The following is a 144179-nucleotide window of genomic DNA, read 5'->3' as shown; positions in this document are numbered from 1 at the left end:
AGATGCTCAAGAAGTGGCAATGCACTCGATGCTGAAATCCACATTCAGCTAACCAAAAGACACCAGTACATACAGAACTCTGTGGCAAAGCTCACCCTCACCCTCCACCCTGCACTCACATTACCCCACACCTCAATTGGCTCCCATTCCACAAACGATTATTCTTCAAACTCCTCGCACACACATAAATGTAAATGTGGCGTATTTGTATAGCGCGAACAGTGACCCGGAGGCATCCCAGCGCTTGTACTCCTACCACAAGGGAACCCCTCCTGGCTTTTCCTTGTGGGGTGTCCACTCCTGGGCATCCCATGGTGAAACCAGGCATCCCTTGTGTATCAGGGGGCCTTTGTGGAGACTAAGCAAGCTATTGCCCAGAGTTGCAGCGTGGGACCCATGCTTAGAATCGGCACTGAGGCGAGAATATCCGGTCAGAGGAATTTAAGCCCGAAACCCGCCGAGGCGGGAATCGAACCCTGGTCCCTGGCCAGCGTTCTGCATCAAGGTCTGCCGCTCTAAGCATTGAGCCACACTTCTCCACATACAAAGCCAGAACCAGGTCTGGTGGACATGACTTCTCGTACCTCACTCCTAAAGCTTGGAATGACCTACTCCCTGCTCATCAGATCTTCCTCTATAGTTCTTGAACCCAAGAAACTAAAGACCGGGGGCCTTATTTATGAAGCTCTTGCGCCGCAGGTGCGTCACTTTTAAAATGAGAAAAAGTGACGTACCGGTGGCGCAAGGCCTTCATAAATAAGGCCCCTGGGGGCAGATTTATGTTAACTGGCGCAACCCCAGGAATGCGCCAGTTAACGTGCGCCACAGTGCGCCACAGCTCCGCCACCCATGGTGCTCCGCATTTATAATGCGGCGCACCATGGTGCAAAACGCATCTGTGCCGGAAATGTGGCGCATTGCGGAAGTTGCGTCGCAAGAGCGACGCAGCTCCAGCAAGGCTCGGGGGTGCCCCATCTACACAATGCTGCATCAAGACCTACGCCTGCTTCAAGCAGGCGCAGGGTTTTGACGCAGCATTGGCCAGAAAGTGACTGAGTGAAATCTCATAGATTTCACTCAGCCACTTTCAGGAGGCGTTCCTGCGCAGGAACGCCCCCCCCCTGCGCCGGAACGCCTCCTTAGGGCGCAGGGCTTTACAACGTGACGCATCTCCTAGATGCGTCACGTTGTAAATAGGGCACATTGTTTGCGCCGCAGTTGCGTCAAATAAAGTGACGTAATTGCGGCGCAAGGGAATCATAAATCTGCCCCCTGGTTCTTTATCTAGACCAGCAGCTTGCTCAGCGAACGGTGCTCCTGCTTCAGGGCCACAATATCCTCCTGGGTGAGTTGTGTGCTACACAAACATACATAACAACATAATGTAACGTAACATACCATAACATGGGCACTGTGCCATTAAATGTGGACCCTACACATCCACTGAATGAACGCATTTGTTTATGTAACATCCCGAGCAAATGCTTGACAATATGTCAAGCGAGCTCTCTTGCACTCACTTGCAAAGCAATTCCAAGTAATAATACAATCTAACAATTTATAATCATTCCCTTAAATGGTTACAGCCTGAAAGACTGTGTTGATGTAGTAGGCGAGCCAATGTACTTGAAATAATGAATGAAGGATGCAATAAAATAGATTGTAATACTTTAATGACATTTGGGTATATAGCATATTGATAAATAATCACTTAGAAATATGATCCTACACTAGTTACCTAAGTAATAATTCAAACGAAAACATAAAGGGAAATCTTATGCAGCATCCATACAAATGAAAGTCTATCGATAATAATAACACAAAATCATGATGCCGATAACGGCCGCATTAGTAATAACTCAAGCATAAGCATAAAGTGAAAATACAATACAGTGTCAATACTAATCAAGTGACAATGTGCAGGACAGCAATACAGAATGAAGTTGACTGACACAAGCACAAATGGGTATTTATTCCTTTAACTATAATTGGTTTTGCAAAATGCATTCGAGGGGAACACGTTCACGAAGCAATACGACTTAAGGCACTGCGTTTATTTTATCTTTAAAGTGGTTCGACCGTATTGATTCGACAGAAACCGCGCAGGACTCTCTGCATGAAAATGTGAGTTCGGTAAAAAGTCATAACGCACAACCTGCAGGCAGACGGCCGAGGGCAGAGAAGGCGGTGCATGCTTTTAAGCTGACTGAATTTCAGAAATGAATGCAGACATTAAAATGTATGGGATCATTATTATATTAAAACGCTTGCAAAGTACTGATTCTAGCATACTTATCTTTTGTTCATAGTATCTTGTCACTCTGAGGCCAATGTGGTGATTTGTTTGCATGGTCTTGGATTCACCAAATGCAAGGGGTTGCAGGAGCGACATTACACATCGATTGACCCCAATGACATCACAGGAAGTGGTGTTAAATAGCTTTGACCCGTTCTCACTCTCCCTTCCCCTATCTGTTTCTCAACTGCCAATCTTTTTTATCCTCTCTCCTGTCTTACTAACCTGAAACGCTCTCTTTCTCACGCCCGTCTCCTCCTCTTTCTCAACTGTGTTTCTCAATATTTCAAATAAATTCCCCTCTTCTGACTTTCTCTCCTGCTCTGCCTCTTTCTCACCTGTATGTCTATAGCCTCCTCATTAGTCCACATGTCCAACTCCCCGCATCGTTCAACTGTCTAACCGGTCTCTCACGCTTGTCTTCCTTTCACTCTGATCTCTCTTCCAACACTGTTTCTTCCAACTCCTTCAACTTTCTCCCCTACCAGCTTCCTCCCCATCGCTCTGAACAGACTCTTTCGCACTAGCCTCTCACCTCTCTCACCACTCTCTCAGCCCCTTCATTGCCACTTGTCTCTTTTCTGTCAATCTCTGAGCTAAATCTTTATAACAAGTCTCACCTACCTCCCTCTGCCTCTCAGTTGCCTATCACCAGCTGTCTCTTTATCACTTTTTTCTCACACGTATATCTCTATCTTTCTGGTTTTCTTAGCTATATTTTTTCCATCTGTCTCTATCGACACATCTCTCATACTGTTAGCCCACTGACTTTCAGCTGTCTCTATGTCACCTGTGTATGTGTCTATCACCTACTCTCTTTCACAACTATTTACATATCTCCCTCATTTCCTCTCATAGGGGCTGTTTATGGTTGTTTCGGAAATACAAGCTTTCTTTTACTTAATGTATCCAATAATTATCAGATGCCTTCAATACCTCAAGGTTCATAACATTTTGACAGATCAACCCTGTCAAAATGTAACAGGGAAAAGTACACAATATTTACCGTGCCTTGCATATGCTGGTGTGTTGAACACCAAAGTCTGCATGTTATTCCACATAAACCCATAAAAGGTGCTATTTATCGCACACTATAAATAATGCACCCTGTGATATTGTTATTTATAAGGTGCACTAAATAGCATCTAGGTCATGTGTCCCAGTTAGTCCTAGAGGGAAATACAGCCATTTTTACATGTACACAGGTTTCTTCCTAAAGTTGCCTGCACTCTCACACAAAAACCTTTGCCACACATTTGCAACAGCGACAGTGAGGATTAGTTTCCAGGAAACTATACTTGCTCGGGAACCGATTTCCAAGAACACTATCATGATACCTTAACACATCATGTACATATTGATACATAAGTTTTGCAAACATGATTATTTATTTCGAACATATGGTGAAACAGCTATCTATAACACATAAATAATGGATGCCTGACTTAGATCTCGGCTCAAACAAGGATGCCTTTTGTTATAAATAAACATCCATTTCTGGGTATTAGCAGAGGAGCACTTTGCTGTCATGTACGAAGTTTCTACATGCTGATGCTCAGGCCCAGTAGCCTGCTGATATAGCTATGAGGAGTGGCCAGCCCATGACAACGACGGGACCTATATTCTTTCCCTTCAGGTAACGAGGTTTGCATCATCCATTAAGGGGATTCTTGGCAGAGAAATCACACATGCACTAGACGCTTATGTTGGGGGACGCTTAGTAGGAGTACGCCAGACTTCTACATTGTTTTATATGCTTGCATATACATTGTTTTAGCACAATGTTGGAACTTTTCATTATGTTCCCTGTCCTAATTTTTCTAATAACTTTAATTTGCTTCTGTTTATTGATCATGGCAGCACATATATTTTATATAGTAATCACATTGGTTCAACAAATATTGAAAACAGCCACTGTTTATTCCTTGTATATTTCTCTGAGAGAAAGAGAACACTTCACTGAGCAAAAGAATTCTAGACCTGTTACCACGATACCTGGGGGATCAGGGTTGCCATGTTCTGTGGTTGCCAGAACCATTTCCCACCAACATACAGTTAGGGGGCCTTATGATGGCACTGTGAGTTTGCGGGCCTAGACGACGACATATCCTGAGAGGGTGCATGGAATCAGTCTGGCACCATCCCAACGGTTATGCCGTCCATTAATGTGCAGTTCCTACTGTATAGTAGAAGCTATTCAGCATCACTCTGCAAAGGTTGGTTTGGTTCTTCTTTTATGGATTGCCTTATTAGTTCAACCCTGCTTTCTCAGAGACTCCTACTTACCTCCTAACCAGAGACCTCTGTGCTGATAGGGAACACCCTCCTCAGCTGAGTAGATAACTCTAATGTATTGGCTGTAGGCTGTTCAAGCTTAAACTCTTGAAGGATCTAGGGCCAGATGTAGGTACCCCTTTACCGATCGGAATCGGCCGAAAATACCGATTTTCGGCCGTTTCCGATCGGTAAAGGGCTATGGAGATGTAGGGGCACATATTCGGTAATTTTACTGAATCGTTATTATTACCGAATCGGTAAATTTACCGATTCCGTAATATTTACCAATTCGGTAAAATTACCGAAAATGCAATGTGGGTAGCCAATTTTCCATTGGCACATGGCTTTCAGAATCGGTATTTTACCATGGAATACAAATCCATGGTAAAATACCGATTCCTGTGTACATGCTCATCTGTGCATGTACACATGTGCCATGTGACAGACAGACGTGCCCTTAGGGCATGTCTGTGTGCCACATTGCACACATGCCCTTTTTGGGGGTGCTAGAGGGTGTCAAAGTGACACCCCCTGCACCCTTGACAAATTCGGTATTTACTGATTCGGTAAATACCGAATCAGTATTTGACTTGAATCCTATGGGCTTCAAGGCCCATAGGATTCAATAGCAAATACCGATTCGGTATTTACCGAATCGGTAAATACCGAATTTCAAGGTATCGGTAAAAAATCCAGATGTTGGTACCTACATCCCATTTACCGATTTTGAAATACCGATTCGGTAAAATTCGGTATTTCAAATTCGGTAAATGGGATTTACCTACATCTGGCCCCTAATTCCCAATGTGTTACCCACTCTGTGATTAATTGTTAGCTATGCCTGGAGACAAGAAAGTTAGACTTTAAACATTGCAGAGAACTGAGGGTTAGTGGTTACTCTAAAACTATTACACCATGCATCCAGGGGTGTAGATGTTACCTTGGTGATTGAGGCACACAAAGCATTTGGGACAGATGTCTTCTATTCTTGGGTTGCATTCCCGGCTGCAGATATCACACAACTATTTCACACCTACACTGAGGATGAAATACCGGATACCTATACTCCATATAAAGAGATATAAATACCTCTAACCTGCCAAGAACACATAAATTGGTTTAAGGGTGCTCTCCCAACCACAACAGTAAACATGAGGCTCAGTCCTTTCAGCAATGAGGGAGCAACATGGCCAGTCTTCTCCGCCTACACACCATATGCTAATGTTGATAACTTATCAACAGTAGAGGTGTGAAAACTATACAAAGATTTAGTAACAATATATAAATGTCTTCCACAGTTTGTTACGTGAACTTTAATACTGAACACTGCGCGGACTGCTCAAGATGCACAACTACAATTGACTACTCCAGGCATCCACCCACAAACACTATATGCAGTCATGAGAAAAGTTCCTGTTAAACAGGAGGAGACTCCTTTTTGGATCGCACAAAAAACAAACCAGCTTGCTGTGTTTCCCCATAAAGACCTGCATGAAAAACACCGACTATTAACTATTTGCTTGTGGATGGGGATGGCTTCTCCTGTGGGAGACAATTATTTTCTGCAGCATATACCAGAATGCACAGTAACCTTTCCCAGGCGTTTTGCCTGACATTCTGGAACAGCTCCTGAATGATTATCTGGGGTGGCACCTGCCTTGGACTTTAGGGATGAAACTGCCATTATGTTAAGTATAGGATGCTAGCTCTCTATATAGTGTACTAAAATGAAGTACACTGTGCAGAGAGTCCATTGGATCCCTTACTGGTACACAGTTAAAGTAGGTAAGCCGAACTGCTCACCCACACTACCACAAAAAGAGCATTAGTATTATCTACTTTAAACTCTGTGTACCAGTAAGGGATCAAGTGGCCTCTCTGCACAGTGTACTTCATTTTAGTACCCTATCTAGAGAGCCAGCATCCTATATTGATGCAGCAGTGGTGGGACAGAAAACTTTGCATTTGCTGGAACCACTTTGTCAATAAGTGACACATGAGTAAATCCAAAAATTGTATTTTGTCTACTTGTGTTTTTTAATTGGTCTAATATTCTCCAAATTTAAAAAAAATAACTGCTAGGGCCTTGGCTAAGTCCCTGGAACTATGTGGTTGGAAATGTAGAGGTGTTTTGCTATAGTTAGGACAAAGTATTTCGTGTTAGATATTGTTTAGCTTCCTAAAAAGGTCCAAACCTTAGTATTACAATCCCGGATACCGATAGCCAGGCTTAACAGCTCATCCTGACCCCTTACATGGACCAATCCAATGCCAGGTTAATGACCCTCTGCAAGGGTTATGGTATCAATCCTGGCAAACATGCTAAAAAAGACAAGCTTAGAATGCTTTTAGAAGCATTTGAAAGAGATCATCCAGGACTACTGGCTCAGTCTGATGAAGATGAGACTGCTGGGGATGACTCTGATGATCAAGTTGAGTAGAGGTGGTTGAGGTAGAACAGAAAGCCCATGTAGCAATGCTGGAAATATCTGAATGTGAGTGGGTGTAGAAACCAGTGTACTGAGTAGAACTGTTAGAAATGGGATTTTTGGTCTGCTAGGGCATGTGCCAAAGTCGGGCAGAAACTACCACTCTAATCAGGATAAGGGAGTTACACTCCTAAAATAACCCCTGCTCACCCCCTTGGTAGCTTGGCACGATCAGTCAGGCTTATCACAGAGGCAGTGTGTAAAGCATTTGCACATAACCACCAGTAACACAATGTAAGCACTACAAAAGGACACCAGACCAGTTTAGAAAAATATCCAATATTTTTATATACTTATGACAAGACCAAAAACGATAAAAATCCACAATACAGTACTTAAAAATCTTCAGTTATCAAAATATGCTTAAAAAACTGTTCCTGAGGTCGATAGCCCTGTCCGGGGCTATTGCTGAGTCGTGAACAAACAAATCCAAACAGTTCTGGCTGACCTCAGTGTTACGGGCCAGCTGTGGTGTCGGGAAGACCCGCAAATAGTACCTTTTAGAAATGCAGGGCGTTGGCGACCTCACGTTGAGCTTCCGAAAGCATGGCATCTGCAGGCGTCGGTTCTGGAGGTCGGTGCAGGAGTCGTCGGGGCCCTTGTAGTAACACGCTTTGCAGATCAAACTCCTCTTTGATGAAGTCAGGAGTGCTGGCGTCGGCACATGTCGAGTGCTGTAGTGCGAAGTGCAGCGGTGGGGCGTGTGGTGCCCTCAGGTCACGATGCGTGCAGCAGCTCAGTGGCGGCGTCCGATGGTAAAGTGAATGCGGTGCTAGTCGCTGTACTGACAGGCCGCGGTGCAAGCAGCGTCGTCGTCATTCCTGAAGCGTGGTTGTCAGCTGATGAACTGGAGTTGATGGCTCAGGTGACCTTAGGCCAAGGCTACGGTTCGGGATGAGAGCGGTGTGATGTGTCATTTATGAGTGGTACCCTCAAACCACAGTGCAAGCAGTGGCGTAGCTTTCTGCGTGGAGCAGCGATGTCGGGGATACCAAGGCATCGTTGTGAAGTGAGGCATTGTGGAGTGTGGTGCCAACAGGTCACAGTGTGAGCAGCGGCTCGGTGGCGGTGGAAGCAGGCGGCGTCAGTGAGACCAGGGTTGTGGTGTCGCCTTCAGGCTTTGTGGCGGTGCCCTCTGCAGAGCCTTCAGGACACAGAATCAGCTGTGGCATCATAGACATCATCGAGTTGCTTTTCTTCTTTTGCAGCACACAACACACAGTCCCCAGTGCTGAGGGCAGAAGAGCTTGAAGTCTTTGCTGTTCCTGAGACTTCGTGGACAGGGGGTAAGCTCTACCTCAAGCACTTGGAGAAACTCAGAGTAGATTGCAGAAAGTTCAATCCAGTCCTTTAACTGCCCAAGACAGAAGCAGCCACTGTAGGCCAACACAGCAAAGCACGCAGCTAATAGGTGGGTCCTTTTCACAGCTTCTCCAGCTCTGTTCTTCTTGGCAGTCTTCTTGGTCAAAAGAGTTCTGAAGTTCAGGGGTCTGGGCCCCAATATTTATATCCCAAAATCCTTTTTATCTCTTAGGCAGAGAGTGTCTGTGCCCAGCCAGAACCATTTCTGCCTTCTCTGGTGTGACTTCCTGGTAGGAGGTGAAGAGGGCATTATCAGAGGCAGACCAGGCCCTTTGAGGTGCGAGGCAATCTCCTCCCCCTTTCCCAATTGCAGCCTAGGTCTATTCAGTCCTTCCTTGACACACCTAGACTATCTGGAGCCACTCCTGCTCCCCAGCCTTCTGTCATCCAAAACCCAGACAGGCAATCCACATTCCAAGAGAATCACACGGGATGACTGAGCAAGAAAATACCTACTTTCGAAAAGTGGTATTTTCAAATACAGAATGTAAAAATCACCTTCACTAAAAGATGCATCTTTAGATTCTTAGCTCAGGCATACTAATCTTTATTTTCCTACCTAGTTCCCAGGTTCAGTTATGTTTATAAGATGTTATAAACAAACTTCCCATTATGTCCTATGGGGAACAGATAGGCTTGCAATAGTGAAAAACGAAATTGGCAGTAATTCACTATCAGGACATGCCACACACACCAGGGCATGTCCTACCTTTCACATACACTACACCCTGCCCACAGGGGTACTTTGGGCCTACCCTAGGGGTGGCTGACATGTAAGAAAAGGGAAGGTTAGGGCCTTTTAAGTGGTTGCACTTGCCTAGTCGACATGGCAGTACCAGACTGCGCACAGTCTCTGCAATGGCAGGCAGAGTCACATTTACGGGCTGTTTGGGTGCGTGGCACAATCCAGCACTGCAGCCCACCAACAACATTTGATCTACAGGCCATGGCACATGTAGTGCACTTTTATAGGGACTGGCACATACATCAAATATCCAATCATGGAAACACCAATCCATAACACAATTTACTACACAAGAACTTGCACTTTACTACTGATCAGCAGTGCAAAAAGTGTGCCGCATCGCTACACTAGCAAAAACAGAGTCAAAATCCAGGAGGTAAGAAAGCAAAAAATCTGGGGAAACACACCAAAAGTTGCCAAGTCTTACAAGAACCCAGGGTGAAAAAGAAGTGTTGAAGCCTGAAAATATGACTCAATCTTCCAAGAGAAACAACAAGAAGTCTGGGCCCCCAGCTTTTCTATACAGACATCAGATCAAGTCCCCTCTCTTCAGGGAGAAGATGTGTCAGCCTGGGAGGGCACTGAGCCCCAGGAGCTGGGCCTTACATGGAAGAGCTCTTAGACCCAGGGAGATTCTCTAGGGAAGATCTGTGTCAGGGGCAGAGAACCTATCCCACTCTTGAAAGTCTGAGACAGCAAGCTGCTGATCAGGTAAAAAGGAAGTGTCAATGGTTCCCATAGGACCTGTTGGAAGGAGGAACTCCTATACACTGGGGACAGATACCCCAAACCTGGTGCCAGTAGGAGAGTGTTAATACTTGAGCAGTTTAGAGAGTTTCTCTTAACATTGACCCATAACATTCTCCTAGCTGGGCATCTTAGCAGAACAAAAACTCAGAGTAGGTTAGTCGACCACTTCTGCTGGCCAGGAATGTCCTAGAAGGTGAAGGAGTTTTGAAACTCCTGTGCCATCTGTCAAACGAGTGGCAAGATAAGCAGTCATATAAAGGCCCTCTTAATTCCACTTCAACTGGTCGGGATACACTTTATTGGGTTGGGATTGACATTAGTCACCCCCTTGACCCTCAAACAACATCAGAAAGCTTATTTATACTGTGGATTATGCCTCTAGGTATAATGATGTGTTTAACAAAGGGGGTTTTGGCTAAAGCACAGTAAGGCTGTGCCAGTAACAGAATGAACAAAAGAGAGTGCCAGTACTGTGCAGTGGTTTGAACGTTTGGGAAAGGTTGAACTCAATGTCGCTCAGCCCAAAGACCACTATTTCAGTCAAGGATTTTTCAAAAATAATTGATTTATTTTGTTGGATTTATTCTTTTTGCTTTTGGATTCTTTTAAGAAAAATATTTCGAAAAAACAAGAATTTTTGGGGGGAATCGTGGAATTAACTAGTCAAAAACTACAACTTGCATTTGATACAGTTATCAGAATAATCCAGGAGGATCACAAGGGCGTATTTTGACACAGAAAGGAAAAGGGGCACGAATGCCAAGGATTCAATTCAAAAGGTAGTACATATAACATTCACAGTCATGGACAACAGTTTGACAATGGACAAACAAATAAATAGGACAGGGCAAGAGGGAACCGTTCCTCTATCAAGATATAGTTACTTAGTAATGAGAGGCCCTATACAAAAATCCTCCTCTAAATACGACAGGTGGGCCTACTCCACTAGATGGAGAGAAAAACGGGTACAAATTTCATTTAGGGGAATGACCATCAAACATTATTATAATCCAAACATTTTTAGGAAAAGATTGGTCTAAAAAAACAGAATAAATCTGAAACACTGGAGGGGTTGACGCGTTTCGAATCCCTAGGATTTAGGGGATTCTCTTCAGGACCAACAAACAATATCTGGAAAACATAAAATGAACAACGTACTGTCAGATATACAAACGAACGACCTTCAACTCACATACGGCTCGGCAAGTTCTTGATTCATACCTGAGTTGTCTTGTATTATTGTCCATATCTTGGTGTCTGGAAAGATAAAGTGGACATGTCTAACGAATTGATTTGTTAAAAAGTGGGGAGGCTACGGATCGAAATTTATAAACTGAAGATGCCACTTACATGTTTGGGACGATCAACAGGTTCAAACCGGGTTGTATATTTTTCATCCGGGAGTGATGTGTTGCTTTCTGTAAGGGACGAAGCATGGCGTGATTGCTTAGTGAACCGTCGTTAAATGCATCTAATAGTCGTAAAAGTAGCAAGTCTTTTAGGCGTGGCCGGATTGTGCTAATATAACGGCAACGTTGGAAATGACAATGACTAAACAGCAAATACACGCCGTTATTCTTTGGTGCTAGTGGGGGTCGGAAAAAGGATTTCTAAAAGTGCCGCATAGCTTAATCAGTGAAAACGGGATGGTGACTGGAGTATTTTACCACGGGGCAAAGTATATCGCCGGTTTACCTCGAGTCTTCATAATTCCTCCTTAATGCGGTGTCGCCATCAGTGCAGACGCCGTCAGGCTATTGTTTCCGGTTCAGCATATTTAACCCCTTCGACGCTGATGACGAGCTGGGCTCGTCATGGCGTAGCCTCCTCGCACGCTGATGACGAGCCCAGCTCGTCACGTAAAGTGCGTTTCCTCAAAACCTAGCGTGCGAGCGGAATTCCGCTAGCACGCATGGTGTTAGAGGAAACTGTTGTTAAAGTCCTCTAATGCAGGTGATCATGGGAGTTGTAGTATTAGTCGGGGTTGCTCAGGACGGTGTTCTCGACTAGTATTGGATTGTTCCGATGTGCGAAGGCGCAACAAAGTAAATTACATTGTGGTTATAACGTGTTCAGAACATTCAAGGCAAATTTGTTCAGAGAGTTCATAATGTTTGCTCCGGTATTGAAGAACGGAAAAGATGCGTCTACCATTCAACTGCATGTACGCAAGTCATGAGTGAAACTCGGTTAGCCAGTCAAGGTGGTACTGCGGCTGCATTGGACGCGTCATCTCAGTTGTTTACTGGGTTTAACTGGAAAACGTGATGGTGGTGGCTTAGCACGCCCCTAGATGAAATGTTTCTTAAGCAAGCTTTATAACACATTACACTCAAACTGATGTGTGTCTGTTACCACGGTTGGGTGTGCCTCACACCAGATGATGCCAAGATTATTGGTAAATAGTACCAAAAATCATTGATTAATAGTACAAAAAGTTAGTACAAAAATTCAACACGCTTCAGAGATGGTATGATTCAGACATCTCATTCAAGCCCAGAATTGTAGTATTAAATTTTAAGATAAGCATTGCTTCTCTCTGTCTCAATTTGGCCTCCACATCTCCACCTCTTGGATCTGGATCGATTTTTGATATAATTGTCCACTTGAAATCATCGTCCACATGAGATTCGTCAATCCAATGTTGGACTAGGGGAGCTGTTAACACTTTCTTTTTCAGCCGGGATTTATGCTGCGACATTCTTTGCCTGGCCTCCTGATTGGTTTTGCCAATATACAGCTTGTTACAAGGGCAGATCATCCCATACACTATATTCCGCGTTTTACAATTCGTGAATTGATCATGTTTCCATGAAACGCCCTCGTGTTGGAAGAGGTTGCCTTCGACAGTTGAGCTACAACACAGGCATGTGCCACATTTTCGATGTCCAGTAATTGGGGGAAGGCTTACATAATCCCGTAGAGTCATCGTCCTTGATTTTGGTACAGCAGCTCGGACGATTTGGTTGGCAATACTTCTATCCTTCTTGAAGTCAAAAAGTGGCACTTCTTTCAACTGCTCATCAATTTCTTTGATTAAGTGCCCATTTTGTTGGATGATCTTTTTCAAAAAGTTGGATGACGGAAAGAAGGTTGATACGCAAACTGTGCAGTTTAGTTGTTTCATTTCTCTCTTTTTAAGCAGTTCTTCCCGTGGGGTCCACCATGCACGCTTAATAGCTTGTTTCAATAGTTTGGCCGGGTAACCACGATCCAGTAGTCTTTCCTTCAAAGTGTTAGCATGGGTCATATATTCATCCTTGAAGGTAAAATTCCTACGGATGCGGAGGAATTGCCCCACTGGTAATTTCTGTTTTAAATTTCTCGGATGACTACTTGAATAGTCCAAAGCTTTATTCCGATCAGATTTCTTCCTATATAAAGTGGTCACTAGTTGGCCATTGGAGCAGTATATTTCAACATCCAAAAAAGAAAGAAGTGTTTTTGATGACTCTAGACTGAATTGGATGTCTCTCGTTCTATTATTGAGCCATTCATGGAATTGTAGGAGCTGTTTGTTATTACCAGACCTTGTGAAAAAAACGTCGTCTATAAAGCGGACCCAGCCTCCAATCCACTGTTGAAAAGGGTTGTTGTTATAAATGAATGCATCTTCGTACTGACTCAGGTACAATATACCAGAAACATATATGGAGAGTAAGGGATTGCGTCCGTGGATCTTGGACGGGGAATACTCCTGATCCCCTGGTCAAGACTTGTAAAGAACAAATGGAGGAGTACTACCCGATGAGAGGGATGAAGGCTTTCCAAACGTGGAATCAGTGTTCCTTGTTAATAAACCCCTCACTCACCACCTAGTGGTGACTTGCTTCATCATCGGGGCCCACCCAAGTGGCCTAGCGTCACTTGGGTGTGCTTCGACACCTGAGTTACAGTGGAGCAGGTTGTGAAGTGTGGATGCAAACAAAAAGAGTTAGAGTGTTAAAAATTGTCCTGGTTTATAACTTTGTATGACAGTTTTAATAAAAAGCAACTGGACAATATTAAAATAGAGGTGAGATACTGGAAGGGGAGTTACGACCTACGTATCTCAATTATGTGTTGGTCAACATGTTTCAACCATTTGGGGTGATCCCCGGTATTCATCAGGACCAATAAAAGGAAGTGGGAGGTGTGGGTCCCCTAAAAGACGCACCCTGTCCTAAATCCTTTGTCATCCAGAGAAAAAAATGTTCCACTGGGAAGACACTCCTAAAAATATAGGGTGCCAGTAAAAACCTGTGAAGAGAAAAAGAAAGGAAAGGAAGTGATTACTATCCTGTAACGTAGTGCAGATTCTTAGTGCATTATATTGTGCAATCGTACTTACATTCCACGGTGGTGTTTGGAAATAGTGCCTTCTGAAGTTGAGGGTGTGCCTTCTGTGGTAGAAGCGTGCTCTTAACGTGAGAGTGTACGCTTGAGTGAAGGATATTATGAGGCTAAAACAATAATGATTGCTAATACTCTAAGTGCGTGCTAGGATAGCATGCAAGGGGGCTATATTAAGTCTAATGGGCTTTTGTGCTCATTTCTTACGGAAAGAAGAGTTGTGGACTATGTCAAATGACTGCTGTTTTTGGCAGGTGAGATAAAAGATGTCTTATTGGGACTAGTGGTGTTTAAGAAAAAAGACAGACCAGACTCACAAAACACATAACATGAAGGTTGTCACAAGACGTGACATGTCAGAGAGCAGGCTTACCAGAGGAGTTCTCCTGTTTGGCTTCAACGAGCAGGGGATAGGTGCTTCACGTTTTACAACATATTCTAAAAAAGATGCATATCTCATGGATAGATATACGGAAGCAGACCTGGGTTGTGGCTCGTGATGGTTAGACAGTTAAATGCCTGTCAGTGGTAGTTCCTGTGTGGGAGGAAAGGTTACTTACAGTTGGCTGTCGTGGAGAGAGGCTGATCACCTACGTCTACTGTCCACCGCTCGGCTATGAGAAATGGGTGAGAATGGTGATTATTTAACAGCTAGCTAGCTTCCGGGTGTGGTCATGTGACCGCTATGGAGGCCCGTGAGGAAATGTGTTGTCATGGAAACAGTGAGATGCTGCGCATGCGTGGTGTTAGGTTTTTCAGAGGTTACAGATAAGATGACTGCGCATGTATACTGAGTGTAACTCTGCAAAGGAACGTAGATTGTAGATACAGTTGTCCTATTTGAGTACAGAGCCCCACAGGATGTTATCATTAAGACCCCTTTTGTGTGTGGAAAGTCTGTATAGCCATCTCTGTTCTTTTTCGAACAGACGAGCTTGGATGTTGGGACCTGGCTGCAACTGTTCAATGACTGTCCACCTCATGTCATTGGTGGTGTTGTGGACAGTTAGGAAGTGGTCCGTGAGTTTTGTTATATTCTTTTTGCATCGTATAGTACTTCTGTGTTCGCAAATGCGCTGTTTGATTTTGCGGCCAACTTCCATTCTGCCCCCCGAATGTGCGGAGATTTGGCACAAATTTCCGCCTTGTTTGCGCAAGGGCGGAAGGGCATAATAGTTAAGTCGTGAAAGCGCTGTACATAGACTATGGCCGAAGACGGCTGAAATGCCAGAAACCAGTCCCCGGTAGCTTGTTTCCTTCCCAGTATAAGAATTGGCTTGGTAGTTTGGTCTGCCCTGTTCCCATGATGCACTGGGCCAGGGTCAGACTAATTTGCATATAGCCAAGTTCTGAGCTGGGATGGTGCAGTGAGCTAAAAAACGGTGATGGATCAAGCCCTGATCTTTGGACTGGGTAAGAGTGGTCTGCTTAATTCAGACACTCTGTTCATCACCACCCCGTTTTCTGAATAATTTTTGTCCACCATAAGCGTGGAAGGGTATACTCAGATGTGAGTCCCTAGCTCATTGCACCATCAGGATTCAAGCAAGCCGGGACGAAGATGGCTGAAATGCCAGAAACCGGTCCCCGGTAGCTTGTTTCCTTCCCAGTATAAGAATTGCCTTGGTAGTTTGGTCTGCCCTGTTCCCATGATGCACTGGGCCAGGGTCAGACTAATTTGCATATAGCCCCAAGTTCTGAGCTGGGATGGTGCAGTGAGCTAAAAAACGGTGATGGATCAAGCCCTGATCTTTGGACTGGGTAAGAGTGGTCTGCTTAATTCAGACACTCTGTTCATCACCACCCCCTTTTCTGAATATTTTTTGTCCACCATAAGCGTGGAAGGGTATACTCAGATGTGAGTCCCTAGCTCATTGCACCATCAGGATTCAAGCAAGCCGGGCCGAAGACGGCTGAAATGCCAGAAACCTGTCCCCGGTAGCTTGTTTCCTTCCCAGTATAAGAATTGGCTTGGTAGTTTGGTCTGCCCTGTTCCCATGATGCACTGGGCCAGGGTCAGACTAATTTGCATATAGCCAAGTTCTGAGCTGGGATGGTGCAGTGAGCTAAAAAACGGTGATGGATCAAGCCCTGATCTTTGGACTGGGTAAGAGTGGTCTGCTTAATTCAGACACTCTGTTCATCACCACCCCCTTTTCTGAATAATTTTTGTCCACCATAAGCGTGGAAGGGTATACTCAGATGTGAGTCCATAGCTCATTGCACCATCAGGATTCAAGCAAGCCGGGCCGAAGACGGCTGAAATGCCAGAAACCAGTCCCCGGTAGCTTGTTTCCTTCCCAGTATAAGAATTGGCTTGGTAGTTTGGTCTGCCCTGTTCCCATGATGCACTGGGCCAGGGTCAGACTAATTTGCATATAGCCAAGTTCTGAGCTGGGATGGTGCAGTGAGCTAAAAAACGGTGATGGATCAAGCCCTGATCTTTGCATTGGTAAGAGTGGTCTGCTTAATTCAGACACTCTGTTCATCACCACCCCGTTTTCTGAATAATTTTTGTCCACCATAAGCGTGGAAGGGTATACTCAGATGTGAGTCCCTAGCTCATTGCACCATCAGGATTCAAGCAAGCCGGGCCAAAGATGGCTGAAATGCCAGAAACCGGTCCCCGGTAGCTTGTTTCCTTCCCAGTATAAAAATTGCCTTGGTAGTTTTGTCTGCCCTGTTCCCATGATGCACTGGGCCAGGGTCAGACTAATTTGCATATAGCCAAGTTCTGAGCTGGGATGGTGCAGTGAGCTAAAAAACGGTGATGGATCAAGCCCTGATCTTTGGACTGGGTAAGAGTGGTCTCCTTAATTCAGACTCTCTGTTCATCACCACCCCCTTTTCTGAATAATTTTTGTCCACCATAAGCGTGGAAGGGTATACTCAGATGTGAGTCCCTAGCTCATTGCACCATCAGGATTCAAGCAAGCCGGGCCGAAGACGGCTGAAATGCCAGGAACCGGCCCCCGGTAGCTTGTTTCCTTCCCAGTATAAGAATTGGCTTGGTAGTTTGGTCTGCCCTGTTCCCATGATGCACTGGGCCAGGGTCAGACTAATTTGCATATAGCCAAGTTCTGAGCTGGGATGGGGCAGTGAGCTAAAAAACGGTGATGGATCAAGCCCTGATCTTTGCATTGGTAAGAGTGGTCTGCTTAATTCAGACACTCTGTTCATCACCACCCCCTTTTCTGAATAATTTTTGTCCACCATAAGCGTGGAAGGGTATACTCAGATGTGAGTCCCTAGCTCATTGCACCATCAGGATTCAAGCAAGCCGGGCCGAAGATGGCTGAAATGCCAGAAACCGGTCCCCGGTAGCTTGTTTCCTTCCCAGTATAAGAATTGCCTTGGTAGTTTGGTCTTCCCTGTTCCCATGATGCACTGGGCCAGGGTCAGACTAATTTGCATATAGCCAAGTTCTGAGCTGGGATGGTGCAGTGAGCTAAAAAACGGTGATGGATCAAGCCCTAATCTTTGGACTGGGTAAGAGTGGTCTGCTTAATTCAGACACTCTGTTCATCACCACCCCCTTTTCTGAATAGCTTGTGTGTTTCATCGTCATTGACGTTGGTCCACGAGGCAAGGTGGTTGATGCGGGTGGTGTTCGCGTGTGGTCGAGGCGTTGAAGCTGTCTTGGATGTCAGCGATCTTGCGGTGGAAGTAGGTGGGCAGCGAATCGCACAGTTCTTGAGAGGCCGGGATGTCATTGGCGTTGGCACTGGGGTTGGAGAGTACCTTCACGATGCAGAAGAGTTCTTTGCTGTTGTGTGCGTTGTTGTCCAGGTGGGGCTTTGAAGGACGATCTCTTGGCTGATCTGATGAAGTGGTGGAGTTTGCGGGTGGTGTCCTTGTGGGCTGCATGGCTGTCTGGTGTTCGTTCATAGAGACATTTCTTTTCCAGCTTCAGGCATGTTGGTTTGGAGGTTTGGAGTTCCTTGGAGAACCAGGAGGCTTTCTTGCATGTGCGGCTGGTGGAGGGTTTTTGAGTGGGGCGAGGGTGTTGGTGCACTCATCGATCCATTTTCTGACGTTGCGGACGGCGGTGTCTGGGTCGGTGGTCTCGGTGGGTGGTTTCTGGGCGAGGGTGTTGGCCAGCAGGTCTTCGGTGACTGTTCCAGCAGCGGCGAGGTAGCTGTTGGGTGCAGTGATGTGTGGTGAATTTCTTGTAGGAGAAGTGGATGCAGCAGTGTTTGGTCCAATGGATTTCAGTGGTGTGGTCGAACGAGACGTGGGTGCCAGTAGAGAAGATGGGTAGGACTTGTGTATGATGGCTATATCTCCTCCCATTCCGTTGGTGCGTTCTCTGCGGGAGATCTTGTAGCCGTCCAGGATGGCTATGGCGATGTTGGGTGCCGAGGAGTCGTTCCACCAGGTCTCGGTCAGGAAGCAATGTCAGGGGCAGAGGTGTCGAGCAGGTCCCATAGCTCGACGGCGTGTTTGTATGCAGAGCGGGTGCTCAGAAGTATGCAGCAGAGGTGGTTGGGTCTGGTCTTGGGTGCTTTGGCGGATCTGTTGCAGGTGAAGCTGCAGGTGCGGCAGGAAAAAGGTCAATGGGTGTATTTGGGTGTGGCCTGGACGGAGATGTGGTCTCGACCGGCGTTGAGTGCATGGAGGGTGCTGGCGTCGTAGTGGAGTCTGGCAGTGTGGCGTATGCCGGGTCCAGGGGTTCTGGGGCTGGGAGCGGTCCAGGCGCAGACGGGCTTGCCTCTGGCTTGCCTCCGGCCGCCATTTAAGGTGGTGAGGGAGGGAGGAGCAGCTGGGAGGCGGCAGCGGGGTGGCGAATGGGAGGCGAGGGGACAGGAGCGTGGGGGAGCAGCGGCGGGATCGGGCAGAGATACAGAAGGGAAAGGGGGAAAGTGGAGCGAGCAAGGACGCGAGGGCAACAACGGCAAAAAACGGGGTAAACCGAAAGGAAAGTGCAATGAATCACAATGCAGTGGCAATGGAACACAATACAATTAACTCACACCAGGGGCACAGCAGACAGTCAACGCTGGTCAGGGGGCACAGCAGGAGTGAACTTATGCAGAAGCGAGGTGGAAAGGCACAGGCACACAGGTGGAGCTGTGCTTCAGGTGGGGAGCGACCTGGCCTGCAGGCAGGGTCAAGGGTTGCTCTCCCTGCCGCGCAGTGGCTGCCATTTATGGCGGTGAGGGAGGGAGGAGCAGCTGCAAAGCGGGAGCTGGATAGCGAATGGGAGGCGAGGGGGCAGGGCCATGGGGAGCAGCGGCAGGATCCTGCAGAGATACAGAAGGGAAAGGGGGGAGGGAGGGCCAGCAAGGACGTGAGGGCAACGACGGCAAAAAATGGGGTAAACTGAAAGGAAAGTGCAACAAATCACAAAACAGTGGCAATGGAACACAATATAATTAACTCACACCAGGGGCACAGCAGACAGTCAACTGCGGTCAGGGGGCTCAACAGGAGTGAACTCATGCAGCAGCAAGGGTAAAAGCACAGGCACACAAGTGGAGCTGTGCTGCAGGTGGGGAGCGACCAGGCCTGCAGGGAGGGTCAATGGTTGCTCTTACTGCAGCGCAGCGGCCGCCATTTAAGGCGGTGAGGGAGGGAGGAGCAGCCGGGAGGTGGGAGCGGGTGGTGAATGGGAGGCAAGGGGGCAGGGCCGCAGGGAGCAGTGGCGGGATCGGGCAGAGATACAGATGGGAAAGGGGGGAGAGGGGGGCCAGCAAGGACGCGAGGGCAACAACGGCCAAAAACGGGGAAAACTAAAAAAGGAAAGTGCAACGAATCACAATACAGTGGCAATGGAACAGAATACAATTAACTCACACCAGGGGCACAGCAGATAGTCAACGGCGGTCAGGGGGCATAGCAGGAGCGAACTCACAAAGCAGCGGGGGAGAAAGGCACAGGCTCACCAGGTGGAGCTGTGCGGCAGGTGAGGAGCGACCTGGCCTGCAACCACAATAACTCATGGTACGGCATTCCTTGGCTTGACTGGGTACTATAGATGGTTTGTGCAGGCATATGGGCCAATTGTGGCTCCCCTCACAGAATGGACCTCCAAGAAAATGCCCAAAAAGATTAAGTTGACAATGAGCTGTCAAACTTCTTTTGGCACCCTGAAAAAAGCAATGTGCTCAGCGCCAATTCCAAAAGCATCAGATTTTACCAGGCTGCTCATAGTGCAGACGGATGCCTCTGAACATGGGATAGGAGCTGTCCTATGGCAGACGAATGATAATGGCCATGACCAACCTGTTGCTTTCCTAAACAGGCTTCTTCCTAGAGAGCAGCATTGGAGTGCCAAAGAGTGGGAAGCTGTTGCTGTGGTTTGGACCCTGGAGTAGCTGAGACCATACCTGTTTGGGTCTAACTTCCTTGTTCAAACTGAACGCAGACCTCTCAGATGGGTCATGCAGATGAAAGGAGAAACCCCCAAATTATTAAGGTGGTCCATATACATGCAGGGAAATTACTTTAAAGTGAAACAAAGACCTGGGACTCACCTTGCCAATGCAGGTTGCCTTTCCACTTAGAGGATTGAGACCTAGTGCTAGGTAGCCTTCTGGTGGCACTGTGAGCTAGATGGCCAATAGGACAACATATCCTGAGGGGGTGCATGAAATCAGTCTGGCACCATCCCAATGTTGATGCTGTCCACAAATGTGCAGTTCCTACCGTACAGTGGAAACTACACAACACCTGCACTCATTATCAGGGCCCTACCATTTATTCCCTACCTTCCTCTTTTTCCCCTTCTCTCTCCTGTATGTCTTGCTCTTTTCATGTAATCAGGGCAGCAGGGGACACATGTGCTTTCATTGTGGGGTCTGCATATGATGCAATTGAGGGGGAACAGAAAGTAAACAAGGCTAATTATAGCCTAGTTTAACTTTTGTTTCTGACACTGTCCTTACCATCTCTGGGGCCAAGGATTGCAAGGACAGTGGCAGGGGTCACAGGAGCCCATTCAAGGGTCGCAATTGTGACACCTGGTGACGCCTAAATAATGTCTAAAAACAGATGTGAAAACCATGATAAGAGGCACCCTCGCCTACCGACCCCGAGGACTCCGAGCAACATTCTGCAACACCATCCTCAACCTCATCGCACCACTAGTAATCAACTCTCACCACTACACCCTACTCGGTGACCTCAGATTCCACATCGACAACCCAAACTATGCTAACTCCATCACGCTCTAGGAGAACCTCACCAACATTGGCCTCACCCAACCCACGCACAAAATGAGACACACACTGACGACACCATTGTTCAATTCACTATTACCAATACCCAGCACACCATCACTTTGCTCTAGGGTGCTTGAGAAATGATTTGGCACCTTCAAAGTCTGTACAGTCGGCGCTGAACAGTTTAACTTCATGCTTATTATGACTGTTAGATCAATCATTTATTTTTGACATAGCGTATTATCGCGGGGATTGACCACACTGTATATTATTGCAACTCAGTACTTGGAGTTTGATAGCAGATGTGCTTTATTTTTTCAGTTATATTTGCAAATGGATCCTATTTTCCATCCTCTTAGGATACTGGTTTATAATTTGCCACTGGCCGTTTGGTGAGTATTTGCTGTGAATGACACTGCTTGAATTTATATATCGTTGCTACCCACTTGTCAGGTAAGACCCCTCTTGCATTTTTAGCTTATAAATTTGGGAAGTTTGTTTTTCTGTTGTCTGACATATGACATACTGCTAACTATAGATAATATTGTTTAATCTTCCCCACTCGAATTTTTTATCATTGTTACTTACTTCGACTTTGGAAACAATCTTATTTTAGAGCGCTGACACACTATACCTCAACTTGATATATGAGGTGAGAATGGTAACTTTTTTCTTATATTGTACAGGCAGGACCTTACTGACAATCTAGCTTGTATTTTAGAGATTATCATCTCTGCTCAACATATGCTGTCTGACCCATGGCAAACCGTCAATTGTGGCTTATATTGTGCAATCTTTTACCCATTACAAATATGGATGCTTTTATTTACTCCTATTTTGGATCTAATTTGATTTTGAGCACATATATATATAGTACCTTTTATTGTTATATGAGGTGATGTTTATGGTTTTGAGTTTTATTCTGGGATTTAGTCACTATACATATGGTGGTTTGCTCGGTTGGATATTTGGATTCTCTGATTGCACTCAAATTTACTCTATTGCTATTCTGTACTTTCTGTCTCTGTTTTATTCATTTCAATGGGTTTTCTCCCACTCTCTATTCATCCAGATTGGAATGAGTTCGGCCACTGATGTACACAATTATATGTAATAATCAATTTCACTATTGTGAGCTATGATGTCGGTTTTACTTATGCTTGTTTTTATTATGCATTCTTTTCTAATGTGATGTTTTAATTGTATATATTTATGTGCTACATGGCTATCCATGGATGCTTGTGTAAATTTTCAGTTAGAGCCGTTTGTTTGTTACTCTATTATGTGTGTATTATTTGTATGTTTTTATATATATATATATCTTATTTTGGTTTGTGAAGACTTTTGTTATGTCTTTTGTATATATTATCAGCCCTGATGAAGTTCACTCAGTGGAACGAAACGCATTGGCTGATACCCATGTTTTACTATCAAGAACAATAAAAGTATGCTGTTTTTAAGTATGGGCGAAAAATCCGTTCCGCTTGCGGAATTTGTAATTTCGCGCGATTCGCGGATCGGGAAATTGCCGAAATATTCGCAAATTCGCTCGCAGGTGGATTTTTGCACATGCCCAAGTTGAAGCTCAAATAATCAGCCCAAACAAACTAGTGAGCACGGTCTAGGCTAGGCAGGTGTGCTTCCTCCCTATTATTTGAGATGTCATCAGTGATGTCATCAGTGATGTCACTGACCATGTCATGAATGATGTAATATGTGACATCATCAGCAGTGGATTGCGGGTGCGCGATATATAGTTAGTGCAACTAACTATGTATGCGAATTTCAATGGTTTTGTGTGAGTAAAATAAGGTTTAGTAAATGCTAATTCCTAACTATATATGGTCTATAACCTATGGTTTTTTCAGTGAATTTTCAAGGTTTTGTAAATGCTAATTCCTAACTATATATGGTCTATAACCTATGGTTTTTTCAGTGAATTTCAATGGTTTTTTAATAGCAAATATCAAAAGCCGTAAAATGTATTCTTATTCTAATTCAAAAATATATTTTTTATATTTTTGTATTATATTTTTTCAATTTAAATATTTATTTAATTATTTTTTTTTGTTTCGCTGCCGGTCCGCGAACCAGGCAGCTTCCCGTTAGCTTCAATTTGTTCCGAGACCCGGTCCGCCAACCGGTAAACGTTCCGTTAGCGCAAGTACCGCGTTAGAAAGCAACATCGTGACGCGTCCCGTAAGCGCGACGTATCGCGTTACCGCGTAATGCGTCTTATGACGCGCCGCGTTAGCGCACCCGGAAGCGCTCTGGAACGTGAATCGAGGCGGGAAGCGCTGCACCCCGGAAGTGATCCGGGGCGCGGCGCGGAGCGCGTAACGTAAGCATAACAGGTCATGTGACTTGTTTATAAAACTTTTCATTGGTTCATTTTACTTTTAGTTTCCTAATGATGGAAGGCTTGGTCATATGACCTAAAATTAACACTTTTCATTGGTTTAGATCATTTTTTATTCCCAAATGATGAAAGTCCCACCTTTTTTCCTCACTCTGACTTTCATTTTTATGAGAGGAAGACGTACATTGACGACCTTACAAATGGCTTCAATGATTGCTGCAGCTGGTGGACCCCCACCAGCACCACCACCTCCAAGGAAGAGAGGACCATCTCCTCAGGTCATCCTCCAACAAGAGGAGGAAAAAGAGGAAGAAGAGGAAGAGGAGCAAGGGACAAAGAGGTTTTTAAAAGAACAGCCAAGGAGGTCCCATATATAAGAAAAATGTATTTGGCAATTTTTTTCATTTCCCCCACATCAAAAAAAGGTAAATGCCCGGTTTGTTACCTGCCTGATTTGTAAAGATGAACTGTCCAGAGGAACAGAAAAAAAATACAGTTATGGTAATTATACCATGCATCGCCATATGGAGAGGTGGCACCCGATAAATTACAGTGCTGCCCAAATACGTGATCTGGTGGATAACCCCCGACCTGTGGCCAGTACATCCACCAATGAAGAGGCAGTGACGGGGTCAGAGGCAAGGGAGACGGTCCCAAATCTACAGATGAACTTTGGCCAAATGAAATTAACCTGTTTAACTTGTGGCAAATTAATTTCCTGTGGAGAGAGGAGTGTAACTCTAATCAATAGAGCTTTTGAACATCATCAATGTACAAAACGTCCCAGAAAATACATTTTCTTTTTTTTTGTTGCTCCTGTTGAGCCCTTTCTAATGAATCATTTTTGTTCCCCCCCCAAAAAAACCAAAAAAATATAAAACAACAAAAATAACAAAAAAAGTTCTTTCAGAACTACGTCCCCTTTATAAAAAATTGCTAGAATGTTTAGCACTCTAGCAACCTCTATTTCTTTTGATTCCCTTCCCGGTTCGCGTGCAGTTACGCGAACCAGAAGCGAACTAAAAAAAAAAATTTACAAAAAAAAGAAGAGTAAGTAAACAGAGAGTAATGTTAAAAGAAAGACAAATAGAGGGAGTAACACACAGTTACTGTTGAAAGAGGGACTGAGAAAAGGAGTGGAAAGAGTAGTATAAGTAAGTAATAGAAAAAGAAATGAGTGAAGTAGCAAAGGCAGGAAACTGAGGGTTAAAGAAATTAAGCAGTGGAACTAATTAAAGTTAAATTTGATAGAGATGTAACGTAAAAAGTACTAAACACTTACCTTATAATTGTCGTTAACTTAGTCAATTGTAATTTTTATACTTTTAATCTGTGTAAGAAAGAACAAAAATTTTTAAATTAATAGAAGGTAGTAAAACAAGAGTGAGCATGAGACAAGATGAATACATATTATAAATCACAATTCAAAGTACAAAATTAATTATACATATTTAATGGTTTATTTTTGCTGTTCTCAGAATATATCAAATTTCACTGAAAACAGTGAGTTGAAGGTATTCATCATATAACAGCGGGGAAAAAAACCACAATCAAAATGATTGTGTTTAAAAAACCCTCAAATTATAATCAATCAGAAATAAGAACTCCTCAAAAGTAATTTACTTTCTATGACGTCAAAGGATGTCATATGAACAGCTTATACTCTGTTGTGCTGTTACTATTTTCTGCCCGCCACTTTCTGAAAGATAAACTCCATAGTTTTAGGAAAAATGAGACATACAAAGCAATTTAAAACAGCACACTAAATTACAGCAAAACCTAGAATCATTATAGTCCAGTTACCTACCCTAAATTCTCACTTCAGAAAACAAGTCAAAAGGCAACATTGCTTCATACTCAATTGGTAATGTTTGCTGAAAGACTAGCCTTTTTTATATTTCAAATAAGCTGTGTAATATCCTGATGTTGTCAAAGGACCATCATAATATATAATAGCTGCCGTTACAAATGTTCTTCCTGAAATCGATGACTGTGTAGCCAAAACATTTTTAATTAGACTTGACAACTTATTTTCATCCAGTTTATGTAGTTGAAATTGTAAAATGACATTTCACCCATAAGTTTCCATAAATAATATGGACAGCATTGCAGACTTACATTTCCTCTACTCCTTGTTTTGATCTGCTGCTTGAATTAGCTTATAAACACAAACAGTTTTCGCTCTGTACTATAGTTATCCACAAGGCTATATAGAGTAGGAGCCATTAGAACCTCTTGAAATTCCTCAGAACAAATCCCAAGATTCCTTCCCTAAAATTTTGGTTGTAAGAACACCAGGTAAGAATTTTGAAGGTGGAAAGGCAATCTTTTTTTGGAAAGTTAAAACAGAATCATTGCAGAATGACCAGCCGTTTCCAGATTTTATATAAGCTGTGTAATGTCCTGAAGTTGTTGAAGGACCGTCATGAAATATAATTGCTGTAGTTACGAAAGTCCTTCCTGATATTGATAACTGCGAAGCCACAAAATTATTAATTAAAGTTGTCAATTTAGTTCCATCAAGCCTACATCGTTGGAACATTAAAATGACATACTGGCCATAACTTTGTATAATTAACGTGGACAGCATTGCAGACTTACATTGGCTACACTCCATGTTTTGATCGGCTGCTTTTACTAGCCTATTGAAGGATACTGATTTACTGTCAGGCAAAGTTAAATATATAAATATTTCTGAGTCTACACTAGTCGTACTTGATAGCCTACAGTTCTCGCAATCATTCTGCCATTGATAAGAAAGGCCAAACAGATAATCTACATCTACACCTTCATCTTGCAATACATTAAGCATATACATTAAAAACTCCTGACAATCCTGCTGAATATTTTGAGAGAATTGTGTTTGACCTGAACATTCGTCTAACAGATAACGAATTTCAGACACACTTTCTACTCTTGTTCTATCAGCGCTACATTTCTCTAACACAGAATTCAACAAACAGCATAAACTTTGTTCCGATTTGATCACAATCTGTTCTTTTAAAGTCTCTAGTGAAAAGACAACATTAACCACTACATTAGCTTAGCAGTTGACACCAGAACTATTTTCAAATTGAAAACCAACAACATCTTCAACAGAATTCATTTTCTTTCTGCTTACAATTTTCGGTTCATCGACTTTTGGTCTTTTTGCTACAACCTCCCTACTATTACTGATATTTCGTCGTTTCCGGCCTACCACACGTTTCTCAAACAAAGGATATTGAGGCAAATGTGGCGCATACTCTCTTCTTAACCTATTGTATTCCTTAACACAATCTAGATCCGCACAAATGTTTGTGACATCACAGTCAATCGAGTACAATCCCGATAAAGTTCTGACTCGTGACAATGCTACATAAGCCATACCCTCTTTGAGCACAGAACTGCCAATATTCACTAAAGCAGTGTCTACACTTAAACCTTGCGATTTATGAATTGTCACCGCATATGCCAAGCAAACAGGAAACTGCTTACGGCGAACATATAAGTCTTTTACAAGCAAAAACCTAGCTGTGCAACGACCAATTAGCTGTACTTCCTCAATACCATCAAATTTAATTTTTAAAAATTCAATTCCATCTCTACTTCTGTATTTCTCAAAATCAACAACATTACCCATTGATCCATTTACCAGACCTCTTTCAACATGTAAATTCCTTCTCAAGATGATACAGCAATTTAAGCACACATTCAGAGTCTTTTCAAAACCCGCAGTTTTAGATATAGTCTTCTCTAATGAATCCAATTTAGATTTCAAATTCTCAGACAAAATAATTGCTGCTCCCATATGCTCTATTCTGTCAATAGCTTCCAGTTTCACAATCTCTTGGTTTTCTAAATTCAACATTTTGTTGTTGAAGATGGAACATTCTGCAAGAGTTGGCATCAAACATATTCCAGATTTCTTCTCAGTAATTTTCTGAAAAATATCCTCTGGCAGAACGTCTTCTTCTGGATACAAATTTGACAGTAATCGTGCATGTAAAGATTCTTTCCCACGCTCTGTCACTTTCTCGATTCTAGCATCTTGTAGAATATTCTTGTAATCTTCGTCCTTCGCCTGACGCATATTTTCACGCAGCTCAGCATAATTGAAGTTTAACCATATGTTAACATTGCCAATGCTCCCTAGGCACTTCCTGGTATCTTCATGCGTAAGCAGTTTAAACACTGGTTGTCCTTTCACTGGTGTCAGCTGCAGAAGATCACCGAAAACAATGATGTGTTTGCCACCGAATAACACATCATACTCTGTTTTAAGAACTTCCTGCATTCTCAAATGCACAAAGGCAAGCATGACATTGGAAACCATGCTTACTTCGTCAATGATAAGAAGTTGCATCTTCTTCAGGACTCTAGATACTTCACAACAAGCATCCCCAGATAACTTGTGGTATTGTAATTTGTTATCATGCTCCACAGGCAGCATCAGTAGACGATGCAAAGTAATACCTTTAATGTTATGTGCTGCCAGTCCAGTTGGAGCAGTGACAACACAAGACAGCGATGACTCAGTCCTTTTCTGCAGATAACATGAAATTGCTTTAATGAGAAAACTTTTTCCAGTTCCTGCTTCTCCACTCACGTACAGTCAGACAGGCTTCAACGACGTACATGAGCACTCTTTCTTCTCATGACTTAATCCATGCTCAATTTGTTTGGTAACTTCGTCATATATTTTCCTCTGTTCAACGTTGAGTTGTCTTTTCAAATCTTCTAAGTTAACCACATCCTCCTGAGCATGTGCCATGGCTCTTTCCACTTCAATCATAGCAGTGGCAGCTTCATTTTCGATAACTGGTTCTCCTAGTGGATCCTGACTCAATGAGACAGAACTCTGACTGTCCTGAGAACTGTCTCTAGCAATCTCAGCTGCAATTGTTGCTTCCTGCTCGATTTCTGCATTCAACATTTCTAGATATTTTGGAAAAACAGGACATTCTATGGACTCCTTGGCTGCATTAAAAGAGTCTTCGTAACAGAGGAAATCTCCAAGCAGTTCCTCTTCTGCACGCCAAGGCTTGAAAAGTTGCAAAAGAGCTAAATAGAAAAACTCTTTTCTTTCTGGAGATTCGCAATTCAATTTTCGAAGATTTACCAATTGACATTTTCTTTGCTTGACCAGACATCCCTCACTTCCAATTACAGCATACACTCCTTTATCAATATCTTCTTTGATGTTCCTCTTGAAAATGTAATTTTGTAGAACCTCATACAGACAAACATTCTCCAGGTGACTGCTTCTATTTGGATAATATGTATCCAACATGTTGGTCTTCAAAATATCCGTACTGCTTGGCTCCTTCTCCGCCAAATACTAAATTTCCCGTACAGGTTTCAGAACTCGATTACGCGTTGCAGCAAGACCAAGACTCGCCCAAATGATACTCCTAGATTTGGCATAGAGACTTGCTGAAGATAACCGGTCAGAACATTCGTAAGCTCCGATTTCTCGATGCGACAACATCTTCAGACTGAAACTGTACAACTTCTTACTGAGGCTCTTTTCATGGGAAATATCCTCCCACATATCCTTCAGTTCTGTCTTTTCTTTTTTGGTGATGTAAGACGTCACATACCGAGCCACAGCCATACAGTTGTCAGCCACAAACTGTATATCCATGTTAGCATTCCAATGGACAAAATCACTGGGTTGTAGTCGTTAATGTACTTGGACTCTTCGTTTCTTTTCAAATTGTATGTGTTTTTGGGTGATTTCCTCGTCACATTATGTCGCAGCGAAGACTTCAAATTGTTCACTCTTCCTTTAGATATCACCAATCGTGGAAATGCAAAACGACATTTGGTGTAGTACTTGTCCTTGTTTCTGAATTTACGACAACAGTACTTTCCACAACGATGGCATTGAAACCGTAAAACTTGTTCTCTTAGACTTTTATCTTCCTTTGTCTTTGGAACAGCACATGTAGAATACTGTTCTATGAAACTCATCACTAAGTCATCCGGATCTGTTCCAAATTTGGGTGCATCTTTGATCCATAGCAGCATATGTATATGAGGAGCACCTCTTGCTTGATACTCCTTTCTCCAGAAGAAATCCAACACCTCTCCAAGAGGTGGATTTTTCTTGTTCTTGATGAAAGACATCATAGCTTCAAATCTATGATTGAAGTACCTGCATACATTCACTGGATCCAAAGAGCACAGTTCTCCGTGTGTCTTGAATTCGATATTTTCAATGTTTCCATTTGCCTCTCGTAGAAATTCAAGTAAGTCTTCCCAGCCATACTCAGCACAGCTGAGAGTGAGGAACCATGTGGGAGTTCCTAAGTTCCTCAGCATACATTTTAAGTCACCATGACGGCGGTACCAATACTCATTAGTACCAAAAGGCAAATAAACAACTCTTCCCTTTAATCCTCTCTGTAAATCTGATGGAGGATATTTCCCTGTCTTTGGCTCCATTCGTACAATAGCCTGGAAGGGATGGACACTTTGAATCAAAATAGATTCATAAGTATTTAAATCCTTCAATTCAGATGGAATTTTTACCAATTCCAGATTATTATGAACCGCTCTAGCAGGCATCTGGTTTTGGTTTAATTTATTAAAACAATAAGTACACATACGTTGGTCCGCTCCCAAATCAAAACAATTTTCTACCATCAAGTATGTGGCAAAATCCTTCCATTCACTATTGTTTTCCATATCACTTTTTGCATATAAATCCACTAACTTAGTCTGATTCTTATAATAAGTCCGTCGACAACACACACAAGTGAAATTAGGCCTCTCACTTGATTTCACCATAAACGTGGAAATTTCCTTGTGAAACTTATCTGTACTGAAAATCTGTACACTCTCTTCCACATTACCTTCTTCTAGTGGGTCAATTTCAACATTGTTCTCTTTACCAGCAAAGTAACAGAACTCAATTTCTTGACAAATATTCTTCACATCTACTTCAGAACCATGCAAAAGAGCACTGCTTAATTGTTTAAGCATAATTGCTGGACTCTTAGCATAATACAACATTCTAACTAATTTCCTCACTTTATTATGATGCACTGCTAGCATCCTGAAATGATGAAAAACACTCTGGCATACTCTCCTGGAAAGACAAGCCAGTGAATGACCATGCAAACCTGTCACTTGTCTCACTCTGCAAGGATCTAATTCTTGCAACAACTTTATTTTTTGTTTTAAACTTTTCTTATTAAATGTCCGTACAAAATCACAAAGCAAATTGATGGAATCCTGTTGCACACTGCAAACAGAACTACACTTCCAGGTGTACACTGGTCCCTTAGGACGTCTCCCTAAAACCTCATCACTTAACACCTCTTCTGCATCTGCAGACACAAGTTTTTCTTTTTCAACCGGACGACCATCTTTTACCTCATATGCTCGACCACTGGTGTCAACTGCATGCACCAAATCATTGTCCTGAAAATAACTCTCCTCATTAAAAAATGCCTCACAACTTGAACTATGCATCCATTCTCCTGAGAAAACTTCACAAAAATTAATTCGATTAACTACTCTCTTCCATCTACTATTTGATTTGAAATCATAAATTACCTTGTTTAGTTTCCTAATTCTATTGATTTCCAAAATAAATAACTTTTGCTTAATTTCGAAAGCCTGATCAGTAATTTTCTCTACATTTTTCTTTTTCTTATAAAATGCCACTTTCTGTTGGCCTTTCTTAAACTGTTTTAGCAAATTGACAATTATCCTTTTGCGGAACATTCACCTACGAATGTCTCTGAATGTATTTTCCCTTCTACTGCCATGCACAGAGTTATCTCCTGCTCTAGCAGAAACTTTCTTGACGGGCCTTTCCTTTCCATTTAAATTGGCTCTCTTTTTCAGGACTAAAACTTGTTCTATAGTTATACTTTTGTTTCTACAAATGTTTCTAAGGAATGATTTCGTTCTCTTACCCGGAGCTTTCTTCGTGACTTGACGAGATTTTATTGTAGAGGACTGCTGCAAGCATTTAGTTATCTGCTGTCTTTGACGTTTCGTAGCCTTTCGGATTCTATCCTTAGACGGCATTGTCTAATTTCTAAATAATCTGCAGTTGAATCTGTGGTAAAATATAATAAAAAATGTTATTAACCACTATTACCAAACAGTAAATCAATAACAGTAAGGATTTGATTCAGCAATGCCATAAAGATGATTCAGTGAAATCTTCTTAATTTTACTGTGTTAGTTTTACAGGGCTTTCATGCAAATGACTGCCCACCCTGCAACAAAAAGCCCACATGAAACTTAACGCACGTTAAATTGTGTACTTACCTGCAATAATCCATATGCCAGTGTTTAGGTCCCTCCGCCCTGCCCCTCCCCCTCCCCGCCTCCCTGCCCCACTGTAACTCCCTCCACGACCCGCGGATGCTATCTTGCAACATGGTGCATCTTGTAAATCACTGCTGCATTATAAACGTGACGCAACAGCAGCACAAAAGAGGCGCACAGCCATCATAAATCTGCCCCTAACACTTTAAATGATTGATTCAGGATGACGATAAGGTGTGGACTATCTAGAAGTTTGTTTGAGGTGAGGCCTACTCAGGGTTGTTGAAGAGTACAGAGGTGATAATACATGTACAAGCCTACCAATGAAGTGAATCATGTCCACTGCACTCTTGAACAAAGGTCAGACCTCCTCTATCTCCCTGAACATGACTAAACCTCATCTGCACAATATGATTCGTAATGTTAGGAAACACAAGTGATATAATTGAAAAACGTGCAAAGATTTTTGCACATTTAACAATCACATCACCTGTATTTCTTCAGCTTAGTTATCTCATTGTGCAGATGTAGTCTACGTCCTATGTAGAAGCACACCCTATCAATACTTAAATTACCCAAGCACACATGGGAGCGTATTTACAAGGACCTTGCTCCAGGGGAAATGTCTTAAATTAAAATGGGAAAAATTACATCAAAGGGACTCAAAGGCCTTGTAAATATGCCCCAAACAACCTATGAAACACTAGCAGTACATATCAAGAAACCTAATTGATTTCAAAAAACGTTTTAAACCTTTTATGTAAAACAATTATATACCTACATTCATGGGGAACTGACTTAAAATGCCCTAATACACAAGAAAACATTTGTTTAAGGCCCTTGCACCTTTTTTTCCATCACTTTTAACATGGCTGTGTAACTCAAACAATCAAAATCAAATTTGCCAAGCACACAATGGGGCGTATTTACAAGGACCTTGCACCACGGGGAAAGTGACTACAAATGTCCAAACACACATGGGGACGTATTTATAAGGCCCTTGCACCAGGGGGAAGTGACTTGAAATGGCCAAGCACACATGGGGACGTATTACAAGGACCTTGCACCAGGGGGAAGTGACTTGAAATGGCCACGCACACATGGGGACGTATTTACAAGGACCTTGCACCAGGGGGAAGTGACTTGAAATGGTCAAGCACACATGAGAGCGTATTTACAAGGCCCTGGCCTTGCACCAGAGGGAAATGACTTGAAATGGCCAAGCACACATAACGGCGTAATTACAAAGAACTTGCACCAGAGAGAAGTGACTTAAAATTGCAAAGTACACATGAGGACATATTTAGAAGACCCTTTCCCCAGGGGGAAATGACTTAAAATCACCAAGCACACATAGGGGTGTATTTACAAGGCCCTTGCATCACTTTTAACATGTACACTGTGGAGCACCATGGGGCAAAAACAACACAGATGCATCATGCATCTGTTCCGCAAAAGCAACGCATTGCAGGAGTCACATCGCAAGTAAATAAATACTCATAAATTTTAAAAGCATTCCTTTTCCTTAAAAACGATTTTCTAATCATAATTTGAAAACACAGCACAGCTCCTATGTACAACCACACCTTGTCAGTACTAATACTTTACATTATCTGCAATGATAATTTATAAAAGAATGCAAAATCTTCTTTGAAAACATAATGCAAACACTTGACTTAAAACATCATTTTAAATGCACAGCTGGCTTTCTTATTTTCTTAAAAAAACATACTAGTCTCTATCTAAAATAAAGAAACGATATCTCACCTTAACAAATGCTTTTTGAATTTCAAAACAGTCTCAGAAACAGACCAATTTTCTTTAGCAGAACAAAAGGTATGCACTCCGGAGGCTGCAACCAAGAAAGGCACATAAATGCTGATATTCATCACACATATCTCTCATGTCAGCCAATCAAAACTCTTCCCTCACTTTTTTCAAATCAACACCCTTCCCCCTCTGCCCTTTCTGCCCACTTTCCATAGCAACTACCTCCTGCCAGACCTCTCATGTTTACAAGTTCACACAACAATGTTTCAAATGAACTCTGAACTCTCACTACACCTGCTAATCCACTGCAATCTTTCATAAAATCATTTTTTATTAACCATTCAAATTACATCTTTCAAAGAACACATCCATGCACCCTAACTTTCTGTTTTCAGCAATGAAAATCCACCAATCACTGCTAATGAATCATTAGCACTCAAACTCCACAGTTTTTTTTCTTTACAAACTCCACTGTTTCAACTGCCATTTCATTCCCACACTTCATCTGACTGCAGTAGAACCTCCTCTCGCCATGTTTTCTGTCTGGATTCTAGGACATAGCTACATCCACTGGGCTCACAGGTATGCTGATAACAGAAATTTACACAACCTCAATTTACAAAATGTGGAAATCAAATGGATTGGGCAAAGAGGATTGAGATGCCACCAATTGATACCATTGGTGAAAACCTTTTTGCATTTGCCAAACCCTGACCTCATAATAGTGCACTGTGGAGGAAATGATTTGGGCACTTTGACTGGGGTAGGTCTGGAAATGCTCTTAAAGGACACCTTTGAGCAATAGATGGCACTTTTTTCTCAAACTGCCTTGGTATATTCCAATATATGCCAAAGACAAAAATGGAGGTGGTCCAATCAATTTTGTCCACAAATTGAAAAATCGAGGAAGCATGTAAATAAGTCTGTTTCAGCTTACATGAGAGACCATGGAATGGGCTGCATCTACAACAATAACTTGCGTTACTACATGCAAGATATCTACAGAGGAGATGGCGTGCACTTCTCAGATGAAGGGAACAGAGTTTTCATACAAAATTTAAGACTGTGTATTGGTACCTACTTATAAGTACCTAGAACTTACACAGAACCCAAAAGCTCTTTTCAGAGCTACCTTAACTTTAATTACTCTTTAAAAATTTCGAATGTACCTTTTTTCACTAATTTTCACTTATGTTCGCTTCCCGGTTCGCTACCCGGTTCGCGTACCGGCAGCTAACCGCGTGAAAAATTAAAAAAAAAAGTCTTTTTTCTCACACATATGGGACTCCTCAGCCACCCTCAGAAAACCTAGGGGGTCAGGATACGTCTACCGTGCCCCCTTCTACCCATTCTGAACATTATTTACCCTCCATCTTGTATCTCAATTCTACCAAAACACAAAATGGAGGACTCCCGTAACGCTGCAGGTTCGCGTACCGGGGCACGCACTGAGAAGCGCTCGCTTAAAAAAGGTGGGAAAGTAATTTACAGAAAAACCACTGGAGACACTTTCACCAAATATACATTAGCTCATACTACATACCAATCCCTACCATTTTCACAAATTTGGTTGGAATTCCATGTAGCCATTTAGCATGTAGACCTCTCTAAATTCCCTGAGGTAAATTACTTCACAAAACACATCTGAAGTGTTGGAATTGACAACCAATTAAAATGTTACTTTCATTTTCTACTTTTTTTACCTAACATTTGATTGATTATTACCTGAATATATATATAAAGAAAGAGAGAAAAACACAGCCATTTTGACTACTACTTCCTGAAGTACATTGAAAGAACATTTTCACTGACAACTTAAACTTGTTTTTAAAAGGTAAGATGTTATTTTAAAAATTTGACCGGAGAACTATGTTATACAATTTAAATTAATTTGGAAAACATTTTCAGATAGTTATATACTATCCCTCTGTAAGAGTTAGACATTAAGAAAGGCTTGTTTATTATAATTATGGATTGATTTACGTTTCTGTGTTATAATTATGAATTTGCTTAGGCTTTTTCGCAAGCACTTTTTAATAGTACTACTTCACGCCTGAAACCATACAGAGCCCATAGATAACTTCTCTGTTATAAACTCACAAGTACCTGTCTGAACTTAAACCCAAATTTGCCCTATCTCTACTGATATATTTATTTTTTATGCAAATTTCAGCACAAAAATGGAAGGAGAACAGAACGTTTCCTTTGAAATTGCCCTAGAGATAAAAAATGAGGAAATAATTGAAAGCATTGACTTGGAATTCATGGACGAATCACGAGACCAGGAACTTCTACAATGTGTAGAATCTGTGGATTTGTTACTTCATTATGAGGACGATAAAATGTGGGAAGTTATGTTCACTCAACAAGAGGACATTTCGGACAGTCAAATGTTAGACAGTCTATTAAATTTTGAAAAAGAATCAGAAGAATAAATATATATTTAATAATCAAAAATTGTTCGAGTCTTTAATCATTTTTATATGTAATTCATAAACTAGTACCAAATTGATTATAATGTAAAGTCAGACTTATAGTATACTGTGCAACTTTTTTATGTTACTGCATTGGTACCTACATTTTGCTACTTAAATTAAAAAAAACAAAAAAAACAACAAAACGAACAATCAATAAACATACAATATTTAAAAAGTCTATCATTCTTGTTTCCTTATAGTACGCTCCCCGGACCGCTTTCCGGTGCGCGTACCGGGCGCACCCCACGCAAAAAAAAACGTTTTTGTTTTTTTTTGCCCCGCGGGGCCCTTTTAAAGCCTCCACATCAAACCTAGGGGGTCAGGGAGGATCTACTATGCCCCCTTATGGTCATTTCCCCCTTCGTTTTGGCCTCTCTTGTCTCTCGATCCTACTGAGAGACAAGATGGCGGCAGCTCCGGACTGTTTAGAATGTTGACAGACACCGGAGAGCCAATCAGCTTCGCAAAGTTCCGTTACGCGAAAAGTACGCGAACCGGAGCGCTACCTGGGACGCTGTCACAGATATATCTGTTTTTTAAAACGTTAATTTCTCAAAATCCACTGGAGCACATATATTGAGACCTAGCAAAGGCACATCGGGTTAACAGTCCCTACAATTTTGCCAAGTTTCGTGCAAATCCATTCAGCCGTTCGAGCTAAAAGTGAGGCCAACCGCCCTATGGAAAACTCAATGTTAAAAATGCGTTTTGGTACCCCCTTTTTTCTTGGCCCCCCATTGACGAAACCCCTCCAAATTTTCAGGGGCTGCTCAGAAGCAAAATGTGCCATTTTCCTGAAAATTTCAGCCAATTCCGTCCACAAACGCCAAAGTTATTAGACATAGAATTTTCAAAAATCCCATAGGAAAAAAATCCTAACTATATATACCTACTGGCGACCGCCAGTAGGTAATATATATATATATATATATATATATATATATATATATATATATATATATATATATATATATATATATATATATATATATATACTGTGACCCCGCCTCGGAATCAGACCAAGCAAGTGACCACTGCTAGAAGCAGTCCCTGACTGCACGGGGACCCGTGATCACTGAATCTACGCATCACGGCCCTGTTTGGAACCTGAATTTGGGGTTGAGACGTTGGGGACCCAAGGCGGCTATGGACACTTTTATTTTGGGACACACTCAGCTTCTACCAAGCCTCCTCCCCCCCTTTGCAAAGTGCAGCAGTGCTCACTGAAGCACGTACTGACTCCGCAACCAACACAGATCCTTGAAATGTATGCTGGGATCTGCAGTCTTCCGATGACAGGCTACAGCTGTAAGCAATCAGAGGCGGAGCCAGCTGGGAGGGCCATGGAATGTTAAAAAGGAGGGAGTGAGTGTGAACCAGTGCAAGGGACATCAGAAGAAGGCTAAACGCCGAAATGCATCATGTCGAGCACTGTGAATAAATGGTCGCCCTGTAATCCCCGCTGTGTCCTCTGGTCATTTCATGAAGTGATCGTTTGTTGGATGTTTTCACGCGCCTGCCAGTAGCGTGTGTAAGAGGACCCGTCTTTCAAAGTGGCTCGCGGCAATATTGGCAACGTGGCAATTCTCTCCAAGGTATTGGATACTGCGACCCCACCTCGGAATCAGACCAAGCAAGTGACCGCTGCTAGAAGCAGTCCGTGACTGCACGGGGACCCGTGATCACTGAATCTACGCGTCACAGCCCGGTTTGGAACCTGAATTTGGGGTTGAGACGTTGGGGACCCAAGGCGGCTATGGACACTTTTATTTTGGGACACACTCAGCTTCTACCAAGCCTTTTCCCCCCCCCTTTGCAAGGCACAGCAGTGCTCACTCAAGCACGTACTGACTCCGCAACCAACACAGATCGTTGAAATGTATGCTGGGATCTGCAGTCTTCCGATGACAGGCTGCAGCTGTAAGCAATCAGAGGCGGAGCCAGCTGGGAGGGCCATGGAATGTTCAAAAGGAGGGAGTGAGTGTGAACCAGTGCAAGGGACATCAGAAGAAGGCTAGACGCCGAAATGCATCATGTCGAGCACTGTGAATAAATGGTCGCCCTGTAATCCCCGCTGTGTCCTCTGGTCATTTCATGAAGTGATCGTTTGTTGTATGTTTTCACGCGCCTGCCAGTAGCGTGTGTAAGAGGACCCGTCTTTCAAAGTGGCTCGCGGCAATATTGCAACGTGGCAATTCTCTCCAAGGTATTGGATACTGCGACCCTGCCTCGGAATCAGGCCAAGCAAGTGACCGCTGCTAGAAGCAGTCCGTGACTGCACGGGGACCCGTGATCAATGAATCTATGCGTCATGGCCCGGTTTGGAACCTGAATTTGGGGTTGAGACGTTGGGGACCCAAGGCGGCTATGGACACTTTTATTTTGGGACACACTCAGCTTCTACCAAGCCTCTTCCCCCCCTTTGCAAGGCACAGCAGTGCTCACTGAAGCACGTACTGACTCTTCAACCAACACAGATCATTGAAATGTATGCTGGGATCTGCAGTCTTCCGATGACAGGCTGCAGCTGTAAGCAATCAGAGGCGGAGCCAGCTGGGAGGGCCATGGAATGTTCAAAAGGAGGGAGTGAGTGTGAACCAGTGCAAGGGACATCAGAAGAAGGTTAAACGCCGAAATGCATCATGTCGAGCACTGTGAATAAATGGTCGCCCTGTAATCCCCGCTGTGTCCTCTGGTCATTTCATGAAGTGATCGTTTGTTGGATGTTTTCACGCGCCTGCCAGTAGCGTGTGTAAGAGGACCCGTCTTTCAAAGCGGCTCGCGGCAATATTGGCAACGTGGCAATTCTCTCCAAGGTATTGGATACTGCGACCCCGCCTCGGAATCAGACCAAGCAAGTGACCGCTGCTAGAAGCAGTCCGTGACTGCACGGGGACCCGTGATCACTAAATCTATGCGTCACGGCCAGGTTTGGAACCTGAATTTGGGGTTGAGACGTTGGGGACCCAAGGCGGCTATGGATACTTTTATTTTGGGACACACTCAGCTTCTACCAAGCCTCCTCCCCCCCTTTGCAAGGCACAGCAGTGCTCACTGAAGCACGTACTGACTGTGCAACCAACACAGATCGTTGAAATGTATGCTGGGATCTGCAGTCTTCCGATGACAGGCTGCAGCTGTAAGCAATCAGAGGCGGAGCCAGCTGGGAGGACCATGGAATGTTCAAAAGGAGGGAGTGAGTGCGAACCAGTGCAAGGGACATTAGAAGAAGGCTAAACACCGAAATGCATCATGTCGAGCACTGTGAATAAATGGTCGCCCTGTAATCCCCGCTGTGTCCTCTGGTCATTTCATGAAGTGATCGTTTGTTGGATGTTTTCACGCGCCTGCCAGTAGCGTGTGTAAGAGGACCCGTCTTTCAAAGTGGCTTGCGGCAATATTGGCAACGTGGCAATTCTCTCCAAGGTATTGGATACTGCGACCCCGCCTCGGAATCAGACCAAGCAAGTGACCGCTGCTAGAAGCAGTCCGTGACTGCACGGGGACCCGTGATCAATGAATCTACGCGTCACGGCCCGGTTTGGAACCTGAATTTGGGGTTGAGACGTTGGGGACCCAAGGCGGCTATGGACACTTTTATTTTGTGACACACTCAGCTTCTACCAAGCCTCCTCCCCCCCTTTGCAAGGCACAGCAGTGCTCACTGAAGCACGTACTGACTCCGCAACCAACCCAGATCGTTGAAATGTATGCTGGGATCTGTAGTCTTCCGATGACAGGCTGCAACTGTAAGCAATCAGAGGCGGAGCCAGCTGGGAGGACCATGGAATGTTCAAAAGGGGGGAGTGAGTGTGAACCAGTGCAAGGGACATCAGAAGAAGGCTAAACGCCGAAATGCATCATGTCGAGCACTGTGAATAAATGGTCGCCCTGTAATCCCCGCTGTGTCCTCTGGTCATATCATGAAGTGATCGTTTGTTCGATATATATATATATATATATATATATATATATATATATATATATATATATATATATATATATATATATTCACTTAAAAAACCATAGGGTTCAGGCCTTATATAGTTAGGAATTAGCATTTAAAAAACCGTTGAAATTGCTCCTATATAGTTAGTTGTACTAACTATATTTCGGGCACCCACAATCCACTGCTGATGATGTCACATTTTACATCGTTCATCACATGGTCAGTGACATCCCTCATGACATCTCAAATGACATCACTGATGACATCACTGATGACATCTCATTTGACATCACTGATGACATCATCCAGTGACTGTGTGTTTCGGTAAAGTTTAAATATGTTTTACATATTGAAGAATTAGTGGATGTATAAGTGTCTGTATGAAGGATTTAGTAGGTGTGTGACTGACTGTATGAGTGAGTGATTAAATGTGTCTTACTAAATGCATGGGTTAGAGACTAAACTGTCTGAATGTGTGCATCAGTATGTCTGTTGTTGTGTGAGCTGCTGCATGTGTTGATCAGTAGCTACATGAGTGGCTATATGGGTTATTGATTGGTTGCCCAAGTATTTGAATGGGAGACTGAGTGTGTGTGTGGGTGGCTGGGAGGTGTGTGACTCCGCGCATAGATGTGTGAGCAGTTGATTCACTAGGTGTTTGAGTTCAAGAGTGCATGTGGAAACAGCTATATGGGCGGTTGACTGTGTGCATGGGTGTGTTGGTGAGTGAATGGATATCTCAGTGCTACATGTGCAAGTAAGTCCATCTGTAAAACACAGTGCATGTGACAGTTGGCATATATAAATGACTATACATGAGACTCAGTGGATGTGCGAGTGGCTATATGGATCATTGTGTACTTGTATCAGTGATTGTATAAGAGAGTAAGTATGTGTTAGTATATGTTTGAATAAGTAAGGTGTTGTGTGTATAACTGTATAGTTGAGGAAATGGAAGTGTGATTGATTCTTTGCATGACTGACTAGGTGTGTGAGTAACTCCATGGATGAGTGGCAGTGTGTGAGTGTCTGTATAGGTGTATGAGTGCATATGATAGTGTTGTATTGATGAGTGATTCTATGGGTGAATGAGTGAATGTTTGTGTAGAACTAGGAATCAGTGAGTGCATATGTAGTAACTGGTATTGGTGTGTCAATGGCTTCAAGAATGGTAGTCTGTATTTAACACTGGGTGTATCAAAGGTTATATAAGAGTGTGAGGAGGTGCATCCTATTATCACATGAATGATATCATCAGGGATGTGATCAGTGATGTCAAATGAGATGTTATTAGTGATGTCATCAGTGATGTCACTGACCATGTCATGAACGATGTAATATGTGACATCATCAACAGTGGATTGCGGGTGCGCAAAATATAGTTAGTACAACTAACTGTGTAGGAGCAATTTCAATGGTTTTTTAACACCTTGGCTGCTAGGTGTTTTCCCCCCCTGTGCTGGAAATTGCACTTAGGCTCTATTCATGACGAGCTCAGCTCGTCATCAGCACAGCTCAACTGTGCATCATGACGAGCTGAGCTCGTCATGAGCATCAAAAGGGTTAAATGCTAATTCCTAACTATATAAGGCCTGAAACCTATGGTTTTTTAAGTGAATTTGCAAGGTTTTTAAAATGCTAATTCCTAACTATATAAGGCCTGAAACCTATGGTTTTTTAAGTGAATTTGCAAGGTTTTTTAAATGCTAATTCCTAACCATATAAGTCCTGAAACCTATGGTTTTTTAAGTGAATTTGCAAGGTTTTCTAAATGCTAATTCCTAACTATATCAGGCGTGAAACCTATATTTTTTTTCAATAAATTTCAAAGGTTTTGTAAATGCTAATTCTATTAGCGGATAACGTTTATATATGTTATTATCCTTCTGGGACCATCTGAGCAGCCATCTTGTTTCTCAGGAGAAGTGAGGCACAAGAGAGCACAAAACAAGACTGGGAAATGCAAAAAGGGGGCAGAATTGAGACCCCCTGACCCCCTAGCCCTTCTCAGTGGGTCCCAGAAGGACCACCAAGTGCAAACATTTTTTTTTTTTAAATCGCGGGGTACACGCACGGAACGCCTACCCTACGCGTACAGTGCGGGCTGTAGCCGCGTCTAAAGGTCCTTATGGAAATGAACATGGGGAAAACACGTTTTGGGACTCCCCTTTTAGCCCCCGCTTGATGAATCCCCCCAAAACTTTCAGGGAAGGAGCGGAGCTGGCCAAAATTCTGGAAAATTACACACAGATTCCTCACTCGGCGCCAAAGTTATTACCAATAGAATTTTGAGTGCATATAGATGTATAATTTGCTCAAATTCATTTTCTCAACTACTTTTTTGAGGGATTTTCACCAAATATAGAAAAGGCACTACCGCATACCTGTCCCTACCATTTTGCCAAGTTTGGTGTAATTCCGTTCAGCCGTTCGGGCTGTAGCCGTGTCTAAAGGTCCCATAGAAAATGCCATTTTAAAAATTTCGAATTCAATTTTCTCAAGAACTACTGGAGGGATTTACACTAAACATACAAAAGGCACTGCTGCATACCAGTCGCTACCATTTTGCCAAATCTGGTATAATTCCGTTCAGGCATTCGAGCTGTAGCCTTGTTGGAATGTCCCTATAGAAATTAACATGGGGAAAACATGTTTTGGGACCCCCCATTTTCTCGGCGCCCGCTTAACGAATCCCCCCGAAACTTTCAGGGAAGGAGCGGAGCGCAGCGAGGCAAATTTAAGGAAAATGATAGGCAGATCCAACAATCGGCGCCAAAGTTATTCCCAATAGGATGTTCGGAATTCCCTATGGTAACTGGGTCCTAACTATATATACCTACTGGCGACCGACAGTAGGTATCTACCCCTTCCAGTTACCTGCGACGCCCACCGTTGGATTTAAAAAGCACGCAATGAGTCAGATGCTGCATGCCCTTCCACCCAGCTGATGCAACCAGCCCCCTTGAGAAAGGTCTGCTGACAGACCGAAATGCATTTGGGAAAAATGAAGGCTGAATGAATGCAAACGGAATAAAAGCTTTTCGAACTCACCCCCAGTGTGCGACTCACCTTCTTTCTCAGAAAAAACTTTGTTGTGATAAAAAGCGGCCGGCCCAGCCGCAGAGGACGCACCGCCAAAGGAAAGGAGCTTCCCACACCTGCCCACCACGGGACCACAACCTTCGCCTGCGAAAGCAAATCCAGGGCAGGGGAGGCCGCCAGAGACCGGACTCTGGATTGGCCCTTGATACCTCGAAAATAGGTTATTGAGGTGAGGGTGCTTTGCAAGAACGAACTTGGTTTCAATGCATCGCTCCCCCACGGGGAGGAAGGAGGGGCGAACTACATTTACCAGCACACCTCGTTGTTTCCACCGACTGCGGCGCCCACTAGGGGTCCTCCACCCCTTCCAGTCACCTGCGACACCCACCCTGGGATTTAAAAAGCACACAATGAGTCAGATGCTGCACGCCCTTCCACCCAGCTGATGCAACCAGCCCCCTTGAGAAAGGTCTGCTGACAGACCGAAATTCATTGGGAAAAATGAAGGCTGAATGAATGCAAACGGAATGAAAGCTTATCGAACCCCCAGCGTGCGACTCACCTTCTTTCTCAGAAAGAACTTTGTTGCTGCTTGAAATATGGACACCCCGTGGAGCTGAATGTAAGACGCGGCGGTCCAGCCGCGAAGCGGGCACCACCCCCGAACCTGAGGGGGCCACGGGTCCTACCTGGGACTCAATGTGTGGAGGGCGGTTCCTGGATGAGCGGTGCTCCTTTCCTTGGGGCTCCTGGTGAGCTTGATTTGGCACCATCACACGAGTCATCCATTTGTGGACTGAAATGGACTACACCTCCCACAAAACCTACATGTCTGCTCACCTGCTGCATATCAGCGCATGACATGGTGAAAAGGAGGGAGGGGGGTGTGGCCCCGCAATGCTTCCTTCGACCGTGCCTCTGAGGAAGTTGGAAAACGAAACGCGTCAGGCTTTGGTCGAGTGCTGTGAAATACCGAGGAAAGCTGCCTGCATACCAATAAAGCTTTAAGGGGAAAGAGCTGAACCGCGTCTGAGTGCTGCTTGAAATATGGACACCCCGTGGAGCTGAATATATATATATATATATATATATATATATATATGTATGTCCACAAGTTGCCCCAAGAGCGAGGTGCACTCACATTTGGCGTCCATCGGATCAGGGAAAGTCGCAAGCGTGCCCATGCCTACTGCAACCTGACATGTTTCGGGCTCTGCCCTTCCTCAGAGGTTTATGCTGCCGCTCAGAAATGCCAACACGTGACTTTCCAACAGATATCCTTTAATCAACCATCAAACTCAGGTGAGTATATACGCAATGAATCATGGTATTGGAAGTCCATATAACACCCAAGTGGGCTGGTCAGCATTTCAAGAGCAAATAAAGTTCATCAATCGCAGGCACACTGCTGACACCTTCCCTCATTCAGCCTCTTGCCTTTTTGTTCCGCCGTGTCATCTTAAGAACAGCCGCGGAGCCGCTTGCTGTGCGGCGGTGCACCCCCGGCCGGGCCGGCCGTCATATACAAAATCCACAAGTTGCCCCAAGAGTGAGGTGCACTCACATTTGGCGTCCATCGGTTCAGGGAAAGTTGCAAGCGTGCCCATGCCTGCAGCAACCTGACATGTTTCGGGCTCCGCCCTTTCTCAGAGGTTTATGCTGCCGCTCAGGAATGCCAACACGTGACTTTCCAACATATATCCTTTAATCAACCATCAAACTCAGGTGAGTATATACGCAATGAATCATGGAATTGGAAGTCCATATAACACCCAAGTGGGCTGGTCAGCATTTCAAGCGCAAATAAAGTTCATCAACCGCAGGCACACTGCTGACACCTTCCCTCATTCAGCCTCTCACCTTTTTGTTCCGCCATGTCATCATAAAGAACAGCCACGGAGCCGCTTGCAGTGCGGTGGTGCACCCCCGGCCGGGCGGCCGTCATATACAAAAGTCCACAAGTTGCCCCAAGAGCGAGGTGCACTCACATTTGGCGTCCATCGGGTCAGGTAAAGTCACAAGTGTGCCCATGCCTGCAGCGACCTGACATGTTTCGGGCTCCGCCCTTCCTCAGAGGTTTATGCTGCCGCTCAGAAATGCCAACACGTGACTTTCCAACATATATCCTTTAATCAACCATCAAACTCAGGTGAGTATATATGCAATGAATCATGGAATTGGAAGTCCATATAACACCCAAGAGGGCTGGTCAGCATTTCAAGAGCAAATAAAGTTCATCAATCGCAGGCACACTGCTGACACCTTCCCTCATTCAGCCTCTCGCCTTTTTGTTCCGCCATGTCATCCCAAGAACAGCCGCGGAGCCGCTTGCTGTGCGGCGGTGCATCCCCGGCCGGTCCGGCCGTCATATACAAAATCCACAAGTTGCCCCAAGAGTGAGGTGCACTCACATTTGGCGTCCATCGGGTCAGGGAAAGTCGCAAGCGTGCCCATGCCTGCAGCGACCTGACATGTTTCGGCCTCCGCCTTTCCTCAGAGGTTTATGCTGCCGCTCAGGAATGCCAACACGTGACTTTCCAACATATATCCTTTAATCAACCATCAATCTCAGGTGAGTATATGCGCAATGAATCATGGAATTGGAAGTCCATATAACACCCAAGTGGGCTGGTCAGCATTTCAAGAGCAAATAAAGTTCATCAATCGCAGGCACACTGCTGACACCTTCCCTCATTCAGCCTCTTGCCTTTTTGTTCCGCCATGTCATCTCAAGAACAGCCGCGGAACCGCTTGCTATGCGGTGGTGCATACCCGGCCGGGCCGGCCGTCATATACAAAAGTCTACAAGTTGCATCAAGAGCGAGGTGCACTCACATTTGGCATCCATCGGGTCAGGGAAAGTCGCAAGCATGCCCATGCCTGCAGCGACCTGACATGTTTCGGGCTCGGCCCTTCCTCAGAGGTTTATGCTGCCGCTCAGAAATGCCAACACGTGACTTTCCAACATATATCCTTTAATCAACCATCAAACTCAGGTGAGTATATATGCAATGAATCATGGAATTGGAAGTCCATATAACACCCAAGTGGGCTGGTCAGCAATTCAAGAGCAAATAAAGTTCATCAATCGCAGGCACACTGCTGACACCTTCCCTCATTCAGCCTCTTGCCTTTTTGTTCCGCCGTGTCAACCCAAGAAAAGCCGCGGAGCCGCTTGCTGTGCGGCGGTGCACCCCCGGCCGGGCCGGCCGTCATATACAAAATTCACTAGTTGCACCAAGAGCGAGGTGCACTCACATTTGGCATCCATCGGGTCAGGGAAAGTCGCAAGCATGCCCATGCCTGCAGCGACCTGACATGTTTCGGGCTCGGCCCTTCCTCAGAGGTTTATGCTGCCGCTCAGAAATGCCAACACGTGACTTTCCAACATATATCCTTTAATCAACCATCAAACTCAGGTGAGTATATATGCAATGAATCATGGAATTGGAAGTCCATATAACACCCAAGTGGGCTGGTCAGCATTTCAAGAGCAAATAAAGTTCATCAATCGCAGGCACACTGCTGACACCTTCCCTCATTCAGCCTCTTGCCTTTTTGTTCCGCTGTGTCATCCCAAGAACAGCCGCGGAGCCGCTTGCTGTGCGGCGGTGCATCCCCGGCCGGGCCAGCCGTCATATACAAAAGTCTACAAGTTGCCCCAAGAGCGAGGTGCACTCACATTTGGCATCCATCGGGTCAGGGAAAGTCGCAAGCATGCCCATGCCTGCAGCGACCTATCATGTTTCGGGCTCGGCCCTTCCTCAGAGGTTTATGCTGCCGCTCAGAAATGCCAACACGTGACTTTCCAACATATATCCTTTATTCAACCATCAAACTCAGGTGAGTATATACGCAATGAATCATGGAATTGGAAGTCCATATAACACCCAAGTGGGCTGGTCAGCAATTCAAGAGCAAATAAAGTTCATCAATCGCAGGCACACTGCTGACACCTTCCCTCATTCAGCCTCTTGCCTTTTTGTTCCGCCGTGTCAACCCAAGAACAGCCGCGGAGCCGCTTGCTGTGCGGCGGTGCACCCCCGGCCGGGCCGGCCGTCATATACAAAATTCACTAGTTGCACCAAGAGCGAGGTGCACTCACATTTGGCGTCCATCGGGTCAGGGAAAGTCGCAAGCGTGCCCATGCCAGCAGCGACCTGACATGTTTCGGGCTCCGCCCTTCCTCAGAGGTTTATGCTGCCGTTCAGAAATGCCAACACGTGACTTTCCAACATATATCCTTTAATCAACCATCAAACTCAGGTGAGTATATACACAATGAATCATGGAATTGGAAGTCCATATTACACCCAAGTGGGCTGGTCAGCATTTCAAGAGCAATTAAAGTTCATCAATCGCAGGCACACTGCTGACACCTTCCCTCATTCAGCCTCTCGCCTTTTTGTTCCGTCGTGTCATCCCAAGAACAGCAGCGGAGCCGCTTGCTGTGCGGCGGTGCACCCCCGGCCGGGCCGGCCGTCATATACAAAAGTCTACAAGGTGCCCCAAGAGCGAGGTGCACACTCATTTGGCATCCATCGGGTCAGGGAAAGTCGCAAGCATGCCCATGCCTGCAGCGACCTGACATGTTTCGGGCTCCGCCCTTCCTCAGAGGTTTATGCTGTACGCTCAGAAATGCCAACACGTGACTTTCCAATATACATCCTTTATTCAACCATCAAACTCAGGTGAGTATATACGCAATGAATCATGGAATTGGAAGTGCATATAACACCCAAGTGGGCTGGTCAGCATTTCAAGAGCAAATAAAATTCATCAATCGCAGGCACACTGCTGACACCTTCCCTCATTCAGCCTCTAGCCTTTTTGTTCCGCCGTGTCATCCCAAGAACAGCCGCGGAGCCGCTTGCTGTGCGGCGGTGCACCCCCAGCCGGGCCGGCCGTCATATACAAAAGTCCACAAGTTACCCCAAGAGCGAGGTGCACTCACATTTGGCGTCCATCGGGTCAGGGAAAGTCGCAAGCGTGCCCATGCCTGCAGCGACCTGACATGTTTCGGGCTCCGTCCTTCCTCAGAGGTTTATGCTGCCGTTCAGAGATGCCAACACGTGACTTTCCAACATATATCCTTTAATCAACCATCAAACTCAGGTGAGTATATACGCAATGAATCATGGAATTGGAAGTCCATATAACACCCAAGGGGGCTGGTCAGCATTTCAAGAGCAAATAAAGTTCATCAATCGCAGGCACACTGCTGACACCTTCCCTCATTCAGCCTCTCGCCTTTTTGTTCCGCCGTGTCATCCCAAGAACAGCCGCGGAGCCGCTTGCTGTGCGGCGGTGCACCCCGGGCCGGGCCGGCCGTCATATACAAAAGTCCACAAGTTACCCCAAGAGTGAGGTGCACTCACATTTGGCGTCCATCTGGTCAGGGAAAGTCGCAAGTGTGTCCATGCCTGCAGCGACCTAACATGTTTCGGGCTCCGCCCTTCCTCAGAGGTTTATGCTGCCGCTCAGAAATGCCAACACGTGACTTTCCAACATATATCCTTTAATCAACCATCAAACTCAGGTGAGTATATACGCAATGAATCATGGTATTGGAAGTCCATATAACACCCAAGTGGGCTGGTCAACATTTCAAGAGCAAATAAAGTTCATCAATCGCAGGCACACTGCTGACACCTTCCCTCATTCAGCCTCTCGCCTTTTAATTCTGCTGTGTCATCCCAAGAACAGCTGCGGAGCCGCTTGCTGTGCGGCGGTGCACCCCCCGCCGGGCCGGCCATCATATACAAAAGTCCACAAGTTGCCCCAAGAGCGAGGTGCACTCACATTTGGCATCTATCGGGTCAGGGAAAGTCGCAAGCGTGCCCATGCCTGCAGCGACCTGACATGATTCGGGCTATGCTCTTCCTCAGAGGATTATGCTGCCGCTCAGAAATGCCAATACGTGACTTTCCAACATATATCCTTTAATCAACCATCAAACTCAGGTGAGTATATACGCAATGAATCATAGTATTGAAAGTCCATATAACACCCAAGCGGGCTGGTCAGCAATTTAAGAGCAAATAAAGTTCATCAATCGCAGGCACACTGCTGACACCTTCCCTCATTCAGCCTCTCGCCTTTTTGTTCCGCCGTGTCATCCCAAGAACAGCCGCGGAGCCGCTTGCTGTGTGGCGTTGCACCCCCGGCCGGGCCGGCCGTCATATACAAAAGTCCACAAGTTGCCCCAAGAGCGAGGTGCACTCACATTTGGCAAGTAGGTAGTCGAACTACACCGAATCACACCGGACTTTGCCATAGCAAGTGAAGGAATATTTTTACCTTGAAGGTGTTTAGGAATGCCAGTATTGACGTAAGAGTCTGGCATATGAATGTCATGAATGAACCTGTAAGGAATAGATGTTCATGCATGATAATGAGTTTCTTAGTGAAATCAATATTCAAGCAAGGGGAAGTCCCTAACGGCTTAAGAGTCTGGTTTTCCAAGAACTCGTTGTGACATAGATGAGCGGATGGAAGTAGCCATGCCTGTATTTGGGTAGCATGGTCTATGCCTAAATAAGGACTGGATTTCTATGCCTATAGCAGGGCAATGTGAATTGTGCATATATAAAGGCATGAATCAGAAAATGCATACAGAATCTAAATCGCTACACAACATAATGATTTTTTTTTTATGGTCACATGGCAAACGCGCACCCAGCACGCAAGGAGACCGCACCTGACTTGATCAAACAAATGTGTCTTACACAATGCCTCTGGTGTGTGTGTGTGTGCGCATTATTGTGCTGCCTTTCGGCCTGGGTATTGGTGGCTCGAAGGGGTATCATCAGCCACAAGCAGAGTGCAAAACCTAGATCACGTGACAAACATAAAGGAGTAATGTGTAGATTTGTGTTGCCGTATGCTCTGTTGTCAGGCTTTACCAGTATAGTAGTGTGACATGTGTGAGACTTTCAGATTCACGTTTGACATCCATTGCTTGACTGTAATGAGCATTATTACTGTGTATGATGTAGCCTCACTGCTAGGGTGACCAACTGGCATGGATGCAAATTCAGGACAGTGAGTGCAAAAATTCAGGGCAAAGGGTCAAAATTCAGGACAAAAATTCAGGACAGAAGGTCTGAATTCAAGACAAAAATTCAGGACAGAAGGTACGTTTTACATACACATCAAAGGACGTCGCGCAATAGTGCATAAGTAAATAGACAACCAACACAAGCACAAGTCAAAATAAGTTTATTTTAGGTTGTGAGAACCTTGCACTCAATGGATCTGTTGGGTATGGGAGTGAAACACACCTGCGTTTGCATGTTAAAAAAAAGTGATGAAAAAGATCACAGCTAAAGGCTTCTCAGATCTTACATTCCCCCTCACCCCCACTGGAAAAAAACACTGGATCTGAAATGCTGTCACTGGGCAGAGAGGCCCATTATCATTCTGTATGTGATGATTAGGCCAACATACAGAATGATAATGGGCCTCATAGCAGTCTGTGTAAGGCCAGGAAGGTCCTGCTGCAGGCCACAGATCACAGCAGGAGTGTGAGCTGCCCCCTGAATTGAAAGTTAGAGGCTGCTTGTTGGGGGCAGCTCATACCAATGTCTGAAATTACGGACAAAAGACGTCTGTGAAATAAACTCTTACGGACAACGGACAAGAGGCCCAAATTACGGGCAGTCCGTGAAATTTACGGTTGGTTGGTCACCCTACTCACTGCTGATCCTCCCTCCATCCGCGCACATTCACTTGTGTGCGCTTCGCGATAGCAACACTTTCAATAATACTGCATACCATTGACATGGTTGTTTGCGCATATCCACAAGCTTGACAACGACATGTGATGTTGGCCATTCAATGTTTTCAGACAGCATCTTATTAGCTATAGTTGTCGCCGTCTCAGTACTTGCTACATTACTGTAAATTGCAGATTCTATGATGTAAAAAATGCTCCCGGAATTTGCGGATTTTTCGCGATTTCGCGATCCGCAAATCTCGTGAAATCGCAGTAAAATCTGCGAATCAGTGGGGATGAATTTTCAGCCAAGCACTTACAGGGTTACAGCAGCAGGTGCAAAGGTTGAAGCTAATTTTTTGTAACCTTTTACAAAAGGGTTACAAAGAAATTAACTTCAACTTGGCCACCTGCTGCTGTAAGCCTGTAAGTGTTTCCTGCCGCCTCCTTGCCTACTTGCAACTATTCTCTGACCCTGCTCTGACCCTTGAAGCAGGGTCAGAGAATAGTTACAAGTAGGCAATCAGGCGCCTGTCACGAAAATTAAACCTCAACAGGAAGCACTGACAGAAATAAAAACAAGCATTTGCAATGCAATAGGTCTCGCATTAGGAAAGTTTAAGCTATTGGTCTTTTAAATGACAATAGTTTTTATTTATGTGTTGATTTTGAAAATAGCTAAATTAATAGCTTTGTCATTTACAATGCCAATAGTCATAACTTTCGCAAATGTGCCACCTATAGCTTGTAATGCAACATGTTTTGTATTTACGTGACTTAGATGTATTGATATTACAAATGACAAAGGCTTTTAATTTTTTTAAATAATTAATACTTAAATAGAAGTGATTTTAATTTATAATGGCAATAGCTTAAACTTTTGTAAATAACTTTTGTGAAGATTATGTTCAGTGTATTTTATTGTGATCAAAATCCAAGAACAGACGTGAAATATTAACATCTTTTTGTGACATTTGTAATAAAGTTTGAAACATTGAGAGAACATATTTGAACCCGTTGTTGTTGAATGGTTGCGCAGATTGATGCTGGGGTGGCGCTGAGTGGTGCTGTGGTGGTGCTGAGTGGTGCTGTGGTGATGCTGAGTGGTGCTGTGGTAGTGCTGAGTGATACAGGGATGGTGCTGAGTTGTGCTGTGGTGGTGCTGAGTAATGCTGTGGTGATGCTGAGTGATGCTGTGGTGGTGCTGAGTGGTGCTGCTGAGTGATAATGTGGGGGTGCTGAGTGATGCTGTGGTGGTGCTGAGTGATGCTGTGGTGGCGCTGAGTGGTGCTGTAGTGGTGCTGATTGGTGCTGTGGTGGTGCTGAGTGATGCTGTGGTGGTGCCGAGTGATACAGTGGTGGTGCTGACTGGTGCTGTGGTGGTGCTGAGTGATAATGTGGAGGCGCTGAGTGATGCTGTGGTGGTGCTGAGTGATGCTGTGGTGGCGCTGAGTGGTGCTGTGGTGGTACTGAGTGGTGCTGTGGTGGTGCTGAGTGATGCTGTGGTGGTGCTGAGTGGTGCTGTGGTGGTGCTGAGTGATGCTGTGGTGGTGCTGAGTGATGCTGTGGTGGTACCGAGTGGTTCTGTGGTGGTGCTGAGTGATAATGTGGTGGTGCTGAGTGATGCTGTGGGGGTGCTGAGTGATGCTGTGGTAGCACTGAGTGGTGCTGTGGTGGTGCTGAGTGGTGCTGTGGTGGTGCTGAGTGATGCTGTGGTGGTGCTGAGTGGTGCTGTGGTGGTGCTGAGTGATAATGTGGTGGTGCTGATTGGTGCTTTGGTGGTGCTGAGTGGTGCTGTGTGATGCTGTGATGGTGCTGAGTGGTGCTGTGGTGGTGCTGAGTGATGTTGTGGTGGTACTGAGTGGTGCTGAGTGGTGCTGTGTGATAATGTGGTGGTGCTGAGTGATGCTTTGGTGGTGCTGAGTGATGATGTGGTGGCACTGAATGGTGCTGTGGTGGTGCTGAGTGGTGCTGTGGTGGTGCTGAGTGATGCTGTGGTGGAGCTGAGTGATAATGTGGTGGTGCTGAGTGATGCTGGGGTAGCGCTGAGTGAAGATGTGGTGATGCAGAGGGCAGAAAGGCACAAAAAGCAGTCTAACAAAGGGCAGAAGGGCAGAAAAACAAGGAAACACGAGTCTAACAGAGGGAAGAAGGGCCCAAAAAACCAGTCTAACAGAGGGCAGAAGGGCACAAAAAACGAGTCTAACAGGGGGCAGAAAGGCACTAAAACTAGTCTAACAGAGGGCAGAAGGGCACAAAAAAACGAGTCTAACAGAGCGCAGAAGGGCACAAAAACAAGGGAATAACAGAGGGCAGAAGGGCACAAAAAACGAGACTAACAGAGGGTAGAAGGGCAGAAAAACAAGGAAAAAATTAGTTTAACAGGGGGCAGAAGGGCACAAAAAACGAGTCTAACAGGGGGCAGAAGAGCAGAAAAACAAGGGAAAAACGAGTCTAACAGAGGGCAGAAGGGCAGAAAAACAAGGGAAAAACAAGTATAACAGAGGGCCGAAGGGCACAAAAAACGAGTCTAACAGAGGGCAGAATGAATCCCGCCCTGCGTGTTTGTCCACGAAGATGCCACCTTTTTGTGCAATACCTCTAGTCAACTAGAGTACTTTCTACTGTCTAATCAGTAAGTGCTCCCTCGTTGGCTAAATGTATAGGGGCAGATTTACCATAACTGGCGCATCCCCAGTGATGCGCCAGTTATTGTGCGCCGCAGCTCCGCCACCCATGGTACGCCGCATTTACAATGCGGTGCACCATGTGGCAAAAACGGCACAGATGCGTCACACATCTGTGTCGTAAAAGCAGCGCAGACGCAGCTTCAGCAATGCTCTGGGGGGGGGCCTATCTCCCCAATGCCTGCTTCAAGCAGGCGCAGGGTTTTGACGCAGCATTGGCCTAAAAGTGACTGAGTGAAACCTTGTAGATTTCACTCAGCCACTTTTAGGAGACGTTCAAGCGCAGGAATGCCCTCCCCTGCGCCGGAACGCCTCCTGATGGCGCAGGGCTTTTCAACGTGACGCATCTCCCAGATGTTGTTAATACCCAGCACCATGGCGCATCTTTTGTGCTGCCGCTGCGTCACAAAAGTGACGCATCTGCGGCGCAAAAGAGGCACAAGCGGCTTGTAAATCTGCCCCATAGTGCTTTTACTACACTGTAGCTGCGTAAAGGGCCAGAAGATGTGTCTTCAGTGACCATGTGTGCCTGAGGCTGTGTTACAGGCACACATGGTCACTGGAGACACATCTTCTGGCCCTTTACGCAGCTGCAGTGTAGTAAAAGCACTATACATTTACCCAATGAGGGAGCACTTACTGGATTAGCCAGTAGAAAGTACCCCAGGGCAAATAACAAAAAAATCGGCAATTTTGCAGGAAATTTAGCAAATTCGCTGATTTATTTGCGATTTCGCGGGGAAATCCGCGAATTCGCAAATTTCGCCCATGCTTACACATAAGTACACTTCCTAGCCAGCTAGGAACTGAACAAATCCTAGGTCCCCGGAATAATTATTCACACCCCTACGCTGGCCTAGAAAACGCAAGCTCAGCCCACTTTGCATACATATAAATAGGATAATGATGATGGTGCATGCCCCAGTTTTTCCACACTGCCTCAGGTGATATGGCCGCATCCACCTCGCATATCACAATGTGCATGAAAAAAAGGGATCCATGAGGTGTACACCATCCTGGCAATCAAAACTCCATTTGAATTGTGGACGTGGCTTGGCCAGCAACAATGGCGGCTGTGTTTTAGGCTCGCTCAGGCCAGCCTTCAGATACCCTGAATGTTAATCCTGCCCTGAGCGTCATCACTTGCCCACCAGTTGCCGACCCTCTGATCTCTCTGGGGGCTCGCGAAGCGTGGTGTGGCGACCTGCTGTGAGGGGGCAGCCTGGTGAGAGTCGGCGGAAGAGGAGCTGGGGCCGGGAGTGCCGCGCCTGGCCCGGGCTGTGGTTCTCGGGGCCGGCAGAGGTGTGCTGGTACTCTGACACTTTCCCCATTCACCATCCGGGGGGGCTGCCTAGTGGAGGAGTACTCAGCGGCAGACTGCGCTACCCGGCTCTGCTGCGGGCCGCTGAATCTACGGAGAAAGCGGGCGTGATCAATCAGATGGCCCGGTGGAGGATGGCGGCCATCTTCCATACCCTGGGCCGATAGTGGTGTTTCCTGCGGGCCGCGTCAGAGGAGCGGCCCGCTGCTGCCTACTACGAGCGCGGCTGGAGCGGTGAGGCGACACTGCCGGCAAAGGTGTGGTGGGGCGGCCGGCCAGTCGGGTCGGCCTGCTTAGCCCGGGCACTGAGAGGCATATAGAGGTGGCCATATTGAGACACACTGGGCCCGGGGTGGGTTCCCCTCCCATTGAGCAGCGGGGCGACCTTCTATTGTCAACGGTTGGTGGAGTGGAGAGACTTGATGTGCAGCCATCCGGAGATCCTGAGCTGCCCACAAAGACATCTGGCCAGATTTTGGGGTCCTGGGAGGTCAGTTTACTGGACCGGGCCTGCAGTGGTGAGTTGGATGCATCGTGGTGTGGGGTTGAGGGCACAGGGAGTCAGGGGGTGAGGGTGCCTGCTCTCCCCCCCAACATATCACATGGAACTCCTGTAAGGTGGTGGTTCCCCTGAATCTGGGGTGCTCGGCGGCCTAGTCGGGGTACGGCGATTGTGGGTGCGGCGGACACAGCGGCCTGGTGTGGCTTTCTTTGCGACCTGGCCCTAGTGAGGTCTGGGAGCTACTGGCGATCCCGCTGCTACATTCGGACGGCCTGCGGGAGTGAGTGGGTGGTCAGTACAGGCCACGGTGCACGACTAGAGTGGTATCCTCCAGTAGAGGAGAGGAGTCGGCTTGCTGACTTACCTGTTGGACTACCAGATCTCTGCCTTTTCCGGCTTTGACGGGCATTGGAGTGAGGAGTCCTATCGCCAGGAATATCTTGCACGGCCACGATGATGCAGGATCGCACTGGCGGCGGCCACTCCAAGCAAGGTATCCCTTGACAAATTCACAGAGGCAGGCCAAGCAGCAGGCATTAGGGGGTCGCAAACCTCGGTGCCCGACAATGCAGCGCTGCTGGGGGCCATAACACAGTCCAGGGACATGCTAGACGCCAAGATTGGGCCGTTGGGTCCGATGTTACATTGCTCCTCCAAACCTGAGGAACGCAGTGGATAGGATCACCGGCACAGAGACTCGCATATCCGAGGTGGAAGAATGACATGTCCATGCTAAAAAAGAAGGCCGCGGCCATGGAAAAAATTCAAAAGGGCCTAGCCATGAGGGTCGAGGAAGCAGAAGGGCGTGCTCGGCGGAACAACCTACGCTTTGTGGGATTTCTGGAGGGATGTGAAGGTGACAACGCGGAGTGCTTTCTGGCACAGTGGCTGGAGGGCTGGCTTCCCTCGGACACTCTGTCTCGCTGTTTTGTGGTGGAGCGGGCCCACCGGGCTCTCATGTAGAAGCCCCCAGCTGGAGCACGCCCACGGACGATCATTGCCAAATTTCTGAATTACTCTGACCGAGACACCATTCTGCGGCAGGCGAGGGTGAAGGGCTCCCTCACCTATGACAATGCAACCATCCTCATATTCCCGGAGTACACACGGTTGGTGCAGCAGCAGCGTCAATCTTTCTATGCAGCTAAAGCCCGTCTCAGTGGCCTTAAACTCCAGTATGCCTTGCTCTACCCGGCGCAGTTGCGAGTTATCTATAAGTCCTGCACACTGTTCTTTGATTCCCCTGAGGAAGTATTCCAATGGACAGATGAGACAGTGAAAATTCGAGTTAACGCGGTCCAGAGTGGAGAATCGGATTGTTCCTCGAGTGGAGTGGTCCGTAAGTGCTCGGAAAGCGGCACCGCCGCAAGTGATCGAAATCTGGTTGCAGCTCACGATATGGTTGAGCACCTCGCCAAGGGGATCCGGCACCAGAACAGCAGCCGGAAGTAACATGAAACATGGGACTCCAGTCTAGAACTGTGTATGTAGTAATCATGGACGCTCAGGTGCGCAGTTATCTGGGGCTGGGAGTCTGACCCAGCAGGAGTGGATGGGAGGGAGTGAGAACCCCGTTGTTATGGGTTGTCACTTGGGGATCCAATGGAGGGGGTGGTTCTTCTCCCCCTGTTGGGGCCGAGGCTGAGATCTGACCGCGACAAGTGCTTCCATGTTTGGGAGGTACAGGGTGGGGGTTGGAGGGGGATTGGTGTTTGGGATCGGGGTTAAGGGGATTGTTTGCGCATGTTTCTCTGCTATATGTTAGTCATGCTCTTTCCATGCTGAGTCACCAGGACACCTGTAGTCTACACAGTAATATTGTCTTATGTCGACTGCTGAGAGAGGAGGACGGGTAGGCCCCGGCTCCTTGCGTATACAGAGTTGGAATGTTCGGGGTTGTTGGACAAGGTGAAACGGGATGCTTTCTTCCAATATGCTAAGAGGGCGGGAGTGGATGTTTTATTACTTCAGGAGACTCACCTACTTGGCACGAAAGCACTATGCCTCCAAAGGTTTGGGTTCACCCAACTGTACCACTCGGGAATCATGAGGTGATCTAGGGGGGTTGCTATTCTTATACACCGTCGGGTTTCCTATGTGCATGATAGACACTGGACCAACACACAGGGCAGATATGTTTTTGTGCAGGGCAGGATGGGGGGACAGGGTGACCCTTAGTTGTGTTTATGCCCCGCCACCACTGCAGTGGCCGCTGGTGGAGAAGCTCATGTCCCTTTGGGGCGCCATGCCTGATACCCTTTCAATTATTGGGGGGGCCTGAATCCATGTCATGGACCTGGGCAGCAATAGGTGGTGAAGTGTGGGGATTGACGGGGGAGGGGGGTGGTGGGACCCACCACCAAACTACCTGCCCTGGCTACAGTCCTGGACTGGACGGATGCCTGGAGGTACCGGCATGGCTCACGTAGGGAATACACTTATTTCTCCACGGTACAGGACTCATTTTCCAGACTGGACTACATATTCGTTCCATGGGGGCTGGCCCATAGAATCCTGTTGGTGGATATTCTGCCGATAGCCCTGTCTGATCATTCACCGGTAGCCCACACATTTAGCGTAGGCCCGACCAGACAGCCGTTTCGTTGGCACATGTCTGGGTGGCACCTGATGCAAGACGACTACAGGGAGCATATGACCAAAGAATTTGATCACTACCTGACATTCAATGTGGGCTCCCTGGACTCCCCGACTACAATTTGGGAGGCCTTAAAACCCACTCAGCGGAGTGTAGATATTCCCTGGTGTGCGGCGGCCTGTAAGAAGCGGCAGAGAGATTTAGTGCAGCGCGAGGCGACTCTGGAGGAATTAGAGCGTAGAAGCCGGGAGGTGGGTGGTGGACCCACTAGATGACAGTTAGTCTTGGCACAACAACAGTATACCGCGGTTCTGATGGAGGAGGCACGGCAGGCTTGGCTGGCCACTCGTAGTCATGTGTACCAGTGGGGGGACAAATCGTGCAAGATGCTACACCGCCTGTGTCAGGGCACTTTACATGCCCAACAGCTGCCTCAAATCTTAGACCCGGGGGGTGCCTATACTCGAGCCCCAGCGATTGGGGAGAGCTTCGCTGCATATTATGAGGAGCAATACGCGCCTCAGGAGTGCTTGGCGGCTGATATGATCCAGCGATTTATTGATGACCTCCCCCTGTGTGCGGTCTCGGACGACATGCGTGAACTCCTGGACAAGCCCCTGTCCGACAGCGAATTGGCCACGGCCCTGGGTGAGCTGAATCCCGGTAAGGCACCGGGTCCCAATGGCTTCCCCTGCGAATTTTTTCGGCGGTTCTATGTGCTGCTGGGTCCGCGACTCCGTACGGTGGTGGAGGATGCGTGCGAGGGTGGTGTCTTCCCTCCGGATTGGCGACACGCAGAGGTGGTGGTCTTTTTGAAGCCGGGCAGGCCCCCGGGCAGTCATGCCTCCTACCACTCAATTAAGCTGCTTAATACAGAAGCCAAGGTTCTGGCTAAGGCTCTGGCCAACAGGCTGAAGCCCCACATTACGGACCTGGTCCACCCGGATCAGGCGGGCTTTATGCCTCAGAGGGCTACTCGCAATATTATTCGGCGCCCCCATGTCATGATATTGGCCTGGAGGAGCTTGGGGGAGCAGGCAGCACTGTTTCTGGCGGACATGGACTGCACCTTTGATTCCCTGAGCTGGACATATTTGTTTGCCCTATTGCGATGCCTCAATTTGGGCTTGCGCTTTCTGGCATATATTCAGCTGCTATACACTGATCTTACGGCCTCAGTGCGCGTGGGGGGCGCAGTCTCTCGATTTTTTTCGGTTCGGCGGGGGACATGTCAGGGCTGCCCCCTATCCCCTTACTTATTCACGCTCGCCATGGAGCCCCTTGCGGCGTAGGTGCGCATATATGCCCAACTTAAAGGCTTTCGGTGGTCTGCAGACCTGGCTGATAAAATAGCATTATACGCAGATGATGTCTTGTTTTTCCTTATTGATTTGGATCGCTCGGGCCACGGCTTTTGCGCATTCTGCATATTTTTGGCGAAATCTCCGGCCTCTATATGAATCTGGCTAAGTCAACACTGTGGATACTCGGTGGACAGCGGCAGGTGGGAGCGTGGGCATCGGGCCTTCAATTAGCGTCGGGTGGGGTGAAATATTTGGGGGTGTACCTGTCGGAGGAGGCAACTGCCTCCCGAGAACGCAACCTCACCCCGGTATGGGATCGCATGCGCGAGGATATAAAGGTATGGTCTCGTATGCCATTGACTATATATGGCAGGTCAGCCATCTTTAAGATGGTGGCGCTCCCTCACCTTGTGTACCAATTACAAAACCATCGACATCGGATTCCGCCCTGCTGGTTCCAACAAATCAACTCAGCGCTGAGTGGGTTTCTGTGGGATGGGGGATTGCGCGTGTGGTGCTGCGGATGTGTCTTTTTTTTTCCTACAGCTACATCAGACGTGCTCTCCTATTACTAGGCAGCATATCTGCTGGTCTTAAACAACTGGTGGTACAGTGATAGGGGTGACCCGGCCTACGCAGTCGAGCGGTTCTTCATGGGCTCGGCGTCTGTGCATATGCTGCTCTACTCTGCATCGCTTCGGAGGTGCTTTCCCTCTGCCACACAGGTAGTATTCTACGTCTGGAGGCAAGCGCTGCGCAGAATGGGGTGGTGGAACGTGCTCACTCAAGAAACTCCTCTCTGGCATAATGGTCACCTGCCCCACATGGCCGCGTTGCTGGGCTTCCGGGGATGGGATGTGATAGGTATCTCCACACTGGGTGATGTGATGTCAGGCTGCTCCCTGAAGCCCTTTCAGAACTTACAAGACGAAATCGGAATGCCATGCTCCCAGTTTTTTAAATACCTCCAATTTCAACATGCTCTGACACCCTACTTGACTGCCCAGGAGCAGCTCCCCAAGTTTAGTACACTAGAGGCCAAACTGTTCATGGGGGAATTGCCAGATAAGAAAATCTCCAACTTACACAGACTTCATTTTGCATGGGAGGAGGATGTGGTGGACTTGGAGGAAGAGGACTGGACTGAAGCCCTGGCAAGCCCGAGGGCGGCAGCAATCTCTACCCGCCTGCAACTGATGCAATTTAAATACCTACATCACACCTATTTTACCTGACAGCGCTTGTGGAGGGCGGGCATAGTGGGTTCCCCAGACTGTCTTCGGTACGGCTCGGAGGTGGGTACACTCCTGCACACTACATGGGGGTGCTCAGTGCTACATAGATTCTGGGATGGGGTCTTTGGAAGCTTATCTGAGGTGTAGGCCTGGGAACCTCCTCGTGATCCCAAATTGCCATTGTTGCATGTTATTAAAGGGATTGGGGGCAACAGGTACAAGTGTCATTTGTTACTCCTGAGCCTCACATTGGCCAAATGAGACATTGCCAAATCTTGGAAGGCGCCCCAAGACCCGCCACTGGCATCCTGAAGGAATGGCATGGACTTCTGCATGGGACTAGAGCAACCTATATTTGTGGCCAGGGGGTGCCCCGGTAAACACTTTAAAATCTGGAAGAGGTGGACTGATTACCGTGGGTTGGACTTGGACCCGCCACCTGAGAGAGCCGCCCTCCCGTCACTTTAACAGCTGGATCTTTGGCAATTCCGTGAAGTGTCTAGATGGACTTGGCATGTTTTTTGCACAGATGTTTTTTGTATTCAGGTATTAGCAGCAGCGCAACTGGGGGGAGGGATGGGGTTCGGGGGGGTGTTAGTGTTCCTTGTAAATGTCTGCAGATGCTATTGTTGCTTCACTAATGTTTGCAGCAGACTCCGGTGGTCCGAGCTATGCATTATATGTGCGTTCAGACAAATAAAATCTGTTTTAAAAAAAAAAAACTCCATTTGAATTGTGAACTCTGCTTGCCGTTGTGTTTGGACACACAACAATGACAGCAGGTGAGCTCAGTGGGGCCTGGGTGCACAGGGACTGCAATTGAGCGCAGTGCAGCGGGAGGGGTGGGGTGCATCAGCCTGGGTGCGCGGGTGCAAACAAGCGATGTTGCCGTGCATAATGATGTGATCTCTGTCCTCATTCAGTCACATCTCTGTCTCATTTTAAGGACCTGCTGGACCGTACTTTAGGCCTGAGTCAGTGGGCAGTGCTGCCCTACAGACATGTGGCATTGGCTTTTAGGGTACTGTAGTGAGCTGATTACTAAGTGTACATTCACACAGGCTTGCGCCACTTCATTACACACGCACATTATGCTTCTAGCATGCGCTCTGTTCCTTTGTATGTGAACGTTGGCATAACATATTACTATTTAACCTTGTGTATTCTCGTGCACTCCAACTCATAATTGAAACACGATTACCACTAACAGTTGGTAGATTGTACTTTAAGAAGGAAGGATGCACTCAACTGGTGTTCTCTAATAAGCCTGAAATAAACCTTCATTTACTTCAAGACTTTTCCAGCATTATATTATTTCTCCCTTTTCAGACACTGAGTTGGTTGCGCCAAAATGGGCGGAGCGGGTGCTCAGCCCGTAATCAAGCCCTGGGCATTCTTGTTATTGTTATTGTTGTCTGACCATGGTATCAAGACACCGTCCCTGACTTGACACCTGCTGTGCCACTCTGAGAGAGGCACCCCAGATTTGGAGCTCGCACCAGCACGTTGCTGGACACACCAGTGGTGGTAGGTGAGCAGTGAAGCCTCGGTGCGCAGGAGCGGCAATTGAGCAGAGTGCAGGGAAAGGGGCTGGGGTGAAGCAGCCTGGGTGCACAGGTGCAGGCAAGCGATGTTGCCGTAGATAATAATGTCCTCTCTGGACTCATTCATATCTCTGCTTCATTTTAAGGACTTGCTGGACCGCAGTCTTTCTCGTGGATCCCAGCGTCCCAGACACACGGGTGACGGGAGGTGAACAGTGAAGGTTGGGTGCAGTAGGTTGACGCTCTGTCGCCTCCTCTCTCTGTTCTTTTGACTCTCCCTCCCCTTCTCCCTTCCACCCACTCGCTCTCTGTCCCATTCTCACGTTCTTCCTTAAATTCTGACTACCTTTCTTTTTCTCTTGGACATGGCACGCAAAATTATGTTTCTTTTTTGTCTTGCAGGTTTTGTACGCTGCTTCCGGAGGAGTCCCACCCTCTTATTTCATGTTATACCGTTGTTTGCTCAAATAAAGTTGCATTTCCATTTATTTGTGTTGTTTCAATAGAGGTTATTTTTTTACCAATAAATAAGTGAGTGTATGAGTCTTCTTTTTCTTATAACACTCTCTGTAGTTTATTGTGAAAATTGTCTGTTTATGGGAGGTTATGAGGGAAAACATTTGTAATTTTGCGATGCGCATACCAAATATAAGCCAACAGACTATTACATAAATGAAGCCTGGGTAATTCTACAACTGCAAGGGTTCTATGAATGTATCACTTTATAACACCATGAGTACTGCCTGTGTGATTACAGAACCAATAAGGCACTGCCTAGGGCCACCGAGGCTTCAAGGACTGGCTGAGGCCCACCCTGCATATTTAAGTAAAGCCCCGGAGGGTGGCGATTCCTGGACTTGAGTTAGCTTCAAAGCCCCCCAAACAATTAGTAAACAATACTCAGGGAGGTGTTGATCCCCTAGGCTGCAAAACGTCTCTGTGCCCTCCAGCGCCTAATTTACATGTGAAATTGAGGTCCCCAGTGCTGCAGAGACCGCACAATATAATATTAGGATTGGCATGGAACATTACCCACCAGGGGGCTCATTTAAATGGACAGATGAGACCTCACTTAAATCTTTTAAATTTTTACCATTCAGATCCATTTTATTTAAGCAATACAAGGTTTTCCTCCTCTCTCTTTAACAAGGCAAGCAAGGATTTGCTATCACAGGGTGTAAGCCAAGCTCCCGCCCTGTAATAGCAAACATAAATGTCCAATGAATGCACACCGAGGACATTTTATAAGCTGCGCCTGGGAGATGGCGCTCCAATGGGCCATGATGCAATGCTTACTGCATAACTACAGAATTAGTATAAATGCATACTAAAACTACTTGCACACATGTAGTACAGCAAACAGAGTTTAGTGAAGAGGCAGAGGAAGCACAAAATCAAAAAATTTAAATCCTACCAGCTGTCTGATGAAATAGTTTGATGAGCCGACGACCATGGGATGAGTAGAAACAGCTTCAAGAAGAAAACAAGTCTTCAGCAGAATGCAAGGAAGCTTAAAATATTGGTGAGTGTTATCTTCTTTTTACCTTCTCCCGCTCATTGTCAAATTTATGTACTGAAGAGGCAGACAACAGTGGATCCATTAGTAGATTTATTGCAGGAAAATAAGACAGTTTAAACAGCCACCAACAGGAGCAGAGAGCAAGGCATCCGTCTTCTCCAGCACTGTGTACAAACTCCCCAAGATTACCCTCATTCCAACATTGCATACTTACATTCTTGTACCATTACATACTAAAATTCTACTATGACTTACATTGGAATACTACACAGAGCACATGACTTTACAGCAATGAGCTCATGGTTTTAATCACGAGTCTTGAGACCAGTAGGGGTGAGTAGTTCGCTTCCCACTACATGTATTGTATAAATTCAAACTAACACTACTTCCACAGGTATGCTACAGTGCCCAAAGCACATCACTTTACAGCAATGAGCTCACGGATTAGGCTCACGGTTTAATACCCGAGGCTTCAGACCATTAGGGATGAGTAGTTTGCTTCCCACTCCCTGTATAGTGTAAACGCATACTAACACTACTTACACAGTTATACTACAGCGACCAGTATGCTACAGCGCCCAGAGCCCATCACTTTACATCAATCAGCTTGGTTTGATCCCTGAGTCTTCACACTGGTAGGCGTGAGTACTTCACCTACCACTTCGGGTATAGTATAAACGCATACTGACACTACTTACACAGGTATGCCACAGCAGCCAGTATCCTACAGCGTCCACAATGCATTGCTTTACAGCAATCAGCTCACGGCTTAGGCTCACGGTTTGATCCCCATGTCTTCAGACTGGTAGGACTGAGTAGGTTGCTTCCCACTCCCGCTATAGTCTAAACGCATACTAACACCACTTGCACAGCTATGCTACAGCGCCCAGAGCACATCAGTTTACAGCAATCAGCCCACGGTTTAGGGGTACGGTTTTATCCCCGAGTGTACCGCCCCTCACCTCAGCACCATCTCACTCTGGGCAAAACAGCACTTTCACACCGGTAGGGTTGAATTATTTGCTTCATACTCACTTTATAGCACACCCTAACCACTCCACAGAGCTTACAGTGCTCCTACCTTCCTCTTTCCTACTTTTTTCTACTTTTGTTCCCCTTCTTCGCTTCAACAGAGTCACGAAATGGCTGCCAACACTTCCTAGTTGCAACCGTTTGCAGCCAATCACCAGCAAGCTTGTGCTCGTAACGCCTCAGCCAATCAGATGGCAAAATTCCCAAATATTGATATCTGTAAATTTCGATATTTCTCCAAAACTACTGAACGGATTTACACCAAGTAAACAAAAGTGTGCTTTCTAGAGCAAGACCCTTCTCCCTGCCAAATTTGGGGTAATTCCGTTCACCAGTTTGACCTGTAGCTTTGTCTAAAGTTTCCTATGGAAATTGCATGGAGAAAACACTGGGGCGTTTGGCAGCACTACAAGTACCATCATGCATATCTCCCGGAAACCTGTGAAGGCGGACTTTTAAAAAAATTAAAATTGTGTCATGTGATTGCAATAACAGCTGATGACTACGGAGGCCTGTGAGCAAGGGCGGAATGCCCGAAAAGCGTAAGGCCACTGACGTTTCCTGGCCTCTTCCCTGTAACGCTGCAACCTTCAATAAAGATGTGGTAACCTACCTGATGTGTGGCTTCCTTCGAGGGCAACCTTTTCTTTCAACGTCTATATATATATATATATATATATATATATATATATATATATATATATATATATATATATATATGTGAACAATGAGAATACGCCGAACACTCAGAAGCGTTTCAAATCGTGTCTTTTATTCTCTGCAGTAGGCTCAGAGTCCATGGCATGCCACTACGCGTTTCCAACTTCCGTTTTCATCAGGTGGCAATGACTCCTCACTTGCCTTGTTTCCGCCGTGCCTCTAGATTGATGCTGGGCATGTTGGGAATTGTAGTCCCTTTTCCAAGTCATGTGGAATTTCGGCTTTTTATGTTCATATTAAAATACTTCTGCGCCCTCCTGGCATTTTGTATCAAGGGCTGCATCGGAGTTTCTTTCTCATGCGGACATGTAGTAGTCCGAACCAGCAGTGAGCGCGCCTTTGGTGACCCTTTGTGAGGAACTAAATGTGTACAGGCAGCGCCCGGAGTCTTTCCACACTTGCGGAGCAGGCGGGGAGATACGCATCTCCTGTGGGACGCATCAAGCGTATTGAAGACAAAGGAAACCGGAGGGCTCCAACTTCAATCCCGCAAATACGAAGCTCGAAGTGAAGGACTACTACATGTCCTCATGAGAAAGAAACTCCGATGCGGCCCTTGATACAAAATGCCAGGAGGGCGCAGAAGTATTTTAATATGAACATAAAAAGCCGAAATTCCACATGACTTGGAAAAGGGACTACAATTCCCAACATGCCCAGCATCAATCTAGAGGCACGGCGGAAACAAGGCAAGTGAGGAGTCATTGCCACCTGATGAAAACGGAAGTTGGAAACGCGTAGTGGCATGCCATGGACTCTGAGCCTACTGCAGAGAATAAAAGACACGATTTGAAACGCTTCTGAGTGTTCGGCGTATTCTCATTGTTCACATGTAATCACAGGGTTGTGGACACTCCCCTGAAAGCCGAACCAGCAGTGAGCACGCCTTTGGTGACCCTTTGTGAGGAACTTAATGTGTACAGGCAGCGCCCGGAGTCTTTCCACACTTGCGGAGCAGGCGGGGAGATACGAATCTCCTGTGGGACGCATCAAGCGTATTGAAGACAAAGGAAACCGGAGGGCTCCAACTTCAATCCCGCAAATACGAAGCTCGAAGTGAAGGACTACTACATGTCCGCATGAGAAAGAAACTCCGATGCGGCCCTTGATACAAAATGCCAGGAGGGCGCAGAAGTATTTTAATATGAACATAAAAAGCCGAAATTCCACATGACTTGGAAAAGGGACTACAATTCCCAACATGCCCAGCATCAATCTAGAGGCACGGCGGAAACAAGGCAAGTGAGGAGTCATTGCCACCTGATGAAAACGGAAGTTGGAAACGCGTAGTGGCATGCCATGGACTCTGAGCCTACTGCAGAGAATAAAAGACACGATTTGAAACGCTTCTGAGTGTTCGGCGTATTCTCATTGTTCACATGTAATCACAGGGTTGTGGACACTCCCCTGAAAGCCGAACCAGCAGTGAGCGCACCTTTGGTGACCCTTTGTGAGGAACTTAATGTGTACAGGCAGCGCCCGGAGTCTTTCCACACTTGCGGAGCAGGCGGGGAGATACGAATCTCCTGTGGGACGCATCAAGCGTATTGAAGACAAAGGAAACCGGAGGGCTCCAACTTCAATCCCGCAAATACGAAGCTCGAAGTGAAGGACTACTACATGTCCGCATGAGAAAGAAACTCCGATGCGGCCCTTGATACAAAATTCCAGGAGGGCGCAGAAGTATTTTAATATGAACATAAAAAGCCGAAATTCCACATGACTTGGAAAAGGGACTACAATTCCCAACATGCCCAGCATCAATCTAGAGGCACGGCGGAAACACGGCAAGTGAGGAGTCATTGCCACCTGAAGAAAGCGGAAGTTGGAAACGCGTAGTGGCATGCCATGGACTCTGAGCCTACTGCAGAGAATAAAAGTCACGATTTGAACCGCTTCTGAGTGTTCGGCGTATTCTCATTGTTCACATGTAATCACAGGGTTGTGGTCACTCCCCTGAAAGCCGAACCAGCAGTGAGCGCGCCTTTGGTGACCCTTTGTGAGGAACTAAATGTGTACAGGCAGCGCCCGGAGTCTTTCCACACTTGCGGAGCAGGCGGGGAGATACGAATCTCCTGTGGGACGCATCAAGCGTATTGAAGACAAAGGAAACCGGAGGGCTCCAACTTCAATCCCGCAAATACGAAGCTCGAAGTGAAGGACTACTACATGTCCGCATGAGAAAGAAACTCCGATGCGGCCCTTGATACAAAATGCCAGGAGGGCGCAGAAGTATCTTAATATGAACATAAAAAGCCGAAATTCCACATGACTTGGAAAAGGGACTACAATTCCCAACATGCCCAGCATCAATCTAGAGGCACGGCGGAAACAAGGCAAGTGAGGAGTCATTACCACCTGATGAAAACGGAAGTTGGAAACGCGTAGTGGCATGCCATGGACTCTGAGCCTACTGCAGAGAATAAAAGACACGATTTGAAACGCGTCTGAGTGTTCGGCGTATTCTCATTGTTCACATGTAATCACAGGGTTGTGGTCACTCCCCTGAAAGCCGAACCAGCAGTGAGCGCGCCTTTGGTGACCCTTTGTGAGGAATATATATATATATATATATATATATATATATATATATATATATATATATAATAATTATCTACGGCTGTAGTTATAGTTAGGACCTATTTTCCAGTGGAAATCTGCAAAATCTATTTAAAATAACTTAGGTGCAGGTTAACGAATCTTCGTGAAATTTTCAAAAACAGCGGCCAGCTCCGGTCTGCTCCTATCCTGAACTTCTCCGGGTGATTCATGAAGCGGGGCCCAGAAAAAAGAGGGTCCCAAAACATGTTTTCCCATGCAATTTTCTATAGGTACCGTTCATCGCCGTTACAGCCCGAACTGCTGAACGGAATTACACCACATTTGGCAAAGAGGTAGTCCTTGGTTCATACTAGTGCCTTTTGGTTAAATGATGTAAAACTGTTCAGTAGTTTTTTAGATATTAAAGGGAAAAAAATGCATATATATCTGGGCGGAGCCTAACAACACATCTCATCGTGAGATCTGATTGGCTGTCAGCACTTCATCCAAGAAGTGTTGGCAGCCATCTTGGGACCAATATACATGATAGCACTGCATTAAAATGCATTGCAGTTAATAGAAGGTTTTAAGACTTTATTTACATTATAAAATATTTGTTGATGGTACTATACTCATTTTAGGAATGGTGGTCTGTTTTAAGGTGATTTTACCACGTGAAAAAGCCTTCTGCTTGGATATCATGAATCATGTGTGAGAGAAATCTATTTTCTCATGCTTGTCCCATAGAGGTTTGGAAGGTGCTCCAGAAGCTAAAATGAGAGCATATTTGCTGTAAATTCACATTATCTTTCTCAGTCATGTGATAATGAAGTCTGACATTCTCAGTAAAACATGTACATCCAACAAGGGCAGAGACAGTCAGTTGATTCCTTTGTGTTCTACTGCAGCTTCCCAGAGTGTTCTAAAGAACAACTAGAGCACTAACAGCCTTACTATTGACAAAATGATGGCACATCTGGAGCCATCTTTTTGGGAATAAACTGGTAACACTTAAAACATTTAATTTAAAAAGGAAAAAAATGAGGGGTTTCATTTTGTACTAGAAATGATGGTTAGTGCTGTAAAAAGAAAAGTTAGGACATGTTTTCAGTGAGATCTCAAATATCTTTTCTGTTATATTTCAACAGGAGCAGCCTGGCAGTTGATTCCTTTGTGTTCTACTGCAGTTACCCAGAGTGTTCTAAAGAACAACTAGAGCGCTAACAGTCTTACTTATGACAAAATGATGGCACACCTGAAGCCATCTTGATTGGAATCAACTGGTAACACTTAAAACATTTAATTTAAAAAGGAATAAAATGAGGGGGTTCATTTTGTCATATACATTATGGTTATTGTTGTAGAAAGAAAAATTAGGGCATGTTTCAATAGAGATCTCAAATCCTCTTCTATTTAATTTGAAAATTCTGACATGCAGACTGGACAATCACTTTCAAAACCAGCAGTAGACTTCCAATTAACTCCCTGGTGAGCACTAACCCCTACACTACTCAAACACCACCGCACTACCCTAATCCCTAAAACAGTAACCCCAGCACGAGCCCCTACACTACACAAACATCACTGCACTACTCTAAACCCTACAACACTACCCCCTACAGTAGACAAACACCACTGCGCTTCCCCGAACCCTAAAACACTAACGCCAGAATGAACCCCTATACTACCCAAACACCACTGCACTACCCTAAACCCTAAATCTACCCCCAGCATGAACCCTACACTACCCAAACACCACTGCGCTACACTAAACACTAAAGCACTAACTGCAACAATACACAAACACAACTGCACTTCCCTTAACCCTAAAACACTACCCCCAACAAGACCCCATGTTATGTTATAGTATGTTAATAAATGATTTGTAAAGCGTGCTAACACCGATTGGTTTCCTGGCGCTGACAGACGTGACGTGACTGACAGAGGAGTTAACCGAAATTTTATTGATATGCTTGTATGTAGAGCCAGGCTTTTAACGCTTTCCTGAATGTCAGTAGGTCCGAGCAGGACCGAATTTCCAAGGGGAGAGTGTTCCACAGACGCCATACACTACACAAACACCACTGCACTACCCTAAACCCTAAAACACTACACCCCACACCACACAATTACCACTGCACTACCCTAAACCCTAAAACACTACCCCCAGCATGTCCCCCTACACTACACAAACACCACTGTACTACCCTAAACCCTAAAACATTATCCCCAGCACAAACTCACAAACATGACACTAACACCACTGCACTACCCTAAACCCTAAAACACTACCCCCAGCACGACCTCCTATACTACACAAACACTACTGCCCTACCCTAAACTCTAAATCTACCCACAGCATGACCCCCTACCCTACATAAACACCACTGCACTACTCTAAACCCTAAATCTACCCCCAGAACGACCCCCTCATTACACAAACACCATAGCACTACCCTAAACCCTAAAACACACTCCCAGCACGACCCCTACATTACACAAACACCACTGCGCTTCCCTAAACCCTAAAACACTACCCCAGCACGACCCCCACACTACCCAAACACCACTGCACTACTTTAAACCCTAAAACACTACCCTAGCACGACCCCCTACACTAAACAAACACAACTGCACCACCCTAAACTCTAAATCTACCCCCACCATAACCCCCTACACTACACAGACACAACCGCACTACCCTAAACCGTAAGTCTACCCCCAGCACGACCCCCTACACTACACAAACACAGCGGCACTACCCTAAACCCTAAAACACTACCCCCAGCATGACCTCCTATACTACACAAACACCACTGCCCTACGTTAAACTCTAAATCTACCCGCAGCCCGACCCCCTACACTACATAAACACCCCTGCACTACTCTAAATCCTAAATCTTCCCCCAGAACGACCCCCTACACTACACAAACCCCATTGCACTACCCTAAACCCTAAAACACAACCCCCAGCATGACCCCTACATTACACAAACACCACTGCACTTCCCTAAACCCTAAAACTCTACCCCCTGCACGACCACCAACACTACCAAACCCCACTGCACTACCCTAAACCCTAAAACTCTACCCCCAGCACAACCCCTACACTACATAAAAAACACTGTACTACCCTAAACCCGAAAACACTACCCCCAGCACGAACCTGCAAACACTACAAAAACACCACTGCACTACCCTAAACGCTAAATCTACCCCCAGTACGACCCCCTACCTTACCCAAACACCACTGCACTGCCCTAAACCCTAATTCAACCCCCAGAACGAACCCCTACACTACCCAAACATCACTGCATTACCATAATCCCTAAAATACTACCCCATACACTTCACAAACACCACTGCACTACCCCACATCCTAAAACACTACCGCGGGCACAACCCCCTACACTACCCAAACACTACTGCGCTACCCTAAACCCTAAAGCACTACGCCCGGCACAACCCCCTATACTACCCAAACACTACTGCGCTACCCCAAACCCTAAAACACTACCCCCGCACGACACTCAACACTACCCAAACACCACTGTGCTAACCTAAACCCTAAAACACTACCCCCGGCACGACCCCCTACACTACCCTAACACCACTGCCCTGTGGTGCGTTTAAAATGGAGGATTTAATTCCTCTTCAATCTTGAGGGTCCCAGGGGGCCAACTAGCCCACCAGGTACCTCCAGTATGTGCCAGGGAGCTGCGTTGCAGAGAGGTGTTCTGAGGCTACACCCCTTTTTACACCTCTCTGCAACGCAGCTCTGTGGCTCTTACTGGAGGTAGCCGGTGGGCTAGTTGCACTCCAGGGACCCTCAGTATTAAAGGGTATTTAATCCCCTAACTTAAAACGTGCCACAGGGCACGTTTGCACAGTGGTGAAGGGAGGGGAATTAATTTCTTGTCAATCCTGAGGGTCCCTGGGGGCCAACTAGCCGACCAGGTACCTCCAGGAAGCGCCACAGAGCTGCGTTGCAGTGGTGGCGGTCGCTGAGGCTGCAGGGGGCGTGAGCCTCCCGCATATATTAGCAAAAAGCCCTGGGGGTGGTGGTCCCCAAGGCTTGGGGGGCCTTTAAGCCCCCCACCCACTTTTGATGAAAGCCCCTGGGGGTGGCGGTCCCTGGGGCTGGGAGGGGAAATGAGCCACCCCACACAATTTATAATAAAGTCCCAGGGGGTGGCAGTCCCCAGGGCTGGGGGTCCCTTTGGGCCACCCACCTAAACTAACTCACTGCCCCAAGGATTTGGCCCCCCTTGGGGCTGATATCTAATATAGTGCTCGAGGCCGCATTTCTTTTTTTTACCATCGGCAAGATCCACGCACCCTGCGCAGATTTTGCTGATTTTTGGCCCTGGGTGTCCTTTTGGGACCCCCTGAGCAGGGCTAGGGGGTCAGGGTGTTTCTACCCTGCCCCCTTTTTGCATTTTTCATATTTTTAATATAGGTTTCTTAATGAGGCACAAGATGGGTGCCAACACTTCCTGATTTGGAGTGTTGACAGCCAATTAGAATACAGCTTGTGCACTTGTGCGCTTAGAGTGTGCGGATCCACCCCGGCCATAGATATATATGTACTTTTAAATGTCTTTTTCTCAGGAACTACTGAACAGATTTACACCATTTAAGCAAAAGGCACAAGTCTGAACTAAGGACTACCATTTTGCCAAATTTGGTGTAATTCCATTCAGCAGTTCGGGCTGTAGCTGCGGCTAAAGGTCCCTATAGAAAATTGCATGGGGAAAACACATTTTGGGACTCCCTTTTTTCTCGGCCCCTGCTACATGTATCATTCTGAGACTTTCAGAATAGGAGCAGACCGGAGCTGGCCATTAGTTTTGAAAATTTCGCGAAGATTTATCAACCGGCGCCAAAGTTATTCCAAACAGAATGTTGTGGATTTCCTATGGAAAATAGGTCCTAACTATGACTACCTACTGGCGACCACCAGTAGGTAATATATATATATATATATATATATATATAAATAAACTCAGACACTGTACAATGTCCCCAGCTGTAAGGTAATTCTGAACAGTTGAGACTAGTATCTATCAATATACAATCTCTCTTCAGCTATTTCAGATACACAACAGCAACACCCAATATCTTTAAAAGCTTACGGTATTGGGTGCTGTGGTAAATTAAAATTACCTATACGGAATTTCTATGTGGCAAAGTTCAATAAGAATAACTCAATCAGAAAGGAGAGCCAGAGTCCGTGGCATCTGAGTTTATAAGGGTTTTATTCCATAAAATGGAATTGGTTCGAACCAGGTATCATGTTCTATCACCACAAGGGTGCAGGAAGGGATAGACAATGCTTTATTAACAGTTTACAATATATATAGTGAATGCATTTTAATGGCGATGGATACAGAAGGCGTAACAGCTGAGAGAAAAGAGATAAGAACACATGTACGTAACAGAAGGCGTACACAAGGGCGTACACAGAGGTGTGTGCTAGAAACGTCATAAAGAAGGGTCACAGGTGGGTGGATCCATAGAGGAATCCTGCAATGTCAGCAGAAATATATGGCAGAGATGCGCGCGCAGCAGCATGACGTGTGATTGACGTGGAACTGGAGGGTGAAGGGGACTTGACATTTAGCCTTACATGAGGAGACACAAGTCTGGTGTGTCAGAACAACCTAAACCCAAATCATATCTAATATCTTGTGTTTGAGGAACTGTATTATCTAGAAGGAAAGGTCTCTCGGGCAGAGGCTATTCTATACTGACTGCTAGTGCGTGCATATGTGTCTACGTGTCTACGTGAGATGCGAGGGGCCATGGGCCTACCATGGTAACAGGAGCAATGAATTACTTGCACAGAGACAGAAAGGCCGGGCCCTTTGCTCTGCAGCTGGGGAGATGTTTTCCTAAATCACTAGACAGGAATGTATTTTCGAGGAGCGGAGCAGATAACTTGAAGGCAAAATACAGTCTTGGCAGGCAAGCAGGCCGAGCCAGGCACCGCTCGCCGCACAGGGAGTAAGGCAAGGGTCATGGAAGTGGCAGGCTGCAGCTTTCAGAGACAGAAGGCAGAAAGGGCTTGATGGCAGGAATCAGGGCCTAACTCACCAGAGCCAGGAAAACGTGAAAGTGCACCATGTAAAGACGGTGGCAAGGCATACTTAGGAACTGAATATCCGACCCATTCATGGTGGATCTGAAAGAGGACATGTTAACGTTGGACGCAAATGTATTTGCTTCTTCATAGCTGGAAGTGGAGGGAACATACATGTACTTGAAGCACGTACATGGAGCCGTTGGGGTCTACGTTAGGGGACACAATTGACCATAAAAATTCATATTACCTCATTCCCTCCTTGTCCCCTACGGACCCTTCATGATATATCAATCCTCATTAATCTATCAATCTGTTCATGTAACATCATTTGCTCTTCTTTCTTCTTACGGTATTTTGAACGTGGACTTGAATGAGGAATACATGATGTGGCGCACAAGCCGCAAATCGCTGGCCCACATTGCAGACATAGACAACAACTGAATACTATGAGAAGGGCTATTCCTAGGAAGGATAGGACTTTCCATCCCCAGGCTGATAACACGCTCCAGAACCAACCGGACCAAGTCCAGATGCCTGGATTCTGGTGTATCTGACTTGCAATCTTGTGAAGACGGGTTATGGCTCTATATACTGATGGCGTGTTTTCTGGAATGAAAACACAGCAGCTCGATCCGATGACTCTACAAGCTCCGCCCCTATCGGCCAAGATGACGTCAAGAACAAGACGATTTTGAAGAACAACAATCCGCATAGCAGACTGCTCCTCCGTTAAGTTGCCTAGGGCGTAAGTAGTTTCATTCACTACTGCTTCGAGGGTTCTGGTTAATTTACTTATCAGTTTACTATTAAAGACAGCACCTAAATAGGGAAAGAAACCTTTATTGAAGTCTGAATACTGTTCCCATGCCGTTTCAGTGTAGTCGACAATCGGGAGATCTCTCTGTGGTCTATTGTGTACTAGATGGGAGTCCCTATGATAATCAGGAGGGGCTAGGAAAACAGGTGGCAGAAGGAATGCTATGTAACAAGTACCATCCCAATCTAGAGGTAAGCGTATATATGCTGTATGACCACAAATAAAATAGGAATGACGGGAGGCTTTAAATGTAGACTTGCCTTTATCACTGAATTCGATCACAGTAGTACATCTACTATGACCCAGGTGTACGGAACCATTCTTTCTGACACATAATTCACCTTTGACTGGTAATACGGACATAGTGGGCAAGACTGGTTCAGTTTCGGACTCAACATTCAGAATCATGAGGTTAAGTGTAAAGTTACCTAATCCATATACTTCATTTTCTAGATCAGTCCCTGTCCTTTGGGGAAGACCCTCCTTGTCAGGGAAACATACTTTATGCAGTACTGTGTTCAGATTTCCCCATACCCAATTGCCCTGGTAAACTACGGAATTGGAATCTAAAGAGTTCATTAAACTAAACCATGCACCACAGGAACCATTGTGTGTGAACGGGTATGGAAAGAGGGGCAGAACTCCCCTGTATTTCTGATAGGGAGGGAGTCGGCCACAGATCCAACAATTAGTAGCATTGCTGGTCTGATGGGAATGATGTAACATACTAATGAATGTATTGTTGCGCAGCGCAAGTCGGTAAGACAACTCATGCGGGGGCAGTTCACTGAAAGTGTGCTCGACAGTGTCATTTGGAGAAGAATGTGCACGTTTGAAAATAGGAAAATATACATGAAGCAGTATACTTGCAGCAATAATCATAAGACTCAGAAAAAACATAATCAATAGTGTCACAATACAGTGACTACGAAGTGATTTACAATATTCACGTTTCTTGAGCTGTTTCTGTCTATCTCTCTCTCTATTGGGGTCTAGGGGATACATGTCAGAAACTTGTCTAACCGATTCAACTAGGGGAGGACTTAAACAATTAAACTGTCTGACTTGCTAGACCTCAACTTTAATTTATACTCCTGAGAAGAAGTTTTCTCTACCAGGGGGAGTTTTGAGTCAGTCTGTGGAGGAGGGCAGGGCTGGGAGTCTAAGTCTGGCGGCAGTCCATGGCATTTTTTAACATGACTCGAGTGAAGCCAGCCCTTACGGCCCTCCACTTTAATCGCAGTCCTTGTAGTCAATAGTACTAGCTTCGGCGCCTGCCAACGGGGCTCCAGCGGACTTCTCCTGTCGAAGTTCCTCACGAACACCAGGTCCCCCGGAACAACCTCATGTGGCTTCACCTCGGTGTTGTCGGGAAAGGCTGCAGCAACCTGTGAACGACATGATTGTAGTGCAGACATCAAGGAAGCAAGGTAATCTGTCAGCATGTTACAGTCAACATCAGTAATTTTTCTCAGCAGAGGCGTCCCCCACATATTCGGTGGCCTACCAAAGACCACCTCGTACGGGGATAGCCCTGTTCTAGAGTGTGCTACCATTCTCATATAAAAGAGTGCAACTGGTAAAGCTACTATCCAGTCGACGCCTTTCTCTCTACAGATCTTGGCAAGACGAATTTTCAGCGTCTGATTATGACGTTCCACGAGACCTGCTGCCTCGGGATGTCGGACACAGTGGAATTTCCATTGATAGCCTAGCAGGAGTGATACCTGCTTCATAAGCTCGGACGAGAATGGCTGACCGTTATCTGAGTATACGATACGGGGCAAGCCATACCTGGGAAAGAATTCATGAACCAGCTGCTTGGCAGTGGTCGGAGCAGTGTAATCTGGGACTGGATATGCTTCTGTCCAACGGGAGAGTGCACATACAACTACGAGGACATATTTGAATCCTCGACAACGTTCCATCTGGATATAATCCATCTGGAGGACTTCAAAAGGGTGATCGGGAGGATGAAATCCACCTTGCTCTACGGGAATGCTTTTACCTGGGTTGAACTGACAACAAATCATGCAAGTACGCACTTTTTGTTTGGCTGCTGCTCGTAAATGTTTATTGAACCAAATGTTTTGAATACTGTCTAACATGGCTTTTTCTCCTAAATGTGCAGGACTGTGTACTGTGTTAATGATAACTTGAACCATAGAGTCGGGGAGAAACCATGTGGCTTTCCCCTTTGTCATCCATCCCTGTTCTGTCTGGATCCCTCCTAGTTCAGTCCATTTCTTGATTTCGTTTGGTGTAGCATGTGTCTGTATGTCAATTACATCTAGGGCGGGATCCCTAACTGTCATGCAATGTGTCGGTGTCGGGACTATTGTCTTTGTCAGATCAGTTGTATGAGTCTGAGCTGTATGCTTGGCTGTTCGGTCTGCCAGGTCGTTACCCTGGGAAATGGTATCTGTGACTTTCGTATGTGCCTTGCACTTCATAATGGATATGGCTGTAGGCAAATGTATTGCGTCTAACAGAACTTGAATGAGGGGACCGTGTTGGATTTTGGCCCCGTGAGAGGTCAAGAAACCTCTCTCTCGCCAGGGTACACCGAAGTCGTGTACGACTCCGAAAGCATAACGTGAATCTGTGTATATGTTAACTCTCTTGTTCTTTGCTCGAATACAGGCTTGAGTCAGAGCGATGAGCTCTGCTGCTTGGGCTGACAGAATGTCAATACAATTTGTTTCTATGACTTCAGTTTCTGTCGTGACTGCATATGCGGCCACCAACTCTCCTGTACTTGTTCTCATGCATGAACCATCCACATAGAGTGTCAGGTCTGGATCTGGTAATGCGGTATCTGTCAAGTCTTGTCTGGGTTTCGTCGTGATGGTAATGACTTCAATACAATCATGTGCCAATGGATCTGTCTCACTTAATGGCAGAAGTGTAGCAGGATTCAATGTATTACAACGTCTGATTTCTATGTGTGGCTGAAACAATGTCAATTCATAACCTGTCAGTCGTGCTATAGTCAAGTGTTGAGTCTGTGTTCGGTTTAAAAGAACTTCCACGGAGTGTGGAACTTGTACTGTCAATTGATGTCCTAACACTATGGAATCGCTTTGTCTGATTGCTAGAGCTGTCGCTGCTACTGATTTCAAGCATGCAGGCAGCGCCTGGGCTACTGGATCCAATGTACTAGAAAAATAAGCACATGGCTTGTGTGAACCTGCTTGATCTTGGGTGAGTACTGACAATGCAGTACCTTCACGTTCTGTGACAAAAAGTGTAAAAGGCTTACTGTCACATGGTGTCGCTAAAACTGGTGCATGATATAAGGCTTTCTTTAATTCGTCAAAAGCTTATGTATGTTCCTGAGTCCAAGGGAGGACAGTCGATGTTGCTGCCTCCTGGGTTGTCAACTGTATGAGTGGTTTCGCTAGAAATGCATACTGAGGGATCCATTGTCTACAGTAAGAAGTGAGGCCTATAAAGGCTCGTACCTCCTTTTGTGTCTTGGGTTGTGACATGTTTACAATTAACTGGATACGGTCAGGCGTTAGCTGTCTCCCCCCTTTGGACAGCAAGTGCCCAAGGTAAACCACTTGCTGAACACAGAATTGCAGCTTTGAAGGGGACACCTTGTGTCCCTTGTCAGCCAAGAAATGCAAAACCGTCAGTGATGCTTGTTCACATTCAGGTTCGCTGCGGGGGGTGATCAATAGATCATCGACTTACTGTAGCAGGGCTGTGTTGTCAGGCATGTGTATACTGTCAAGTTGTCTTTTCAGTGCTTGGCTATAGATGCTGGGGCTTTCTGTGAATCCTTGAGGTGCGCGTGCAAATTTAAAGCTTCGACCACTTAAACAGAATCCGAAGAGATATTGGCTTTCCGGATCGATTGGGACACTAAAGAAGGCGTTCTTCAGATCAATTACAGTAAAGAATGCTGAGTCGGAATCAATAGCTGTCAATAGAGACGAGATATCTGGGACCACGGGATATTGTGGTACATTGCATTTATTCAATTTGCGTAAATCAATAACTAATCGATAAACTGGAGGTGCATTTGGATCAGTGAGTTTAAGAATCGGAATGATAGGGGAATTACATAAATTTGAGTCGGTTTCTACAACCACTCCTTGTGCAATGAGCTCGTCAATGATTTTCAGTAAAGCCACTACAGCATCTGGAGGTAACTTGTATTGTCGGATTCGTGGTAGTACTACTCCTGGCTTGAGTGTGACACGGTATGGAGTGATGTGCATACAACCTACATCAGTGGGGCCTTGTGCCCATAAATGTGCAGGAACATTCTGTAATCTGGGATCAATATCTCTCAACACATAGTGACCCTTAAAGTCACACAAGAACAATCTTACTCCTTCCGGAGAACAACATATCACAGCACCTAGGGCCTTCAGTGTCTGGATGCCTAATAAGTTTTCTGGACATGATTTCGTTAGCAATAAATCTGTAGTGCGAGACAACGGACCAACTAAAAGAGGTACTGGTTTCGATACTTAATTTACAATAGGCTTGCCTGAATATCCAAGGGAAACATTCTGTGAGCCTGAGAGGGGTGCCCCTGGAACTTCGTTGTGACTTATTGTTGTTCTGCTTGCCCCTGTGTCAATCAAAAACTTTCTATCTTTACCTAATACTTGACTATGAACGTAGGGACCCTCCTGATCTACAGGAACCTCAATAAGAGGCAAGCCAACTTCCCTCTCTAGGCTGTTTCATGTGTATCGCTGATAATCGGGATAATCAGTTTGGGCATACTGATACATCTGCTGAGTTGCATGTTGTGTTGCGGCAATCGGTTGTGGCTGTGGTACCGCTACGGTCTGTAATGTCTGTTGTGGAGCCTGCATAGGCTGGATATTCTGTGGTACTTGTTGTTGGACCTGGTCCTGTCTAGGTTGACGCGGTCTTTCTTTAGTTTTACCTGTAGCTATATTGTGTTTCAAAACTGCACAATCGTTTATATAGTGACCTGGCTGTTTACAATAGTTGCATGTCCCTTTAACAGGAGCTGCTGAATTATTGGACTGTGTCATGCCCTTTTTCTGACCGTCAGCTGGAACTGACTGGGCTACTAACATTTTAATTTTCGTATCTTTCATACGTCTTTGTTCGTGATCATGTTCTTCTCTAATTCTGTTCTGGTGGTACTGTAACATTTGTAACATTTGGGAAGGCGTGTTTGCTTGCCAGGTGCTCTCGACTTTCAGTACACGATTCTTAACTTGGGGCAGGGAATTTTCGACTAACTTGGATACAAAAAGGTGTGGATATGACTCGCTACTTGCTTTCAGGCCACTATTAATAATAAAACATTTCTCAAATCGGGAATAAAAATCACTAGTGTCTTCATCGGGTTTCTGTTTGCAGGCTGAGATTGCATCCCAGTCCTCCTTTTTCGTTGCTAATAAACGTGGCAATACTTGTACTAACAATCCTGGTAATGCTTTAGTTTTATCCCCAAGCCCTAGGCCTGGGGTTCGAGTATTTTCTTCGTTCTCTAATGCAGCCCAATCAATCTATTGCTCTCCCACCTCCCATTCTTTTTCTTTGAGTTTCTCGTAAATACCGGCAGGCAATAATACTTTCAATATTTTCATGATGTCGGGATAGGTATAATCACCCATGAGTAACATGTCTTTTATTTCACGGTGGAAACCTGCAGGGTCTTTATCGTGACTGGGCACTAGTTTCTTCATTTCCAATAATTCCATTTTAGTTATGGGCGTGTACACAAACACACGTCTAAAGGTATTATCAGCATTCCTGACTGGATGCACTTCTCGCAAGGGATTTTGTCTGTCTATGTAAAACATTTTTCTTTCTGGAGGTGGAGCTGAAACAAACTGTGGTTTCAGGAAAGCACTATATCTGTGTCGATGTTCTAGAATTACCTTAATTAAATCGGTACCCATTTATTCATGAGTAACTCTATTAATACATCAGGTAAGGGACCTGGATCAGAATGTTGGCTCTTATACAATATAAGGAGGTGTTGTATCATATACATACTAGCTAGTCGCTGTTCGTCTGGGGAAAGATTCAAAAAGGTCTGCGCTAATGCGTCATCACTATATTTATCAGAATTGTCAGCCCATTGTACTGCTGACCTGGCTAATTCTTGTTCATCCATGGAATCGAGTACATGGTACCCCATTCGTTCTTGAAGTATTTTATCGGTAGCCTGAAATAGATGTTCAGGAGTCTTCAGGTTTGACATAGCGGAGTGAAAAAGTCTCTTGCTTTCTGGGCGTATCGGTTTATTAAAGGATCTACCCTTTCCTACATATGCTATCGTTCCTCTATCTTCTGGTTCTTCCTCCCCTGAGGATTTATTCATGTCTGATTCTGCTTCCCTTTCAGCTTTCTCTTTTGCATGAAATACTACTATTTCTTTACGAATTTTCCTGTACATGGCCTCTATACATGCCTTTCTATCATGTTTTCCCTCTGAAATATTCTGACCCCACGTAGTTAGTACCTCCATTTCTTCTTTATTTACACCAGGCCGGTCTCGTTCTCTTATGAAACAGTTTATGAGGAATCTTAATAGTACACTTTGAAGGTCTACTTTCTGATGTGCCATAGCCTCGTGAATACATTCCTGACCCTCCCCTGTCTGAACAAAATGATATATCCTGTCTAGGTAATCTTGCATTCCTGGAAATAAAACCAAAAAGTTTGCAGCACGTCTTATACGTATTGAGGCTAATATCATGCAACCGTCTTTGCCTGGTACTGGGTCATATCTACATTCTGTAAGAAGCTCTTTAAGCTTTTCCATTGTGGCTGGTTTCGGAGTACGTTCCATTGCTAGTTCTCTAATAGTTATTCGGTGTGTTGGTGGCGGGGTATAGTAACCCCCTGATGCACCTCCTGAGGCGGAGGCTTGAGCATGATCTGTCTGTAGGGTCGTGTCAGGCCCGAAAGGATTTAGCGGATTAATAGGGTTAATGGGGGGTGCAGGAAGTGGTGGAGGAGTGGTCTGTCGTTGGGGAAGGTTATTAGTGGGTGGTATAGGTGCAGGTGGAACATTGGTGTATGCGGGTGCTACATCGTCTAAATAAGAAGAAAGGAAAATCTCTGCTGCGGTCTTGTGACGTAATTTAGTCGGAACCAATGGAGGGGGCTGATCTTTCGGTACTTCCGGGGTCGCCTTGGGCAGGCCCTCGGCCAGGACTGGATACAATCCTGTCATAATAGCATTACTACGTCTATCGTGTTGTTCTATCCTAACTCGTTCTCCTTCTTCTAGTAGTTCTTTTTCTTTGGCTTTTTCGGAATCCTCTTTACTTCTCTCTGCTTTTCTGAGTGCTTTCTCTGTCCGTCTGTGTGATTCTTTACGCCATAATTCAATGGCATCTTTCTGTGACTGTCTGGCTTTCTTTTTCCATAATGCTTCTTCTACTCTCAAGATGCACTCGGCATCCCATGTCCCTGTAACGGGCCATCTCTGATTCTCTGCTAGATGTTTGGTGTAGTCTACCCACAAGTCGAGATATAATACAGCATCTAAGCCGTGTTTGTGGTACATAAAATATCCGGGAGTGTCCCTGGGTGGGATGGGGACAGCTTCCTCGAGTATTCCTTTCCTAGTTCCTATCTGTTTCAGTTTAGAAAACAGCGGCATGTTAAGCCGTGATACTTGATACTTAATACTTACTCGGACTTGGACACAACTAATACAATAAACACAGTAATGAAAATCAAACAATCACTCATACCACGACATTAAAACAAATCAAAACATTTCGGAAAACGAACAATAACTTGATAGCGGAATACTGGATATACTGCTAAACAGTACAGATACACTGCTAAACAGTGCAGACCGGATCTGTGTACCCAAACCCGTCTTGACCGGACACAAATTAATGCACCCATCTAGATGCGTCCCCAGCAACGGTACTCACCGGGAAGCACGGAACGGAAGGCCTCGGAAACTCGACACTGGACTGGACCGAGGACTGGACCGAGGACATCGCCGACTTCGTCAGCCCACATGCCCTCCCCTCCGCTGACTACATCCTCCTGGGAGACCTCAACTTCCATCTGGAGAACAACAACGACCGCAACACCAGCACCCTGCTCGACAACCTCACCAACCTGGGACTCAAGCAACTGGTGTCCACCCCCACCCACCTCGCCGGACACACACTCGACGCTGTCTTCTCATCCAGCAAGGACATCAACTTCAGCCACACCACAGAGCTTCAATGGACGGACCACAGCTGCGTCCACTTCACCTTCAAGAAAACAACGACCCACCACCACCAGCAACAGACCGCCCGCAGAAGCTGGAACAAGATCACAGCAGACCAGCTCGCCACCTCCCTGAGCCAGCACCCTCCTGCCAGCTCAGCGAACCCCAGCCAGGCCGCCGACAACCTCACGAAGTGGATCAGCAACTGCGCGGACGAACTCGCCCCACTGAGGACCCCGCCCAGCAGACCCGGCAGCAAGAAAGCCCCATGGTTCACCGACGAACTCAAGAGCTCCAAGAAGAACTGCCGAGCCCTCGAGAAAGTCTGGAGAAGGGAACCGACACCGGACAACAGGACCTCCTTCAAACTTGCCACCCGGAAACACCACCAGCTGATCCGCGCCGCCAAGAAAACAGCATTCAAGGACCGGTTGGACAACAACGCACACAACTGCAAGGAACTCTTCAACATCGTCAAAGAGCTTTCCAACCCCAGCGCAGGAAACAACGACATCACCCCATCGCAAGACCTCTGCAACTCCCTGGCTTCATACTTCCACAACAAGATCGCGGACATACACAACAGCTTCAACAACCAACCAACGCACACCATGACCGAACAACCACCCCCCACCACCACCCTCCGCGCCTGGACCCCGATCAGCACCGAAGACACCATCCGCACGATGAACTCCATCCACTCCGGATCACCGACCGACCCCTGCCCTCACCACGTCTTCAACAAAGCTGACGCTGTCATCGCACCCCACCTGCGAGACATCATCAACACATCCCTCGACACCACCATCTTCCCCGAGAGCTGGAAACACGCCGAACTCAGCGCCCTACTCAAGAAACCAACAGCGGACCCCACCGACCTCAAGAATTACCGCCCCATCTCGCTCCTCCCGTTTCCAGCCAAAGTCATCGAGAAGACCGTCAACAAGCAGATGGCCGCTTTCCTCGAGACGAACGGATCCCTCGACCCCTCACAGTCCGGCTTCCGAGCCAACCACAGCACCGAGACCGCCCTCATCGCCGCCACCGACGACATCCAAGCCCTGATGGACAATGGAGAAACAGCGGCCCTCATCCTCCTAGACCTCTCCGCGGCATTCGACACGGTCTGCCACCGCACCCTAGTACGGCGCCTCAGCAACGTCGGAATCCAGGACAAGGCGCTGGAGTGGATCACCTCCTTCCTCGACGGGAGAACACAGAGAGTCCGCCTACCACCGTACAAGTCAGAGGCCACCGAAGTCATCTGCGGCGTCCCCCAAGGATCATCTCTGAGCCCCACCCTCTTCAACGTCTACATGAGCCCCCTCGCGGCCATCGTACGCAAACACAACCTCAGCATAATCTCCTACGCCGACGACACCCAGCTGATCCTCTCCCTGACCAACGACCCCGCCGCCGCCAGAGCCAACCTGCACGAAGGGATGAAAGAGGTAGCCGAGTGGATGACGACCAGCCGCCTGAAACTGAACTCGGACAAGACGGAGGTCCTCATCCTGGGCTCCTCTCCCTCCGCCTGGGACGACTCCTGGTGGCCTCCCGCCCTGGGCACCGCACCCAAACCGACAGACCATGCACGCAACCTGGGCTTCATCCTGGACTCCTCCCTCTCCATGACCAGGCAAGTCAACAACGTCTCCTCGGCATGCTTCAACATCCTACGCATGCTACGGAAGATCTTCTGGTGGATCCCCACCGAGACCAGGAAGACCGTCACCCAGGCCCTCGTCACCAGCCGACTGGACTACGGCAACGCCCTCTACGCCGGGACCACCGCCAAGCTCCAGAAGAGACTCCAGCGGATCCAGAACGCCTCAGCCAGACTCATCCTCGACATCCCACGAACCAGCCACATCTCCGGACATCTGCGAGACCTTCACTGGCTCCCCGTCAACAAAAGAATCACCTTCCGCCTCCTCACCCACGCACACAAAGCCCTACACGACCAAGGCCCGAGCTACCTCAACAGCCGAGTCAACTTCTACGCTCCCAAACGCCACCTCCGATCAGCCAACCACACCCTCGCCGCCGTCCCCCGCATCCGAAGAGCGACTACAGGAGGAAGGTCCTTCTCCCACCTGGCCGCCAAGACCTGGAACTCCCTCCCGACCGACCTGCGCCTGACCCAAGACCACCTCTCCTTCAGGAAGAAGCTGAAGACCTGGCTGTTCGAGCAGTAGCGGCTCCCCCCCCCCCAGCGCCTTGAGACCCCACGGGTATGTAGCGCGCTTTATAAGTGTCACTGATTGATTGATTGATTGATTGACCGGACTGGACTCGACTCGATTCGTGACGTAGGTACTTCGGAACTTCGGAACTGGTGGGCCTCTGAATACCTCGGACCTTGCTCTCTCAGCTGGGCTCTGGTCGGGATCCTCCGCACTCCTCACCGCCTCGTCTGGGTGTCGATCGCAGCCTCAGTCACCTCCGTTGGCCTGAGGGAGATACAGGAAATCCTGCGGGTACGCGTAGTTGTCCGTCACGGCTGTGGCAGGGGACCAGGCCTGCAACGCAGCGCCGGCGCGTAAGGTGGGGGAGGGGTCCCTATTCGGGCGCCAATTATGTGGTAAATTAAAATTACCTATACGGAATTTCTTTGCGGCAAAGTTAAATAAGAATAACTCAATCAGAAATGAGAGGCAGAGTCCGTGGCATCTGAGTTTATAAGGGTTTTATTCCATAAAATGGAATTGGTTCGAACCAGGTATCATGTTCCATCACCACAAGGGTTCAGGAAGGGATAGACAATGCTTTATTAACAGTTTACAATATATATAGTGAATGCATTTTAATGGCGATGGATACAGAAGGCGTAACAGCTGAGAGAAAAGAGATAAGAACACATGTACGTAACAGAAGGCGTACACAAGGGCGTACACAGAGGTGTGTGCTAGAAACGTCATAAAGAAGGGTCACAGGTGGGTGGATCCATAGAGGAATCCTGCAATGTCAGCAGAAATACATGGCAGAGATGCGCGCGCAGCAGCATGACGTGTGATTGACGTGGAACTGGAGGGTGAAGGGGACTTGACATTTAGCCTTACATGAGGAGACAGAAGTCTGGTGTGTCAGAACAACCTAAACCCAAATCATATCTAATATCTTGTGTTTGAGGAACTGTATTATCTAGAAGGAAAGATCTCTCGGGCAGAGGCTATTCTATACTGACTGCTAGTGCGTGCATATGTGTCTACGTGTCTACGTGAGATGCGAGGGGCCATGGGCCTACCATGGTAACAGGAGCAATGAATTACTTGCACAGAGACAGAAAGGCCGGGCCCTTTGCTCTGCAGCTGGGGAGATGTTTTCCTAAATCACTAGACAGGAATGTATTTTCGAGGAGCGGAGCAGATAACTTGAAGGCAAAATACAGTCTTGGCAGGCAAGCAGGCCGAGCCAGGCACCGCTCGCCGCACAGGGAGTAAGGCAAGGGTCATGGAAGCGGCAGGCTGCAGCTTTCAGAGACAGAAGGCAGAAAGGGCTTGATGGCAGGAATCAGGGCCTAACTCACCAGAGCCAGGAAAACGTGAAAGTGCACCATGTAAAGACGGTGGCAAGGCATACTTAGGAACTGAATATCCGACCCATTCATGGTGGATCTGAAAGAGGACATGTTAACTTTGGACGCAAATGTATTTGTGTCTTCATAGTTGGAAGTGGAGGGAACATACACGTACATGGAGCCGTTGGGGTCTACGTTAGGGGACACAATTGACCATAAAAATTCATATTACCTCAGTGCCATGAAGAGCGGTTCCCCTAGGGATCCGGCCCCTATGAGGTTCCTGAAACAGGTAGCAACTACTATTGCGGTCCCTGTTACAGACCTAATTAATGCATCCTTTGCCCAGGGCTTGGTGCCACCGAGCTGGAAGAGAGCAGTGGTAAAGGCTCTCTTGAAGAAGCCAAATCTGGATCCTTCGGATTTGGCAAATTTCAGGCCCATCTCCCTGCTTCCTGGACTCGGCAAGATCGCCGAAAGGTTGGTTGGACCGCCAGTTGTCAGGCTTCCTGGAGTCCAATGGCCTGCTGCGAGACTCACAAACCGGATTCCGGCCAGGTCAGGGCAGCGACACCGCTCTTCTGGCAGTCGTTGAGGAAGCCAGGAGCATTCTGGATTCAGGAGGGTCATTGGCAGTGATCCTCTTGGACCTCAGTGCGGCTTTCGACACTGTGAACCATCAAGTGTTGATCCAACGGCTGTCCGATGTAGGGGTTACAGGTGTGGCTCTGAAGTGGCTTCGGTAATTTCTCTGCGGTCGGACTTACCAGGTTTGGGAAGGCAGTGAACGGTCAGCATCTATCCCCCTCCAGTTTGGTGTGCCACAGGGCTCTTCCCTTAGCTCTACATTGTTTAATGTATATATGGCCCCCCTGGAGGACGTGGTGGCCCCACTTGGTATTAAAATCGTCAGCTATGCTGATGATACTCAGCTGGTAGTCGCTCTATCCCAACTGGTGGATAATCGTGATTCGCTGCACTCCTGTATGTCCAAAGTTCACACCTGGATGTGTGAATCAGCTCTAAAGTTGAACGGTTCTAAGACCGAAATAATGTTGCTAGGGCATAAGATTCCCTCACTCCCTTCGACTATCTGGCCTAGCTGTCTGGGAGAGCTCATGAGTCCTAAAGAGGAGATTAAGAGCTTGGGGGTCTGGTTAGAGCAAGACCTCTCTTTCAGGACTCAGGAGAAAAAAACGGCAGGAGTCTGCTTTGGTCTTCTCCGTTCAGCTCGCAAAGTCCTGCCTCTTCTTCCTCTGATATCCAGGAAGTTGCTTATTCAGGGGCTTATTGTATCAAGACTAGACTATAGCAATGCTATTTTTCTAGGTGCCCCTGAAGCAACGTTTAATAAACTTCAGCAGGTGCAAAATGCTGCTGCAAGGCTGCTTACAAATGTGCCAAGGATGCAGTCCGCTAAACCCGCTATGAAGGCACTGCACTGGCTCCTGGTGCGGGAAAGGGTCAAATTCAAGGCTCTTTGCACAGCTCATAAAATTCTTCAGGGGAAGGGACCTCCTATTCTGAGGAATTTAGCTGTGCCCTACAAGGCTAATAGAGCGTTGCGCTCTGACCAGAAACATCTGCTCCAAATTCCCAGAGTGAAAAGGGCCCGTACCGGCGGGAGAAGATTCTCAGTCAATACAGCCACCCTGTGGAACGCGCTTCCTCTGAGGTTGCGCTCAGAGACTTGCACTCCAGTTTCGTAAACTTCTTAAAACTCATCTTTTTCCTGCTTGACGTTGCTGAACCGGCCTCTTGTTAATTGTTGGCGCCTGGACAAGCAATGGGATGCCCTAGGGTAACTATGCGCTATATAAAACTCCAAATAAATAAATAAATAAATACATTGGAGGGGTGCCGGGGTTTTGGCCTGTGTCAGAATTTGTCGGGTCTCATCAGGACTATTGTCGTCTGACTAATACACCTGTATCAAGAGAAAAGGGAAAACTAAGTGCATGTACTGATGTAGTTCATTCAGCAACATCCACTACATGACCAAAGATCTACTCATCAAACTCTGTCCCTTTACAGAGGCAATCACCACTTCAGTGTTCTGGTCACTACAACAAGTACATGTATTCAGGTACTCATTGGATGATTAAATGTACCTCTGGCTTATTGAAGGCTAAATTGGGTACAAAATACAGATATCTTGACTGTTGATATGTTAACTTTTGTTTGTAGCAAAGGGACACGTTCATGAGGTTGTGGAAGCCTAAGTGCGATTTCATGCTGCCGCACTGCTTAACACCATAGCATTAGTGCACACAACCTGTATTCTTTGTATACTATAAGCCTTATTTACTACAGAGGTGATGTGTAGCAGCTAAGGAATGATAGATATGGAGTCAAAAAGCAGAATGTCACAACCTTTTTATTTTGTAACTTCTTTATGGAATGTTGTTTCCCTGAGTCCCATTAAGCTTCTAAAGTGTCTGCAATGCATTTTGTTAGGGGAAGCCTCTCACCTTCTTGACTTAATATTCAATTGTAGTTTTTTTGTGCATTCAAGAGGAGAATTCCCTAGGCACTGTGGATATGGGAAAATAGGGTCTAGGCATAGGGAAAAGGAAAGAAGAAATTTAATTAAGCCTTTATCATCTTGCATATGAGAGATGGCAAGACTCTTCAGGTGGGGTGATCGGTTCAGGGTGAGGATCTAAATGAACCATCAATGTTCTTGTGGTTAGCAGCGATCATTTGTAGCATTATCAAAGAGCGGTAGAGGGCAACATTGTATTATTCACAATTCAGAGAACTCATTCATATTTGATTTCACTTTTATCCAACTTTGGGGAAGGAGTTGGCTACTGCTGTTGCTTGGGCATGATTGAGTTAATGCATAATGGGAGGGGAAAAACAGACTCTGCCTGTTGTACTAAGGTTCTAACAACACTATAATAGCTAGCACCATAAGATCTCTGGCTTTGCCCTTCATCGTCAACTGGAAAAGAAGAGAGTAGGCTGGGTTTTATCCATTGGAAAGAAAGATTCTTAGTTCACTAGTTCTCACAACAGATGGACCTAGACTACTTGCAGGATCAGATAAGCTGCTGTGAACAGAGGCTGGCTGATTGATGCTTGACTTGAGACTCCCTGCTGATTGACCATTCAGGATGTGCAGCAGCTCTTTGGTAAACCATTTTTATAGAAAACTCTCCTTTTTCGATTTTCGCCATTGTGACAATAACTATATATTTAATAGTGAAAGTGAAAACATCTTTATTGTTTCAGTTAATAAAAACTATACAATATCAAAACTACTTGTACCCTCTTTATCTTAAAATTTTTAGTGAAAGGTTTCATAAGAAAATTTTACAAAGTGATTTCATGAGAAAATATACAGTGTTGCTGACCTTCTGACTGAAACAAAACAAAAAATCTTTTTAAACCTATCTAACATAGTAAAACCAACATACATGGTCCATTTTTTTGCCAAGAAACTGAGCATCCATTGCTAATTATTTCGGTCCCAATATTGGAGTCAATAGCGCAATTCCTACTACCCCCTCATATTTGTTCATAAATTATTGACCTAACATTTTTGGGGTACTTGCAAACACTACACAATCAATGGCATGGAGAATGTTTGTCCATTTTTCTTATTATCTGATTTGATTTGATTGGGGGGATTTTATATAGCGCTCTATCGCTCCAAGGAGCATCTTGGCGCTAGATGTAATTTGTGTAGTTCAGAGGCGGAGGGGAGATGTAATAGCCCCTAAAGATGATTCAGTTTTAGACCAAGGTTTTGCAGGTGGAGGCTGTTTGGTTGTAGATCCAGGTTTTGATGGCCTTCCTAAATTTGCTCTCGCAGGAGATTTCACGAATTTGAGGTGGGAGTATGTTCCATGCTCTAGAACCTTTGACCGCCAGAGACTTTCCCCCTCTAGTGGCCAGTCGAAACTTTGGAATAGTCATTAGGTTGGCCGTAGCGGATCTCAGATGACGTCCGGGGTGGTAGCGATTAAATTTGTTAATCAGGTAAGTTGGGCCTCTTTTATGGAATGCTCTGAAGGAAATTATCAATAATTTGAATAGGATTCTCTTTTGGATAGGGAGCCAGTGGAGGGTGTCGAGTGCTGCGGATGCTGAGGACTTTCTTGGCATTTTTAGCACCAGCCTTGCTGCAGTATTTTGTACCATTTGCAGCTTATGTAGGAAGGCTTTATTGGCACCTACATATAGTCCGTTGCAATAGTCTAGCCTAGATGTGATCAATGCCACCGCTACCGTTTTCCTAGCTGATAGGGGGAGGAAGTCGAAGAATTTCCGAAGACTCTTGATGACATTAAAACAGGAGCCAGCCACTTCACTGGTCTGTTGCTTGAAGGATAGTGCCTCGTCAATTTTAATTCCTAGATATCGGGCACTCTTTATAGTGCTCGGCGGGGCTTCAGCATTGGGTGGCCAGCAGGTTTGGGGAGAAAACAAATTATTTTTCCCAAAGGGTAGAATTTCCGTCTTTGCAGTGTTGCATCTCAGATGGTTTATGTTCATCCACTCAAAAGTGGCCTTCAGACAATCTCTAAGGGAGCGTTCGGCAATTGCCGCGTCCTCATCTAGGATTACAACTAGTTGAGTGTCATCGGCGTAGGCTATTGAGCTGATGGCAAAAGAGGAGATAAGTTTCATTAAAGGGACCATGTACAGGTTAAACAATATAGGGCTTAAGCTGGAGCCCTGAGGTACCCCAGATTGAACTTCTCTTGCCTCAGAGTGGTATGGCCCTAGGATGATAGTCTGTTTTCTTTGTCTGAGGAAGTTGGTAAACCATTTCAACACGGTGCCCCCTATGCCTGCACTACTCAGGCGATGAAGTAGAATATCGTGGGACACCGTGTCGAACGCCGCAGATAGATCCAGTAGGATCAGGACGGCTCTTTTGCCCTGATCCAAAGCGGCCCTGATAGTTTCCGTTGAGAAAATAAGGGCAGATTCAGTTGAGTGGTGAGAGCGGAAGCCTGCTTGATTAGGATGCAGCAAGTTGTTGTTCTCTAGGTATGCGGTGAGCTGTTTGTTAACACATGTCTCTGTAAGTTTACATAGTGCTGGGAGAAGTGATATGGGTCGGAGATTTGACAGTGTCGTAGGGTCCTGAATAGCTTTTTTCTGAAGGGGTTTGACTACCGCGACCTTCCAGCATGTACATACTGTACATACTGCATCACAAATGACATCACCTTACAGTTTAAATAGAAATCCATTGCATCCACACCCTTGATATATGATAGTGGTTTCTATTGCACATCATCAATTTGTGATCAACTCATCCAGTGTTTCTCAATTTTCATTTTCATTTTACACCTTTTCATACTAAACTGAAGCCTTTTGTGCACAATGTTTTTTACTCCTTGATGAATTGTTGTATTGTTATTACTTACTTGCTTGATGTGTGCACATGTTCTCTGAGGATTGACTTTCTCTCATGCTCCTGCTGCCAAAGCTTAACTATGGTTATACTCATTAAAACTTTCTTACGTCTGCAGCCTTGATGACCCTTTAATCCTTTGTGACTTTATAAAAATCTGTTCAAAGAAAAGATTAATTAAGGTACTCAAAAGAGCAATCTTGATAGTTGCTAACTTTAAAATCACTCACATATAAACTTAGTTTGTGTTTTAGGGTTTAGGGTAGTGCTCTGGTTTTTGGTAGTGAGGGGGGTCGTGCAGGGGGTAGTTTTTTAGGGTTTAGGGTAGTGCAATGGTGTTTGTGTAGTGTAGGGGGTCGTTATGAGGGTAGATTTAGTGTTTAGAGTAGTGCAGTGGTGTTTATGTAGTGTAGGGGGTCGTGCTTGGGGTAGATTTAGAGTTTAGCGTAGGGTAGTGGTGTTTGTGTAGTGGCCTGCAGTATCTTACTTATAGGGTTCATATCTGGCTACATTCCTTCTCCATTATCATCTCAAATTATGTTGGATCTTGCAGAAAAACTGTGAGTTTGGCCTACAACAATTTGTATGTTCTCCTTCTCCTGCATACTTTCTTTGTTACACATTACTATCATACATAGAGTGAGGTTACTGACTGTGTAATTTAAGATGCCATCAGCCATTAATCACTATATTAAAAGCGTTCTCACAGACTATAGCCTGGGCAGAATGGTGTTGGTGCATTCAGTTGTTTTGGGGCAAGTGGCGTTTCTGAAAAGAACCTTTATTAGAGAGAATATTTCAACTGTTTTTAAATTTCAAATGAAGAGATGTCCAGATAAAATGTTTTTGCTCAAAAATGGGGACTGGCATGCGAGAAAATGAAGGCTTAGAAGAGCACTCTTATGGTAGTGTAAATGTCGAGACTACACAGAATAACAGAAATATTCTGCCTCCAGCAAAAACTCATCAGGGTACATCACTGCACAAAGATTGCTAATGGTCTGTTTACTTATAGAGGTATACTGTAATCCTTCACAATTGCCTGTGATTTAGATTTCCCTTCTTGTTTTGCCATGGTTGTCTTCCAGGTAACAGTGGGGTATATTATCAAGGGGGTTTACCTCCACTTTTTTGGCTTTAAAAGCCAAGAAAGAGGAGATAAAATTATCTCCCTATTACCTAGCTGTCGCTAACACCAGTTAGCGACAGCTAGCAGGAGTGAGCGACCATCTTCGGCCCTACTTTGCATGTCAGTGATATTTATCACTAATGACATGCAAAGTGGGCGTGCCAAGATGTTAGCGACTGGAAACAGTCGCTAACATCGCTATCTCCTATAACCAACTTTTGGAGATATTCGCGCTAAGCGCGAATATCTCCAAAAGCTAACACTTTCCCAGAGCAGTTCTTAGCCATGTTATCCAATGGTAGGTGGATAACATGTCTAAGACCATTAGCTCGGTAATGCATGAATATCGCTGACTTTTCAGCGATATTCATGCATTTCGGCGGATTTTTATCGCTTAGGAGATAAACCTTGATAATGGCAAGGTTCCTAAGCGATAAAAATCGCTGCAGCTCGGCAATAAAAATATCCTCGCTAAACCAACATAGCGATATTTATCGCTAGTTGTTGGTAATATGCCCCATAGTTCCTTTTCCATCTGAATAACTCCATAATTTTCCTTCAAAATAACTACATTTTAGAGGGTACAAATAGCGGTCCCTCTATTAATTTGCTCACCACCTTCACTTCTGTTAGACTTGGCCCTGTCGGGAGGATCATCCCCAACCATTTTACCTTCCCCCCTCATGCTTCGTGAGTCAACTGTGTTGACTTTTAGGGCTCCTCATAGTTTACCACTGTTAACCAGTGCTAAAGTGCTTGTGTTCACTCCTTTAAACTTGGTCAAATTTGCTTACACGCAATTGGCATGTTTAATTTCCTTGTAAGCCCCTAGTAAAGTCGTGTACCAAAGGTCTTTAAATTAAATGTGACTAGTGGGCCTTCAGCAATAATTGTGCTACCCACCTAAGTAGGCTTGAAACGGTGGTATTGGTGGAAAATGTTATGGTATGGTACATGTATTGTGCATGCAACATTAGATTTTACTGTACTTGTAGAATCATAGGGTGAAAATTCTGTCCGAGTGTTCTTATATTACTATGTGTGCCCATAGAATGGTTTAGTGTTCTGAGAATGTTGTGCTTTGGAATACTACTGTTGTTCATGAGCTGTTGCTGGTGGTTGTCTTATTAGCTATGTGCCTCGACAGACATAAATCATACCTGTGTGAATGCTTTGCCTCCAGCGATTTTCCTACTGAATTTGTGTTGATTCAGCTAAACGGGTGGACCTTAAGCATGTTGGTTCTGGAAGTCTGCAGATATCCTACTGCACAACTGATCTTTGTTGCGGTGGGCCTGTCTTTTGCTTGACTGCATTGTCATGCTTGTAGTAGTTGTGGAAGTTTTCTCGGATCGCCCGGGCCAGGCTTGCTGCAGACGGAAGATTTGGTGGTGGACTGTGTTGATGAAGTTCTCGATCTAGTCATTTAGACCTCCATCTGGGATGTAGGTGCCTGATTGACATCAGTGACCCGATTAATGCTTAGTGGCCATCTTGAAGAGGCAGCTGCTGTTTTCTTCCTAGTATTTTGACATCGGCATCTTGAGTGTAGACATCTGGACCGACGTCAGAGATGCATCCAACGTAGTGCAGCCATTATGGAGAAGGCAGCTGTGGTTTGTCTACAGCCACCTGACTTGCCGTCAGGTGTGCCAGTGGTCATGTGGCTAGGTTTACAGTCAAGCGTTTAGTTAAGGGCTTGGTTGACTGTGCATTTAATCCATTCACATTCTCGGTGAACAGACTACAGTGATGCATACATCTAACTTCATCCTGCCTGTGCACTGGGGCATATTTATTCTACAACACACCTCAATTCCCATGTAATTTGGTTTGGTAAAGAGCGTGCTCTTCAAGGTGTTGGGTTATTTGTTCCCTTTTCCATTGTTTTGCCAGTGCATTAACAGTGATGCACACGCCTATTGAACATCAGCACAATGTGCACACCATCTAGTTTTATTTGAACAGCATCCATTTTGTGCCATTTCTGTATACCTTGCAGCTTCTATCAGTATATACTTTTTTTGTTTCAAGGTACTCGATGATGCGCACATCATTCTGAGATTGTGCTCATTTAGTTGCCTATAACTTTAACCCTAGGTCTTTTATTTTTACAGATAGTCAAATAAAGTTTTCCTTTTTTGTCCAGTAGCCTGTGAATTTTAAACGGTGCTCACTGTCTAATACATGCATTGCATACTATAGAGCTCATACTGTCAGGGTGTTCGGTCTCTTGTTAACATTTGGGTTAGTTGGACAATATGCTATATTCTTTTTACATTTGCAAATACCATATGTAACATTGATAGGGGGAATTTTTGTTTGATGCATTTAAAACGTCTCTGGGAGCAAATTGAGCTTTGACATTTGGCACAGAGAGGAAGAAATATTTGCTTCTTCATTCTTTGGAGTTCCAGGATAGTTCCATATTCGAATATTTGCCAGATTTACCTCAACAGGATGCAGGTAATGCGGATGACTATTCGGAAACTGTACTTAAACTTAAGAACAGATTTGACAAAGAGTCAAGTCATATGGTTTTATGACACAAATGTTTCACGAGGCAACAGATTGAAGAGAAGATGTTGACGCATACATATCAGTTTTAAGCTGGTTGGCAGCTGATTGGAAATTGGAAGGATTCACTGATCAGTTGACAAGAGAAAAGTTTGTCTGTCATTGTAAAGATAGTTATAGAGAAGGATTCCCTTTGGATGGGATACAAATTCAACCCTTCATACTTCTGTCACACTTATCATCCACACATAAAATAAAAGCTAGCGAGAGAAGCACTTATAAATGAACTGTTTGTTTTGGTAAAAATATTCCTCTGATTTATTTAATAAAAATATTTTTTTCAAATACATGATATACATCAATTACAAAGACCATAATCACTTCATTGCATTAAAAACACTTAAAAAAGAAGGCAATTCAAAAAGGAGAAACTACAAAGACAATACACTATGTCTTTCATGTGTTAATTAGACTAAACATGTATACAGCATAGAGCACGGATCTAATTTCCATCAGCCTCATTTATGAGGCGGTGCGTTACTTTTACGCCGCCGGTGCGTCACTTTTTGTGACGTACCAGTGGCATAAAAAACGCACTTTGTTGCACCATATTTACAAAGTGACGCATCTAGGTAGATGCGTCACTTTGTAAACTCCTGCGCCACATTATACCTTCACCAGGTATAATGTATGCAATGGGGGCGTATTGACGCAAGGAAGGGTCATAGAAGTGACGCAGTGAAATCTATGAGATTTCACTACCTCACTTTTAGGACGCCGTTGCGTCAAAATCTTGTGCCTGCCTCACAGCAGGCGTAAGACTGATGCAGGCCCTTTCACATGGGACTTGCCCATGTGAAAGGACGCATTGCAGGAGTTGCGTCACTTTTGTGACACACTCCAGCAATGCGTCACTTTTGCGCTTACAGATACGTCAGAAACACTGACGTATCTGTAACTCCTTGCGACATGATGCGTCATACATTAAATATGACGCATCAGGAATGTCGCAAGGAGTGCGCACTGAGAAGTGACGCATCGCTGCTTTTAAGCAGCGATGCGTCATTTCTCATAAATGAGGCCCCCTGTCTATAGCTTGATGCTGTCTCTTGCCCAATTTAACACCACTTTATTAGTGCGTGTTGACGCGTTTCGGTAGGACATTCGTAATAAAACCACCTTCTTCAGGACAGTAACTTTGTTCTCCTTATATGTTTACAAATCATAGTCAGAAATCTGTTTAATATCAGACATATAAATAAAAAACAATAAGCATGAGTTAACACATACAAACATACACCTCCAAAACACATACATCAACTCTGAAATGCAGGAAAAAAAATATTAACACTATATGCATTGTACTCAAAAAGTCTAAATAATCACTTTTATACATTTAGGTTCCAATTGCTCTTTAATGCTTACATATGTATGCAACCATTTATAAGTGTGTCAACCCTCAAGCCCAATATATAGACCACAATTCACTCAAAATACCCATACATTCACATTCTGCCTCAGTTTTCCCAAGTATCTTATATAAAACACTCACTGGTGCAAAACTGCACTCAGATTTGAAATTTTAAACTATTTGGGTTAATGATTGAGATTTAATGATGATCCTCATAGCGTCTACAATGGTAAAGGACGTACATTACTCATTTTGGTGTACTCTATGTTCGACCACATTGGGATTATAGACAAATTCACATACCTGTAAAATCTTTATTTTATGAATGATATGCTGGCTTGTAAATTTCAGTTATTTTCTACACTTCATGTTCCTGCAAAATATGATTTGATAATTCTACTTACTATATGCTAACTTTGTCTATGTGATTTAAAAATCCTCATATTCTATTATGGGCTTTTTAATGAAACCCCCTCACCTGAGAAAGAAACTGGATCTTAGTCCCAATCCAATTATGTATTTGTGTAACACCGTCTGAGTCACTTACTTTTTATATAAAGAACGCCACTGGCAGGTGTTGGTATTTTCTGTACCATTAAAACAGTCAGGTACCTTATTCGTGGCTGCATATAATGATAGACATGACTCGATGTTACCCAATGTTTTAAGCAGACACTACACAGATATCAATTCCTGCAGTATCTTTAGTCTCTTTCTGCTATTTAGGGACTTTATTAGGGCATTTGTTTGTTCTAAATTACATCCCTGTGTTATCGCTACAGGCGGGTGTCCAAAGCCTGCTGCTGAGTTATATAGAGGAAGAGATGGTGTTCAAGGGAAGGAAGATCAGGGGCAAGATCTATGTGGCCGTCAAGGGCCTTAACATCCTGGGGTTGTTTCATCAAGGGCTGTTTGGTATGATATTGAGTCCAGGTGCCAGAAATCAGGTCTTGGTAGTTGACTGCGAAGATGTGGGCAATAAGTGGAAGGAGAGTATTCCTTATGTGTTTAGTTATGGATTGGGCAAACGTAGTTGTTTTAAGCACAAGATCATAATAAAGGATTGTGCAGCCCCTATAAAGCATAAACTCAGAGGGGTGCCTTTCAGTGTAAGGGAAGACTGTGAACAGGAGCTTAAAAGTCTGCGCAATAAGGGTATTATAGAGTCAGCTAGATCCTCTTTGTGGCTATCTCCCCTGGTGGTGGCTCGCAAGAGGTATGGGAAACCAAGAGTCTGTGTGGACCTGAGGTTGAATAAGGAAATTTGAGTTGACTTGCACTCATTGCTAAAGATAAATTATTTATTTCCTGTACTAGAGAAGCTAACTTTTTTTCAAAACTTGATTTGGCTAGTGCATACTATCAGTTGGAACTTAATCCTTATTCCCAACACTTGACTGCATTGACTTCACAACTTGGTATCTTTCAACACTGTTACATGGCCTTGGAGTTTAGCCTATGTATATCAGAGAATGATGTACAACTGGGTTAAGGAGGAGGACCGTGTCCTACTGTTTCAGCATGATATGTTAAGTTTTGGCAAGGATGCCACATCCCATTGTGATATTCTCTGAAGTGTATCAGGTATTTTCAAGAAACAAGGTGTAGTTCTAAAGAGTGAAAAATGCTAATTCTTATGCAGTGACGTTGAATACCTAGGCCAAATGATCTCCCAGGAAGGGATCAGACCTAGACCTGGTGGAAGATATTGTGTATGCTCCACCCCAATAGGTACGACTGGGGTGAAATCACTGCTAGTTTTGGGCAAGTATTACTCTTGTGTCATCCCTGATTTTACTACCAAGTTGTGTCCTATTAGCAATTTACTGAAGAAGGCTGTCAAATATGTGGGGTGTTAGGAGTGCATTGCAGCATTTGATCATATCAAGTCTATGTTGGAGAAGATCAAGACTCTTAAGCCTTTTGATCCGGTTAATTTGTGTTGTAATATGGTTGATGCTATCCAGGAGGGGCTGGAAGAAAAATTGACACAAAGAGTTGGAAATGTTGAAAATATTGTGGCGTTTATATCCAGAGTCTTGAGGAAAGCAGAGGTCCAGTACTCAGCAGTTGAGAAGGAACTATTAGCTTTTCTGTGGTTCATCAAACAATTTCAACCATATGTATGATGAAGACATTTCATGTGACAAATAGATCCCAATCCCCTAGTTAGTAATATGGGGAGTGGAGTGAACAAATACCGTACTCCCAGGATTTCGAGGATGGTCACCAAGTCTCCTGTACATGACATGAAAGGTAAGAACAAGTTTAGAGATTCAACCAGAGTGGAGGAGTTCAAGTTGAAGGGGGGCATTGGTGGAATCTTGCCATTGTTGTCAAAGTAAAGGTGAGGCCTGGTGATAACTGTGTGAGGGACAAAGAAGGCAAGAAACCTGTGTCTACTCCGAGCTATGAGACCTCTAGTCTGCACAAGTGTGAGATTCCAAGAAGAAGCACTAGAGATATTGTCACTCCAAGCAGGTTTCGTACGTGACCCTGCTATTTCTTGTTTTGGGGGATCCTTTGCTAATCATTTTCTTGTTTAGTGCTTGTGTTTTGTTCTGTTTTTTTTGTTTTGTTTTTAGGAATGGAAGATGTGTAGTACTGGTAGAAAATGTTATGGTTTATGAATTGCGCCTGCACGCTTAGATTTTACTGTACTTGTAGAATCATAGAGTGAACATTATGTCTGAGTGTTCTCATATTACTATGTGTGCCCATAGAATGGTTTAGTGTTTTTAGAATATTGTAATACTACTGTTGTTAATGAGTTGTAGCTGGTTGAGGTAACGTTAGCTGCGTGCCTCCACAACTGTGTAGTTTCAGAAATAAATCGTACCTGTATGAATGCTTAGCATTTTTACTACATAAACATGTCTCAGGCATACAGTTTCAGCCGTTCTGCAGTTTTAAGCTGCCATTTTTGACCAGGCAAAATCAACCTTTTGACATGTCTAAACCTTCCTCTTTAGCACCTATAAGTTACCACTAGGGTAGGCCCTAAACAGCACAAAGGGCAGGGTGCAATGTATTTAAAAAGTTGGACATGTACTTTTAAGTTTTACATGTCTTGGTAGTGAAAAACTCTTACATAAATGTTTCACTATTTGAAGGCATTCCTCTCTCATAGGATGGCATTGTGTTAACATAATATATTCAATGGGAGATAACTTTCATTTGGGAGCAAGTAGGTGTAACAAAATGGGACTTTAGTTGGCAGAGATATGCACCCCGTCCACATAGGGACCACACTTCTAGTCAGGGTAATTCAGATACATTACCTAAATTAAGCTGTGCCCTTCGCACAGAGCAATCAGGCTTAACTTAAGAGGCAATGTATGAAATATTCGTGCAACACTTCAATTATAGGAACACTTTGAAACCACCACAAAAAGACTCCACACCCGTTTAGGAAAGTAAAGAATATTTATCTGAGTATAGCAAGACCAAAATGGCAAAAAACAACAAGTAGAACTCAAAATATTCCCACCCTCTCCCCATATAAACCCAATTTCTGACTCAGACGAAATAAATACATTATTTTTTATATTTTTTATATTTTTTTACTGTTTAAAAAATAAATATTTAAAAATACATTAAAACACTCCCCACTGTTATTCCCTATAAACCCACAATCCCATTCATTTTTTTACACATTTTAAAACACTCCCTTATCCCCAAAAACCCAACATTCTGCACCTCACCTAAAAAATAAAAAAATATATATATACTTTTAAAAATATTTCAATTTTTTAACATATTTTAAAACACTCCCCACCTTATCCCTATAAACCAAACATTGTGCTCCTGGAAAAAAAATATTCAAAAATAAAAATAAATGTAAAAAATAAAGGATTACACAAAAAAAATATAACACTAAAAAAATGATATTTTAAACAACATTTTCAACATCGATATTCCTAACATCGATATTTAATACACCTACATTTGATACTCTTAACCTCCATATTACATGCTACGATATTTTTTTAATAACAATATTAAAAACGCAATACTTACTAATACTATGTCTAAATACCTCTTCAACCATCTCCAACATACTTCCGATTTCTGAACAGGATGTTGCCTGTACGAAACACTGCATTGTCGCCGTGGGTTCTGCAGTCGCCTGCAAATCGTCACCTTAATAATTGTAGTAATGACACATTACAATTGATGCAAGGTAAGACCAACGTTAATTTGTTAGCAGGGACTGCACAGCAGCCAACAAGGAGGAGAGACAAAATCAACTGTCAACGGCAACCACATCATCAGAGGATTCTACATTCTGCATGGAATGCACACACACAGAAAACCACAGGCAATAAGCATTCCACAGGTGATGCAAACGTCACCAGTGTAGACCACTACATTTTTCTGATTCGGTTTTACTGGGAGAAACCCAGAAAGGTTTTAGAAGTATTGTAACAAAGTCATCAAAAACAAAGTTTCTTTTTAGAACTATATATTGGGAAAATAATCACTGCATCTTTCTTTTCCTCTATTAGCATACTGTCCCTCATTATGAAAACGATTTTTAACCAATCGCATCACCAGAACTTACAATGCAATGCATGAGACCCAATACCATATGAAGCTGATTCTGGTAGACTGGAGGTTGTGTGTGCCCAGTGCTGTTTGCCTCTAGCTGAAGGCCATGTACAGTGGGTCATGGGTGCATGGTGGTGGATGGAAACAGACCACTCCTTGTGTCCAAAGCACACTGTGTTACTCTAAAAGTCATGCAGAGAAGTTTCTGGTGGCATAGAGGCTGGGTGGTGGTCAAATGGAGCTGTGCACACAGGAAGGTCAAGGCCGGACTGGGAACAGGAACAAGGCCTGGCAGCTTGCTCCACGACCAGCCCTGGGAGCATGGTGGGTGGATGGATGCTAGCAAAAAGCACTGCTCTTGCTTTTCTTCGAGGCGGCCGATATTGCAGAACTGCTGCAAAACTGACCCCCATAAGAAAAGCAGCCTCCGCTGGCACAAAACTGGCCCCCACCCCTCCGGCCCACCAAGGCAATGCCCAGTGTCCACTACGGCCAGTCCGGCCCTGAGGAAGGCCATGTGCTGATGATTCTAGGAGCACAGGTGCTGGGATGTATGTATGTAGCCGATTTATAAAGGGCAAGAATCACCGCTGAAGGGGTATCTCCGTGCTGCCGGAGAGTGAGAGTCAAACAGGCACAAACTACCACAGCTTAAACTTTGAATAATTCCATCTTCAGGAGTTTTCTGAAGTGGATGTGGCTGGGGCATTTATGTAAGTCCTCCGGTAGAGTATTCCAGTATTTCGGAGCCAGATAGGCCACAGTTTTGCCTCCTGATCGTATTTTCCTAAAGCGAGGGACCACTAACAGCCCCTTGCCTTCCGACCTGAGCCACTGATTTGGACAGTAATATTTGAACTTGTCTGCCAGATAGCTTGGGCTTGCACCATATAAAGCTTTATGGGCGATACAATATAGCTTAAATTTAATTCTCTGGCATATGGGGAGCCAGGGGAGGTCCGAGGAGGTTTCTTAAAGGCCAGGCGTGTGGCCACATTCTGAACAATTTGCAATCTGCTAAGAAGTGATCTGTTTGCAGCTGCCAATAAGGCATTGCAGTGGTCCAGGTGACCAATAATCAGAGCCTGAATTAATGTTCTGCATACAGAATGGGGCAGCCATGGAAACACTCTTCGCAGAAGGCTCAGCGTATGATAGCAGGTCTCTACAGTGGAAAAAATTTGGGCCTTCATAGATAACTGTGCATCCAGCCGTACCCATAGGTTTTTTGACACAGAGGTTGGAGAGGGAGCATGGCCCATCACTGTTGGTCACCACTCAGGGGACCAGGCGGTTTGTGCAGCGCCAAAATTTCAGTTTTTGTCGCATTTAGCTGTAAAAAAATGTCCCATCATCCACTCTGATATGTCTAACATTCCTCTAGCAAAGCGCTGGCCAACTAACTCCATGTCTTTATCAAAGGACAGGAGTAGTTGTGTATCGTCTGCATAAGAGAGAGGTGTAAAGCAGTACTCCGGGATGACTTAGGAAGGGGGGCCACATAGATGTTAAACAGGGTCAGGCTCAAACAAGAGCCCTGGGGCACCCCCTTAGTGAGCTTCAAGGTTTGGGATCAGAAAGGGCCCAGGTTGATGGTCTGAGAGCACTAATCAAAGAAGCTTACAAACCAATCAAGAACTTGTCTCTGCTGACCGGCTTCTCTCAGTCGCAATATCAGTGTCTGATGAGAGACCGTGTCAAAGGCTGCTGTCAGATCCAGCAAGACCACTGCTTTATTATCATCTAAGCTCAATTTGATAAAATCAGTGACCCCGATGAGAGTTGTCTCTGTGGAATGGTTAAATCTGAACCCAGACTGTGAGGGATCAAGATGCCGTTGGGTTAATTTTGTCATTGAAGTACACCGCTATACTATTGCACAGTTCCTGCGAGGAGGATGGTCTGTTTGGCGCATGCAGGATTAGTGAAGGAGTTCAGAACTTTATAAAGATCCTTTGAAGAATTTCCTGCCAGATTAAGTTTAGTTATAATTTGAACTTTGCGTGCCTTTTTAAAATTCTTATGGTAGGTGGAGAGGGTCAGTTTAAATTTACCTCTTTGACTTTCCAGTTGAGATTTACGCCAATATTTTTCTAGGCATTTACAACTCGATTTTGCACTGCGTAAGTCAGCAGTGTACAAGTCTTCACTTTTTTTTCCGAGTTACTAAGCTGGTATGTCACAGGTGCCAACCTATCTCTCACCTCACTTAAGTTATCATTAAAACACTTAGGGGCCCATTATGATGTCGGGCATCTCGCCACCGCCATGCAGGCGGTGGCGATCCGCCCGACATCCTTGCCAGCCTGCCAACCATTCCCCCCCTGCCATAGTAATATGGCAAGGGGATCGCGGCGGACGGAAACACCATCCGCCGCTTTTCCGCCCCGGTTGCAGGCGGGAGGGTGCCTTTCCATGGCGGCAAAGGCATACGGTCTTTCAGTTTGGGGGCCTGTTGTGGGCCCCCAGGATGATGGTAGGGAGGGGGAGGCACATGGGGGTACCTATGGTAGCCCCCTACATGTGCATTCACAACATGGCAGGCACCGCGCGGTGCCTGTCACTTTGTGCATGCACATGCACAACATGCATTTTTAGCAGTGTGGCGGGCGGTGCTGTGAGCACAGCCCACCACAATGTTAAAAATGCAGGATGCGCCCGCCACTGTGGCGGGTGCATCCTAATACCCCCCATGGGACCCCCGCCCTTATGGCAGGCGGTCCCATTATCCGATAGGATGGCGGGCAGACAAAGTCCGCCCGTCATCCTAATGGCCCCTTTAAGTTTCATGGTGATATCCATATATTAATAAAAAAGTGGTGGGGCGTATATTTTACCACAAGAATCAAGCATGTCTTTAAGTCATCACCTTTGAAGAGTGTTCAGGAGACGTCCCATCACTAAGTGTTTGAGGCATCTGTTCATCCGAAAAGGAATCATAAAGTGGTCTGACCACATCAGCGGGCAGGCGGGATCAGAAGGCGGGATCAGCAACCATAAGGGAAGAATTGGTAAATATAATGTCCAGGGATGCCTGGTGTAGGGCCTGGCTAGAGGTAACACTACGCCAAAACCTATTATGCATAGCTTGATGTTGTGTGCAAGGAGCTCTAAGGTATGGTTAACAAGTAGCAAGATAGCCAAGCCCTCCTCACTTTGCAGTTCTCATTGCTCACAGCGAGTACCAAAGGCTGGGAGCCCAGAAAGTTATAGAGGCAGCAACCCTGGGGCCTTATTTATGAAGGTCATGCGCCGCCGGTGCGTCACTTTTAAAATGGGAAAAAGTGACGAACAAGTGGCGCCAGGCCTTGGTGTGCAAGACCAGCGCTAGCTGCTCATTCGCCTGATTCTGTACTGCTTTATTAGTATCATCAATAATTTGTCAGCAGGTTAGCTGCGGCAATATTTAAACCAGTAGTGCAAGAGTATTTGTGCCAATGCCTATGAAATATTATGACACGCTCTTGCATGCTGCTTCCGAATTTGCAAAACCTGGCCAAGTAAAATTCCTTGCCAGCTGCTATAACTGTTAGCTTGCACAATGCTCATGTTCTTCTTTAATGGTGTGTTTTATAAATAAACTATGAGAAGTTTCTGTGTGAACATATGTTTGCTGCAGCCCCGTCTGTTCGTGGTAAAAAAAAAGAAATTCTGTTACAGTACGAAGGTTTTGTTTACAGTAACAACAGTTAAAGAAACATTTCTCTCAGCATCAGACATAAGCTGCAAATTTAGCAACGGGGAAATGATTTTAGTTTTGTAAACTGAACAGAGAAACCATACACTTATACAGGATATTTTGTATCAAACAATAATTTGTTAATCCCCAAATATGAAACATTTTCTTCCTGTAGAATTATTAGGCATGTTTTTGGCTATACCAGGGCTAGCAAACCTTGAAATGAGACGAGCTCGGATGGTGAAACCGCCAGAGCGGGCATCCCCGGTGCAGACCATGTATGCCTGGAACCTTTGGAAGTAGCCACTGGCGATGAAAATCAATCACATATGGCTGCGGGATTCGAGTTCAAAGACGCAACATAATTCCAAGCAGGCAGCCAGAACAGCGCGGTTTCATTAGTTATGCTTCACCTGGCGGCTTCCTGACAGCAGTTCACTGCCACCTCTCCATGGCAGCCGGCCAAACCCATTAGCAGTTCTGCCATGACGCCATTTTACTCAAAGGAAGGAGAGGGTGTCACAAAGCCCTTACCGCAGCCTGCTCCATGTAGAGAGGGAGTACCCAGACTGTAAAAAGACATTAGCTGGAATAGTGGTTGCTAATTGAATATGTTAAACCAGTATTGGATTAAGTGGCTGCGCCATGAATGTTTTGCTAACATATGAACGTGATTTATTTGATGATTATGTTCGGATGTACTTGTCTCCCTTCAGAATCTACTCGGCATGTCTGTGTGCAAGTCTGAATAAGTAAATGTGCGGTGTTAAGAGACAGCCATTTAGCAACATAATATGATGTCTGCACTCTTGAAAAAGATTCTGCTGCATTAGTCATGTTGAGTGGGTCAGAGGGTGACTTAAATCATTTGTACATTCCTCGAAATTACGAAAACCTGTTTTTGCATGGATCTGTTATGAGCTGTTTCAATAGCTATAGAAACAGTCGCCATTAACAATTGTAATAATTAGTGAAGCTGTTCTGAATTTTAAGCATCTGGGATTCCCCAGCAGGGAGTTAATTCAAAATAAATGAGAGGATTTATTTTTAGTTGAAACACTCATAAACCGGAAATCTCCATTCATAACTTTAGAAAGACTTGCTGTCAAATTGCTTGTGCAATCGGTCTGCGAAAATGTATCAATAACTGCTCAAAAGAGCAAAGCGAATCGAAGAAAAAATAACAGGTCTGCCAAACCAAAGCATATTTCGATATTCAGTAATAAGTGTTAGTTCAAACTTGATTACAAGCAAGAGGCCAGATGTTCTAAGGGACAGGTTACAAAAAGTGGTCGAAAATTGTGCATGACCTTTTTGCTACCTGTATCTGATTTTGCAAAATTCACAATCAATGGGGAGACACAGAACGATCTGCCTTGGAAGTGGCCACACATGGTTTGTAGTCTGCAAGGAACAGCAGACCACCATCCCTTTGTTTGGATATCCGAGCGGCAATCTTTTTTTTGCTTAAAGCAGCCAATGATACTTAAAAAAATACTTTCCCTTTTAGGAATACATCTGGAGGAGCAGTCAGTAGTCTCCCAGACCACTTCCAACTCCCACCAAGGTCACCCTCCACCATTCACAAATGGAAGGAATCGTAAGTGACTTGGGAACTGATTTGCATTTCTAGATTTCTTTAGACTTGAATAAAGCTGACGTGTATTCAGTGTACAGCCCCAATTGCTCTGTGTAAAATGGTGTGAGTTTTACTTATATCTCCAGTGCGAAAGACATGCCTGGATTCATCTGGGTTATTTTACTTGCTCATTTTCCCTGTGGATCGAGTTTCGTTCAGACCATGCTGCTAAAGCTGATCTAAGGTTACACTCGTTGAAAGTGATTTACCTCTGCAGGGATGGGTAGTGTGTGAGATTGAAAGCTGTTGCCATTCTTGATAGTGTCCCTAAAAGGCGGTGCATTTTTAGCAGGTAGATTACTAGAATGCAGTGCACTAGTGCACTTTTGTCTATAGACTGCATTGAATCATTTCAAGAATGTGTCAGGAGACAGCAGTGTGCTCTAGTGGCACAATATCAGCTTCTTATTGCCCCCAAATTATGGTTCTTTATGTGTTCTAAGCAAGCCCTCTTTAGAGCAAAGAACACGCATTATCTGAATAGCAGGATATTCACTTAAGAAGTAGTTCAGTATTCAAAACACTACTTGAAATGTCAGAGTATTATGTATTGAAGCGGATTTACCAACCTTTTCTATATCATGATTAAGTTTACATAGATTCGAATCATATTTCAATGAAAAAAAAGCCTTTGAATTGACTCCACATACATGACGTCTTTTAAGGATTTTAATATTATAATGTTCAATTAAGCTCAAGGCCAGAAGCAAAACGATGTGATCGCACATTTGTCAGTATTTCACTGGTGGCTGAAGAAATCACAACAAGTCTATACTCCCAACATTCTTCGGTGTCCTGCAGCAGAAACAGTGGGAATGCGTAGAACCACCAGAGATAACAGGAAAATAATGCAAAGAACAAACATTTTGTGGAGAACAAAAGTAACAATTAGTATCCAGGCAAACATGCAATGCCTTATCTAAAACGTAGAGAAAAATACCTTATCTGATGGTTGTTAAGTAAATGTGTAGATCAAAACACCATGGAGCATTCATTAAGTGAGGAGCAACAGAATACAAAAGAGTCAAATGTACTAAAGAAAATAGTCTTAAACAGTGGTCGCAAATTGCACACTAACTTTTTGCGAGCCGTAACTTATTTTGCAAAGCAATCTATGTACTAAAAGTTCGAATTGCACAAAGTGGAACCATAGTGAGTCACAGCCCAATTTGCCTAGTGAATATTAATTAGATAGGTAACAATTTGCAGATCAATTTGATTGGCTATAATCACAGATATGGTAACCTGCAGTGTCAGCAGACAAGCATCCCTGTGTTTGTTTTTCAAAATTGGTAAAACATTCTTAAAGAAGTTTGATTTCCTTAAAAGACACAGGGTCACTTAAAAAGAAACAAAAAGGTTTTCAATTTAGAAAAGCTCCAGAAAAAAATTTCAAGGACAATTGTCTACTTCTCATGAAGCTTTCACCCCAAATCGCATAGAGAAAGGGGTTCGAATCACAATTTGGAAGGGCTGCCCATAACACGCTGTGGAAGTAGGAGGCTAAGAGGCAGGTAAGTAAAATCAAACCAGTGGTCAAGAACTTTTCAGCAGCATCAGGCAGGAACATGGAACCAGCATTCAAAGGAGACAAGACATGAGGTAAGTGCATGAGAATGTAAATACACACCAGTACGAGAATGTAAATCACATGAGCATGCATATTATTACATCGTCTTCCCCTTTACAAAACAAACATAAATAAAATGACCAACCCAAAAGACGACTAATGTAACACAAATAAATAAACTAATGCATACAAAAGTCTTCAAATTTCAGTGGAAGATGTACCTTGCAAGTTGGTCTACTATAAACAAGGTATTTGCTAAGTCAAGAATCAGTTTTGCCAATAGAAACATCTGCAGAGACTAACATACACTAACTGACCAACGTAGTCATATCCTTAAGAAATAGTGCAGTTAGTCTCTGTAGATGATTGATAGTGTTGGGGGAAAAATAAACTCTGTTTCATCATTGTGCAACCACAATGACCCATCAAGTTGGCCTGAAAAGACCTGGAATTTAGACCTCATCAAAATGCTTTTGCCTTAAGAACTCCTCCACATTAGATCAGTGGCCAAAGCAGTTTGGATATCTTCTTTCAAGAATTTATTAACTCTCTCTGCTAAACCATTTGAAGTAGGAGAGTATAACTGCCACATGCAGATGTGATTGACATCAATAAACTGTTTCATGCAGTTAGAGGTAAATTGTGTCCTCTTAGCAGTGAGTAGAATTGAAGGGACACCCTCAACTTGCAACATTTTCTTAACATTTTTATCACAAAAGAAATTGTGGGAAATGCAGTAAAATCAAAATATAGCCATTTTGAGAAACAAGTACTAACAGAATTTTTTTTCTCTGATGGTAAAGTGTCAAAAGGCTCTGCAAATTCCAAAGTAACCTTATCCCAAGAATTCTCAGGTAATGGGAAAACATCCAAAGGTTTTCCGATGCTTTTCCGAATGAAGACAAATACTAAAAGACTTTCTGAGATTGATTACCTGAGAGTCCACAGAAGGCCACCAGCAGTTTGGCTTTAAATTCTTGCATGAGGCACTAATGTCCAAATGCCCTTCATGAGGAAACTCGATTAATGAAGTGCAAATGTCAATAGAGGGAACACACATATCTTGATGCATCAGAAGACCATTGACAATTGACAATTCTCCTGAGTCCTTTGCAAATGGTTCGAGCTCAGAATCTAAATGGCTGTGTTCTGGCCAACCCTTTTTGATAAAATCGTAACCCTTCTTTAAAACAGCATTACATTTTAAAACTTTAAACCAGGTTGCTTTAAAAATTACCCCTTATTCCTTTAATATGTCATCAATAAAAACAAGACACATTTAGCATCTCCTTCAAAATCTGAAGCAGTATCAAAGGCATCCGTTTTGTGTTGAAATTTTGTATTGAATTTTATAATAAAGGAAAAGGAATACACAATAAATATAAAAATAATATCACTGTAAAAGATTGAAGTTACAATACATGTGATCTTTAAATAAACGAAAATATATGTATTAAATGATAAAGGCTTCTATGCATAGGAATATACAACGAATAAATACATGATTAAATAATTAGAAGAATTACCATAGACTAAAAATAAATAGTGTAAGTAATGAATAAATATATAGGACTAAACATGTATAGAAAACAATACCTTTACAAAGTTCCTTTATAGAAACAATGTTAAATAGAAGGAACAAAAGAAACAGAAAATGAAGTGAAAAGAAAAAGACAAAGAAAGCCAGAGTAAGAAGAGGGAAACGTGGAGACAAGGGAAGGAAAAAGGGGATGAGGAAAAGGGAAAGAAAAAAGAAAAAGAGTAAAAGAAAGGAAAATTATGCAATATGAAAGGGTTATATAAAAGGAAGCAAGTGATTCAGGGACTGGTGGGAAGAGAAGAGGTGGAAGTGGCAGGTTCACCAGTATCACTTTTTAAAAAGGGAGACCAAACATTAAGAAAAACATTAACTTGATCCTGAAGATTATAAATCGTACCTTCATGTAAAGTCGTCTGCATCATTGCCACCAACCATTCTACTTGAGAGGGGGAAGAGGAGGATTTCCAGTGTCGTAAAATACAAATTTTGGCTATGACTAATGCTGTATGCAAAAGGCGAATTTGTGGTTTGGAGAGTTTAGGTAAAGAACAAAAGTCATGTAGAAGAATGGTGGCAAGTGTAAGTGGTAGGGTTAGGGCATGGTAGCTTGTAAAGTTTTTCCTATAAAGGTCCAATAGGATTTAGTTTTTGACCATTCACAAATTAAATGGGCAATACCACAATCAGGAATAGAACATCTCCAACAATTGGAGTGTGGAAGTAATCCAGCTTTATGTAATTTAATCGAAGACAAATGCCAATAATGAAGAATTTTAAAAATACAAAATTTAAGTCTTGCTTCACGAACACCTTTATGTAAGCCCTCCAATATCTGATCCCATTCAGGTGTAGTGTAAGACACAGAAAGGGGGGATTGCCATTTAGTTAGAAGGGCATCAGAAAGAGGCTGTGAGAATATAGGAGATAGAAAGGTTTTGTAAATACCTGAGGTCACACACCCTTAGATCTCCTCCATGAAGTCAGATAGGATAGTATGGGAGATATCTGGGGTAGCGAGGGAAGTGAACCTAAATGTTTCGTCAGACATTGTTGAAGCTGTACATATTTGGAAGCCTGTTGTTGAGGAATATTAAATTATTCACTGAGTTGAGCAAAAGTTTTGAATTTCCCATCATTAAAAAGTTGATCTAAAGAATGAATACCAGCCCCATGCCATAAAGGCCAAAAGATAGTCTGACCACTAACTCTAATAGCTGAATTATTCCATAATGGAGCTTTAGCATGAATGCAAGCATTTGCTGTTATTAAATGATGCCCTTTTGCCAAGATTTATGCATTACTGATAAAATCAGGTTTTTGGGATCAGCAGAACTAGTTCCATTACCATATAGCAAATACCAGAAGTCTCAGATAAAAGATGACGCTCGATGGAAACCAACTGTGGAATATCTTTAGTGTCTGGTAAAAAAATAAGAGAGTTAGGATATGTGTAAAGCGAGGGAATAATGTTCAATAGACGAAAGACCCATACACCCATACAGCTGATTAGCCTTTAGTTTTGTTACAGCAAGACAAGGTCTCATTGAACACCAGATAAAAGCCTTTGTTTTAGAATCTATTGATCTATGTGTAGCTAAAGTATTCTTAAGGGGAAGCTTGCCTAATATATAGAGAAAGCACGGAAGAGTAACCATCTTGATAGCTTGTACTCTACCCCAAAGGGATAATCCTATAGTTTTCCATTTATCAAAATCTCTCTGCATTTAGGATAATAGGGGAGCTAAATTGTCAGTAACCATATTGTGCAGACCTTTATTAACCAGAACTCCTAAATATTTGAAGTGGGAAGACTGCCAATGAAAAGGAAATCCATGAATCGCTGCCTTTGAAGTGCCATCAGAGATAAGTAATTCTTCACTTTTGTCCCAGTTTATTTTATAACCTGAGAAAGAGGAGAAATCACTAATAGTTTGAAGGAGAGATGGGAGGGATCGAGGAAGATTAGTAAGAGTAAGAAGAATGTCATCTGCATAGAGGTACATTTTTGAATATCCAATTGGGAGGGGGACAGTACCAATATCTTCTGATTGACGAATTGTAGCAGCAAGGGGTTTGATCACTAAAAGAAAAAGAAGCGGGGATAATGGGAAACTTTGGTGCGGTCCTCTACGAATCAGAAATGTATTGGACAAAAAACCACAACAATTTACCTGAGCTGAGGGATTATCATATAACAAACGTACTTTACTGATAAAATCTTCACCTAACCCAAATGTTTGCAGTACAGTAAATAGATAGTCCCATCCTATGCGATCGAACGCTTTTTCAGCATCAAGCGAAAGAGCTAACGCATCATCCGAAGATGTTTAGCAAAGCACAATGTATGGGCCAATGTGCATAGGTGATTCTAAGAAGAATGTCCTGGAAAAAAACCCACCAGAGTATGATCTATTAAAGAAGGTAATACTTTACGTAACCGAGATGCTACAATGCTGGCTAATATTTTAATATCACAGTTCAATAGAGATATGGGACGATTACTCCCACAGAGCAGAGGATTTTTTCCAGGTTTGGGCGGCACCGCTATAACTGCCTTGTTAGAAATAGATCCCAATGAAGATTCCCTAGTAGCCTCAAGAAAAGCAGTACGTAAAGAGTCAATAACAGAGTAGCCTGCCCATCTGTAAAATTAAGCAGGGAAACCATCCTCCCCAGGAGATTTATGATAAGGTGGAGCAGCAATAGCTTTAGAAACCTCATCTTTTGGTATATCTCCTTCAAGTAAGGCCCTACTACTATCAGAAAGACAGGGTAGGCCGACCTTCGCTTGGAAGGAGGACATCTTAACTTTATCAATTTGATCTCCTGGAGTATAAAAAGATTGATAGAATGAGGCAAATTCATTAACTATCTCTTGAGGCTTTGTAAGTAAGTCACCTTGAGCAGAACGAGTGGCAGGAATAGCCATAGCAGTTGTGCAGTCAATTATCATCCTGCCTACTCTCCTTGCTCACAATGCCTCTCTTTCATTATTTGTAGAGCATATTCAGATTTGGATGTAAAAATACTGTTAAGAGACATTTGCGCTTTTTCCAAAAGTTTGCGATTATTCAGTGTAGGGTTTGACACATACAATTGGGAAAACGATTGTATATCTTGTTCTAATTCTACTTGTTTTGCAGCATTTCTCTGGTTTTCAAGTGCTGCATCACGCATGAGTTGACCCCTGAGAGTGGCTTTAGCTGCTGCCCATACAGTTCTATTGGAACTAATCGAATCTTTATTGAAAGAAAGATAATCCTGCAAATAGGACTGTAATTGAAGCTTACCTTTGGGTGTCCTGTGACGTTGAATACTCATTCGCCATGGTTTACGCCCGGCCTAGATAAGCCCAGGTCTAGAGAGAGAAGAACAGGAGAATGATCAGACAAAGCAGCTTCTAGAATAGTAGAATCCCTAACTGATTGTACTGCTTTCTGTGAAAGCAAAAAATAGTGCAGACTGGAAAGTGTGCCATGTAATGAAGAAAAGAACGTATATTCTTTGTCTTGTGGATGGCTGAGACGCCAATGATCAATCAGTCCATGATCAGTAATTATATCATTTAAAATAGCCCTGCCTGCTGCGTTTGCTTTATTAAATTGGCCTGTTTTGTCGAGAATGGGATCACGTACCAAATTCCAATCCCCACCAATAAGATATTGCGAGGCATTAATCTCTGTAAGAAGACTATTCAATTGTAAGAAAAAAGATTTTTTAGTACCAACTGGGGCAAACATGGATTCTAAGCAAATAGAAGACTTTCCAATGCGCAATTTAGCAAAGACATATCTGCCATCAGGATCTGACCAAGTCTTGGAGACCGTTAGTGGGAGCGACCTATAAAAGAGAATTGTCACCCCACACTTACGAACAGGAGCCCAATCCTCAGAATCATTTTTGTGGATACTGCTATAAATAACTTTCCCTACCCAATCTCTGCAAATGTTTGTCAGATTCTATTTCATCAAGATGTGTTTCTTGTAGTAAAGCAATATCAACATGTTTCGACTGTAAATATGAAAGCACTTTTTTCCTTTTCATATAATGAGTAAGGCCGTGAACATTCCATGTAATGGTGAATAAAGAATGAATATGAGCCATGTCAATATAAAACAAAATAGATTAAAAGGCTAATAGGAAAGTTACGACAATAGAGAGGAGAATAAGATATGAGGAAATATACAATAAAAGGGAAAAGGAATAAATGGGAAAAGGGGGGAACAAAGAGGGGGAAAGGGTACTCTGGCTGATATGCCAAAAAGAAAAGTAATAAATGAGAGAGATTGTATATAAAGAAAAGGTGAGTAGTGAAAGCAAAGGTTAAAGATTTATAAGCTGTATAATATACGCAAAATGACTGACTGTCAACCGCGTGTCTAGGTGCACTATAGTTCCGCCATGGGTAAGAACCCCGCCAAGAAGAAATTAATTGTGACCACAGAAAAGAGAGGTTAGAAGAAAATGAAAAATAGAAGGTTTGAAAAACCCAAGGGGATAAAAGTGGCATTAGAATGAAAACATAAACATATGTACAGTGGTATATACTCAAAAGTTCATAAGAAATGCATGGGAGTAAATTTATAAATATATAGGTAGAAGCTCTATACCTTGAAATGCATCATAGATATAAAAAGTTAATATAATAGATATGATTGCATATTTATATGAATTGGCAAAGCAATTAAATGTAGAGAAATGTCTAAAATGTAACATATAAGGAAATATAATTTATAGTATCAGTGCTTAACTCTCAGGAATTAAGCATGGGCGGAAAATCCGTTCCGCTCGCGGGTTTTGTGGATTTTTGGTAAATTCGCAATCCGTGAGATTCGCGAATTTCCCGCAAAATCCGCGAGCGGAACCGATTGGGTCAAAAGTTCAAGCTGACTTTTTGTAACTATTTTAGAATGGCGCCGCCAAGCTGCCAGAGCCTCTAAAATAGTTACAAAAGTCAGCTTCAACAGGAAGCACTAATAGATAAAGTAAAGCAGGTGCTAGAGTTGAAGCTTAAATTCAGTTACACAATCATTAATCACCCCAAACTTGGGGTGATTAATGACTGTGTAACTTAATTTGACCTTCAACTCAAGCACCTGCTTTACTTTATCTATTAGTGCTTCCTGTTGAAGCTGACTTATGGCTGAGGGCAGAAGGGCACAAAGTGGGACAGTGGGACAGAGGGCATGAGTTAGGCAGGGGGCAGAAGGGAACAGAAATCAGTGGGGCAGAGGGTAAAAGGGCACAAACAAGAGTGGGGCAGAGGGCAGAAAAGCACAAAACAAGTGGTACAGAGGGCAGAAGGGCATAAAAAACGAGAGGGTGGCAGTGATGAACCAGGCAAAAAAAAAACCTGTGAACACGCAAAGCGCCCCGCGAACACGCAAAGTTCCCCGCGAACACCCACGAACACCCGCGAACACGCAACAAAAAAAATCCGCAAATTCGCACGAATTCACGAATTTTGCGGATTGCGAATTCTCAAATCTGCAAATTCGCAGATCGCAAATTCGCAAAATTCGCCCAAACTTATCAGGAATCAATGCAAGAAGAGATATATATAAACTCTAAGAAGAAGCATACAAATATAATACACATATATGCATAAATAGGCAATATTTCATAACATTATAAAAAAAAACCTCAAAGTGAGCTAAGTGGGAGTCTTAAATAGGAATCAAATACATTAGCAATCTAAGAGATAAAACAATTAGAAAAGAAAATACAGATGGAAGTATTAGAACAATGTGCAACAATATAAGAATGGCACTTGAAGAATACTTACCTGAACCTGGGCCTGGAAGTGATATAGAGTTACACTAACAGATTGAAATCAGCGTACCTAACACATATTGGGCTGATAAAAAGTTCCGGGCACAATAAAAATTAGATAACAGTGAGAAAAATTTTAAGAAACCCCTCCTTATAAATATTAAACTGACTCAAACCTATTCTCCATCTAAGGAAGATTTAAGGAGAGATCGGGATTTGTCTCTATGATGTTCTTGCGTGGTGTTGGAATCATTCTGCAAAGTTGAGGCTGTAGTATCAGATGTGCGATTCCATCTTGTACAATCTCTCCCTCTATGACGAGATTCACTGCAGCTGTGACGAGAAGCATCTGAATGGCGATGAGAAGATGTAGATGATGAGGCATGTTGATCATCAGGAGCATGTTGAACATCCGTATCTTGAAGTGATATAGGGGCATATTACCAAGCGATAGCGATAATTATTGCTATTGCTTGGTTAGAGACAAAAATTTACCGCTGAGCTGCGGCGACTTTTATCGCAAATAAACCTTGGTATACCAAGGTTTATCGCAAATGCGATAAAAATCGACCGCAATGCATGAATATTGCTGAAAAGTCAAGCTAATGCTCTTAGCCATGTTATCCACCTCCCATTGGATAACATGGCTAAGAACTGCTCAGTGTAGGTGTTACCTTTTGGAGATATTCGCGCTTAGCGCAAATATCTCCAAAAGTTGGTAATAGGAGATAGTGATGTTAGCGACTGTTTCCAGTCACTAACATCTTGGCCCGCTCACTTTGCATGTCATTAGTGATAAATATCACTGACATGCAAAGTGGGGCCCAAGATGGTCGCTATCTCCTACTAGCTGTCGCTAACTGGTGTACTTGCACAGAAAATTAGAGCATCATGAAAGATAAGAAGTAAAGTCCTAACAGAATGTATAAGTCATGGTCGATAAGCATATACCATAAGAGATGCCAGCACATAACAATTGAAGAAACATCTATAATATAGTCTAGGAGGTTGAAGCATCCTGGTGGAAATTGTAAAGAAAGCCCACTGATTCTTCACTTAGCCAATGAAGAAAGTGCCAGCATAATCAACTGAATGTTACCACAGAAGCAAAGCAGCACATTTTTCTGCATAAAACTCAGGGATGCTGTGTCGTAGCCCATGCAGATATGCACTAGAAGCGGCATTTCAAGTGTGGTAAAATCAATATTCCACTATCGCACAAAAGACAGAAGCCAGTGTCAGGTGTGGGTCATGCGCAGAATTAACAGTACCTTAATACAGCAGGAAAAAAGCTTCTTCTTGCGGTTGTTAGAAAAACACCGCACAGAGAAACAAAATGAAACATAGTTTCTCCTCAGAGCTCTGAGGCGCGCTATCAAGGCATGCGTGCGCGAGCGGTAGAGGCGGCGTTACGATAACGCAATGACTGGTGCTTCACTGTGGCACGCAAATAAATATCCAAGGCTTCCGTGAGGTACCTGGTGTTGTATAACATTTTAGGACCCTATTGTATTTTTCCCAATTCATGCCCTTATATAGGTATAAATCACCATATCCTTATATAGGCATAAGAATCGTAACCATATTTAGACATAGCTCATGCAGTCCGAATACGGCAGGACTACTTCCACTAGTGCCGAAAATCTACAACCCTTTCTTGGAAAACTCAGCTTCAGCAGCTAGGGACTTCCCCTTGCTCGAAAACTGACTTGTCCAAGAACTCATGGCATTTTCAAAGAACTGAGACTCTTTGATGACGTTATTATGTCCACCTTTACGTCAATCTTGGAAACTTCATGGTATAAATATGCCCACACTTGCTATAGCAAACACACAGTAGTTTGGAGCAATTCGAATATCTACTTGCCTGACGAGCCCTGCTACTGCAAGTGCCGAAGGAAGCCGACCCTCCAGCAGACGCACTGAGAGAGACGCTGTCTTTTTTCCTGTGCAGAGAAATAGAGAGACAGGCGTTTTCAATAAAAGGATTTATTGAACAGTCTTCTTTCTCAAGCATAAGAAATGAACTGCTACAATCGTAATACTGGTTACAAAATATAGTGCATACAGTAAAACGAGTAGAATAAAATAGTACTGTAAGAGCATTGTATGGTTGCTAGACCATAGATAAATACATAGATAAATAACAGAGGCTAAACGTACTCAACTGATGCTTCTAAAATATGCCTACCCCAATGTACCTAACCTAAGCTTAGTACGATGGAAGAAGTAAGTGAGGTTTAGCATAAATGTAGCATTCTTTGCCAAGAATCTGTCCAAGATTTCACTTAGGGTCTAATCAGCTCCGTACCTTGGTTTAGAATGAAGAAGGTCAATCTCAGGACTCAATTTCCCAACATGCGGCAAGGGTAGTTTGAAAACACTGGAGCTGTATTTCTCGGCAGGAGAAAAGACAGCGTCTCTCTCAGTGCGTCTGCTGGACGGTCGGCTTCCTTCTGCACTTGCAGTAGCAGGGCGCATCGGGCAAGTAGATAGTCGAACAGCTCCAAACCACTGTGTGTTTGCTATGGCAAGTGTGGGCATATTTATACCATGAAGGTGCCAAGTTTAACGTAAAGGTGGCCATAATAAAGTCATCAAAGAGTCTCAGTTCTTTGAAAACTCCATGAGTTCCTGGACAAGTCAGTTTTCGAGCAAGAGGAAGTCCCTAGCTGCTGAAGCCGAGTTTTCAAAGAAATCGTTGTAGATTTTAGGAACTAGTGGAAGTAGCCCCGCCGTATTTGGACCGCATGAGTTATGTCTAAATATGGTTATGATTCTTATACCTATATAAGGATATGGTGATTTATACCTATCTAAAGGCATGAATCGGGAAAATTACAATAGGGTCCAAACACTGGTGAGGAGAAGAAAGCCGCAGAAATATCCATTTGGCACCCGGAAAACAGACCAAATGAAGCCGCTGCTGCTTGGGTGTCAATTCCTCTCCCCTCGCAGTCATATAAGCACGAAGAGACGTGCTGCTCCTGACAGGAATCCATCCCGTAGCAGAGCTCTCCGATCAGGCAGACATCTTCCTGCATGGTCAGACCACGCCCCTATCAAAGGCATCCTTGACAAATAATCTGCCCAATAGTTCCTTCCACATGGAACATATTTTACAGAAAAATGAAAAAGTCTTAAAAACTTGCCAGCAGTCTAATTAGTCTGGAAGAGACCACTTTAATCAAGCATCTAAATCAATGGTTTGTGGTCAGTAAAGATTTCAAACCTAGATCCCCACAGAAAAGTTTTAAACTTTTCAAGCACTCAAGAGCTTCACACTCAATGGTGGAGTAATTAGTTTCAGAGTGTTTGAAACAGCTGTATGCAAGTGCCACTCTGTGTTCCATACCTTTGACCTATTGAGACCAGATAGCACCCAGCCAAACTTGACTGGCAACTACCATCAAGAAACATTTACCCTCAGAAACAAAAGAAGCAAGGGCAGGCACAGATGTGATCATTTCTTTGATTTTGGAAAAAAGTTAATTGGCAACACAATCCCTGTTAAATTTTGCACCATTTTTAGCAAAGCACGTAAAGATTGAAGAATAAAATACTATCCCTCAATAAACCTGAAATAGTATTCACTACGTCCCAAAAATAGGTGAAGGAAAATTTGTACTAAGGAAAATTTTGGAGTTATCGCTTCATTTGAGATGTGATGTCCCAGTTAGTCTAATTCGTGTACAAGAAATGTACACTTTTCAGATCTAAGTGTGACTCCAACATCTTTAAATATTTGTAACACCTGCTCTAGAATAAACATACATTTCTCAACAGTGCCTGCAAAAATGAATATATCAACCTGAAAAGCCTGAAAGCCAGTTATATCCTTTAGGATGACATCCATGAATCTTTGAATGACACTGGCAGCCGATGACAGGCCAAAATTAAGGCGTAGGATTTTAAATGCTCCAAACAATGTGACAAAAGCGGGCAAGACTTGAGATTCTTCTTATAGGTGAATTTGATGATAGGCTGACCTGTAGATCAATTATTGAAAAATATTTTTCCTGTACTATGTTGGCCAATAAGTCATGAACTTTAGGGTGAGGGTGGCAGCCTAGCACTATGCTCCTACTCGAAGTGCAAAGGGCAACACGGAGACAAATTTCCCTGAATTTTTCTGCACTCTGTCAACAAGACTAACTAACTCCAATGATTTCATAGTTGCAGTAGCCTTTTTACAAGGCAACTTCTATAATAACGTTTTGAGATCCTTTTTCACACTAAGAGGAACACGTCTCATTTTATGTACACTTCAAACAACATTGGACTTACGTTTGATCTTCTCTTCAAACTTTTTAATTGGCCCAATTTCGTTACTAGCACCTGTTGAAATGTCTTTATAAATTCAGTTGTGGACATGTCAGAAACCCCATGAGTAGACAAATTGGGCGCCAATGTTGTTTCAATTAATGAGAGGAAAGCAGTAAACAAACAGTTATAAGCAGGTCCAATTTAGTCTGTAGATTGGCAATAAAGGTGTCAATTGCTACTATGGGTGTCTCAACTCCAGGAATTAGCATGAGACCTAATTTGGCTAAGTCTAGTTATCCCTCCAGATATCTGCCCTAATGGCAACATGCATATTTTGTAGTGGCTGTTCTACCCAAACATGTAAGGGAATCATTAAAGAAACCTAATAAATCAATATCTTGCTCTCCATAAACCTTTAGAGAGGTATCAGGCTGTTGGAATGCAAACTGTTTTCTCCAAAGCTGGTAGAAACAAATATCAGAAAATATAGTTATTGGAGCACCTGTGTCAGAAATCATGTTAATTTCGAAATGCACAACAGAGGCTTCACACCAAGGACATTTGATTTTGCCATCCAATTCAGATATGTAGCTCTGATCATTTGCCTGATTGTTAAGAATAACTTTAGATAAATTAGACATACACTCAATGTGAGAGGTTGACCTGGTATATGCTGTCCACTAATTAAAGTGGGCACCTTGCACCAGTCCAAACAACCCTTATGGTGTTTTAAGAGGTCAAAGATAACCTTAGAAGGCTATCCAAGTGGTAGCTGTGGAGAGCAGCCTTCAGGCTTTGTCTTGAGGGAATGTTAAGCAGCTTGTTTTACAAGAATGCATTCTTACAGTATTGGTTGAATGACAGGAGAACCACAAAGTAGATATAAAAATATGTATTTATTAATATAACAATCTCTAGTATGGCACAGTATCTCCTAACATGGAGATAATCACAAAGCACACAATACTTAAGCTCAGAAATTACAGTAAATAGCACTAATACACAGTGGGCCCCAGCGGGCACCAAACCATATACTAAAGAAAGTGGGATAAGAACCATGTCTTGAGTCAAGACATTGTCGAGAGGAGGTAGAATTATCAGGACTTCAAGGAACCATCCATGGTAAGTATGGACCCCACTGAGCACGGGTGCAGTGTGTTTACATGAACCCGTGCTCTGAAAAATTCTATGGGAAAGTCGCAGTTGAAGTTTCAGAGTTTAAGGATCCTTACCAGTGGACTTTGAAGAAACCATGTGGAATAGGGAAGTTTGGAGAGCCACCCCACCCGTGGATACTGAGGTACCCAAGTTACCTATCCCAGGGAAGCCGGGTGCATAGGTATGAATTGGTGTCGGAAACCACCGTCAAACCCAATGGAGGAAGAAGAGCCACTGCTGTAAGGAATTAAAGTGTCAGTTGGAATCCAAAGGTGGATTCTTGTCAAAGAGTACCTGAAAGCAGAGGGGACAGAGTATGCATGAGTCAGGAGTGACCAGGGGCTCAGTAGACGAATGCCCACCAATGTGAATAGGACTCACAGGCCAGAGTACCAAGAGGACCTTGAGCAATTTCACCAAACAACAGCCCACTGAGCACTCAGTGCAGGGAGGCCAATGTTCTTGGTAGGAAATGCTGCCAGAGTTTGGGGATACTCGGAGCCCAATGCAATTGTTCAGGGGATGGCAACAACATATGCACTTGCAAATGTATGTGGTGCACAGGGCTTCAAGTATTGCAGCCCCCACAAGGGATTCTGACCTTAAACTTGGTGAGCAGGTAGCTCAGACCTTGAGTGATGAAGAAACCCACATCTTTTGAGGCTCAAGGCTTCGGAGTCTCAGGGTCAACAGACCGGACAGCAGTGTTGCGGTGCCTTTGAAAGCCCACAGTTCCGAGGACTGGTTTGAATCGGACTATGCACAGGGATACCAAATGTGTCCCTCATGCATACTTTCAGTCACTTGCAAGCACATCCACCCAGCCCTAAAACACATAGGGGCCCATTAGGATGTCGGGCCGATCGCCACCGCCCGTATCCTAATGGGCCCCCGACATCCTTGCCCGCCCGCCACCCATTTCCCTCCCGCCATATTACTATGGCGGGGGACCGCGGCGGACGGAAACATCATCCGCTGCTTTACCGCCCTGGTCGCCTTGTGGCCGGGGCGGAAAAGGGTTTATATGGTGGCGGTGTCTATCAGACACCGCCAGCCATATTATGATGGGCTGTGGGAGATGCCTTTCTGTGGCGGCAATGCCCCCTGCATTTGCATACCCAATGCAGCAGGCACCGCGAGGGTAAGGGGTTACACTCCTAAAATAACCCCTGCTCACCCCCTTGGTAGCCTGTCATGAGCAGACAGGCTTATCTCAGAGGCAGTGTGTAAAGCATTTGTGAACACTTACAGTAGCCCAGTGACAACATTACAGATGAACACCACACAGTTGTTTATTAAAAATAAGTATTCTTTTATGTAGATTTAACACAAGACCACAAACGACAAGTATCCACAATACTATACTTAAAATGGTAGAATTAGCTTAGTTCTCTTTAGATCTTAATATGCAACACTTTGAGTCAATCTACCTTAAGATGCCACACGCAGGGCAACAAAAGTGTTGCAGGAAAGGTGATATAGTAATTCCTTGCACACAAGGACGGTGCGCGGAAAATCTGGTGCAAAGAAACAAAGATGGCGTCTTCTTCGTGATGCAACACGCTTCTCCGATGTTGCAAGATGTCTTGACTCAATGCGTCAGCTGCAGCGACAACATCCTTGTTCAGCGATGCGACAACAGCTGCTTTGGCGGTGACACTCTTCTTCCCCGATGTGAGACGCTACAGCTAGAAGCGACAGCTGCAGCAGCGACACCCTTGTTTAGTGATGCGACGACAGCGGCTCCGATAGTGGCACGCTTCTCCGTGGATGCGTGGACCTTCTGCTGTGCCATCCGACAGTTACAGGGGTGACACCCTTGCTCAATGATGCAATGACAGTGAGGGTGACACGCTTCTTTGATGTTGCAAGACGTTTCTTGTGATGCGGTGCTATGCGAAAGCTACAGCGGCGACATTCCCGATGTGACAGCAGCGGCTGCGACGGCGTCACGCTTCTTCGTGAGTCGCGCTTCCAGCTCCATGCAGCACGCAGTCCCTCAGAAGGCCCAAAACAGTTGAAGGCACTTCCAAAGAACTATTGGGGAGCTGGTGGTTGAAGTGTGTTGTCCCTGAGACTTCAGAAGGAGGCAATCTCTTCTCTCAAGCCTTTAGAGATCCTTTACTAGTTGAATAAAGCGCACAAAGTTCCTTTCTCCTTTCTTTGGCAGTAAGGCAACCACTGCAGGTAAATCTCCCAAGCATCACTTCAGCTTATGGATAGTCTCTCCTCAGTTTCTTCTGGTTCCTCTCCTCAGCAATGAGTTCTTCTTGTTGTCCAAAAGTGATCTAATGTCTTGGGATCAGGGTCCCAATATTTATACTCCAAAACCCTTTGAACTCTGAGGGCATAGAGGCCTTTGCCTACTCCAAACCAGTTCTGGAGCACTCTGTTTACATGACTCCTTTTTTCCTTTCACAGTGCAGAGCAGAAACATTAGACGCCCCACAGGAGGTGGAGCCAGCATTGTGGAGGAAAGCAAAACCCTGGAGCACTCTGTTGACATGACTCCTTCTCTCCTTTCACAGTGCAGGGAAGAGACATCAGACGCACCACAGGAAGTAGAGCCAGCATTATGGAGGGAAGGCACAGCCCTATTCCGGTCCCAGGTGCAACTCATCCCTCCCATCTAGATACAGATCTCTCTATTCACCACTGGGCTGACTTATCCTGTTTCCTGGAATCCTCAGCCCTATCACTCAAACTCCAGACAAGGAATACACAACCTAGCAGAGGCAGGCTTGGATAGTTAGACAAGAAAATACCTACTTTCTAAAAGTGGTATTTTCAGACACAGAATGTTAAAATCAACTTTACTAAAAGATTTATTTCATCATTCTGAGTTCAGGCATACTAAACTCAAATTTCTACTGTGTTCCCTGAGTCAGTTAGGATTGTAAGATGTAACTGCCCATTCTGGCCTATGGAGAACAGATAGTCTTGCAAAAGTGAAAAACAAAAATGGCTGTAATTCACTTTTAGGACATGCCACACACACCAGGGCTTGTCCTACCTTATACTTACAATGCACCCTACCAATGGGCCTACCATAGGGGTGTCTGACATGAAGAAAAGGAAAGGTTTAAGGGCTGGCAAGTGGGTGCACATGCTCAGTCAACATGACAGTACCAGACTGCACACAGGCCCTGCAATGGCAAGCCTTAGACACACTTTGACAGTCTGCTTCTGTTGGTGGAACAACCAATGCTGCAAGCCCACCAGCAGCATTTGATTTACAGCCCTGGGCAATCCAGGTGCACTGTACTAGGGTCTGACAAGTAAACCAAATCAGCCAATCCTGGAGTCACTAATCCATACATCAATTTTACAATAGGGTGAGCATATGCACTTTAGCACTGATCAGCAGTGGTAAAGTGCCCAGAGTCATAAAACATCCAACAACAGGTCAGAAAAAATACAGGAGGAAGGCAAGAAGTTCGGGGATGACCCTGCAAAAAGGGCCAAGTCCAACAGAAACCTAGAGATTTGTTGAGAACATTATTCTCTGAATCTGTCTTTTCTAGACATGGCACAGACAAAATGCTCCTCAGTGTGTGAATACACATTTACATGAGAAGTGGATTGATGTTCCACTGCCATAATTGGTAGAAATCAAGCATCTTTCAATTGCCTTAGTCACATCGATAACATCGGACAAAATAGGCTCCCTACAAGTTACCAAACAGTCCTGAATTTTTTCTGAGTAACATGAAATAACATATCAATCTCTCAGATATGTGTCTAATGACCCTCCAAACTTGCAGGTTGATGACCGTAGCCTTAGGGCAGAAATATATCCCTTGATATTCTCCTCGCTCAACTCTTTTCTTTTCAAGAAATTAAATCTTTCAAGAAGAATACTTGGTTGTTCTGAAAGTTCATTCACCAAACTTGATGTCACCACCATATATTTATTCCAGTCTTCACCTTCACCACCAGATGCCTCAACTATAGGTAGATTGTCAAATATTTGCTGCCCTTCACGTCCCAGGTGACTAAATAAAAGAGCTGCTTTCCTGTTTGGTTCAAATTTGGTGGCATCAATGTGAAACCACTGCTTCCAGGAAACAGTGGGTTTTCCTGGATTTTGTAGATTTTGTAGAAAGGGAGATATTTGCACTGGGCACTGACTTAAAGCCTTGACATGAATACATGAAAAATAAAATGATAAATGAAGTTTACAGAATAATTAATGCCCATAATATTAACTGCCTTGTAATATGAAAACAAACCAAGGTTTCTTCAGAAGCCTTTAAAATCCGAAAAATATGCCACCACTTGCATACTATAGAGGAGAAAAAAACTTTAAAATGAAGAAGAAAAGAAGAAAAGTTACCAGATGGTTCAAGCCAAATGCAATCTCTTAGACTGGCCAATAGGTGATCCTGCATAATCAGCCAATGTATAGAAGTCAATAGAAAAGGAAATGAGCCTGTCCGGCACCGATGTGAGGAGCCTACACCGAAGCTCCTCCATTCCAGGCAATTGTAGTAGCATCAGTCCATCATCGTAGCATGATACATGGCACAAAATCAATCTGTGTCCTAGAGACATGGCCGGCGCTAGGCATGGACAGAGTGGGCAGCTGCCCAGGGCCTGCATCAGTTTAACACACCACCAAACCTCTTGTACTCCTGCCGACAGTGGAGGCTGGTGACGTTTGAGAGTGGTGAGGGCCTGCAGTTACAAAGGTATGAGTTAACATAACATTAGGGTATCACTGGATTTTTTTGCGAGGCCGGTTCGATTTCCTGCGCAAATCCTGTTTTAAAACTTAAATAATTTATTTTCAAGAACAATTTTTTTTAAATAAAAAGAGCAAAAAACAATAGCTGTTTTTAACTTCAATGGTTCCCAGTTTAATGGAAGTCATTATTTTGGCATAGTTTTGTGTTGAAGCAATATAGAAAGGAAATTAGCAGTTGAAATGAAATTCTTTTAAGAGACATTGTTTAATTAAGTCACAGGTGGCTGTTCAAACAGCCAAGTACCATCATCCTGCTGACTAGTCATGGCAAGTGCAAAAAAAAGAATCATGCATGCTCTGCACTTCAGGCGGCATAGGTAAAAGCTTCAACAGGGATATGTAAATTAATGTTACTGTTAATCAAAGGTACTTCGTGGTGAAAACACATGCAACTTTATTTGCTCCAAAAAGAGAAGGCAACTCTGCAAAGCTAATTCATTCAGTGTTTTGTTGAGTTCAGTAAATGCGTTTTTATTGTCAGTTCTGACATTTTCACACTGTATTTTATTTGCAGCTTTTATGAAGGCCAAACTCTACCGAAAGATACTGGTGCATTTTACATAAGCATCAGTTGCACGAGACAAGGACATATTATAAGACCAGGGAGAGTAAGTTATTTGCCCAGAACCACAGAATGTTAAGCTGACACCAGGACTCTATCCTAGCTCACCCCTGAAAATTCGGTCGCTCTGACATCACATTGTCTCCAGTCCCATAAAGAAAATATGCCAGTAATAACATGTCACAAGCACACTTCACGGGATAATTATGTTTACAAGGACAACCATCTACTTAAAATAGCACCCCATATTAAACTCTAAGGAATTGTACACACGTTCCTCCTTGTACAAATTTACATTTATAAAATAAAAATTCCTCCCGCCTGATCCTAAAAAGAAACTTTAAGAAAGTATAAAAACGAGGTGTCCATTCCAACATGCAAATACAATACCTTTATACATTTTATTGAGATTATAATATTGCTTACTTTACTTTCTTCAAATAGACCGGGCCCGAGCAAGTCACTCACTTTCTCATTTCCCCAGCTGCAAAGATTTTCTTTTTCATTTGGCTGCCGGTCTGAAGCATCGTCAGGACTGACTCGGGTGAATCAAGTGAATTCAAGGCAAGTCCTTTCACTGCACTAGACATCTGCAGTGTCTGATGTCCACGAGTCTGTAGGTGGTGGAAAAGGCGTCCAAAAATGCCTGCAGCGCGGGAAGCAGACACCTCGAGTCTGCGAAGTGTGTCTTCAAAACTCATGAAGACAAACAGCGCAGACTCGATTTTTTGGCTCCCCGGCTGCCCATAGCCTTAACTCCACCCTTTCCTAGTCCATAACAGGGTGGGGCTGCCCCCCCCCCCACCCTAACTTGTGACGTGCTTGGAAAGGGTGTGGTGACCATGCTCTCACCTCCCTGATTGACGGGAAGCCCCAGAGATACAGGGCTTCCCTGAAACACGCCTGGGGCTGATTTTATCGCCAGGGCATCAGGGGGTGGAGACTGGTTGACAAGGCTTAGTCTTTGCCGGGCTGATGACCTCCCAGGCCTCAGGGCCGTGAGAGCTTCAGCTGGCAAATACTCTACACTTTGGGCACGCCCTGGGGCAGCATTTAAGGAATGCTTGCTTCTCTCACGGACGGAAGCAAGCACAGTGAGTGACAGAGTGCATCAGCCCCAAAGCTAGAAGAAAGCATGAAATGTGCGCACATTTTACTAAAAAAAAGAAAACATTTATGTGCCAATAAGTTGCATTTATTTACTCCGTCCTTGGCAATGAAAGTAATAAAGGGGACGGAGCCCCGATGCCCAACAGCAGAAACCGCCACTGCCTGCTGACTCAATTGAAAGAAAGCCTCTCTTTGCGATTTGGCCCATGAGAGGGAGGGGAGGTGACCCTCCTTGGGCCTCTTTCGGATGGTGTCCCAGTTGCCAGGAGACACATTTTGCAGGTTTGCCCATTCAGAGACACCGGAGGACACACATTGTCAGCACTTTAGTGCCCCACAGGTTTAACTCTCAGCCCTCAAGCAATTCTCACACCTTCAGCTGTAAAAAGGGTGCTTTTAGGTGGCTGACAGGAGGAGCTGCAGCCCAGGAGGAGTCTGCACACAACAGCTTTCAGTGCCCTGAATGTGTCACTAATGTAAATTGGAGGTGCCTCAAACATTCCATTTCGATCCAGGGCCACAAAAATCCTAGAACTGGCCCAGCCTTGAGAAATCCTCACAAACCATGCGCTTTAGACTGCTCGAGTCGAAACATGAGAATGGCTCGCGCCTCGTTGTAGAAAGCAGCTTCAGTTGTGACCCTCACGGGCCTTGCATCATTGAGCAGCTCAATTTGCGACACAGGTAAGGTTCGAGTATTGCTGCGTAATGTGGCTTGTAAGTGCTCGAGCACAATGCCGATGTATAGCGGGGCAATAGAAGGGCTGAAATGACAAGGTGGCAAAATTAAAGGCACTGTCCCATAGTACAGTCCTGCCACACCCACCGCAGCAGCAGGCGGACAATCCAGAAAGCAGCACTGCGAGCCCAAAGTCCTCAGATTAACAGATCAAATGAAGGGTTCAGCTGTACACCAGAGAAATAGAAGAAATGGCCGATAGCTCCCAGCGGGTCCCTTTACTAGTTGTCACTAAATGTGGGAGTCGGAGGTGTAGAGGCAGGTAGGTAAAATACAACAGTTTATTTAAATAAAGGAGCCCACATCCAGTGCTGTGCAGTCAGGAGGTCATTAACTAACTCCCCAGTCAGAGGTCAAGAACTCTCAGCAGCATCAGGTTGGAAGATGGAACCAGGTTCGAAAGGATACAAGACACGAGGAAAGTGCATGAGATTGTAAATACACATGAGCACGATAATGTAAATACTCATGAGCATGCAAAATATTACACAAGCTCCTTTCAAATTGTGATTCAGTATGCATTTCTATTCCAATTTTAGGAGTTGGGAAACATTTCTGGCTTTTAAAATGGGTTTAGTAAATAGCAAATATCTTTTAGTATTCGCAAGCCCTCTGATTTTGCAAATCAGGAAGGTTACGACCACTAAAGGTTTTAGTACATTAGGCCAATATGCTGCAACAGAAGCCAATGAGGAGTATGGCTTCAAATCGGAGCTAAAACATTCAAGGCCAAGACAGATACACAAGAGTTCCAAAGAAAGAAAGATATTAAAGAAAAAATGTACTAGGCATTGGCTAACATGATTGTAATTAGTCACCGTAAAAACTTGAACAGTCGCCAGGCATATAGAAGTCTCTTGCAGTAACTTTGGTACTTATTTTAGAAGAGACTTCCTACATGCTATGTTGGTCCCTCCTGCTTCTGGGTCATCACCCTCTTAGAAAGGGGAGGTTTCATTCTTTGAGTGCCATCTTCTGATGAGAGTGGGTTCTCAATCTATAACATCAGAGGAGGCTGACATAAAAAAAACTGCTGCAGTGGAAGCAGTGTTTTTTTATCATCCTATGTCCCACCCAAACTCTATATAACTATTGGAAACGTAACTCTAATGACAGGCCCCTTAATCATTATCACACAACAGTTAGCAATATCATAGGTCCTCCGAGGGATCTTTGTTAGAGCTAAAGGGGACAATATAATAAAAGACAGAGATACTATTCCCTCATGAGAACATACAATGAAGAAATAGGCTAAACATCAGTAATCTTCAAAATCATGTCAGATACTTTAATAAACTCATGAATAAAGACAAAAACGAATTCTTATCTTAATATTTCCTATTATAATTTCATAACATGAATGGTCATATACAAGTACATTGATTAGAATGCCATCAGATACAATTTACTGGATAAGTTCGCAATAAGAAATAATTCATATCAAAATACATCAACAGAAGGTACAGAGGAGTGAGAAGGAGAAAGAAAAACATTGCTAAGACAAATATGCAAGATTATCAGTTTTTCATACAAACCTACAAATACAAATGAACAGAGTGCATTAGACTGAAAAGTTAACCTCTCGGCCGAAAGGGTACAGCACAAGCAGCATCACCAGCTGATGATGTGCAATGTCATTAAGGATAATCTTTAGGTATGGCAGGAAATCATGGCAGCCAGAGAAATAGGATTTGTACGGCATTTAGCATACCACAAACGTGGGAACAGGTCACCGATCTTGTGAACGAGCCAGCCCATGAACATTTTCTCACAGTTGTTTTTTTTTTTTTTTTAAATATCTTTATTCGGCAATTTCATCACCATAAAAGAATACATATACATAATACATTTCCAATTCTCCGGTTAAAACTATAAAAAGATACGGATAAAAGGGAAGAGTGCACCGCAGTCACTAGTTTGCTACAGGCGGTTACAAGCATCAGACCGTAGGTCCCCCCAAATGCAATTTCAGTAAACGGGAGCGCGTCACCCACGCACTGCCCAAGAATTTTGCCACCCCGCATATCATGATGGAGGATGAAGAGTCAGTGGAAAGTACACGTAGTGCCTGGCTATGACACCTCAACCCCAGTTCCCTGCACACAGGTTTCAGCCAGATTTTCCGCGCCACTTTGTAAGCGGGGCAGGCAAAAAATAGGTGGGCCACAGACTCCTTTGGTGCTGCGCAGCCAGGGCACGAACGCAGGGGGGCACCAGAGTTCGACCACCTCGCTGTGAAGTCATGCACCGGAAGCGTCCCATATCTCAGTTTTAGATATAGCGCTCGATCTAAAGGTTTAGTTATCAGGTTGAGGAAGGGTTCCAGTTTTCTCACCCATTTAATTAGCAGAAATTGATCCGTGAGTGAGCCCCCATCCATACCCCTCAGTGCTTCACTCTGTACCCAATCCCAATATAGCTTTTTGATCACTTCCTTGGGTGGCGGCGTTTGTGACTCCCAAGCATCCCTTAGTCCTAAGTTAAGCACTAGGTCTCTCAATTTGTTCAGCCATCCTATTTTTTTCCCCGTGTCCAACAGAAGATCATCCAACCCTTCAGCGTATTTTGCGAGCTCCTCAGTTCTTCTTAAACGGGTCCAGAAGAGCAATGGGCGTAGCCTCACCAGATCTTTTAGGGCTCTTCTGCCCAAATCTAGTCTCAGGGGGATCAATGGGGTGGAAGCGGGAAGAGCCACCACCTTCCTTAGAAAATTGTTTTCCGCTGTGGATAGATCTGAAACATTTTCGAACCCCCATAGTTCGGAGCCATATAATGCCGCCGGAAGAATCTGACCCTCATAAATTGCCATGGCCGGGGAGACAGGTTTGCTACTTGACTCGCGGAGCTCCCTCAGAGTCACCCCAGATACTCTTTGGTGGCTAAGTAACATTTTGGCCAAGTGGTCCTTCCATGTCATTCGACTATTTATCCGGACACCAAGATAGTCAAATGAATCGACCAACTCCAGTGGAGCACCATTGAGTAAGAAGTTATTTTGAATCTTTTGGAGGGGGAGAGTGCCATCAGTTTAGTTTTCGAGGTGTTGATGGTTAAGCCTCTATTGGTACAAAAGGAACTAAACCGGTTCAAGAGTTTTTGCAGGCCCACTGCGGATTTGGAGATCAATAAGGTGTCGTCGGCGAAGAGTAAAGTGGGGATTCTTTCCCCCGCCAGGGATGGGGCATCCGACTCTTCCCCTTTCAGGTGGTCCACCACTCCATTCACGAATAGGGAACAGTTGTTTTTATAATACATCACATTCTTATCGCCAATGAATGTTTCGTTTTTTCTCCTCTTCTTGCATCCTCATTGGTCATTTCGCATGGGGAGACAATCTTACGAGTTCTACATTCTAAATATTTCTAAACGACTAATCTCTAAACTACATCAGCATTTGAGGAAGAGAAGGAAGTCCTCAATACATAAGTATATGAATGTGGAAACAATTACACTAGAGCCACATCATCTCTCACCTAGACAGGAAAAACCTAAAAAGTTCATTCAGAAATAGACTAATATCTGCATTCTAAGGAAACATTTGAAACCTTCGAAGGACAGGAGTACAAAAGTACATCCTCTAACATTTTCTAAGGCCTACATTATTTTAGCAAAAGAGAGTATTATTTGTAAAAGATTTATTAAAGACTCACGACGAATAAAGCTTTTCTTCTGTGTTTGTCATGTCTCTGTTTTTTAGGACACAATACATCACATTCAATTAGACAGACAGGATGTTTCTCATTATTCAATAAGTACTAATCATCTACGCTTCTCATAACGTTATTTTCATTACCTAGGGAAACATTTATCAAGTTTTCCCTAACTCATCATCACTTTGTGCGCTATGTTTTCATATGTTAATAATAATCCATCTTTATTAGTTTTACGTTAATTCACTTTTTCGGGCGGATTTCATTGAGCAGATTTTATTTACAAATCATGCTCCATCACAATGCTGTGCTTACACTTGGTAGGACTGGTGTATTTTATCTTTGGACAGGATTGGCAAAAATACACTGCTCTAAAAATTCTGTCTCTGTTCCCTCTCAAAATTGTGGACCTCGATGCAGTGGGCTTATCTAAGACTGATAATATTGTCTGGGATTGGCTCAAGGACAGAATCTTCGAACTATGGGGCATATTACCAAGCAATAACGATAATTATCGCTATTGCTTGGTTAGAGACAAAAATGTATCGGCCGCAATGCATGAATATCGCTGAAAAGTCCGCGATATTCAGGCATTACAGAGCTAATGCTCTTAGCCATGTTATCCACCTCCCATTGGATAACATGGCTAAGAACTGCTCAGGGCAGGTGTTAGCTTTTGGAGATATTCGCGCTGGGGCCCAAGATGGTCACTATCTCCTACTAGCTGTCGCTAACTGGTGTTAGCGACAGCTAGGTAATGAGGAGATAATTTTATCTCTGCTTTCTTGGCTTTTAAAGCCAAAAAAGCGGAGATAAACCCCCTTGATAATATGTCCCTATATGCCTAATTACTTAAACAATGAAGGCAGCGCAACATCTTTCCGACCTTCATTGAAGAATCTGTTTAATGTGATGAGAGGATGGGAGAGGATGGAGCATGGAGGAATGTGAGGAAATAACAATGGCTAGTCACTGGAATAACAATACACAGCACATTGTGGCCTTGTTTCCTTACAGTCTTTTTTTTTTTCTCAATGTTGTAGTTTTGGCAGACATTTGAAAGTTTTGTTCCAGATTACAATGAGCATAATTGTGAATCTCATTTAAACATCAATATAGCCTTTTTTGTGTGAAACACCTTTCTCTGTGTACTCACACATTCTCTCACACACAAAGGAGATGTGGGCAGACAAAAGGAAAAGTGGTCATTTTCAATTAGTTAACTAATGGAGATTTAACCAAAAATAGCCAATTAACTGGTGGAAAATATGTGCTAGGTCCTATTTTATTATTATGATTATTATTGTTATTATTGTTGTCATTATTACTGGTATTTTCATTTTATTGTCATCATGTATTACATCACCAACAAATATTGTATTTTTTGATCCTGTAACAGAAGTATAATTAGTGTTACGATTACGATTATCAAGCATTAGCTAGTATACTTGTTATCATGGAAGCATGGACTCAGAATAGAGAATCAAATCTGAATCAAAGTGCACTTAACGCTGGAGGAAACTTGCCTAATGTCTACTTTCAATTTCGAAAAATAATAGTTCCATCATAGTCCATTAGTTCAAAGAAATCAAGAGCTAAAGCAGAAACTGCATTTTGCTTATAAACGTATGCTATAAAATGCTTAGGATTTTGAAAAGAAGGAACTGCTGGAGAGAAAGGCCACTGTGTAAAAGCCAAAGAAATCAATAGACCATTCACTAGACAAAGCAAACGCACATCAGGAGCCAATATATTTCTGAAAATACAGAAACTGGAGCATTTGTTTATGTAGCATGAATCAATTTCCCTCTTTTTACTTTTGGTGCCACTTACACAAATAACTGCAATACTGGTTCTGTAAATATGTTGCAGAGAAATATGTGTACGGGTTTTCTTAATGCCAAAGTGCATTGCTCTAAGGACCTGGCACTTCTTTTCAAATGAACAAGCGTGGGTGCGCAGGCTCACACACACACACAAATGCGCACACCGGCACACACACACACACACACACCTACACACACACACACATTTACACCTTATATACCATGCACGCTCTAGTAAAAGCAAGGATCACACTAACTGTCAGCGAGGGTTATATGTTGTTACCACGAATTCCGTTGCAACGCATGCCTTTTCCACGCATGCGTTACCACGGAATTCGTTTTCCCCTCATCTTCTTTGCCACGTCGTTCTTACGTCATAAAGAGGAAGCGGAAGTTTATTCCGCTTCCTCTCTTATGACACTGTTTTCTTCGGCACGGCGGGATCGTTTTTTTATGGGGGGGGAGACCCCCCCGCAAACCCTCCCAACCCCCCTTTTTAATCCTTCGTTTTTTTTTTTCTTCGTGGTAAATACGATCGTTGAAGGCATACGCGTTGGAAAGACGTTTACGTGGTAAGTGCCTCGTTGTAAACGTTACGCGTAGTACTGCCTTCGTTGTTAATGATGTTTCCCGTCAGCGAGTTGTTTGGGTATCCTCACATCAGGAATGTGGATACAGTGTCTGGTTTCCAGACTCCATAATCAGCTGCCACAAGTTGCCCTGTAGCAATATATAACGCTCTCTGAGTATTCGCGAGCATACGCTTTGGATGTCCAGTTTAATTAGTAAGGCTACTCTGCTGTGAAATGTCACACGAATAGTCATTGAATGGCCAATTTAGGCTCACAGATTTTCGATGCACTCGTCAGAATTGTGCAGCAGGAGGACAAATGAAACATGTAGGGCGAAACAGCTTTTCAAAGTGTAGAAATTAGAATTTGTGGTGTTTTCATCGGGCTTGTTAGGTAGGTCAGAGACATTCTTATACACCATAGTAGGCTTGAAGCACCTTTGGTTCGGTTCGTCTGCATAAATGTGTATGGTACATTCCATCACAGAATGCCCATGTTTGTGACAGATCCATTTGTGACATACAAGGAAAATGCTTTGGACTACTTCACAAATACTGTCTAAGAAAAGTGTTTTCTCAATGATATGGTCTTCCTTAATATACACTGTCCGGTTTAAGCACAAAAAGCAGGGACATTATTCTCACTTTATTTGCCTTGCTTTCCTTTGAAAATTCCTTTTGAGCGGATTAAGAGTTCAGTTAACTTTGCTAGGCCTTCTTCAGATTCCTAAAGCTTACATTGGGGACACAAGATTGATTTACTTGCTCTTTTCAGGTCCTTGCAGTTTTCCCATCTAGGATGTATTGTTAGCCTTTCTTACAGTCACCTTGATTAAAGTTTGACAGGCAATGCCATTTTGAGAGGTAGAGGGACCGACAAACATAGTGTCTGTGTAGCAAACTGGGACTGCTTAGAAGATGCAAAATGTCTTTTTCAAGAAAATGTGGTCTTCTCTAGCTTAAGGTGAACATTTGGCAAGAGTGTTGAAGGAAGGTGTTTGAATGCGTGCCGTTCATCCTTTATTGGTGCGCAGCTTTCATAACTCCAAGGCTCTCTCCGAGAATCGTGGTGCCCTCATTGTTCCATCTCTAGAGGTTCACGATTGATTTGCTTGACATCAAAACACGTTCCTTGGTGAAAAAAAGTAAGGAGGGAAACAAAATGATCTCTGAAGCCAGGACAGACTCAGGACCCGCCTACCTGGCTCAGTCAGTTCTAATATTACTTCTCAAGGTTTTCACAAGATACTCCAAGAGCTGAGTTCCAACAATCCAGAGTGTGGGTTGTTGTCATGAGACTATCAAATCGCCATTCCTCACTACACCTATGGTGAGAAACCCATCTGAGAAGGATTAAAGTTTAAGAGTTTCGAAAATTGTGTTTTCCCCAAATTCTCCGGATTTTATTAACCTTACAGTATTGATATTCTAACATTATTATACAAAAACAGTGTTAGGTGTTCATGCATATCTTCCTTTTTTTTTCGTTGTGCACACATACAAAGTATATTCAGATCTATGTAATTGTGCAGACTCCACATCCCATTTCAATCTGATGATATAATGAAAAATATGGACAATTTTCTATTTTTTCAACAATAGAGTATTTTGTTGCATTTCTTAAATGGACAAACATAAGTCTCGGAACACTAACCAAGAACATGTGGGTTTTTCCCAGAAATTATCAATTATGCAATATTAGAGCAGATCACTAAATTGTGATTATGGTTTACTGTTCATTTGGTGACACATATAATACTGCAAGGTTACATGAACAATATGGACTCAATATACTGTTTAACTCAGTTCCACCAAAGGTATCTAAAATTGCAAGCAAAACTTTCTTCTCCCTGATGACTGGTCGGAGGAACACATTGCATATGTGGTTTGTCAGATTTTTATCATTTTGTTTTCAAAATATGGTAATTTTCTCCATGCTTCCTCACACACCAACATATAGCTGTCAGGGCTCGAACCATATCAGTGTTCCTCTGGATCGCCTGCATATGGACATGGCAGATATTTCTACATTTTCAGGGAGCTTGGTGTGCCAACTGTCAATATAATGTATGCAGTGCATTTGTAAAATTTGGAAAGCAACTGATAGTGACATGTCTTTTTATGGTACCTGTCTTTTGGTCATGGGGATCACCCCTGGGCTGTATGGAAACTTACCACTACCATATATTGTCACAGTCTACAAATCCTAAGGTTTTTTCTGTGTGTGTAAGGCCTCACTTTCTTAGAATGGCTGGATAGGAGAGAGTGTACAACATTTATTATATCAATTTTTCTCTAATTCCAGTCTCCCTCACACAGAAACATATGCCTGCAATTGATTGCCCCACAGTACCATTCTTCTGAGTGTTATGAGGGTGGGATACAAGATATTTACGCCTTTTCTGTGAATGTGGGTTGCTCACAGGTGATAAACTGGGAACCGTGACTTTGTGAAATTTGGAAAGCAACTAAAAGCAAAATATTCATCAAGGGTTCCTGTCTATTTCTTTCACAGTGTTTTTGATATCCTTTGCTCCTATTGTCTCGCACTGAAGATGTCACTTATCAGAATTTGGTGAGAATTACCTGATAAGCTCTGTAGTCACCACTGTAAACAAATGGCACTTACATTAATCTTTGTGTGCCCCCATCAACTTCACGTTGTTCTCCTTTGCCTGCCTACTTATGAGTATTGGTACATCATTTTAGGCATGGCAGGCAAAGGAGAACAACGTAAAGTTGACGTGGGCACACAAAGATTAATGGAAGTGCCATTTGTTTACAGAGGTGACTAGAGAGCTTATCAGGTAATTCTCATTCTCCTCACTGATTGGTCATGGTTTTGTGTATCGTTTTTCTGATATAGTGTCCAGCGTCGGTTTGAAAAAGGCTCACATCAAGAGATGGTAAGAGTTCATGTAGAGGTAATAGGTAGGAAGCAGCCATGTGTTTTAAGAACAAGGGTTGAAAAACAATCTTTTGTTCTTTTGTTTCTTTTTTGCAGCTTTTCGGTCCTGAGTAGAACTCTGTAACTAACAAGAGTTCGAAACGCGTAGACCATTTTTTAGCCATAAGAATATCAAAATTAAGTTTGAAATTAGGCACAAAGATGAAATGATGTTACTATTCTTTCTGTGGCATTGTTGTAAAATGATTGAATTCTAATTGTATTGTAAATCGAAAATGAAAGTTGTGAATGGAGTGGATGAGTGTTTGAGCGTTCAACAAGGTGATTGAGAGAGGTTGAGAGTTTGTATGGTGAAAGCAGGAATCTGTATATGTAAATGTTTTAATGTGATTTTTGTATCGTAATCATGAAAAAATGTGAATGAGTTGAAAAAAATTTAAAATTCATATTTTAAAAAAAATAATAAACAAACGAGATTCATTCAGACAGAATGAGGAGTCTTTAGCACATGTTGATGGGTCTTTCAAATATGTGGGTACTGATTTGACTATAAATTAAAGAACAGTATTGGCGGTTGTTTTGTTAAACATAGGTCAGTGGCTTGGCCTTACTGTTGGGAGCCCAACCCCAGTGGTGTTTTTGGTAATGTGCCATAAGGCACAGTGTTGTTGGGATTTAGGGTAAGCCAGTATAATATTTGTTCACATAAAAATGGTACCTACGGGGAGGGTCATCTTGAGGAATCAAATGACTGTTCCTGCTAGTGAAAACTCTGAAGTATTGTGTGTATTCAACTGAGTTTTCTCAATGCTCGTATACATTGAAGAAATTACAAGAGCACTTCAGAGGTGAATTTTGCTTCACCACAAATCTCCTCTTGTGAAGCACGAGAGACTTCTCAATTAAGATGCTCTTTATAGGACTGTACACCTCAAGGAAATGCAAGGAGAGATGGCTAATAAGAGTCCTGCATTAGTGCAGCTAATCATGTTGGGTTTTTTGTACGACATTCCTATTGTCAAAAAAAGAAATTGCAGAAGACATTAATATTGAATCCTAGTCATATATGTGGAGAATTGTTGAATGACTTTGTGTAGCAGTGTATGCAAGTGTTGGTTTATGCACAGAAAAAAACTGTGTGTGTGCATGTCCACCTTGCTAGGTAGGGAGGATGTGTATTGGCTGGTAATAATAGCAATGTGTCTGTGAAATGTACGTGTTTGCCTTTGTGAGCAGTGTTGTGTGTGCATGTGTGTAAGCACAAATGTCTGTTAATGATCACTGTTGTTTAATGTTACTTTTTTGCTATGTATTTTGGATGTGTTTGATTCAGTAAAATGCTGATAGAGTGTGGGTGTGTATGTACATGTGATACAATATCAGAGTGTCTGATAGGAGCAGTGCAGGCTAAGAATGGCCCAAAATGTTGATCCCCATTTTAATTTGTATTAGACAGTCTCTATTGACCTTTGCCTGTCATGCCAACTCTGTCTGCCCAACCCTACAAGGGCGTACAGATCAAGTTAAAAACATGATGGCCTTCTCAGTGCTGCTGCTGCTTTCTCTGATCTGAGAGAAAGTGCCCTAGGAAGTTAGGTTGAAACCTGATCTCTGTAATGCCGTGCCCTGTTCACTGCCTGATGACTTATCTTCCTGCATATTTGTAATGCTGTGACAGGTCCGGCCATAGGCAGACATAAGGAGACTCAAGTGAACACTTAATCCTCTTGGAGATCGGATCCCTCTGACCTCAATAATAGACTGTGCTCCCCACAGCTCACAGCAGTATCCGATGCTGTTTGTGATTAGATAATGTTTTACACAATCCCACCACAACCCCCATCTCTTTTGAACTGAGCCTTTTGGAAGCAACCTTTGTGGTTTTACTCACATCACCCTTGTGAAATATTGCAAACTGTGGCAAAAGGAGAAAAGTAAGGCCCCACACTAGTATAATTTATTACTAAATACTAATCCTTTTTCAGATTACTAGTTTTTCTGTGTTAAAATATATTGTTTCTGATTGTGATCAGGGAATGTCGTAAAAACAACCATTGATCGGAACTGGAGGCTACCTATGGAATCTCTGACCAGTTTTGATATTGTACACCACCCCAACGGCTATTAGTGGTAATATATGAGTTGCCACTCTGAAGGCCTTGGATAATCAGAAGGAAGAGATCTGTCCTTCTGCCTTAGGAAAGCAGAAGGACAGATCTCTCCCTTCCACTCTGAAATAGTTTATATAGTCTTCCTCTTTCCATTTTAACCCCAACTCAAATTTAATCTGTTGGTTATCAAAGGCCTTCAGAGTGACACCTCATATATTACCACTAATAGCCGTTACTAGTGAAAGATATGATGATGAACTACAAATCATTACAAGATTGGACACAATATCAGATGCTGCACCTTTTAGCAATGCTTTTTGCCAAAAAAATCCTCCTAAAGGGAGTGGTCTTCACATTAGCAATTATTGAAATGGCCTTTAGAATTAAGATAATTATCCCTACTTATCAGCAGTGTCAGCCTTGTAGTGACAATCCAGACACATTTTTTCTTCTGCCATCAGGTGGACTCAGGTATCCAATAATCATAAGTTGACTCACCTGACAGGAGTTTCCCTGAATTGTTGCTGTCATTACAGTCAACTATTACACTCCAGCAAAAACAATATGCAAAAAAAGCTAATCCTTCTTCTCTGATAAGATCCCCAAACGTTTGACCTCGATTGTGTCCAACAACACTCCACTTCCATCAGAAGCAAATAGCCGTCCAGCTTTCTCTACAGAGGAATTCTTACTATTAAGAAATTAATGGATTTAGCCTTCCATTCGCTAAATGATCGATCCCATGTATCAGGGCTCTGAGAAGAAGGCACATTATTTTTACATCATGCGCTGATGAAAGGCAAGCACTTTTCTTAAACCAAATTCTTCACGCAAATACATTCTTTTCACATCACCATCTCTTACAGACTAGATTTTTTTATCATTTGGCTCATCTCCAGAGATTTAACACCAGTCCCAGATAGACTACTCTTCAACCTAGGAGTGCAGATGGATTCCAAGTTTCCACCCCGACTTGAGATTTCCAAAGTTTCCTCCTCTTTATTCTTCAACTACAGATACTCAGAACAATCTAAATGAACTTATACAGACCAGGCATGATTACACCAGCTCTATTGCTTTGACTCAAATTCGAAAAATATCTTCACCCCTTTTAATTGAAAAAACACACTCTATTTTTATGTTTGCAGCAGCCAAACAGTTGAATGCTCTACCTACTGTCACAGTTCGGAAAGAAATATTTCAGTTTTAAGAAGCAGATAAAGAACCTGCTTTACTTCTGTCTTTAGAGACTATGTTTTTCATCTGTGTACTTGCAGCCCAGCCTAGTTATAAACATGTTCTACATCACCATGAGATTCTAGTGTATGCATGCTAATTAAATATCATTAACATACCATACCAAGAGTCTTTCCTCTAAGGCACTTTACTGCTCTCTATGTTATTTCTTAATGTTACATTGAATAGAGGGCTGCTTCTCTGGCAGTAAGGTCACTGTTTATGCAGTAAATTATTACAGCATGTGGTGCATTGCCTGGAAAGTGGTCTTTCTTGCCAAATAATGTGGCTAATAAAATGTGTGGTTTATTGCCATGTTTTCTAATATCATGCTAAAATGCCTGAGAAGGAAAATTGTAATACTCTGCCATCAGGTTTTGCCTGGAAATACATGTAAAAAATACCTAGGGAATAATGAAGGTGCTCCAAACTGCAGCCTACTTCTGGGATTGACGTTTTCAATGAGAGGGAACTACCCTCTTGTTTTAATTTTCAGTATTCTTGCTCGTCTACACAACAGAAAACAGGTCACTATTTACACCAAATTTACATTATGTGTTATTTAATGCTTGCCTAGGTTCATTGGGGCACATGGTATAGTCTACTGGCAGGCTGATATCTGCTGGATTGTTTAATTTGTATTTCTAAATGTACCTGAAGTAAGTAAAAATAAGTTAGCTCATGCTCATGTTCTGCTTCACAGAATAGTGTACAATGCTTCTTATTCAACACAAAAGCTTGCTGCTACTTTTCTTCCTACAAGTAGAAAGTTCACCACTACTTGTTCACCATTACTTACAGCAGAATGTGTACTCTGTATCACTTTATTTTCTCTCTTTTCAGATTTGTGGGGGTCTATCAATGCATATTTAAGGTCCACTTGTTTCTAAATAAGGCAGGCATACAGAGGATTCGCAGTCAGGGTGCTCTGTCACAATTGCGATTGAGTACTCAGTCCACCAAACGCTAAATTGAATCCAAAGTTATTAAAGTTCTTGGATGTCTACATGACCTAAGATCAAGCAAAACGTGGATATGAACAGGACAAGAACATCATTTTCCATGCCGATATAAATGGTCACAATTATATAAGCAACTACCTACCATAGCTTCAAGCAGTTCAGTAAAATACCACTACCAACATAAATCTCAGAAACCACATATGTATTAACTATTCATACATAACCCCTGTACAGCTACTATACACCACTTATTTATGAAGACGAGGACATGGAAATAGCACATGATTTAAATCTTGAAACCAATTCCCACAGAGATCACAAGGACTCTCCTCCTTTGGTAGTCCTTCCCAGGATCCAGTAATGATTTGTAACGGGACAAGGTTCAACCATAATGACAGAATGGTTTTGCGCGCACCATGGGGGAAGTTCCAAGGTACATACAATTGTGGATTTTTACTTATGCTACTCTCCAATATTATTTTATACCGGGCATGCTGAGCCCACAACACAATGTCCCTTTTCTGGGTTACTTAGTAGATTGATTTTTTTAAATCAAATTTCCTAAGGTGAGCTTCAGGAGGGGAACCATCCCATTCTGACCAATTTTAAACATTTCCAGAGCTTTCATATGATTTAAAAAGAGGGCAGTTCTTCCCTTCAAATAATAAAATATTTCATATTTCAATGCAGCTCGCATGGACCGGGATTTGTCATTCAGTTGACTGTCCCCCCCGCCCCATAATAAACACATTTGTTGAGAGGAGCCCAAATTCAAGCCGGAGAGCCGATGGAACGGACAAAGAATTCACATTTTTATTTGTAGACAAATTTGCCCTTCACATATTTAAAAAAAAGACCAATGGCTCATCAACTACCTGCCTTCTGACTGCCGTAAGACCGTGGTTCACGCATTGATAACCTCCCACCTCGACTACGCCAATGCGCTGTACCTAGGCATTTCGGCAGGCCTACGTAAAAAACTCCAGACTGTTCAAAACGCTGCGGCATGTCTGGTGGAGAGAATTCCTCCCAGACAACATATCTCCCCACTTCTCCGTAGATTACACTGGCTACCCATTGCCAAACGATGTGTATACAAGGCCATGACTCTGGCTTATAGGACCTCCAAGAGCAAAGGTCCAGCCCACTAGAAAAGTAGCTTACGTCCATATCAAAACGCTAGAACACTGTGCTCTAACTCCCAAATTCTCCTTGCTATTCCTAGATTCATAAGGACACGTGCAGGAGGAAAGACCTTTGAAGTCTGTGCTAGTCAGCACTGGAACAAACTCCCGATTGACCTTCGTGACTGCCAGACAGAAGCTGTATTTCGAAAATCCCTTAAGACCCTTCTTTTCTGCCTATAATCTACCTCCCTTCCTATAGCATCTCTGTTACCAAATCTACCAGCGCCGGGACGCCCCGTTGGGGCAGCTGTGCGCTCTATAAATGACACAAAATAAAAAAAATGAAAATGCGGCTCTTCCTGTACCTCACAGGTATAGCTCAATGAAGGCAGAATCTCAATCTTACAGACCGCCAATTCATGGGTGAGATGCCTTTGCCCACAACAGCTATATAGTCTGCCTATTGCAGAAGCTTGAGATGTAACGTTGCTATACATTAAAAATACTTTCTCATGGGTATATTTCATCCCCACTCACAGAAACACATAATGTAACAATCGGAGAAATATGTCTTTCAACCTAGCACTCAAGGAGAAGGGGTATCTTTCAACTTTGTGCCGAACATATTTTCTGTAAATTAACAGCATTTTCTAAAACAGTATTCAGGATTGTTACCTCTTAACACACTATTTTAGGACCATGGAGTAGTACAGTAAAGAAAAATGTATTTCAACCTTCTAATATCTATAAAGTTTCCAAATAATACCCGAGGTTGTCTCCCAACCCACATCAAAATCTTGGCACAAAAAAACCTATGACGGATACAAACAACTAATGACATATTATATATTTGGTGTCATTAAACCCACAGTCATCACAGTCTCACTCACCTTGCAGCACATTTAGCATATGTAAATGCAAGTCAAAACAAGAATTCACATGTTTTTCACATAAGAGTAGCTCACACACAGGGGAAGGAAAGGATGAATGAAAAAGGGTTGTAGCCCATAAAAACATGGGCACTAAAGGACAAAGGTAGGGTCCAGCATCAACAAGTGTAAAGGTTAGTTTGGGACTTATAATGGAAATTGAAATTAGGTATATATCGACAATTCTTTTAGGCTTGCACTTTGCCCTCTTTGACTGCTTCAATCAAGCACTTTAACCAGGCCACAGCATGAAACACTGTGTTTGTGAGCTTTGCATTTTTGTATGCAATTTCTATCTGCTATGATCTTTGATTGTACTCTGTTTATGTCAGCCTATTTTTGCAATACTATTGCTAAAGCACAAAGCACTTTAAATAAGTGTGCCCCAATGATCATGTATATATGCTGATATTGTCAATGACTTTGTATTGCACCTTGCTTATTCCACCCAAATTCATCGTAAACATCCCTAGGCAATAAGC

Source organism: Lissotriton vulgaris, chromosome 1_1, assembly GCF_964263255.1.
Source record: "Lissotriton vulgaris chromosome 1_1, aLisVul1.2, whole genome shotgun sequence".
Lineage (NCBI taxonomy): Eukaryota > Metazoa > Chordata > Amphibia > Caudata > Salamandridae > Lissotriton > Lissotriton vulgaris.
This window is presented reverse-complemented; position numbering follows the sequence as displayed.